This window comes from Amblyomma maculatum, chromosome 6, assembly GCF_055883805.1.
Source record: "Amblyomma maculatum isolate TAMU_Amacu chromosome 6, ASM5588380v1, whole genome shotgun sequence".
In the NCBI taxonomy this organism is placed as follows: domain Eukaryota; kingdom Metazoa; phylum Arthropoda; class Arachnida; order Ixodida; family Ixodidae; genus Amblyomma; species Amblyomma maculatum.
This window is the reverse complement of record NC_139349.1, coordinates 93,259,686-93,403,864: the sequence shown is the minus strand read 5'-3', so window position 1 is coordinate 93,403,864 and position 144,179 is coordinate 93,259,686. Positions and strand designations below refer to the sequence as shown.

Here is a 144,179-nt window from a genome sequence, read left to right as displayed (position 1 = left end):
TGTCTTCACGTGCTAGGCTTAGCATTTTTTTTTTGTAATTCTGCAGTGACGGCACTAGTTTAGCTGAAAACAATTCCCTTCTTTGCTTTGTCCAACAGTGAATTGCGTCATTCGTTGATACGAGTGTTACGATCGAGTGCACTACAAGCGGCGACAGCTTGTATGCATTCCACACGACTGGCCTGCTTTTCTTCTATGCCCTTTGAAAGAACGGCTCGACGTCTCTGGCTTCTGGGACGCCAGTTTCCTTTTACCTGCTTTTTTTTTTTCTTTCATCACGTAGCAGGTCTTGAACCGCATTTAAAGGGCGGGTTTTATTTATCGGCTAGCTCCAAGCATCAGGCGCAACTTTCACCATCGCCGTACACATCTGTTCCATCGGTTACGCGCAGTCTTAAACGGAATAACTTCCGGTCAAAAGTTCAATTCGTGCCACACATAGGCTCGAAGCTTCGCGCGCCAACCGGGCCGTATAGTTGTCACGTCGTAAGCATAAACTTTTCCGCGCCCTTCCTGCCGAAAGCTGCCGCGAAAACTGTGGACGCGAAAGGAGCACAAGCGGAAGGGGGCAAGTAAAAAAATCGCAGAGCTCAGCTTGAGGAAGCAGACTTTTAGGGTCAAGACATTCAGTGCTCTTTCCTAGGCGAAGACCAGCCATCAAGAAAACTTGTGGAAAGAAGGAAACACGCGAAAAAATGTACGGAGATACGACGCAGATACAAGAGTAACGTGGAAGTCGACGCGGCACGTGGCTTTAAGTCTGCAGGGTGCCCCGTCTAGCGGCATGATTGCGAAGCTGAATTCACTAGAGGATTAGCTTTTAATTCTCTCTTCCTGCACCGGCCCTTCTCTGAATTCACTTGAGGCGTAGCTTTGGATTCTGTCTTCCAGAACCAGCCCTCCTTCTCTCTCCTTGGTTCCCTCTGCTAAGGCCTCGTGATCCACGCACACATACACACATGTCCAGACGGTCGTGTTCTTTGGCCGAGAGCCTCACGCGAAAACAGCGGAGCGGCCTCCAAGGAACCAAAGAAAACCCGCAGATAGGTCCCCGCTCGTATGTTGCTTTTACGGCACCTCAATTTATGTGATGCTGGGAGCGGACAGCCTGCCTTTTTTTTCCTCCGTTCCCATGGCAACCCCTTATTTTCCCTTCTTTCTCCCTCCCCCGCCACTGCATCGTTATTTCTTTATTTGCCCTCCCGTTTTCTTCGTTTCACTTGTGACGGCCTGCGTAAAGCGAGAATTCGAACCCGGAAGACTCCGGTGAGCTTCACGGTTTGTTAAAATGCGACACCGCATCGCGCGACAGTAAATTTCTCCCGCGGAGTGATGCCGACGCGAGGCATAAAACACGCTCCGTCCGGACGTCGTTCGTTTCGCTCTCGAAGATTGCCCCCTCAGCTCCGACTTTCCTCTTCGTTTCCGCCAACGACCTTTCTTTATTGTCGGCACTTCGTTCGAACGGGAGGAATGAAAACCGCAGCCAAATGTTTTAGCTCCCTAATATCCCCATATAAGCCTAAGCGCTTACCTTCGCTCCTCTGGGAGAACTGAACTTGGCGTCGCAGCGTAGCAAGCTATACGTTCATGGCATGTAGCAGCCGCCTGGCTCGCGAGAGATGCTGGGTTTGAATCCCAGCCCTATCGGGGTCCCAGCGGCTGTCTGGTAGCATGACTTGGTCAGATTAATGGGGTTAGTAAAGCGGTGGACCGCTTCGACCGGTCCATAAACTCAATTCGGACAAAGCAAAACAAAAAAGAAGGGAAGAGAAAAGAAACGACTTCGTTCTAGGGTTTCTTAACACATCTGAACACCACCCCATATTTTTCTTCTTGTCGTATACACTCCGTTCCAAATTCTACACGGCACCCGCTCAGTGCTTTATAGTTTTCGCCGTCTGCAGTAAGTAGCATCTCAACAAGTGCACAACGTCTCGTCGGGGGTCGATCTGTAGCAGCACTCCACTTACGTATAGCGCAGAAATAAAATCAGAGAAACTTTAAGCATACGGCGCTGCAAGCTTTCTCGTTAGGGTTACCATCGCACGCGCCCACACGGTCGAAAACAAAGGAGCCCATCCGCTGCCGCCCTGGCGTTAGCATGACAAGAATACGTGTTCTTCTTTACTTATGACTGGATGAATCGACAAACTGTTTTCTGCTCACAGGATGAAGTATTATCGCTCATTGTATGCTAATTAGGAGATGGTACGAAGCGGAACTACTCCATCGATCCCAGCAACAGCGGCTAATTATGTACCATTTTGGGTGCCGCCACGTTACCTATAGAGTGACCCTTAAGGTGCCTGCCATCGTAGATTGCTAGTGTGGCAAACTATCGTTGTGAAACTGAACACTGCTTCAGAATTGAAGAAATTTCTAACTCAAGCCCTTGATAGTCACGTGATCCATCAGCCATCTTGAATTTGGAGCCACCGGAAGACCGACATAAATAGTTAACCGTGAGAAGAGCTTACGCTCTTAAAAGAGCCCTCGGTTCACAATAATACAATGGGTGTTACGGTTTTAGTAAACCACTGAAACGCGTCCTTACATGCTCTCGCTTGAAAATAATTTACGCCATGCCTTGCAGGTGGAGGCATGTATCTCTCAGTGTGAGTTTCCATGTCGTTTGGATAGAATCCCTGTCATTAACTAGCATCCAACTTGAGAGGCAGCTATATACCATGCACAATGAGAAAACAAATAACACAACCGGAACGCTGTACGACGAATGTTAGCGTCACGACAATTCACTCATACAATTTATTACTATAACATCTGGAATCTCTACGAGTCTAAGTCGAGGTTAAGCGTAGTACTACAGTGCGTATGTCATCACTTGGAATCCCAGTCGCAAGCTAGCCGGCAACTTCACTAAGATTTGTATGCTACGTGCAGTGCAAAATTTTGCGACTTATAACGCGGAAAACCGTACAAAAAACCCGTTGCGCCAGAATACTAACGCGAAACTCCGATGTAGAGGTTCGGACATAAGTAAACGCAGCACGCTTTTCCGTTCAAAATATAATCACGCCTTGAGTATAGGAGATAAGAAATCATTATTTATATGAATGAACGTATGAGCTACGCATGGACTACCAGTGTGTATATACCACGGCTGCCAGTTTCAGTTGTAATAACGTGTGAAAAATTTTAGAAGGAATTAACATATTCCGTTTACTTCTGTACGCACCCGTACGACGAACGGTGGCGCCACAGTCAGAAGGTACGTATGTCATCGGTTCGAATCTCTGTGGAAACTAGTCTCCAACTTAAATAGCACATGGAGGCTGTATGGGACGCGAAGTGGTGTGACACCACCACAGGTGAGGGGTTCACAAATAACAGCTGTGTCACAATTTAGGCGTGAAATCACGTGAAAGGTTTAGTATTACTTCGTATAATGCCGCTCGTGTCGAGTCATGTAGTTTTGCACACTTTCACTTTTGCGGCACGAAACCAGCGCAGAGGTAAATGCAAATACGTGTTGACGCATGCGCTGCTCTAGCGGAAGTGCGACATGTGGGCAGAAATGGGTGGCCCACGACAGTGTTACAGTTCACCTGTTCGCCTCCGTGTTCTCCCTTGCAGCTCGTCGACAACTTGCTACTAAAACATGTCACGCTTAAAAAAGAAAGCTATGTGACGATCACATATCCGACGCCAGAATTCTTTGAAAGCAGTTAAATTGTTTGGCCAATACACCAATACCAAGGTGTTGGGCCTCCTTGTACATTCTTCAGGAAAAGGTACAGTTTGGCTATCCGATGTACGCAAAAGTACCATGAACACACTGGGACTAATTCGAAGAATAGCAAATCGTTTTGGTGGTGCCCGATCAGATACCGCTCGCCGACTTGTTCGTGCTGTCTTTCAACCACGCCTTCTATACCAGGCACAGTTTCAGAAACTGACAAAACGGCAATGGTCCACACTCGAGGCATGTTTGTTTTACATGGGTTTGCCGCCAATTTATTCCTGAACTCGTGCCCATTGTTTCGGCTTAGCGTGATTTGCGTATTGTATATTATTGGCTGTTTGCCTGGATTCCAAGCTCATATTGTCTTGCTTCATTTTGAGAGTGAATGAATGGCCAGCCCTAGCGAGGGGAATGGGATGGAGTAACTCGTGGGCAGCACCGCCCACTGCCTTTGCCAGACATGAATGCTATTTTTATTGCGTTAGCAATACTGCGCCAGGGTTTCAGTCCGTCGCGTAGTCCCGGGAAGGGCCACGTTTGACCTTGAGCCGCAGCCGAGCCGAATACGGCTTTAACCAAGCCATATGAACGTGCCCTAGTAGCCTATAGCGGTAACGTGAATGCCAGTGTCCTGGCAAGCTGATTTTTGAGAGAACTGTCTCATGTAGAACGCATTGTAGAACGAGAGAAGGTGGGTTAGTGGTTGGTTGTGATTCCGAAGGGCAGACTTGGCTGGGCGGGTATTATGTGGCCCTTCTGCAGAGTGAAGATGTGGGGGTTGGAAGATGAATCAAGGGTGCGGCTGGTGGGTGGATTTACGCTGTAACTTGACTGCGATTTGGTTATTTTTAGTGCACTAGAGCAAAGGCTGCCTCTCAACCATTCAGCCATTGTGTGATGTCTGCTCCATTTTTGAAATGGGCATCGCACCAACCGGGACCATCGGATTCCGAGTCGTGCAGGCTACTTCTATGGAACACGCAGGAACGTTTATACGGCTTGGTTAAAGCGGGTCTTTGTGTGTATGCCGGGGGTATCTCACACAATGCGGTAGGTTATGACGGTATCTTGATGGATACGTTTCACCATAAAAAAAAAAAAAAAAAAAAACGACGACGTGAGTACTAAAGTGCAATAAAGTGCACTTAATTGATATGTTGCCTAACTACGCTAAATCATCCATCATTGTTTTTATTCGCTGCATTGTTGAGGCTACCTCTCAGGGAGGAAGCTAATGGTAACGCCGTGCTCAACTGCGTCAGAACCGTCCAGTTTCCAAGGAACAGTAATGTATGCCTCCACTAATCTAAATAGAAATCCTGGGCTAGTTGGTTCTCCTCAGATCCGCAGCATATCACTGCGCCTATCTGAAGGTCTGAGGAAGGATAAAATGACATTGACGGCCACCAAGTTTCTGGTCAGAGAAGAAAAACCCGTTCGTGGGTAAAACACTTGGCGGCATGCAGGTGTTTTGCCGCGGTGCAGTTGCCGCGATGAATGTACTTCGTGGTCATCTGTGCCAAAGCCACCGAACGAACAGCACGAGAAAAGGAAACTGCGAGGAAGCGTGACAAAACCATGTCCAGCAAGCCGTCACGTCACATAAAACTCCGCTGCTCTTCATCAGGTCATGTTAAGCACTAAATTCCAGGTAGAATGACCACATAGTTAAGGGATTTGAAGAGATTTTACTATTTCCTTACCGCGGAAAACCCACTAATTCATGGATAACATCGGGCAAACTATTTTGCGCTCATAAATTTACATACGTTCCTTTAGTGCATGTGGATCATAGCAGATGGTTAATAAATTTCTGTTTATTGACGTGAAGAAACGAGGATATAGTGCACTGCTTTAAAGGAAAATTATTTTATTGCTGAAACATAAAAGATTTCTACAAAATTCACAGTCGTTAAGAAAATAGGGGAGTAAAGGATCTGCGATAAACGTTTTTTTGCGTAACAGTGAGAAACAAGTGTTGAAAGTTAAAACAAATTTTAAGCTACTTTTCAGTAAGCGACAAATGGATAAACTCAATAGCTCGTGTGTATTGTTTGAACTACTAAGCGGTAAAATGCCAGGGTTAATCTTGGGCCGTCTTAAAGAATAGGTGTTGGCTACTTTGTTCTGGCACGGAATCGCTCAGAAAAACTTTACCTGTGCCTTTAAGACAGGCTAGATCGGCAAACAATGGATCTCCCTGACAACGGCTGAAATAAAAGTTGCAGACGAGCATCAGTCGATAGTTCGGGCTAGGCAAGGCACAGTAGTAATCTTTGCTCGAAACAAATTAAGGCTATTGAACGTTACCTTTTCGCACGAAGCTGCCATTTGAACATATGAAATCAAGTGTCAATAGTGCTAAATCACAAGAGCGCTGTCGTTAAGCAGATTCAGTGCAAAACTTCGCCGTCCCCTCTGGCGCACACTCGACGCGACCGCTCCACCCTGACAGGTCTAAAAATACTCCGTCATGTATCTGATTTAAAAAAAAATGAAAGATAAACATGTAACTCAAGTACAGTTATTGCGTAGCATATTCAATGGCTTTATTTGCTAGGAAACGGTCCGAATTGTTATACAGTGGAGAATTTCGAGCTGTTGCTTAAATTTAACCGTTTAAACGGTGCGTTAAGTAAGCAGTTGAGTAGCAGCTCGCATCACAAAACGCCATTCGTTAACAACTCGTCTGCTCACGCAGAACCACAGATAAAAAAATTGATGGACACTTATTTACAATACGTGATGAGAAAGCGGTAACGTTAAACCCTGTTGTTCGCTCGGTCTGCTTATCCTCTTCCACAAGTGCCGCTCGCCTCATACGCGGAGCCCCTAAGCAGTCCCCGTTACTCCATTTGTGGCGAAATACTTCCGTAGTTGCCCTCTCCGCTAGCGGCCATTTTCGTCGGATTGTGGCTCTTGTTGGCCTTTTGAAACATGGCACATACCGACATGCGGGAATTGGCCAAGGTGTAGGGCATATACTGGCAAATTTCCACAGCCGATTTTGATAAAAATAATTGCACCTATTGGGTTTTTTTAAGAATGTACTAATGAAAAACGGCAGAAGAGCATTTAAAAAATAACAAACAATATTTGGCGGAAACGAAGATCCCGCTTAAAATAGTTATCAATTCAACCTACAAGCTGAAATTATGTAATCACGGAGAATCCATCATATTAAACCCAATGCAAATCCTCTAGCGCTTGCGCCAAACGACAGTAGCACTGGCAGAGACAAGGAAAGGCCTAACCTGGAGAGAGGGACCTCCAGGTAAGTCTATCTCTGATGTGTGAGCTTTCGGCAGGAAAGGAGGAAATACTCTATAGATTCAACTTGCCCGCATGAATAACAAATTTGCTGCTGTTCACACACACATATGCAGATATAAATTCAGTCTGAATCCTGCACCGCAACAACGTCACTAGCACCTCACACATCCTGATTTTACATGACCGGACGTTCCAATTATATGCTAAGTGCTGCTACTCGTTAATATTTAGTAATGAATCGCGTGGCTGATATGTGACAGAACCGCTGAAACCTGGAAATCGCTACCATGTTGAGGTGAGGGATAGGATAATTCACGGACGCATTAAGAGCCGTTCTGGCTAAGAAATATACCCTCTCTTTTGAATGTAAACTTGCATGTCAGGGCACCCTGACAAAACGGAGCTCTTTTAAAGTGCACGAAATAAAAAGTCGAAGAAAACGGCTCAACACATTTTTGTAAAGTTTCAATCAAGGCTAAATCTGGCCTGTCAACAGCAAGTAATGGTGACAACGTGTGACACATGACATGCAATTTTGTGTACAGAAATTTCAAGAGCCAAAAATTCGGCAAAAAATATACGAATGTAATCCGGGATGCGAAAGAAAATCTCCAAACCAAATCCCCCGAAAAGATGTCAGGTGCCATTTTTCGCAATTGACGAATGCATCTGTTGACAGAAGAGTATGATGGGGATACTCGTGATCAAAAAGAAGACTGATTTAAATGTCTGCGTGCATGTGCGTCGCATAAGATGGGAAGATGTGGTCGTAATAGAAGTCCACTATTGCCTGCGTGCCAACAACCATCTGCAAAGTGAGATCAAACCCAGTCGGGGCTGAAAGTTCTGCAATGGCGTAACTTGTGGCATTTGATACCGTCGCCAATGACTAGAAAAGAATAAGTCCGGTTGACAGACAAAAATAGGAGCAATGACATCAATGACCGGGTCAAACGACCTGATGAAAGTACGCACCATGAGTATATTGGAAGCGGGTACTTAGATTAGGGATTCGGGCTTCCACATACAGCAGTGAGTTTGAAACTGACTTTGGGAGACCAAGACAAAGGCGCAGAGCAACCCTTTCATTAAGACTACAGGTTGAATCTAGTAGTTCGCACTACCAGAGAACAGCACGCAACGAAATTCAAGTATAGGTATCACTTAGGCTTTGTATAGTAAAAAAAAAAAAAAAAAAAAAGAAAACGACTCGCGACGCATGCTAACCGTTTTATTGGCAATTCCCATCAGCCTGCCTAGAACATGTTTTCCTTTAAACACATTGCTCTTTATATGCAGGCTCCAATGCTGGTCGACATAAGTAACACCAAGATATTTAACCGATTCCACCTGTGGAATCTTGTTCGAGCGATGAACTAACGATATTTGCAGAGGATTTGCTGGGAGAAATACAAGAACGCCGGATTTTGTTGATAGTGAAGGATAAATTATTGTCGTCCAATAGTACATCACGAGCATTGAAATAGTCGCCAAAATCTGGTAAAGGGAATGAATATTCCTAGCCGAGGCGAGAAAGCGATATTATCTACATGCACAAAAGTTATCACTGATCAAAACATTAAAATCAGCGGTGGAAGCACCTATGATTGTGGCATGCCACAAAATTGACAATATGCATTAAACACGGGGTTTCTTTGCGTGCAGTAAAAATGTATATCCTTCAGAAATTACCATATGAATGGATAAATGCAGGATGTAAAATATGCAGTTGAGCTAATATGTTAAATAAGATGATATGCTACATATGCTGTCATTGGCCCTTACGGCATTAAGTGTGCCAAGGATGAAATCTCATACATTATATAATGCACAACCACAGCCCCATCACCTGGTACGCGGAGCTGCAGTCTAGACAAGTGTGAATAAAACGAAGCGCAGCTGCTAACCTTCACAGAGCCTACCATCGCGCTCACTCAAGTCACGTACGTGACCTGAACACCTGCCAACTCGTCCAAGCCCCTTTATCTCACAATGTTGTGCTCCCGCCGACCAATCAGCGATTTTTATGACATGGAGGCACGTGCAAGACGGCGCCTTCTATTTTATTTTTGGACCCCTGAGGCTGAAATTAAAAATGAACGTTGCATAAAACTCGCTAGCTCCGTTTTTTGCTTTAATCAAAGTGATGGTTATATGCAGATTCACGCGCCCCGTAGACACAGCACTCCGAAAGAAGAGGTGCCTGCTTTCTTGCGCCCGGTAAGCTACTTTTGAATCCTACTAAGCACTACAGAAGGGGGCTGCCCCAGAGATGCCCTCCCGCTTATGTTATTCTTACCATGGCGGACACAAATAAATTAGGTTCTCATCCGCTGCTAAAGGCACGGTCGCACTATCATCGCCATCAACCGAGCCAAGCGAGCGGCCTCGCGCGACCACCCGGGCACGTACTATAGCGCGTGACCCAGCCACCGCGGCTCCAGAAGAAGAACCCACCCGCTCCGGTCGGCCATGATCCCGAAACGCTACCGAACCGCCGTGACCATCGGCGTCATCGGAGCCATGTCGTGCGTGGGCACTGTGCTCTTTTCGCTCAGTGTCAGACATGGTCGGCAGCACTCTTCTTCGCCCGCCAGCTGCAACTCGACAACCTGCCAGACAAAGGCCGGCCGCCTGGATGCCCCTGGCGCAGAGTGCCGTAGGTTCTACGAATTCGTGTGCGCGCGCCACCGCCATCTGCAACCTTTGCTACATCACGAAGCCACCCTGACGCTCGCGACGCACCTGAACGCGTCAATATCTGGCTTCCCGTCGCTCCCCGAGGCCCTGCTGCGTGGTTCGTGTCCGGGACACTACGCCCTTCTGGGTCTCGACCTGTACCGCGCATGCATGGGCCAGGGCGCTGACTGGGACCAGGTAGGTGCCCTCTTGCAGCACCTCGGTCTTGCCGGATGGCCGCTCACGCGAGCACAGCCATTGGATCGGTCACCCTGGGACCTGGCCGGCATGCTGGACTTGCGTCTTGGAGTCTTCCCGATAGCACGCCTCTCACTGCGGCGTCATTATGGCCGTGTTACGATGCAACTGGACCGCACCCCACTGCCACTGCGGCAGCATCAGTTGTCGCTGCCGTTGCGCGACCTGAACAGTTACGTGCGTACCGTCGAGCGGGCGCTAGGTCTCCTTCAGCCCGCGGGTGGTGAAGAACCGTGGGCAGCCGCAGCCATCTCCATAGTCGAGCTGGAGCAGGCGTTGGAGAGCGCACAGCCCCGCGACGCATTCATGTACGGACCGCGGCTCATACGGCTCGGGGACCTGCCGCGATCACGCCACTGGAAATGGGCGAGTACGTGGCTGTCGTTCGCGACGACTCATCACTGCTGTCGCAGGCCAACCTGACCATGCTGGTACACGAGCCCGAACAGCTGACACTAGCCACAGAGCTGTTGGGAAACGCCAGCGCGGCCGTGGTTTTCAACTACTTGGGCTACCGCACTATCGTGCACTTAGCGCCGCTGCTACCACCCGCAGCTCATTTCCTGCTGCCGTTGGCACCGTGGTCTGACGTAGCGCCTCCCCGTCTGGCCGGTTGCCTGCGCCTATTGGCTCGCGTGCGCCCTTTCGCCCTGCGATTCTTCGCCGCCTTGGAACCGGGACAGCAATACTTGAAGCCCGAAGTAGAGGACCGCGCAGACAGGCTGTTCGCTGCAGCGCAACGTGCCACGGCGGCTGTGATCGAAACTTTGCCCTGGCGGGAAAAGGGGGCTGGAATGCGTCGGGCCCGCTCGTTGCTCGGTACTCGCCTGGATCGGGGCAAGAGTTCTCTGGCAGTGCAGCTGTCTCCTCCGCAGTGTCAGGCGTTGTGGACGGCCAAGGGTAGCCTCCTCGAATCGCTCCTCCATGTGCAGTCAGCGCGTCCCAATGCCTTCTGGCTGGCGACCAGTCCCGATGACGGCCTCGACTCGCGCCACCAGGTCGAGCCATTCTCGATGCGCGCGGACTACTTCCCCGAACCGAACGTGGTGTACGTGTCACCGGCGCTGTCGACAGCGCTGCAAAAGCTGGATGAAGTGCAAGCGGCTGCGCCATTGGTCGAGGCCCTCCTATGGGTCGTGTTACCGGGTGAGCCGAACGAGTTCCTACACGTGCCGCCGGTCCAGATGCGGTGCCTGGCACGTCGACTGGGCACGTCCCAATACGACAGTCACATGCCGGATCGGCTGCGCGAACTGATCCAGCCGTCAGTTCTGCTCGCGCTGTTCGAACGTAGCCCGCCACCCGCCGAGCTAGGCCGCTACTCGGCGCGCCAGTACTTCTTCATACACTGGGCCATGACTCTGTGCAGGGCTTCACAGATACAGAAAAGAATGCGACGCTTCAAGGAGGTGCCCACAAGCCTGCGCGTGGACGTCACGCTGGCCAACCACGCCGCCTTTCACGACGCTTGGCGCTGTCCCTCAAGCTCGCCCATGCATCGCAACAAAGCATGCCCACCGCTCACGCGTTGAAGAATATTTGTGCACATTTGTGCCGTGCGTGCAGAGCTGCTGCTGCGAGGGAAAAGAGAAAAATAAAGCAGGCGTCCAAACCCCTTCGTGTCGCATATTTTTAGGTGAAAATGCGGGGACTACGCACAGTCCCAGCATTAGGAACCACTGTTATGCCAGTAAGCGGAAAATGCCACTCTCTTCGCTCTCCTGTAGCGCAGCAGAAAGGCATGCAAAGGATGGCAACGGCACATTATTTACCACAGACCGAATAATGTCCAATCTTCACATGTCAGCACTTAGCCGTGACGCACTCTGCTGTAGCGTTTCATACCACTGTAACGTCCTGCAGTGTTTTTGTTTTATATCTTCTTAAGGGGCTTCGCCCTTTGCCATCTGAATGAGGCTTCAGCGACTGCTCTTAGAATCATGTTTTAAATTCTGATAGCTTCTCGTGCATACCTGAAGACCACCATGTCGCAGTTCTAAAGCGAATTCGGTTGTTTAGAGTCTTCGCTCTCCTTTAGTATCTTGCAGCGAGGAGCACACTGGCATCATTTCTTATTTGCACGAAGCGAAGAGTCACGGCCAATCTTCAAGTTTAACTATTAGGTTTTGTTTACCAAACGTAATAGACTTGCGGACTGGCCACAATTCAGGAAATGAGCGACGCCGTAGTGGAGAGCTGCAGAAATTTGACCACCTGCGGTTGTTCGGCATGATTTGACGTCGAAGAGTACAAGGGCAGGCTTGTATAATGCGCATTAACTTTGGACGGAGGCAGCGCGAGCCATTGAAAGCATGGGAGTGAATGCGCTTTAACGAAGGTCCTCCTCACCTCCTTAATTGTGCTGTAGTCCCGATTTAAACACCTTAGCCCCGCCGGGGTGGTGCAGTGGTAAGACGCCCGACTACTGTGCCGGAGAACCCGGGTTCGAACCCGATCTCGGCGGCTGCGTTTCGATGGAGGCTAAACGAAGAGGTGTCTGTGTGCTGTGCGATGTCAGCGCACGTTAAATATCCCCAGGTGGTCGAAATTATTCCGTAGCCGGCTCCGCTTTCCACTTTCACTTCCACCCTCCACCCTTCCCTTACGGCGCGGTTTAGGTGTCCACAGAAAACAAGTGAGACAGTTACCGCGCCTTTCCCATCCTATAAATGAAAAAAAAAAAAAACACCTTCCATTCCGCCTATCTTGAAATTTGGTAAAGTTATTCTCGAACAGTGTTCTGTGCAGCGCGCCGTTTTCTATCCCCAGGTCGTCGAAATTCTTAAGCGGTCGCAAACACTCGATCTTGAGTCTGAACGTTACGCGCACGTACTTACAGGCCGTTATAAAAAATGAACTCAATCCATGTAGTGCCCTTATCTGCCATTCATTAATGTACTTGACGCACCTCTTAAGTTCTCAATTGAGATTCTAAAATCTGGCCTTCAAAAGCACATTTATCTTTAAGGGTACGATATATTTGCTCCAATGTATCAGTTCTTTCAAGGAAGCCGACCTCTAATTTTTAATTATAAGCTTTTTAAGATATGAGTACAGCTTCTGCGGCACAAATATACCGGTGTTGGCGGACGTCAGAAACCAGAGAAGTAATTTCATTAAATAAATTAGTCAATTATTTACGGTAATTAGCATTTACAGTAGTGCTTTAGTTGCAATTAGATTTCGAACTATAGTTGTAATTAGCAATTTGCTGGCGGTAATCATTCACCGCAAAACCGGTTTTTATAGTCTCGAAACCGCAACTACTCTCGGTGCTGTGGCTCTAATTTTGCCGATCTCGCATATCAGTCCCGCTTTAGAAAACCCAATCTGTCAGTATCTCCGCACCCTTAATCAATAGTGAAACTGCAACGCCATGCACTCTGTCCCGCATGTGTTGGAGTGGGTAAACACCCACAATATAAGTTATCCCCTACTTCTCAGCTCCGAGGCACAGGCTCAGAGAATGGGGACCGGCGTTCTTCGCGATTAAAGTCTGGCGAAGAGCCATTGCTGCTTCGCTGCTTCAGCCTCTAGGAGGACGACTTGCTACTGGCCGGCGGGGGCCTCACTCCGCAACAGGCTTCTTCTCTACTATTGATATTTTCTCTATCTCCCGGAGTACCTGGACATATGAAAAGAATTCCCTCCTCTCCGCAGTTTTTTACATTTGCCACCCAGTCTACGCTTTAATAGGTGCTAGTAGGCGACAGCCTACTTATTGTCTCGAATTCGGTCTGATGATGGCAGCGACTTGCTCCATAGTCTAATTTTCAACGATTTTAGTGTGTGTATGCAGACGTTCGCCCTAACTCGTGGGCGGGTTCGCTGCGGAGAAGAACTCGTGTTCGGATGTCCAGATTATCGTGATTTTGCAATTCGCTACCAAACCCAGTAAGATTCTGTTTGCCTCTTTCGAGAGGCGGCAGTACTGCGCTGCGGTGATCAACAGCCGTGGCGCACCCGTCGCCTATGCATCCATTAGGAGTCGAAGCATATATGCGGTAAAAGAGGCAGCGATAGCGCTCGCGTGTGCTGTTGCAGCAAGCAACGGGGAAAACAACCATCCTATGAGAAGGTCGTGATCTGTGTTGACGCGAATGTCACGTGGAATTTGATTTGACGGGGAGGGTGGGACTTTACGATAGCGCTTTAAGATACCTGTGACATCAAGGTTTACAGATTCGGTAATATATATAGATGAAGGTGGCACTGGTGAACAGTGTCAGGCATAGGTTACACGTAACATAAATACCAAATAAATTAGAAGATTGAACAGTCATCACAATAGCTGTGTAGTCTGTGTGCTTAAAAAAAATGGTAATAACGAAAAAAAAATCACAATAGCTCCGTTGGTACAACACCGGACGCGGAACTTGGAGGAGATGGGTTCGGTTCCCACAGAAGGCATCAGGTCTTCCCTTTTTTTTACTTTGTAACGAATTATTTCAATGATTACATTATGATTTCACCTGTGATCAAAACTAGACATTTACTGCCTCTCCAAATATTAGACAGTCTATGTAAGCATAAAATAACGTTTGTGGGTGCCATGGCGATAGTCACCTTCGTGATCAGCCGCATATTAATGGCGTTGTCAACAGGAGTGAGAAGTCTTGCGTGGCGTGCAACTCGAAAAGCGATGACACCGAGTTAGCCATAATCAGATTAGATTGAACGCCAATTTTCGTCAAATTCGGACGGAGTCAAAATATGGGGACCGCAGGTCGAAATGGTTGGTTGTGGCCCAACTAAATTTGGTGGTCACCATTGAATTGGTCACACTTAGATTTCTTTAGATACAAATTTAATTCAAATTAAATTAAATTGATTTGCACGAAAGAAATTGCGCAGTATCTATCACACTTTCTCCGTGGACGCCTTAACAGCTCCGTAAGGGAAGGGAGGAAGGCGGGAGTGAAGGCGGAAGGAGAGAAAAGGGAGCCATAATGGAGTGTTTCAGAGCAATTTCGAACACATGGGGATGCTTAATGTGCGCTGACAGCGCAAGACACACAGACGCCTCGCGTTTCACTTCAATCGAAGAGTATCCACCGCCGGTCGGCCTCCGATTAAGTAGCCGGGCGTTTAGCAAAATCGTCTAACGCCTGTATGTTCGGTTCGTTCAGGGGTCCAATGAAGAGTGAAGCCTTAAATACAAATTGGTTTGGTTTTGTTTATGGAATTTAACGTCTGGAATCGACTGAGGCGACGAGAGACGTAGTGGACGGCTCCGGAAGTTTTGACCACCGGGAGTTGTTTAACTGACACAGACATTGCACAGCCCACAGGCACCTAGCTTTTCGCCTCCATGAAAAATTGGCCGGGATTCAATCCTAATTTTTTGGCCGCAGTGGTCTAGTGCCCTGTCATTGTGGATTAAAATCGTATACATGCACCTGCTGCGTAACTAATCCCCAGATATTGGAATATAGCTGCCCTCTCCTTTCAGGTGTCCAGAGCGCAGTAAATACACGCAAGTACTCGTTGAGACCAATATTCCATAGGGCCTACAAAACCAGTAGAAAGCCTACTGGTTTTGCAGGTCTATCGGATTATTGACAGCTATGAGCGTACTGGCATTACAGGCCTACTTGTTTTACCAGATGCCATAGGACCGATGGGACCATAACCAAGGGCCAACAAGCAACAAGACGTATACAGTCAACACTCCAGCAGATTTGCAAAACCAATAGGCTAGGATATCCGTAAGAACTATACTCTGGCAGACCTATAAAACCAATATCTATAATCTGATAGGCTATTGTTGTGATGGCGTCAAGCTCCTTTAACGTTTATATATTTTGATATTACTGATCGCTGTAATAATTTGTTTTTCATCTACATATTTCTGGCTCCATTGGACAGGCCGTCATCGGAAACTGACCCTGGCAACTTTTAATGCTAGAACTCAAGCTAGTGAGGCTAGTTTAGCAGTGGCCTCACGGCCTGTTGAATGAAATAAATAAATAATATTCCTTGCGTACGTCAACTGAAACAACATCCATCCAGTACATTCAAACTGCACGCAGTCACGAGTAGTTTCAAACCAATGCTTCTGCACGTACTAAGCACTGAAGCATCCTCAAAACATGACAGGACCATTTTGCAGAGGCACCACACCACACTCTGCGAAAGATAAGCGGAGGCATTACCGATTTTGAAGTAGTTTTTCGATGTTCCCATGGCGTGCGCAAAGCAAAGCACTGTTGACGAAACCAGGAAAATATGGTGAGTGTTTAAAATCATGGCTTGAGCCTAGTTATTAAGAGCGTGCTAATATGCAAAACTTCGAACTTGATCGCTGGCGTCTTCGTTTTAATGGAGGCGAAATGGAGTGGCATCCGTGTGCTGTGGGGGTCCTGAGTCACTTTGGGACGTTAAACCCAGAAACCAAACCATCAAAATTTCGAATATTGATTGAATATATTGGTTATTTGATTGTTATCCAAACAACTTACAATTGACATTTTCCGAATGTTCGAAAATTATTTGAATAGAGATGATATTTTGAAATTCGCCGCAGTTTCACTACGCTGGGCGCTTCACCGAATTACGTGACCGTGTGGAGTGTTCAGTGAAGCGTCATTAGAACGCGTTGGGGCCGTTTTGGAAACAGCTACCCTGTGAAAAGGGCCTCCCCACCTGTATGCACGAAGCAAAGCACTTTACATAACCCGTAGAAAACGCCGTTCTCACTCTGGTTTCAACTTAAGTGCAGCAAACTATCGTGCTGGTGCTAATTTCATATAAAACTGCAAATGGTTTCTTCCGATTTTTCTTCAGAACCATTCAATATTCGAGCTTTTTTTTTCTCTTAACTTGAAGGCCGAATGCAGCAGCAATAAAGCTCCACCAGTTTCATGCGGGTTCGTCCTCTATGAAAACTGAATCCTGTATAAAATTTGGCTATGCATCCGATGGACCCGGTAGATTCTTTTTCTCCGTACGCTGATGGATCCGACCGCTGTGTTTTGATGCTGTGACTAAAGCTAGTTTGGATAGACCCGGAATTTTTTTAACCAGGCACATCGGTTTTCAGAGTCTAAGGTATCACGCGAGACTGTCGCACAGGTCTGGTACAATGGATAGGACAGTGTGTGACCCACTGTCGTATGTGACAGAGCAAGACTACGTTAACTCACTCGCACAAGCGTGAGTCATGCGATGGCTAGCTTTAGCCTGTTTTTCCTGCGTCTATACACACTGCCCCGAATTGGGAGATTAGCGTTCGATGCGCGTACACATCGGGCGTGCGAGCAATAAGCTGCTTGTCACAGTCTGTGGTGCTACGCACATGCTTATAAAGCAGCATGGCTTTCCGTTGTATACTGCTTGGTACAACTCGCTAGACAGTAACGTTTAATTGCAAATTTACTCCTCACTATTTCCATGCAAATATGCGATTATTTACAGTGTACAAATGTATGGCGCTGTATATCTGTCCACTTCCGAATCTCTATGCGCGCTAAAGGGGGCCATTCCATTGGCTCGCGCTCATCTCGAACCTAAGAGGATTTAAACTACATATACGTTAAATTCCTAGGAAGACAAAGCTGCAGGCGGAGCACTTGTCTAGTCTGCCCATAAATACCCGAATAATATCGCTGTTCATGAGAAAACGGATCATTAGCGTTTCGGGCTTTACGATCGTACACATATGCATATCAGTGCAGCATGTCTCCACTTAGACAGGCTCGCCGGCCTGCTGCTCATCACCCTGCACAAGGCTGTGAGGTGCAATCTAAAAAAGGGGTGTCATGAGAAACACCCTGTTGTCTCTGTTTGCATGTAAAGAACTAGCACAACATTATATACGGATTACAACGTAATTACAGAGAGGTGTTGTGCGTGGCAACATGCATGTTGTGTCAGCACTCGATCTTCTGCGGTCGGTGCCGGATCCAAGTCAGCGCAGACGCTAGAGATATCTCACTTACATTACAATACATCAGCGACTCGGGCTAAGAGAGATGCTGTAGTGGAGGGCTCCGGAGACATTTCGACCGCCTGAGGTTCTTTAACGTGCACTGACACTGCAGAGCACACAAATATCTTGTTTTTTTGCCTTCATCGAAAAGCGGTCCGCGGCAAGGATTCGACCCCGCATCCTTAGGCACATTAGTCGGGGCGTGGGAATTCAACTGCGTTGGAATGGTTGAACCCTTCTTAGCAACTCCTCGAGAGTAGCGAGGGCTGAGCTTTATGTACGAATAGCAAGCAGAATGCGGGCATACGTTCGACGTGACTTTAGCCATAGGCCTACAGCGACATCCGCCATAGCTTTACCGACAATCGAATAGGTGCATCAGATGTATCTTTATAGATGTCTTGAAAACATTTGTACTGGATAGTTTAGCAAGGTATACACTCCTGTGCAATTCTAGGTTAATTTTATTTGCAAATACTACCACGTAAACTCTAAAATAAACAAGATGAACAATGTTGGCTTTTTTAATTTAAAACTTTTCTCCTGATTAAATATAAGATATTCAGAGACATTTTTTTTTTTTCGCTACTATTTGCATTCGATTCATTCGAAATTTTCAACAAAGTGCACCCGTACTAGTTACGTAAGCGAAAGCTCTGTGACATCATTTTGCGTAGTTTAGCAAGGTTGTACTACACAGTATGAGGGTTGCAATTAGGGGGACACTAAAGGTTCACCCTAATAGTAGTATGTGGAATGACACATTTAACGCCATCTTTTCGTTCAGAAATTTGGCTTTATATTTTTGGTTTTTGGGGAAAGGAGGGCACTGTATCTGTAGCAATTTTCTGCGGATAGGTACAGACAATTTGTAAATTGGTTTACACGACAGGGAATGTGCAGTATTTTTCACAGTTTTCATTGTACACATAAACTTACCCCCCCCCCCCCCCCGCATCCCACTGCAAGGGAAGGGGTTTAGGTCAAAGGTGAAGGTCGTTGGCAAAGGAAATGCAGAGTTGCACCCCGTGCAGTGGGGCTTATACTTTAAACCATCGCTCTCATTTGAGTCTCATCTCAAATGCAGACTTCTCGTCATTTAAACTTATTGTGATGCAAATGGTTTTCGGCAGTTTTCTCCAGTCTATTTTATAATTTGACTTTAGGTTAATTTGCACATTTTTTTCAGGTATCTAGAAGGCTGAATTAACGAGAGTTTACTGTAACAGTAAGCTTACTATATCTGCATGTGTCATATAACATGTTGAGCAGACATGGCACACCACTGATGCAGGAAGGTATGTACATACAAGCTTTATATTGAAAACTTTATATTACAGACTATAAAAAACAGGCACTGTAGGCTCTTTGCATTAGTGGATCTCATCATCTGTGTCTCTGCAGCTCGATTCCCCACAGTTCAGCACTCTTAGAGACTGCTGCCTTCTATTCAGGAGGCACCGTAGGTGACGCCGCGTCAACATCTTTGGCGCTGGGTGATGGAGGACAGTCTGCATCAGCCTGGAAGAAAATACAGAGATCAAGAATAGCTCTACAGAAATTAACATACCATAGAACCTAGCCGTAGTAAAAACTCGTGTATATTAAAATGAAACATGTCACAGTTCTTCTTCCATAGACGACTGTACATTTTTCTCCCTTTATAATATAGACATATTCGGTAAAACTCGGTTATAATAAAGTACTTCTGGCCGCGGCGACAATCTCAACCAAATGACATCCCCGCATGTGCGCTACCTAGAAACGCGAGGATTTTTTTTTTTTTTTTTTCAAACAAAAAAGGAGCACCGAGCGTTCTTTTAAATGGCTTTACCACTATATTCGTGAGCGCTCGGAAGAAGCCAACTTTACATAAACCTTAAAGCCATGAGGGAAAGCATGCAGTGCGTGGGAAAGAAAAAGTAAAGCTGTCTACCAACATGAAAAGAAGGCTTCACGATCCGTTCAGAAAGTAAAAGAAAGTGAAATTGCAACAGTAAATAGAGAAGGGATGAAACGGACAAACATTCGCAGCACTGTGAAGCACGAAGCGCGAGGCAGCGGTGGAAAGCAGTGGAGGCACGGCTTGTACGATTTTACAGCGATTGACTTCCGCACGTATTTCTCATATGTTGCCTTTTAAAAAAAGATAACACCACGCTCAAGCAAGGCTTCTGTTTTCAAACGAAATCAAACTCGGTTGTATTGACAGCCACGTTGCCCTCATGATTAAGAGGCTCTTCCACAAGGTGTAAACAAAAATTTTATAACTGAAAAAATAGCATGCAGTGACGATATTGGAGAGTCGGAAGCTATTTTAGAGTTTTTTTTTTTTTTTTTTTTTTCAATACGCAAGGAGACGTGTTCAGTAAGCAGCCATTTGATTACCAGACAGAATCTTCAGAACCATGCAGTCACCAACAACTAATATAATAAAGACACTGATATCATAAAAATATTTGCCGGCCCAGTGACTTACCATAAAGGGGTCCTACTTGACACACATTATGATTCAGTTTGTTGCAAAGGAGTCATTATTTCACTTGTCAGTATCAGTTGCACGCAGAGTGGCTCTGTAAGTGCTTCATACCGTGATGTGATGCACAGAGTCTTACTCTTTAATTAGGCCCAACCTTACAAGTATCCATCTACTGAAAAGTGACGGGTACCTGCGCGTGGACAGGATAACCTACACATGCCCTGTTCAAGCAGTAATTCCTTTCCGCCATTTAGATGAGAAAGTTAAGGCTGTCAATTCCTGCTGAAGAATGTAAACGCGGAACAAGAACCCTCGAATTGAAAACAAACATCGTGAATAAAAAGCTGCACCTGAAAAGCCATGATTCATTTCTCAGAAAGCGTAGACGGATGATTAAAGAGGCCCCTTAACAGTTTTGTGGCAAACGCAGACTAATAAAACAAAGACATACATATGCTGTCTTACTAGTCGGAGCAGATGAGAAGAGCGCTTTCATCAATTTCACGGCTTACTGCTTGGATTTCTGCAAAGTGTGAAGTTGTGCACGTTACGTACCGTACGTAGTTTATACAAGCATTTTTATATCTTAGTTTCCAATGGAGCTCGCCGCGCATCATAGCTTGCTTTTAACTAAAATATATCAATTTGACTAAGAAGGAAGTATTGCCATTTGGTTTTGTTGAAAAGTGATAACAATACAGTTCAGTTCAGTTCAGTCGTTCAGTCGTGTCCGACTCTTCGTGACCCTATGGACCATTTCACGCCACGCTTTCCGGTCTCTCACTATCTTCCTAACATCACATAACTTCATCTGCAGTGCCTCGAGGATGCCATCTAACCATCGCGTTCGCTGCCTACCCCTTCTCCGGCGACCGTCAACCTTTCCCAACATCAAATCTTTCTCCAGCGACTCCTCTCTTCTCATCAGATGACCAAAGTAGCTGAGTTTTAACTTTAGAATTTGACCCTCCAATGAGCAGTCAGGATTTATGGTCGACAATATCGACTGATTTGATCTTCTGGCAGTCCAAGGAACTCTCAAGAGTCTTCGCCAGCACCACAATTCAAACGCGTCAATTCTTCGGCGGTCAGCCTTTTTCACAGTCCAACTCTCGCATCCATACATCACAACTGGAAAGACCATAGCACGAGTTATACGGATCTTGGTTGGCAGACTAATGTCTCTGCTCTTTACTAGGCGGTCAAGGCTAACCATTGCTCTCTTTCCCAGAAGCAGGCGTCTCCTAATTTCATGGCTGCAGTCTCCTTCCGAGGTAATCTTGGAGCCCAAGAAGAGAAAATCTGTCACAGCTTCCACTTCTTGTCCATTGATGCTCCAGGACTTGATAGGACAAGACGCCATGATCTTTGTCTTTTTGATGTTCAGTTTAAGCCCAAACTTCTCACTCTCTTCTTGTACGTGCATCAGAAGTCTCTTGAGTTCCACTTCACTTTCTGCCATTAAAGTGGTATCATCCGCATATCTAAGGTTGTTGATACGTTTTCCAGCAATCTTCACTCCATATGAAGACTCGTCCAGACCGGCCTTCCTCATGATGCACTCTGCATATAGGTTAAATAGGCAGGGTGACAGGCTGCATACTGTCACCCTGCCTATTTAACAATACAGTACACATCACCAACAGTTTTGGAGGGTGAAGTTGGTGAAATTTCGACATAGACTTGCAGCAAGACAGTATACTGATAGCTAAACCTAATGAGAAAAACATGTGCAAATGTAGCCAAGAGTGATTAGTTAATGGCGAGCTTTATGTCCGGCACTGAACAAGCTTCTTTCGGTATTTGTTGCTACTAGAAAAGTGCTACTATGTACTACTGATACGGTTGAGCAACAAAAAAAAAAAAAAAAAGAAAAGCTACGACCTTTTTCTGTGCCTGTTTCTTTCTTTTTTTTTTTTTTTTTTTTCAAAGTGTTCATGGTATAGAATCTTGACACACGGAAATCGGTTAAGCAAAACTGCCACTTAATTGAAACAAACTTCCCTGAATCGGTTGGGTTTGTGAAAAAACAATGTGAATAGAAATCTTTTTATTCGGAACTCAAATTTTCCGACCACCGTGTAAACGAAACTAAAAACAGGCAACAGGCTCCAAACCACAACTATTCAGTTATTCGCAGTGCCAACGTGGTATGCACCGCTTCGCCCCACCCTTACTCCACCCTCAACCCCCCTTTTTGCTTCTAATTTCCGTCTCTGGCAATTTCCAGTCGTCTCACATATTGCACTCATTTCTTGCTTGCAGTCTGGTTAGGTTTAAGCCTAAAGTCTTCGTTGGGTGTCGTCGCGCAGTCAACATCTGAAGGCAGTGTAAAAACGCCCACGCAGCGCGCTTCCATTGGAAAGGAAGATCGAGATTATCAACGACTTCGAGAGTAGTTGCTTCACAAGAACGGCCCTTCCGACAAAGTACGCCGCCCCTAAGAGCACCCTGACGCGGATACTTCACGGAGATGGACAAGCTGTGAACAAACATCCTGTTTTGGTCCTCAGAACAGAAAGAATGTGAGTAGCTGACCACACAGGTTCGCGCAAATTCAAAGGAGAGAAGTGCAGAAGGAAGAAGCTTAGGATGTACAGGCAGACCATCCTCACTGGCGGAAATATGACAGGAAGCGAGAAATTGAAGCCGCTGGTGATCGGGAAATCTAAGAATCCATGGTGTTTTAAGAAGGCTGCGACCTTGCCCATTTCTCATCAAGCCAATGGCAAGGGACACACTAACTGTGCACGGCAGCAGATCCAGTTATGCAAAATCTATTTGCTCTGTAAACAAAACTGCTGATAAACCGAACATATTTTCCGACCCCTTGAAGCACCATTTACCGAGAGTCCATAGTAATAGCATAACATGAAATTAGAATAAAAACTTGTCAATTCGAATTTCCTCGGTTTGAAAATCTGGTTTATTCAAACATCGCTTCGATTCCACCCACGAGACTTCCCAGTAATAACGCACCAGAAAGAAAAAAAAAAAAAAAGAAAGTATACTAACTAGTCTACTAGCGAATACTACCTGGTCTACTTGTAAAGTACGTATGTAACTATAATTATTGCAGAACACGTCGCATGAAAAATAATACGGTGCATTCGTGGCACAGCGTAATGGAATTAAAAAAAATGGCTTGCAAGCCACGTACCTCAGTGACAGCGTCCCCGAGTTTAATGGCCTCGCGCATTCTGCTCTCTTTTTCTCCTGCCTTGAGCTGGCCACAGGCTTGCCTTCAGAGAACTGCACACGAGAAACAATGGCATCACTTGTCAGGTGAGGTAGATATTAATAACCTGGTTTTTTAGGGCTTAACATCCTATAGCAACTCGGTGTATGAGGGACAACAGTACTGAAAGGCTCCCAAAACTTCCGCCACCTGGGGTTCTTTGCGTACACCGGCATCGCACGGTACACGGACACCTAAACGTGGCAGCCGTGGCCAGCATTCTATCCCGCGCACTTGGTTCCAGCAATCGAGCGCCGTAACCCCTGAGCCACCACAGAGGGATGGTACAGAGTGAGAATCTGGCGTTACAAACACAATCCATTCAGCAAACGTGGTTCAGATATTAAAAGTTGCATTGCAAAAGTAAAGAGCACTTTAATAATTGCATAGTTCTTACTAAAACTGGCAAAGAAGGTTGAAATGGATATTTAATATCCATTCGTGTATTCTTTGGTGGGACGTCTTAACAGCAGCAGTCATTATTATTATTATTATTTTTCAGAATTAGATCATATGAACATATGCAAAATACATTTATGTAGTGGCAACCTCCAAGGATGCGGGATCGAAAGTCGGCTGCACCGGCCGCTTTTTGACGGAACAAAAAAGCAAGGCGCGATGTCAGTGCACGTTAAAGAACCCCAGGGGGTCGAAAATTTCTGGAGCCCTTCACTACGGCGTCTCTTATTGCCTGAGTCGTTTTGGGACGTTAAACCCCACAAACCAAACCAACCAACCAGGACTGGCAAGCTGGTCAGTGTGCTTTGCAGATAACATTTTTCGGGGTAAACAGGGTCACCATCAGCAATAATTGATAGATGTACTACCAGCGGGAAGATTAAATTGATCCCGGAAGCAACAATACTGTTTTAAACGAGGGCAGCTATAGAACACTGCAACCAGAAGGTGACAACTGTGACAAGTGCAGACTCACCTACTGAGCATTTGTCAGCAGTTGGCCTTTACTTCCATGAAAATATTCGAAGAAATAGAACATTAAACTTTCTTCTGTTGCCTGTTTAATTTTCTTGCAGACTATTCATATGGTACTAAGGCCTTGTTCGCTTTTCTTAACACCTGGCTTTCATCACCTAGTTACAGCCTTGGCTGGGCCACTTGATACCGTTCAAAAGCTGCCTAACCGCTTATTTTATGTTTTCACAATTTTCCAACGTTTGAAATTCTGTAAGCAAATATGCGTAATTAATACGGGAAATAAGGTTACATCCTCGGGGCACCTCAGTTTTAAAAAATATTGGAAAGAATGCAAGGACAAACAGCATGCCCTGCTGTCTCTGATATGCCTCAATATTCTGTAGAAATGACTACAGAGGCCTTATAAAAGACCCTTGAAAGAACGAGCTTTATCATAAGTATCACAACCCTTGCGATTACATTTAGTACCAGTGCTGTATGTTGATGTCAGCCAAATTAAATATAATCAAGCCCGCTTATATCGGCCGCAGTTCTAACGAATGCTCACTTATTACAACTGAGAGTTGAGGTATCGTCAAAATGTGAGTTAGAGCTGAAAGCTACGGCACAGCACCCCAAACAAAATGAAATGAAGGAGACGAGCAGTAAAAAAATTACGCTGTCATACCGTACGTACACCGGTTGTCTCATAGGTTAAAGAACATAGGATCAAGATATGGTGTTTATATGGTATTTTTAGCCCCCAAGAAACTTGCTAAGATATGTGCCATAGTAGACAGAATAATGAAGTTTAAGAATCAACAAAACATTAGTGATAAGAGGTTGTGTAAAATAAATCACCAGGTTAAGTTCGCACCATGTGCTGAAGGCGTGGTGTATGACATTGAATTTTCTTGCGGAAAGAGGTATATAGTCAAAACAGGTAAACGTAATAACACCCGTCTACGCCAACATAATACATCATTGAAAAATGGCCTGTCTTCGAACCTTGCCCTGCACTACAGGGAAACCCCTTTAAAAATTATCCAAAATTTCCTGATAAGAAACTGTGCACATCCCATTTTAACAACACTAATATAATCTACAGGCATAGGGACCAACTAACCAGGGAGTTATCTGAAGCATATCACATTCATAGAAAAGGGGACAGTTGCGTGAGCACGCCATCGGTGCTTATGCATGATAGTGAAATTGTATATCTAGATTCGCATGATTAGACTGCTGCTTGTTTGGGGGGGCGCATGCGTCCTGGTCCTTGAAGAAATGTATAAATATCACCTCCGATTTCTTTTTCATTAAACCTTCAGTTGTAAGTCAGCGCTTGTCCGTTATTCTCTACCTCTGTCTCAAGTCGCGGCGCTGTTTTTTCATTCTGCAATGCACCAACTAGCTCAGATTTCTGTTCCTCTGCGTGCACATGAGATAAATCATGTGCACAGTCACACATAAACAATGACTTCTCTTATCATGCAGAAAGACAATCGCGTTCTGTGCTGTTAAACCTTATATACACCGTTTTCTCATCATGCAGAAAGATCGTCTGCATCCCCAATCTATGTTGGTGAACCTAATGAACTGTTTCTTTTTATTGTCACAGTGACACCAACCTTACTGGCTGCTTTATGTTCTAGAATCTAGTCTATATTACTCGATTCTAAGGGCTCCCCTTTTTCATCATTGCGATGCCTAAGTGCTTATTTAGATACGAAAAACCTAAAATAAAGCACACCCCCCCCCCCCCCCTTCCCCCTCACACTTTCTTTTTTTCCGCGATATCTCGGCGAGGCGGGTGCAAGGATTTATTTGGCAAACAAACTTTGCAAACAATTTTTCCAAACGCAATTACAGTTCATCCAAACTTCAAGTTGTAGGCAGTTCTCTACCGAACTTCGTTATGGTTCCGACCTCCCTTATGGCTCTGACATCCCCTCAGGTTCATATGCAAACTTTTTTCTAATTTTTTCAACGCTTAGAATACGAGGAAGGGGGGGGGGGGATCCTAGATTCACGAAAATAAGGAATGTGGAGTATAGCAAGTGCAGAAGGAACCATCTCATTTAAGTTGTACATTAAGTGCCAAGAATGTCCACAGCTTTATGCACAGTCGTCAAATAAACAAAGAACGTATGCATGCCAGTAATCCCAAGGTGATGGCTCTTGTTGCAAGTTTTGTTGCACATCGTGTCGCTGGTGACCTAAATTGAAAACCATTCTTAGAATTTCTAGTTCGTCCTGGAGCGCTTCCTAGCTGATCTATCTAGTCTAAGTGACATAAAACAATTATGCAACAGGCTGATGTTTTTGCTCTCAGTACTTAACATCGCCTTTAACGACGACGCCGATTCGCACACTAATAGCCTCTAGCATTTTGCCTGTCTGCCAACTCCATCCTGAATTCTGCACTTCCCTTTAACTATAAAGAGAGTCTATCAACTGGTTTAGCCCTATTTCACGCTGACCACTGATGCAAAAACGCTTGGCAATGCAACCATGTCGAAACGGTCACAACATTGCATCTTAGACACTTTCTCACCTTAGTGTTGGACTCTTTCTGCTCTCCGCTTGCAAATTTACCATTTTTTAGGTGAAGAAGTTTGTTCAAGTTGAGAATTTTCTGTGTCCTCTGCACAAAAGGAAGATGGGGCAACAAAGAGTGTAAAGCAACAAAACTGGACCTCTGTTCAAGAAAATATGGGCATAGCTCAACATATCTAGATCTTCAACATTTCCTCCAATTTCAACTGTTTTACAGTAAACCCTGTGAAAGTTAATCGATAGTTTTACATTGTGAGCTGTGAGAACATGCCAAGGCGGTAGAGCTAAACAGGTGACATGGCTCAGCCAGTTGTACTGCATGATACGTTAAGAACTCACTCTTATTTAGCTGCAAAGGTAAATGTGGGGGTGGAAAGTAGGGTTAGCGCCCATAGGAATACAGGGATCGAAATATTTCAAAACAGTTTACCGTTTTACGGGGACCTATGATGTCGTTAGTCAGCACAGAGCAACCATGAACATCCTAGAAGAAATCGTGAAAGTATGAAATTTCGTTACCCAAGCGAAGTGTATTTATAACACCACCAAACGTATGGGGGTGCGAGTTGGGAGGGCGACCCATAGAAACAAATGTCTACGCAACTTACCGCAACATTGTTTTTTTTTTTCTTTTCGTTTCGCTGAGCACCATAAATGGCGGCCGGTTATTAAATATTGACCTGCGCTTTGAATAAGTGTGTGGCAAAGTATGCTGCATCACTGCGGAGGCAATCTACATTTAAAGCTCCCTAAATAATATATGTTGTGAATCCCGACACCCACAAAAGGCTCATGTAGCGAATCGCGCAGTTTTGTTTACATTCTGATATGCTGCCGCATGGAGTAAATTAGAATAATAATACAGTCGCTCAAGTGATAGATGCTAGACAGAATTACATTTAAAAAGTAGTTGTCAAGCGCCATACGACAATATGGACCGAACGAGAATCGCGCATTGCAGCAGACGACGGCGCGGCTGGCATTACTCACCGCGGCCGCCTCCTGGTCCAGAGCGTCTTTTAGGGACAGCGCCTGTGGTGCACGGTCGTCTGCAACTGTGCGCGGTCAGTTTATCGTGCTGTGCACAGTCCCGTAAGTCGTCAGACTTGCAGTACTTTCAATGGAATGTAGTGTGCGCTGCAGTAATGTCGGACTGCTTGAAAAGCTTCTCGGAATCAGATAAACAGCGCTACAATGCAAAGCTGTACATTGATGGCGTTGTGCACCCGGACCCATTTGCTATGCCTGAAGCACATTGAGAAGTACTCCGCACTGACGCGGTCGCTCTGCCGTCATTGAGAATGGCAAACATTGCAGTGTATTTTTTTTCTCCGAGTCGCTTCACTGCAGAGACCGTCTAGACATACAAGTCCCATGGAGGCGTACAATTATTTTGAGCCAGGTGGGTGCGTGTAAGGTCATCAACGGGCATATATGATAGTTAACTATTTTTTAGTTTATCTTCTTTTTCCCCATAGTATCGCTATGGTTCTAATATATATATCGTTCTGCGCTTTCTGCGCGGTTTTCTTGCCTTTCTTTTTTTTTTTCTTTCCGTACGGCGCAGACCATGCAGCGCGTGCACGGTATCGAGGTTCACGGGTAGCGTGGTGTCGGGGCGGGAACACTAATGAAGCTGACATGCGAGACGGAGTTGGAAAAACAAATTGAAAGAGGTTTATACAGTTATTTACAGCACAAACAAACAACTCGAAGAGCAGGACGGTAGCCTGTTTCCATCGAGAGTCTCTCGAGTAATCTCTCTGTCGCTTCGCAACATAGTCGTGTCCGAAAACACTCTCGCGTCTTCCCTTCGTCCGGCCCCGCCCACGCAGTTACTGTCAGGCAGCAGGCGGCCGAGATGCAGCTGCAGGTCCCGAGGTCACAGGAACGGGGCCACAGGTCCCGGGATCCATCTCGAAGCCGATGGCAACAAGCGTCCGATGGTCGGCCGCGCATCCCGCCCTTCGAATATTGGAGCTGCACGCTGGTTTCCTCTCTCCCGCTTGCAGAGGTCGCGTTTCTCCCGAAACCGCAAACGCAGGGTAGAAGAGCAACGTCCATCCCGCGACACGGCGGCGCCACACAACCCGGTGATGCGGGGAAGCCTGGCCGGCCTGGCACAACAACGGACGTCGGAATATAAAGGCTCTGAAAATATTTGCTTACGACTTGCTTACCACATGCATGTATCGGGACGTAACTCCATATGCATTCAATTTAATACCTACTGCCTTTACTTAGCCACGATCGATGTTTTCAGAATGGATCGACGTCGTGCCCGCTATTTTGCGTTTTATTCCTCTCAATTTACAAATTGAACCGTGTCTCCATGGCATTATTACTGCCTTATTAAGCGGCTCATAAGTGTCGCCACACTTAGAATGTATTTTTTTTATTCCACCATGCAACGTGATGTCGGGGCATGGTACAAAACATTCACTAAAAAAAGCCGCTTGGCCGACTCGCCTCTTAGACGTGGGGTTTCGTCTGGAAACGCACCACACATATTTATTGGTAAATATATGCTTTACAGAGATGTCAGACGCGAAAGTTTGTTGCATACATATATCCATGGTCTTAAAATAATGCACAAACTATTAACAAGCGACTGCTTTCGCAGGCGCATAGTCAGCTTTTTTGCAAACCATTCTTTAAATATATTTTGTATAGGCCGCACTACCGTAATGCACTTCTAACTCAGATTCTAGACAACGATTGGTTTTAAAAGTAGATTGCCTCCGCAATGGCGCAGCATACTTTGTCACACACTTCTTCAAAGCGCTGGTCAACGTTTAACGACCTACCACCACTTCTGGTGCGCAGCGAAACAAGAAAATTGTTGCGGTGAGTTGTGTTTACATGTGTTTCTATGAGTCGCCCTCCTAACGCGCTCCCCTAAGCGTTTCACAGGGTATTAAAAATACTTCGTCTGGCTAATGAGATTTCATACTTTCACAATCTGTTCGAGGATGCTCATGATTGCTCTGTGCCGAATAACATCATTGGTGCCCCGTGAAATGAGAAAACTACTTTCAAATATTTAGGTTTCATGAATTACTATGGGCGTTAACCGTACTTTTCACCTCCAGTCCGCCCAGACTGCCAACAAAAGCGGCATGGCATCGTGCTTACGTTACAGATCGATGTTAGTCTATAATGAATAAAACAGCCCCCATTATGCTGAGGTCTACTCCTGCAAGAGTAGATTGGCAAAGGTGCACTGTTCCCTGATGTCTCCTAACATCAGTTTTTGAACAATAATCAGAGATTTCACAACACAGTGTCTAACCCCCCCCCCCCCCCCCCGCCCTTTTTTTTTTTTTTTTTTTTTTTTTGCTGCTTATCAAAAATGCTGTTCATATAGGCTCGATCTATATCGGATGTATAGACTGGAGAGCGCAACTACACTTGAGACCTAACATGCATTTCTGTGCATCTTAGGAACGTCCTTGAATGTCAGTAACCAAATTAATGCCACAGCCAATAAACAGCAGCATCACTTACCTTAAACTATGTGTTAGCTTGTGCCACTTCTTAGTCTGTCAGACACTGCCAGGGTTAAGCTCATCCATGCTGCCAATATCCAGTTAACGTCTGGCTTTCCTGCAAGAGACACAGCACTTCTTTAGCATAGAAACAAAAGTTGCCAATATTCTGAGTGAATCTGGCAAATGGAAATTGAAAATGTGTCAACTTATGTAATAAAAAAAAGGAAATACTTGAGCAAATGATGGCACTATATTGAGATAATGATAGATAATGATAGTCAGCGATGAGAAAGAGAGAGGCTCCCTCCTTTTCTAGAAGGAGTAGAAAGTGAGAGAGAGGGAGAGCTTCTCTCTCTGTATCTCTCACCTTACGTTCGGGCTTTCTCCTAGGAGAGTGTGCGAGCGTAAGGTAACTCAAGTGCTCCCCTGAAATTCCACTATATATATATATATATATATATATATATATATATATATATATATATATAAACATGCATTTTGCTATGTAATGAATCGGCAAAATCCGTGCAGTCGTATATTGAGTTTAGTTTATTTTAGTTGAGCAGTAGGATGAGTCAGTTGAGTCGCCCTGCCTATTTAACCTATATGCAGAGTGCATCATGAGGAAGGCCGGTCTGGACGAGTCTTCAGCTGGAGTGAAGATTGCTGGAAAACGTATCAACAACCTTAGATATGCGGATGATACCACTTTAATGGCAGAAAGTGAAGTGGAACTCAAGAGACTTCTGATGCGCGTACAAGAAGAGAGTGAGAAGTTTGGGCTTAAACTGAACATTAAAAAGACGAAGATCATGGCGTCTTGCCCTATCAAGTCCTGGAGCATCAATGGACAAGAAGTGGAAGCTGTGACAGATTTTCTGTTCTTGGGCGCCAAGATTACCTCGGAAGGAGACTGCAGCCATGAAATTAGGAGACGCCTGCTTCTGGGAAAGAGAGCAATGGTTAGCCTTGACCGCCTAGTAAAGAGCACAGACATTAGTCTACCAACCAAGATCCGTATAACCCGTACTATGGTCTTTCCAGTTGTGATGTATGGATGCGAGAGTTGGACTGTGAAAAAGGCTGACCGCCGAAGAATTGACGCGTTTGAATTGTGGTGCTGGCGAAGACTCTTAAGAGTTCCTTGGACTGCCAGAAGATCAAATCAGTCGATATTGTCGACCATAAACCCTGACTGCTCATTGGAGGGTCAAATTCTAAAGTTAAAGCTCAGCTACTTTGGTCATCTGATGAGAAGAGAGGAGTCGCTGGAGAAAGATTTGATGTTGGGAAAGGTTGAGGGTCGCCGGAGAAGGGGTAGGCAGCGAACGCGATGGTTAGATGGCATTCTCGAGGCATTGCAGATGAAGCTATGTGATGTTAAGAAGATAGTGAGAGACCGGAAAGCGTGGCGTGACATGGTCTATAGGGTCACGAAGAGTCGGACACGACTGAACGCCTGAACTGAACTGAGGATGCTGAGTTGGGCTAGTTGGTCGAAGTTCATTTTGGATGGGACAGCGCTCGTCTGTGTGCTCTTCTTACTTTGTCATTCGTCCGTAAGCGCTGTTTCTTCCCATCCAAAAATGTAATTTAGTTCATGGGGTTTTAACTTCCCAAAGCGAATCGGCTTCTGTGAGACGCCGTAGTTGGAAACTTTAGAAACTTCGACCACCTTGGGTTCTTTACCGTGAGGCCCACTGTCCAGGAAAGGACTTTTAAGCAAAAGAGCCCAGTGCAAAAGAGATCTGGTACCGGAGATAGTCTGTGCAAAATGCTACAGCGATAGGCGCGCCGTAAGGCAGCACAAATACAAATCAGAGCTCTCTCATCCCCCGCTCGGGAAACCAGCTCCCCCGTTCTCTACGAGCCGCAAGGATGACGTCGTAGTCGGAAACGACATCCATTGCTCCGTCTCGTTGACTGACGGGTGAAGGATGGGCGTACACCACTAATTCTGTCCACCGCTTGCTGCGCGCTTTTCCCTCGCCACGGTCGGACTGAATGCTGCGAGACGCGCTCCCGCGCCCGTATTTTTTTTTTTTTTTTCGCGCACACAGAGACCACGCCCTATCTCCCACCAAACTCGGAGAAGGAAGGGGAATTTGGCTTGCGGAGGCTAGACGACCGGGTAGGAGAGTGAAAAACCTTTGAGAGGGAACGGGAGGAGAGAAACATGACAGAAGTGGGTGATTGCGGTGGCTGTAACTGCGTTATTGATTACTCTTTTCAAAAACGTTTGCGGCCTTGCGTTCTGGGGGCGAAGCCTCATAGTTACCGGGGAAGAAAATATTTTCGACCGGAGGGTGCCCAGTGGACCTTTAACGTGCACCGACATCGTACGGCACATACGATGTCGGCCTCCATCGAAAAGTGGTCGCCACGGCCGAGATTCGATTCCGCATCTTTAGTCGAGGGATCTAACTACTGCACCATGCAACGCGGCGTGGCAGTCATATATTTCATAGCTCCTAAATGCAAAACTTTGACTAGCAAAAAAAAAAAAAAAGATCGGTTAATGTGCTGTTATTTCATTTAAAGTTTCTGAACCTTTAGATTAGGTAAATTTCCATCCCTACCTGCAAAGGAGCTCTCTTCTGTGAAGGAGAAACTAGCTTGATGGGTGACGTTGAGGATGATAGCGGCATCATCGATCCCCTTGGGGTTTCTGGCAACGAAGAGTATCTCCCCGGCGTCTTCAGGGTGAACAGACCTAATTTCAAGGGACGTGGTTCGGCAAAACGGTGTATCGGCACTCTGCAAAAAATAAAATAAAAAGAAAGTGAGAGATGAAGCAGCACGAGGGCATCTTTGCACTGGCGTAAGAAGCGAACAAGATACGCTGTGATTGCACTGTAAAGTAACGTGCCGATACTTCGTGGTACGCGGTTATCGGCAAACTAACTCTATGAGCGGAGCTCAGAACTTTGTCTCTGCATGAACTGGCCTCCCTGCAAAGCGAAGGAATAAAGGCCATGCACGCACGCTACTGAATTTTGAGTCATTTACTTGTTTTTACTTGCTTCCTTTTAACTTCGTCGTGCTTGGAGCTAAAGAAAGGAGAAATCGTTTTATTGGTGAGTGCAGTAATTGCACTAAATGAGAGAGAGAGGGGGGGGGGGTGAGTATGATGAAGACTTTATGAAAGAGCATAGGCGCATTAACATCCAGACAGAGTCACCGCCGTCTCATTCTGTCAAGCATGAATAAAAAAAAGGATGTAACTTGCTCCATTTAATTCAAGACAGCTCCGTGCTGAGACCGGCAGTTCCAAGGCTATACCACTCGTAAGCCGGCGTCTCCTCTACCGGGCCTCTTTGCCGCTCGAGTCCAACCGATACTGCGCTACGAACATCGGACAGTTATCGCTGTCTTTTATGCTAATCACCCACAACTTTCCAGAGCGAAACCAAAGTCACTCTGTGTAGGCTGCCAGTGTTCCAATACCATTTAAGCCATCGGCTAGACAACGATTTTCGAAGTTTGATCTCAGCGATCTACCTCTGCGCTGCTCACGTGCTATATTGCCAACCTTTATTTCTGTTCCTGCCTCTCGCCGAAATACGTGGGCGTCTAATTTCGGCCGCGTAATGTTGCTAATACATTGATCGATGTGCCCTCTGTATAGGCACAATGTGTGATATAGACAGTGGCATAGTGAAGCCTTTTCGATGGAAATAACGGCACGTTTTGAGCTGGAGTTTAGTCTAAACGGTATCGTAACGCTTAGCAGTGACGGATGTTAGACCTGCATTTCTAAACGCTGCGGTGGAGTTGCCGTCAGCGGACGTAATTCCACGGGGAGTGTTTACACCGAGAATTGTTTTCAGTTGTAAACTTCGCGTTATCATCAAACGTACACGAAACTTACTCAATGTAAACAGTGCGCGAAGCTTTTTGCGAACACAGCCATGCGTATCAGGTTTCAAGATTCCAGTACTGCTGTTAAGCAGTCAAGAATATTTCGTTCTTTTACTAAATTCAAGCAAGCAATATGCAACGCAAATATCGCATATTCGTTCATGCTTCTTGCCCGTTCTACCGTATATTGTTTGTTCGCACATCTTAGTGCCACTAATCACCTGGTTGTAAGTAATATTGTTGTGGAAAGCACTATTTAAAATACGAAGTGTTGACGCTTGGTGTGAGGATCAGGGGGCAAAACGGCAGGAGGAATATTTCGTTTCTTTTACAAAGCAGCGCCGCGGAGGCTTTGCGGGGGGTCCACTATATTTGCGGCGAACACAATAAAAACGCAGAGCAAACCGTGTAAAATAGCACTAAGCAACAAGAACTACTGCCACTGGTGGTACTGGAGCGAGTCGGCAAAAAACAATGAGGGGGGGGGGGGGTAAACCTGAATATATTACTACAAATATCGGAGTATAGACGTTACCGTCGCGCAATGATGTTGCACGTATTCGTTGCTGCGCGCTTGTGGCAATGTCTGCTAGACCACGGCACTCAGCGGGCAACTCACACTGTAGTTGTGGGCGACGTAGTGGGTGAGGGCTGCTTCCCCGGGGCTGAGCAGCAGGCGCCTCACAATCCAATAAGCTTGTGTCGGTGGCGGATTGGCACAGACCAGCACAGAGATCCTGACTGGCTTCCCTACGATTGCCATGAGGGTCTTGTTCAGCGCTTTGATGTCAGGACGGCCTGCGTGCAAGGCGGGGAGGAATAACACACAGAATGACCGAAACACCTAAGATGGGTCTCTCCTCTGCGGCTGGTGGAGGTGGATAGCGGGAAGAGAAAAAAAAAATTTCAGCGAATTGATGTTGGAGGCGCTGCGAACGAGTGCAGATGATAAGAAGCTGGTTTAGGCGAGGACAACTCTAGCAAGGCGCTGATCATTCAAGTGAATGACCATGTGTTCACTGGGTTTGTATATAATCAGCTCTCAGTTGCAGCACTGCATGGTTGTCTTGTCTTTGATGCTTGTAAATATTTACGTTAGCAAGTAAGTGCGCTCATCCTTATTTTTCTTTTGACCATTGTACCAAAACAACTACTATTTGCCTCTCTCGGTTCAGTAATTACAGTGAATACTGCACACAGGACATGGATTCCCCTTCATTTTTATGCGTCTTTACGAATTCTTTCAACATTACCCCTTTAGTTGTAGACTCGGCATGTTTTTAAGTGCGATTAAATACTATTCCCGTTGTTTTCTCTTAACCCCAAGGCCTCGAAGAGAGTGACTGCGCCGACATCGGCATCTGGATGGATACTGTCACACTCCACTACAAGATTTTGAACGAAGGCGTTCGGGTAACACAGGCATCCGGGTCCCCCCGTGACCCCGAAGCACTCAACGTGTTTTCCGCGATTATAACGCAGCATATGGTGGTGCGCTCCTAATTGATGCCAGAATAAATTTAGTTTTTATGCTAGGCTGGCTATTACAATATTCGAAGTTCAATATGTTTTTTTAGTATTTTAGGTGTTAGTAAAGACTCTCTTCGCGTGACTTTCTGCCACTCCCAGCCGCATTTCATATCAATTGGTTTGGTTTGGATAGCAGGAATTAAAGCTCAATATGCCCAGGCTTCTATATGCAATAGAAGGCACGGGAAGTTTCGACCGGTGAACAAAGCGCCCCCCCCCCCCCCCCCCTGAAAAAAAAAAAAATAGAAAAAAAGATAAACAGGAGAGAGGAAGAAAGTTTTCGCTATCACTTTCCAGTTCTGTGATGAGAATGTTGTGGCCCAGTCAATATTTAAAGGCGCAGCCTATAGCTGAGCTTCATAATCGTTCTCTGGATCATTTTGGGCATTTTGACAGTTGTCAGACATCGAGAAATGTATTTACGGCTGAAAATATTTCATTTAAGTATGGTCCCACTGCTCGGCTCAAACACGAGACGACTTCATCGAGGACACCGGTGTAGCCTAGCCTTTGAGAACGGCGAAAAAAAAAAATGAAGGTTGCAGACAGCGCTGAACACTGCTTAGAGCGAAAATGGTGAAAGGCACTCTACAGAACTGTTTTCATTAACTGTATAGTCATGGTCACCGCTTCTATCATCATCACTATCGCCACTGCCATCATTATCAACTATATACACAGTCACTGTCGTTGCTACTATCATTATCATCACCATTATTAACGGCAGGCCATTGTCATCGCTAATGCCATCATTCTTACTATTGCTGCATCATCCTTAGCATCATCAGCTAAATGCACAGCCATTGCCATGGCTACTATCATGTTCTAATTACCACTAACTACCTCGTCATTGTCATCGCTATCTTCATAACCACTATCGCTAACTGCAGTGTCATTTTTATCGCTTCTATCATCCTTCGTTAGACAAGAAGAATTTCTGTTTCTCACCAGGCCCGGCATGAAGTAGTGGCTGCGCTTGGCTGGGGATCGGAGGGTTGTGGCTCGATTCGCGGTCGAGATGGCAGATATTTTTTCCTTTGTAGATGTTTTCTCATCACACTATCTTTACACGGCGCACAAGCTTATTTTGCGAAACAGGCCGGTGGCGGGACATATTTGATTTACAGGGCGTTTTAGGCATTATAATCCCTCCGCTTTAGGTGAGAATGGTAATTAATCAAGGTGATACAGTCGATATGATCGTTTATAGATCCTTTTCAGTTCTGGAACTGCGCCTCTGATAGCGGCTGCGCTTTGCCCCTAGGTACAAAGATGGCGCTGTGGTCGAAGTTTGCGCCTCGCCGACTCTAGGGTGCCTCGCGCTAGGGTGCCTCGGCGATACGGCAGCGCGACGCGACACTGCAGTAGCTGCGCGTATTTATTTTTTTGATCCAAATATCCTGTCTTTCTCTGCGAGTGTCCGTACATAGGCTGTTTTACACACGCTACCCTGCAATTGAGTGTGGGCGTCGGCAGTGTCCATGAATTATTAATCGACGACATAAAAGAAGCATGCGCTGCCGGACGTTTTCGAGCGCAAAATTTTGAAAATAATCACTCTCAGGGGTATATGGTGTCTTTCAGTTATCTTTTTTAGATTGTGTTAGGACTGAGAAACCGTAAACCATTGCGGTTTGAGCCATAATATTCCTACAAGCACCGGCGTAACAGCGAAAAATCTGTTCACTCCCAATGACTGTTTCTCTTGCAACCGGGAGAGAACAGTACACCGGAGAGACATTGCGAACAGCCTGAAGGGCGTTCAACACACATTTCTGGACAGGGGATACTGTTTAACTCTATAAACATGCAATTTCCAAAGACGTGGTTAAAATTTAGCGGGAGGCATGGTCCCTCAGACGTGATGCAGTTCTTAACACATATCCTAATCATCTACAATCGTTCTCTTTAAATCAAGAACGGTAAAAATCTAAACAATAACAGCAAATTTACGCGCAGTGTCACAACACAAAGCGACATGCAGATGGTACCGAGTAAATCAGCTGAGTGAAATTAATCAACTGGCCGTGGACCCTTACCTGTAGAAAAAAAATATAGTAGTTTGTGGTTACCTAAAAATTGGCAGCTCTGGATAAAAATGGGCATTGACCATAGGTTGATTATTTTCTTCCAAGGCAGAAAAATTAGCAAGAGAGTGCCGGGTTCCGCGAATTCAGGAGTTGCGGAATATTTGCTCGCGGGAGATTGGTGTCGACGTTACCCTTATGGAACCAGCAATTACTTGGCTAAGAGATGTAGAGGCAATAGTGAACGCTTTACAACCTCTGAAAGGCCGATTCGACCTCTTCGACCAATTCGAACACGGTGGCGGGAACAGCGGCGGGCCACCTGCTCCCCACGGGTGATACTGATCCAGAATGCTGATCTCTTTAGTGTACTACGGGTATAGTGCGCATGTGACAACAAGCACGTAAAAACAAATTTTTGCCACGTGTCAAACTACCTCCTAGATTTACTTGGACGCCATAGCCTTCGTCAAGCAAACAAGGCTTTTTCGCTTGCCTTTGTTTCATGCTAACAACCACGCAAAAACTACCAAAAATTAAAGAGCACTGCAAAATCTGCATTTGAGTAGTGCGAAAACACGGATGCTGCTGCTGATTGCTTCTGGTTGCTTCTAGTTGCTTAATTCACTTCTTGTTTACCATTTTAGTCTTTGGTATTTTCAAATTGCGAGCCAATCCTTTCCTATGCTTTTTTTCGGCTCTACTACCGGTTGCGTGACGCCACATTCTTTACTTCACTCTAATTAACTGACTTAATTAACTATTCTAGTCTTTGGTACTTTAAAATTGCGCGAATCCCTTCCTATGCCCTTTTTTGACTCGACTTCATGTTGCGTGACGTCACATCCTGGACGTCACCTTCATTTACTGATTTAATTACTATTTAGTATTTGATACATCTTGACGTCACCTTAATTGACTGACTTAATTAACTACTTAACATTTGATACATTCAAATGTGGTGTCAAGCTATTGGCTAATGAGGCCATTTTCGCCTGTACGTTTACATTTTGCCTCTAATTACCTAATTAACTTATTGGCCTAATTATTTTTTCGAACACAAAATTACGTCACCCTCTATCGATTGACACAACTCATTAGCCTCTAACACTTCTAAATTCTTCTCTGATGAGAAGAGAGGAGTCGCTGGAGAAAGATTTGATGTTGGGAAAGGTTGAGGGTCGCCGGAGAAGGGGTAGGCAGCGAACGCGATGGTTAGATGGCATTCTCGAGGCATTGCAGATGAAGCTATGTGATGTTAAGAAGATAGTGAGAGACCGGAAAGCGTGGCGTGACATGGTCCATAGGGTCACGAAGAGTCGGACACGACTGAACGCCTGAACTGAACTGAACTTCTAAATTACTCAAGTGCTGCGGACAACTTTTATATTTTTGACTCTGATTAAAAACCTAATTAACCTATTAGTCTAAATATTTTTTCGAACACAACATTACATCACCCTCTATCGTTTGATACCACTCATTAACCTCTATAGCTTCTCTATTATTCACAACTGCTGCGGACACGATTTTGCGGACGTGGTCTGTGGACAGAAATCTGTGAACATGGCGAAGTAATGATTTCGCATTAAAAACGACGCTCACGCTTAAATACAGACTACGTTACTTTATAGACGACAGAAAAAGTGAACCTCTTGTGCCAGCTGCACTTATAATAACGCAGCCTACCCGAGATGGTGAGCAAGATGTCCCTGGTGCGCGCGCGCTCCTCCTTCCACCCTAGGTGGTTTGTGGCCGTGCACTGGTAGCTTCCGGCGTCGGAGTATAGCACCGGGTCTAGAACAAGCGAGCTCTCGGCAGCCATGCTCTCCAGGCGACCCGAGCGCACTCTCGTCCAGCAGTAAGAGGGCGGTGGCTTGCCGTCCGCCTTGCACTCGAGCTGAACGGGTCCGCCGAAGTCTGCTGCTATCAGCGACGGGGGCTGCTCGACGATCTCAGGCCCATCTGCGCAAAGCCAGGGCACAAGGAGCAGTCAGAGTTCTTTATTTAATCATTGATGTATGCTGTTTACTTAAGTATAAGAGAAACTGATTTGAAATGTAATCTAGAATGCTTTCTTTGGGAGCGATGCTTCCCACTGTGTGAAAATTAGGCGCCACCTAAGCTCCACCTTCAACAGCATGACGTAACACTGATTAGAGAGTTTTAGAGCATCGTGACCCACTGCCACGCGCTATCAATGTGTACGCGCTGATTGGTTCCTACGCGGCAGCTTTGTGTGCCCACTTGCAGCAGCTGGCTCCATCTAGCGCTGTGAAGGTGATCTGAGCATGCGCAACAGAACTCGCGGCGACGAAGGACGTTGACGGACCGCGCTATGCTAAAGCTCTCTAATGTGGCTCCCGTTCGCGGTTTCCTCTGCGGATCCTCGTTCGCATATGCACGCACTTTGCTGCTTGCTTGATCCCTAACCCCTTAATGTATGCCGCTATTATCTAAAACGCACTAATTAGTTCATAATCGTGGCGCACTACATTATGTGAAACCCCCTGACAAAGGTATAAAGCCCCGCTTCAACCAAGCCGCAAAAACGTACCGGCGTGACCGAAGAAAAGCATGTATTACTCGGGAAGGAAGGCTCCCAGAGGGTTCGATTCCTGTCTCGCTCTTCAGTCTGAAAGTAGCCGTCCGAGTTGGCAGCTCCTGCTAATTTGGTCATGCAGTATGGTTGCGTGACGTCACACAACCCGACGACCAATCAGCTCCTGACGATGTCACCTGCCAATTGCCACCAGCCAGAGGCGTGCTCGCGACTTTTCGCTGACAACGCCAACGTCAAATTTTCTGAAGAATCAGATCTTTAAGGCAATCACGTCATTAATACCTTATGCATGGCGAAAGTTGCCAGGGCCGTCGGCACCTGTAACTAATGAAGCCACCCGTGTGCACCAGGAATACCGACAAATGGAGTTTACTCTCACTTTGAATGCGCGGCCGCACAGGATTAAATCCAGCGCGTTTCCATATCGCTGTCCTGCTGTGCTCTTTACGGCGCCCATGCCACACGCTGCCTGGCGACATAATTTAAATCAAGTATAAAACCACTTGCTTCTAAGTTTTCGCATCCTATCTATGTGCGCGCGACTATTAGAAGGGCACCAAGAGTGATAGACACAATAAGCCATCATGATCAAGTGGAACAAAGTGACTCACGAGTCCGCACACGCATGTATTCGGAACATTGCACGAGTACTATTCATCAACTCATATAAATGGATGTACTCTACCGTTTCATTATTCTGGATCTCTTGGTTGGCAAGCCACCACAACGGTTCACCCAGACTGTTTGAAGCGCGGAAGGCGTCATAGCTATAGACAACCAAAATAAATGACTGTCATGAGCTTGCCCCAAAGAATACTCCTCCGGGGCCATAAATAAAATAGCATCGTTAAGAATGCGGGAGGCAGTGCTGCACTAACTGACTAAATAAAGAAAACATACACCCTTCGATCAGTGGGCAGATTGTATAGAATGTCGCCAATTTAAAGCTATTATGTATATATTCCTGAATATATAACGAAAGTAACACCAAGCTGAATTCAGTCTGAACTGATGCTCGAAAGCTTGACCAGTTCAATTCCCACCGATCATCACGATATGTCATGTTATTGGAGCAAGTCTATTTTTCACTCTTAAATTCCTTACGTCTAGCGAATTCTGAAAATTTCCTACACGTGTGCACACCTTTTCTTCTCGAATTTCCTCAGCGCAAGAGCTGCTACTAGACGCTTTATTTTTGATTCACATTACGTCGCCTCTTCCACAAGGCAGCAAATAATGAAAACTCCCTGTTATAAACCAAAAGCTACCCTGCCTGCCTAAAAAAATAAAGATAGAAGCTTATTCTATACAAATCTCGCTTTTTCCTGCCCGGAGCACCTTCGTCAAGAAGCCGCATTGCCTTCAGAATGTTCTTTCTTCCTCTAGTTATTTATATTTGCATGCCTTCCTGTTCCATTCATTATCTACCGAAAGCTGCTGTAACATCTGCAACGCTGCCGGGCACCAAAAAAAAGGATGCGAGTTCCCTCGTGCAAAAACCGCTAACTTATTTCTCGGCTCTCAAGACGGGCGCAAGACGAGCTCTCCAGACAAGTGGCCACTGTTGTAAGAATGTCTCCGCTTAGCACACGGCGCCCACTGGCAAACGGGCCTAGAGGGCGAACCCGAAGGCAGTTGACTGCGTAATTAAAAGTTTGCCGACTCCGTAGCAGCCTATCTCCTCTCATGCCACGCTTCGTCGATCAAAACGAAAACTGTGCGTCGACGGGGAGACGGAAGCCTGGCTTTTTTCGAGACCCTTTGTAACCCAGCACGTGATTTTCTTAATTTGTTTATTTGTTAGCGCGCCTTTTCAGTCTTGTCTTCAGTGCCGTCATTAAAGTTTAGACAGCATGACGGCGCATTTGGGGTTTCCGCTCTGAGCGGCACATATTGCCAGCGCAGAGAGGACAGCTCCAGCGAAGCGAGTGGCCAGGCTAAACTAGCGTGTAGCTGACGGCTAGGCTGCACGCTAGAAGAGAAGGGATTTTTGGCGGAAGCTTTTGACAGGTATTGCTGAAGTTGGCTAATAAAAGGAGGGGTCGGAACACTCGATGCGACCTTAAAACGAAGCGGTTGCTTTTGTTTTGGCTCACTGACGCGGTGGTTTGTACGCGCCTTTTTGCGAAGGTTATAAAATTTATAATTCCCCAACATATAAACAGGCAGCCAAATTTATCTGTAATATCTATTTGAATGCTACCTAAGTAAATTATAGCAAGAGAAGCACTAGTACAATGAGAACATTTTATTTTCATTTTGACTGCTTCACTCGGCCTCTACAATGCAAAAAAAAAAGAAGAAAGATTTTTAGCCACATTTAAATCAATTAATGAAGAGCTCAAGGTAATTAATCGCGTCACTCTACGTAAGCATGAGTATATACATAGACAAGCATTCCATATAGTATATTTGTTGGCAAATGATAACAGTGCGCCTAACACATACATTAGCTAACTTCCACCCTAACCTCTGAAATGAAACCCGGAAGTGAACATGCTGAAGACAATGTGACCGTTACGATTCAAGGTAGTATTGTCTCGAGGTCTAGCTCTGTTTCTTCCAAAACAAGGTTTTCCCCCAGAAGTTTATTTATCCGGCACAGTTCGCGACCCGCTTCTCCCGTCCCGCTTCCGATCGCAAGTTTTCTGATCTTATCTTCCCACCTGAGCATTCTGCGTCCTCTCTCTCTGTATCAATTTTTCTTATCCCTCTAGTTGTTTGGTTTGGTTTGTGGGGTTTAACGTCCCAAAGCGACTCAGGCTATGAGAGACGCCGTAGTGGAGGGCTCCGGTAATTTCGACCACCTGGGGTTCTTTAACGTGCACTGACATCGCACAGCACACAGGCGATTTGCTTTTCGCCTCCAATGAAAAGCGGCCGTCGAGGCCGGCATTCGATATCGCATCCCTGGGAACAGTAGTCCAGCGCCGTAACCACTGTGCCACCCCGGCGAGGCCCTTTTAGTTCCGTTCTTGACCGAAATTGTGTCGAGAAAATATACTCTTTCACACAAGCTCGTTTTGTCAATTTGCTTGCACTTACATCGGACGTTCAGGAAGTATCCGTAGGAGGCGAACGTTCCGAGGCGGTGGACTGCGGCGCACCGGTACCAGCCGGCGTGCTGGCGCTCGATGGCCGAGAAGTTGAGGAAGCCGTCGGGGCTCTGCGGCACTGGCGGCGGCCCGTCGTCCTTGAGCCAGCGAGGCGCGCACGGCGGGTTCGCGTCCACCGCGCAGTGCAGCGACACGGGCATCTTCTCCAGGATCGGGAACCCGAAGCCCGGCTCCCGGGATATCGAGAAGGACGGAACGTCTGTGCGAGCACATGAAGGAAGAGAGGCGCCGCCGTCAGCTTAGTGTGAGGCTCAAAACAAGAAAATATGCGACAGAGCGATAAATAAAACATAGAACGACAATTGGAGTATGTCTCACTTCCAAGAAATGAAATGAATGTTTTTTATCTTACATGCTACATTAGCGAAGCTTGTCTTTTAACTCCGCCACTACTGCATTGACAGGTCCCTTCTTATATCAGCCGACATTAAATATGGGAAGTGATTGATAGGCGGGTACTGACTATGCGCTTCTATTCTTCGGTAATAAAGTGCGCTGTAAAGTCTGCCCTGTCGTGTCTAGATCAGATAAGGTTGCGATTTGAATGACATTTATAACGCTCCCCTTTATTCTCTCTTGCCCCGAAGCGGTGGTGCAGTGGTTAGGGTGCTCGACTGAGGATGCGGGGTCGAATCCCGACCGGGGCGGTCGCTTTTCGATGGAGGCGGAAAACAAGGCGCCCGTGTGCTGTGCGATGTGAATTCACGCCAAAGAACCCCGAGTGGTCGAAATTTCTGAAACTCTCCACTACGGCGTCTCTCATAGCCTCCGTTGCTTTGGGGCCGTTTAAACCCCATAAACCAAACCAAACCTAACTCTCCCTTGCCCAATACCTTTTGTTTTCCTTCTTTGGACTCGGTGCAACACAAACGAACCTTAGCGGAGCAAACGCTGATTTGTCTGTTCGCATAGGAGATTGACAAAACGACTTCGAGGGACACATAAGTGCCGCCTTTAGGTATATCGCGCAACAGTGTTGATGCCTTCTGTATACGATTCCCTTGCGAGTTCTCGTTCGCTTAGACGCATTTGCCTAATCACTAATGCATAATTCTGCATTTATTATCCCATATATACTATCCTCATTAGGATACCGCTGCAAGCTATCACATTATGTCACAGCACGCCAGACAGACATATATCAATGCTCGCTTAAACAGAAACCATACGAACGTGTAAGGTTGACCTCGAGGTAGGCAGTCTAAACCAAAGAACTACGGCTTGATTTCTTTCTTACTTTCCCCACCCAGTATGCTGTAGGAGCTGACCGACCCAGCAGCTCCTACATACTCGCCTATGTCACGTGGTCACGTCACGTCACACATCCCACCACCGACCATTTTACCTAACAATTACCACCTGGCAACCGCCAGAGGTACACTGGTGATTTCTTGCTCACAAGTTTCGACAAATCACACTGTTTTGCTTCTGGATAACCAGATTTCCAAGTTTTACTTTGTTGATATTTACTTTGGAACGTGTTGGCCGTAAATTATTGCGAAGTCTGATTTCTTTATCTGCGAGCTTTTTAAATCATAATTGCGTTATTTAAAAAAAATAGACCAATTATTCAAGCGGTGAATCACCTGCTTAACTTTGGTAAGGTCAGAGTGAAAAAGTGTCCAGGCTTGTAGCTTTCTTGAAAAAGAAGTAAAAACGACAACGTTGGAAATCGTAGTGCAATCAAATATAGCGGGCAAAACCTGAAACATGTGCAACAGGCGCGCTTCCACCTGTCTCACGTGTGCATGTAACTCGGTACTGAGCACAGCCGAAGCAAGCCCCACTCCCCATTTGTAAGTGAACAGAGAGGGCACAGCAATTAAGCTGGAGGTTAATTGTTGTCAGAGGGCAACAGCGCCCTAAATAGTTGACGTGTCGTGCACTCACAGAGGACGTCGAGCGTGGCAGCGACCGCCGTCGAGGTGGGCCACGAGACATGGTACACGAGGCAGGAGAGCCGAAGGCCATGCAGGTTGCGCGACGCGTTCAGACTGAGTAGGCTTCGCGTGGTGTATGAGTCCTCCTGGGGCGAGAACTCGACGAACAGCTGGCTTGAGGCGGTCATGTTGGTCTCTCCCAGTAGCCAGTGCATGTGTCGCACGGCGGGCACTGCACGGCGCGCCACGCAGCCCACCTCGGCCTCCTCGTGCTCCTGGATAGTGATGCGCGTGCCATCGTGCAGCCTCTCACCACCCAGAGTCAGGAACGGCTCCTCCGGAGCACCTGCGTAGAAGAAGGATCGCGAACACTTAACGGTACACCGAAGTTGCCACATATCTGAAATGCGACACTAGCATAAACACCATTGACATCACACCTACTGTGGCGGTGACGGCCACAGAAGGGACCTTTACATGGAGAAAAAGGAAGTGTCTGCTTTCAGGAGCTGAACCTACTCCAAGAGCACCGGCGAAAACATCCTTGTGGCCCTTCTTCACTCTGCTAAAGATACAGGCCTATAATAAGCTATATCTGTCGCACTCCCTGCATCATTACTATACGAGCGGAGGGCCATGATCATTGAATAAAACGTTTTTACTGACTTTCCCAGGCTCACAAGAGAGAGCCCGAACATGTTGGTTTGTGAGTGTTAATGTTCTAAATCAACGTACACTCTCCAAAGTTTTTACGTGAACGCGCGAGCGCCGACCGCCGTGTGAATAAGAGCCGTGTAACGGAGCAAAGCGACGAATTAACCAAGAATACGCGCATACACTCAGTAGATAGTTCAATACAGCTTTTCTGGGCAAAGCTATTACGGGAACCTGATTGAACCCCACCTTTTTTTTTTTTGTCCGTTCGACAGTCCCCTTAAAAAAAAAATAAAATTAGGAGAGGAAACGTGGTGCCGCCTTCTTTCCTGCAGCAGAGCAAAGTGTGAACTGATAAGTGAAGTAACCTGATCAGACGTCATTGCTATTGAAATTTTGCTGCGCGCTACACCTTTCAACTGCTTTCTTACTAGTGGGAGCAAACAAATCCGTTTTCAGCCTTTCTTTTGCCTTTGCTCTCGAGAAAAGCAATACATTTATTTCTGGTCGGATCGATATTGGCGGGGCTTATAAGCTGTTCTTTTCGAGCTGAAAGTTTCTAATCATCAGCAGGACTTGCAGTGACAAGGTCATCTGTAGGGGCAGGAAAGTGCTGCATGAACCATGGGAAAGCTGAAGGGAAAGAAATCCTGATACGCAGGTAATATAATAACCAGTTGATGTATATATCGCATTCCGTTCAGCTCAATTTTGCTACCACTTAAACCTTTATTTTCAATATAATGACAATGGTAAAAAAAAAAAAAAGGACTAAGGCGATAACGGTGTTCAAAAGAAGCAGAAGTGGGGTCTGGTTTCCGAAACAATCTGGCAAAGGACTGTAGCACCGGGTTGCTCATACCGCGCAGGTGCATATTCTCGCTTATTTCGTCGCAATTGTGGAAAACCAGTTTCCTCCCCCTTCGCCGCGACCGACCACCACCACCCCAACGAGCTTCATGGCAGCGCCGGCTGGGAGAGGAGGTAAATACCTCCCCTTGGGGGAAGGAGACCAGCGATGGGTGCGCCACCAAGATGTCTACGCGGGTTCCCGCGAGAAGACGAGAGAAAGCTTCTGGATCCAGCCGGCAACGAGAGCGGTCGTCTCCCGCCGCCTCTCCCGGCAAATGCCGGGGGATAGCGGGCACGCAGTACGCAGCGCACACGGGAGGGCCCGTGGTGCACGACCGCCCATCTTCTGGTTCCCTACGGCGGAGCGACCGGTAAATACCGCACGCTCTCGCCGCCTCCCACGGCAAGGGTCGTGGTAGGGCTTCGTCCGAAGAATGCGGCGCGCACGGGAGATCCCGACCGCCATATTCACGGCGCGTTCAAATGTCCGCCGCCGAAATCGCACCCCCATTCCCCAGCCGGTGAGTCAAAAGTCCTTCTTACGCAGCCTTGGCCTTCCAAGGAAAACCTTGTTGATGTATAGCTAGCCGGCATGCTCTGTATTATTCGCAAGTGCAATAAATAGCATTGGAGTATTAACGCTGTGTTGTCCCCGTCCTTTGTCCCCTTTGTTCCCTCCGCGGGTGGCTAGCGAGGACGTTGCACCTGCGGAGTGTGAGCGGGGCGGAAGACCGTTCTCCCCTCAAACCCCCACACAATGCTCTTTTATACAGGGCTTATAAACTTGACGCGGTCAACGTTCGCGCGTTGAGGTAAAAAAAAAATACGAAATGGGACAGTGTGTATGTGACCATGCGAAAGGCGTCCTCGTTGGTCGTGTTACGCATGCTAGGGCACGTTTACAATTGTGTAGCCTGAAAGGGCAATTAAGGCGCAATATCAACTGAGCAAAACGAAGAGATTATTTTCCGGGAACACTACTAGTGTTTTAATTCGCGAGGAGTGGCTGCACTGCAGAGAAAATACGAGTGTATGTCCCGAAAGCCTTCCATATTCAAAGCGGCGGCAAAACATGAACTGCAGCGACACCATTTTGTGACGTCTTTGCAGTCCAACCAATGAGAGTAGTCACGGTCACGTGTTCATGACATCTTTGCAATACAAGCAATCAGAGCAGCCACGTGCACGATGGAGCCAGCTGTCGCATGGGCATGCCATGGCCTCTGACGCCTCGCTATATCTCGCACCTACACCGTGCTCACACCACAACCGGAAGGCAGGTGCTCTCTGTTGCATGACTTGGGTCTGCGTCTCGCTGCAACGCGTGCGTGAGCCTAACCACAGACCACAGAAAAAATTACGGAGACGCATTTAGGACCGCCGACTTGTATGAAGAGAAAACCTTGCAAGCGCGATGTGCTCCCAACGCGGCTGCTCCTCGCTTGCTCGGTGCCTCAATGCGCGCGCCCTCGACGCTCGCGCCACGAAGGGGGTCTTGCGTATCGAGACACCCTAGTTTCTCTAGGACACCCTAGCTTCCTCTGGTAGCGCGTGCCACCATGTGGCTGGTAGCGCGATGTCCTCTGTACTCTTTCTGCTTCTCTGACTGCGCCCACTCCATTCCTCCTCTGACGGCGGCCGCTGCACAGGGTCCAACGGTGGTTTGATGTAATTAAGGCACGGAATTGGAGGTATGTATCTAATCGATTTGAATCTCAGTCGCAAACTGTCTTCCAACCTGATTGCAGATAGATGCTAAACGTGAAGCGAAATGTAATGACAGCACCTGAAACGCTGCACGAAGAACTTTTGAGTCAGGAGTTTGATACGAAAGAGCTGACATCTGGCGTCACATGAAGGTTCGTCAGTGACTCCGTACGAGTCTCGGTACGGATTCATTGGACACCTGGACATAACACACAAGGAACCGGGAATAGGACTGCCCACGAGGCCGCTGGCGCGACTAGAGGAAGACCACCGGCATAGTCTTCATGTGGGCCCGTCCATCTCGGACCACCCTTACTGTTCTCCAGACTCCCTCATCATACCGGACTCTGTCATCAGGCGGCTTAAACATAACCGGAGGAGTTTGTTGCGGGGCCTTGTCCCAGATATTACTCCTCCGATCCCTTGCGGCCTTTCTCGCCCTGCCCAAGTTCTCACTCACAAGGCGCAAGCCGGTGCAGCGTACACACCGGACGTCCTGTGGCAATGGCGCCGAACCAGGATCGACTGCCCTGCTGACTGCGTTGACCTGGAGCTTTTGATCTGGACCTGTCCTGGCACGGCGAGCCTCCGCGCCCGCTACACATCTGCTCACCCCATTCAGACTTACGAAGACTGAACGCGGCCCCCAATACCGACGCCAAATCACGCTTAATGCCTTGCTAGACTTCATATGGGAGAATGGCGCGCTCTGCCTCACCTAACCCAGCCCTTTCCCTTCTAGGCCTCAGGTCAGCCTAATGAAGATAAATTTATAAATGCATGATTTGGTTTGGTTTGTGGAGTTTAACGTCCCAAAGCAACTCAGGCTATGAGAGGCGCCGTCGTCTCTATTCGAAATGAATGGACGCCATTCTTACGGGAGCCATAGATTTTGTCTACAACAAAACCACTTCAACTACAACGACAAGGCCACAGTGATTTTTGCGCAATGGGCCTAGTAATATTTTAGCCTAAAAAATAGCTGATCGCACGTAGACACGAATACCTTGGAGAAGATGATGCTAATGTGTGTCCTTCGGTGCGATATTTGCTATAGTGAAACTTATTCAAAGTATTCCGTTAAACAACACATCTTGGTGAAAATGTGGACGTGCCTTGTTTATCAAGCAGTGCATTGTGATTTTAGTTGCGGCATGTTTCTTCACTCAATACTAAGTGTAAGTACGATCTCAGGGGCCCTCTTCATTAGCTTTGCTGCCGTTGTTACAATTTCTACGCTGGTAAATTGTTCCTCTGGTTTGCGAGCGCAAAGTAACAAAGGTACGTTCCGCAAGGCTAGTTTCCTGTGTTAGGCTATAGCTGTCTGCAGAGAATGCAAGCAGAATCTTGATGAACGCTCATCAGGGGAAGGAATATTTTTCTCGTGTAAAATTTTGTATAACGCCCCAGTTCCTGCATGATGTAGAGCATGCGTGATGACCTGCGCCTAGGTTTTTTTCAACGGGTCAAACGAGATGTTTCTGCATGCAAGTTGTACGTTTTAGGCAATTTACAGCATACCTCAAATCATATTCGCCTTCCCGCTGCACCAAAATAGCGAAACACCACGCACCGCGCTTCTCACGTTGATGACGCGCATGCGTGGGCCTGCAAAAGCGCCCTCTGTTCGAAAAGAAAATAGCTTTATGTCCATTTCGAAGTTTCATTAGACTCGTAGCCTCCACCAAGACGCCAATTCAAGAGTTGCAGTGAGAGAGAAACTGCTTCACCAGCAGCCTATAGCAAGCGTTACAGAGTGTGAATGCCGTTGAGAGCTTGTGCGTTTGAACATGCCGCGTGCATTGGCCAGACGCGGAAGGATATCAGCAATCGTGTTCGCATCTGGCTTTTCTCTGCGGTCGTAAGTATAGCGCTGTTTTAAATATGAGACTTCATCTCTTAATACGCTTGCTGCTTTTATATACTCGAATATCTACACTAGATGGCCCCTGAGACGGCGAAATAGCGCCCCTTGAGAACTTTCATTATTAAGTCGACCATGTTCCTGCGTGAGTCTGCCAGTCAGGGTGCTAGAGATAGTTTGTTTTTCAAAAATTTCTGGGCTATAAAAGCGTTGTTTTCGGAACAGAAATGAAGGAGACACTTCAGACGATTAGATGTGAGAATACGAAACCGTAACATTACATTAAGTTACCCTGAAAGATGCTGAGTTATGCTACTTTGAATAGTGACTATCAACCGCAAGTCACGATTATGTGTAATGTTTGTACAAACTCTTCATCTTGCATTTGCGCTACATTTAGAACTTTACCTCTACTGATTCATTTGCAAGTTTCGCATTATTTCTGGATCTACCCCTCGCATGTAACGAACCCGACACCTGAGTTATAACGAAGATGCATGTATACCACGTGACGTCGGATATAACAAACATGCGACGTCGGTTATAACAAAGATGCGCATATATCACGCGAACTCGGTTACAGCGAATAATTATAGGCATCTTCGTTATAGCCGAAGTCAACTAAAGCTAGGTATCCATGTTCGGCAGCGTCGAACTTATCAATTTTTGAAATCCTGACTCATTTAACGGCCGACGTATCAATACCCGATCATGTCACCATCAAACTACTACCTGCTAGAGGCGTGCTTGCGAAAAAGAATTTAAGAACGAAGCCCGTGCCAGCAGTCGCCGCCGGTAGCCGCGTCTTTAAACGCGTGCTCCAAATGGTCTTACGCACATTTTCCATGTCTCCGACCAGAAAAAAAATAAGTCTTATAACGCAGTCACAATCTTTACAGTGCTATACCTCTTGACCATCGGAGCACTGCGCATATAGACGAGTACTCGACAACAGCATACGACGCCCCATATTCATAAAGTTGGCGACGTGTATATATTACGCTGAAAGGTTCGCACAATAACATTAGAAACTTAACAGACACAATATTTTTTTATACAGTCTAAAAAAACAGTAGTTAGCAAATACGCATGATAGTACACAAGCTGTCGTGTGGTTTTGAAAACTGTAGCTTACATACTAGTAAGAACGAAACGCACTTGCACGAAACTCGAATTCACACAACAAAAAAAGGAAGAATGCACCTCGGCTTTTTGTTTTGTTTTGTTTATTTGAATACTGGGAAGCAAAGGTCCGAAGTTTGCTTGAATTGTAAATGAAATGCTGCAGCGCTTTGAAAATAGTAAAATAAATTTTCAAAAAGTTATTTGCAAATAATTTACTTTCAAGCTTGCTTAGAATAAGATAAACGTAACTTTCTTTCGTTTTTTTTTTTTTTTTTTTTTTTAAGTTCGACCCTGCCCTGTTTTTATCGGGCTTCGCAGGTCTCTACAAGTGGTTCCCATGAGCTTCCGCATGGCTTCGGGATTTCTCTTTCTAGCGGCAATCCGACGCTTCAGCGCCACGCAGCGGCGGCCACGGCTCTTGCAAAACTCAGTCGATCGCGGACTTGGGGAGCGCAAAAGCACAATGAAGCATGCTTTTCGACCTCTCCGTCTGAGTGCACAATTTTTAGTTTTTCCCTTTCCGGCAATCGAAAAACGAGGGTGAAGGCCTTTAATTTATCTTGGCCTCGTCCCAATCTGGTCCGCTCGCCACTGTTTCGTCCTTTACCCTTTATTTCCCGCGAGTTCTCAGATTCTACACGTGCGCCCCTCTGAGGAAAAGAATCGGAATCGGAGACCTGCCGCGCATTTGCGCCATTCGATTACTCGCAGAGTAAATATACTCTCTCGTTTCCCGCTCCCAAAGCTTCCCGAGTATAGTCCTTATTTATCTTGATCCAATTAAGTCAAAGCGTCGCCGACGTCTCTTTCCTTTTCTGCCATTCTCGATTCCACTACGTCGCCGCGACTGTCTAGGAGATGACGTAACGCCCTCCTCTGTTCCTTTAGTTTCTCTTCGCTGGGGCACTCGCTAAGAGGAAAGAAAGGAAAAATGGAAGCAGGGAACATGATAAAGCACTAGGAAGTCCGCGAAACGGAGGTGAGCCGTCGTGTAGTGCCCGCTCTGGTTCTTAGTTGAATTCTTCCTCTGGAAACAGACTTTCGCGATCAGCGTAATTGGCTCACGACTTCGCTGTATCATCAGCAACGAAAATGGTTACGTATTGCGTCGCCAAAGCCCTCATGACGCGCGTCAACTGATGTTGCAGCTTTCGTAACGATTCCTACCAGAGCCAGTTTCATTTGGTTTATACGCCGTGGTAGCTCAGGTTACGCGTCCTGCTACTGGCTTTATGGCTGCCAGCAACTGCGCTCTGTCCGGTCTGGATTGACGAATTTAAACGAAAGTTAAAGAAGGAGACGCTCCCTTGCCCCGATATTAATGCGCTCTCAAAAACCCGACGTGTCGAAATTTTTTTTTAACAGCTTCACTGCGCTATGACCTAAGGTCGCCATCTCGCACATCAATTACCAGATCGCTGATGAGGACATGCAGACTTCTTGATTTTGCCGGCGAATACTATGACCAGACTGGAAAAGAAACTATAAATGAAGGCGCTAGCCTCCGACCATTTTGGTGTCAGAGGCAGACGTGGTGATGCCGGCCTATTTGACAACACAATGTGGTCTTTTCTTTTCGATGGTGCTCGTGGTGGTGGTGGTGGTGGTGGTGACTATGGTTTATTTTTTGGGGAGGGGGTACTGGTCACGTCTTATGTTAGCCATCTTTGTGGCATCACTCTTGGTGACCAGGGGGAAGGGGAAGTTGGGATTAGGGGAAGGTTGGGGAGGGGAAGGTTGCTGGCGCCGCCTATGTCGCCGCCATTTACGCACGAAGCACTATGGGCCCATGCAGGCCTACAGAACAGAGCTGAGGCCAGACTCCTCCAGATAAATCAGGATGAGCCGGTGAGCAGAAAGTTGGTTCCGAGCTGGGAAGAGCAATTGCCCTTCCGTATCAGCAGGGAGACCAAGATTCCGATAGCCATTCAGAAGTTTCTGGCGATGGCCAGCGGAGGCTGGACACACGAGGAGCAAGTGTCCCAGTGTGCCAGTATTGTCGCAAGAGGGACAGGCTGGGCTGGGAGCTCGGCCACAGGCATACATGCGGGACGGAGTCCACGTGCAGCCTATTCGAAGTCGTAGGAGGAGGGATTTGTCCTTCCGTGAAAGTTTGTCAGAGAGCCGTTGGAGATGTTCACCAGCGGCAATACGACGGTCAGGATGGAAAGACCTTATCGACCTTCTCAAGAGGGGTCTTGAAAAGTCAAAAGGTGTGACAGCCTCAGTGACTGGGGCGCCGTTGTCGTGCGCCGCTTTGGCCAAGGCATCCGCCTCTTCATTGCCCTGGACTCCAGTATGTCCTGGAACCCAATGTAGGGCCAGTTGATACCCCGAGTCCTGAAGGGCTAGGAGACGGGCTCGGAGAATGTTCACCGAGAGGTTGGTGCCGTGGTAGATAGTCAGGAGCTGCAGAGCAGATCTAGAGTCGCACAGAACATTCACAGGTCCAGGAGGGACACTGGAAGCGATGAACTGTGCGGCTAGGTGTAGACCGGCCAGCTCAGCAGCTGTTGAACTGGCAGGGAATGACAGGCGGCAGGACCTAGACTGGTCTAGCTGCGGTGCTGTCATGGCAGCAGCTGCTTGGAAGGTAGAGGGTCGAACCGAGCCATCTGTAAAGAGGAGTGTAGATTCTCTACACTCCTCAAGGAGGGCTGCAGTTGTCTGCTGGAAGGCAGCTACAGGGGTGTGACGTTTGGTGTGACCATCCGTATCCAAAAAGACAGGAATTGGGGGTCGATTGGGTGGAGGGGGTAGGACTAGTCAAAACAGAAAATAAGCCAGCGCTTCATCATTCTTTCGCTTCCCCCTCTTCTCCCCCTCCCTTCCTGGCGTGGTTACGCTCGCTGGTTACTCCCATTCGGTACAAGCACTGCAATATAATTCATAGGACAGACGTGATTGCAAACTCTGCATCATCCGATGCCTTGTTCCTGGCGCCATCTGAATTCCACACAGTGTCAAGTGTGTTGCGTTAGGCTTGCAAAGGATACGGGTAGTGCTGACTTAACGGATGCAAGCAGCTGTAGCGTAGCTCTTTCACAAAAAGCTGAGCGTCGCAGCTACTCTAAAACGGTGCATGCTTGCTACGTTAGCGCGCTAGTGCAACTGTGTTTTGTATCATTTTTATGTTGAACGAAATTTCGCCAAAAGTATAGAAGCCGTCTCGTTTTTTTTTTTTTTTTTTTTTTTTTTTCCGCCAAGCCCATACATTCCTACAATGAAATCTATCTACTGGTAGCAGTCTTGATCAATGTTCGTACCGCTTCTGTGAATCTGTTGCGTGGACGTGGCCTGATATTCCTCACTGAAATTGCGGTTGACGGGCGAATGGATTTTCATGGCTTAATCGCAAGATCAGGCCTCGATACTGCGGTAAAACTATGCAATCAAAAATAAATAAAATGAAACTAGGGGGCGCCAGAACACTGATATTGATCGTTAATCCGTCCGCTCTGAAAGAAAGGCATTCGTCGGTAGCGAGAGAACACTGCAAATCTAATCGAGTTTACTACTGTTATCACTACCATTCTTGTTTGCAATTGTCATTTTACGTCATTGAATCCCAGTATTTTAAATAGTCGGCTGTCTTGTTCCATAACTAAATTCATCACTATCCACAACGCTCACTATATAAACTTATATATTTTTTTGATGTCAGTCATCGGTTACTGAAAGTGTACCAAAAGTGAGCATTGCAGCTCCTATAAAATTACTTTAGAGACTACAGCGAGCGATGCATCAAAATTTCTAGAGTTTTCTACGCGCTGTACACCGCACTCGAATATATGAGTTCAGTAGAATATACAAGATCTGTTTAATGTTAGAACGTCTTCGAAAGTTCGTTTCGTTCATTTTGTTGATCGACTTCGGAGCGTTACATGTATCACTGCAGGAACACTGCACCAGTTTCCGTGGAAGCAAAATGATCATTAAAAAAATTGCTTATCAGCTTATCAGTTTATCAGCTTTTGAAGTTATACGCAAAAGTGTAACGACTAATCTGAATATTTGTTTCAACGTCCTTCATATCATTTTTCCACGCGTTTTTCGTTCTACTATAGCAGCACTGTGCTGAAGATATATTTGAAAATAACGCATTTTCAGCCCTAACAACGTCAAAATTATTATTTATTGCTACCTCTCGTTTCTCTCTGACATGGCAATGTGCGATGCCGCGCGAACGTCCATATGCCCTTTTTTTATCACTTACCAGACAATCTCTAACGAATGTTGGAAAGCCTACTTCGCATACCGCATAAGTTAGCTGATTGGGCAAGTCGGTTATTAGTAATGAATCATCATCATCATCATCATCAGCCTGACTATGCCACTGCAGGGCGAAGGCCTCTCCCATATTTCTCCAGTTAACCCGGTCTTGTGCTAGTTTTTTTCACTTGACCCTTGCGAACGTTTTAACCTCATCCACCCATCTAAAATTCTGCCGCCCCCTGCTACGCTTTTCTTCCCTTGGAATCCAGTTTGTTACCCTAAGCGACCATCGGTTATCCTCTCTTCACATTACTTGTCCTGTCCATGCCCATTTCTTCTTCTTAATTTCCACTAGAATGTCAGTGACTTCAGTTATTTCTCTGACTCACTATTTCTCGCTTCCTAGCTATCTCTTAATGTTACGCCTACAATTTTTCGTTCCATAGCCGTCTGTGTTGTCCTCAACTTAAGCAGAATCCTCTTGGTTAGCCTCCACGTTTGATGAACTTCTTTCTTAATAATCTATTTCGTTCCTTCTTTAGACTTAGACTAATTCGGGATCTTACTATCCTGTGGTCACTGCATCGCACTTTCCCGACTACCTCTGCATCTTGCATAATGGGGGGGGGGGGTTGAGCACGGTATGAAGTGAATTTTATTTTTAGTCTCCCCGTTAGAACTTTTCCATGTCCATCTCCGGTTCTTCTGTTTGCTGAAGAAGGTATCCGTGATTCTTCTCAAACTCAACTAGTAACTCCCCCCTGCTATTCCTAGAACCAATGCCATAATCACCCACTGCCTGGTCTCCTGCCTGCTTTTTCCCTACCTTGGCATTGAAGTCGCCCATTAGTACAGTATAGTGCGTCTATACTTTCCGCATTGCCGATTCTACATCTTCGTAGAAGCTTTCAACTGCCTGGTCGTCATGCCTACATGTAGGCGCATAGACCTGTACAACCTTCAGTTTATACCGCTTATTAACCTAATTACGATGCCTGCTGCCCTCTCATTAATATCATATAATTCGTCTGTATTACCCGCCATATACTTATTGACAAGGAAACCTACTCCTAGTTGTTGCCCCTCCGGTAAACCTCGATAACACCGTACATACCCATCCTTCAGTACAGTATATGCCTCATTCAGCCTCCTAACCTCACTTATCCCTATGACATCCCATTTCATACCATCTAGTGGTGACTGAGGGCCGGGGTTTTATGGAGCTTATCATGAGAGGTTGCGGCGAATTACTGCACCAGGGTGGCCAACTCCTGCTCTAGTGAGGGAGTGCGTTGCCGGAGGTGTTCACCGGCATCAGGTGACACCCCAAACCTGTTTATGCAATTCCATCGACACGAGGATTTTTTTTTTCTTATCCGGTGGAGAACTGCGCTGTACTGGGATTCGAGCCCCGGTCCTCTTGCATACGAGGTGGATGTTCTGCCGCATCGCCACCGCTGCACCGCGTAGTGAATGACCAGCGCTTAGAATTATGAGGAACTGCAAGCGCTCGTCCTCTTTGCTTTTTGCTCTTCGTCTTAGTCTTTAGCGCTTGTTATTCGTTATGTCACCGTACCAACTCGTCCAGATGTCTCTTCTGTTACGCTTATTGATGATGACTGTGTCGCTCAAAAACACGGACAGCGCGAAGGAGACATTAAGTGGACTAATTTTCAACTGATTCTGTATTTAATGCACGGACACCTTTTAATGCACTGCGGATGCATTAGAAAATATCCCGCAAAGCCTATCACACAGCAAGTCACTTTCGGCCACACAGTATTACTTTCGTTCGCTCCATCAAGAGAACAGGTCTCCTTCTTTGATACCTATAATGAGGACATGTCCGTTGTCGTGCTTCCATGATCTCCCGTGTTAGCTGTTTTCTATTTCTGCTAATTGCTTGACATTCATTTAAGTCAGGAGTGCATACACCCGGCTTGCATTTTACACAATGTTCGAACAGACTGCCTTCACCGATTTCAACATTTTTTTTTTTGGACTACACAAATTTAGCACATGACAGAGGCAGGGAATAAAGAGCTTCTACTATACAGTCAACAAATTTGTTCCTGTGCTTCTTCGTGAAGGTTTGGTTTTCGTGTTGTCCGTGTTTTTGAGCGGTACAGTCTTCGACATACCTCCTTGTTCGCGTTTTATTCCTTTGATACGTATGGCCTATCATTTGCTTCACTGTATCTGACTTTTCACTGAAAATTGATTACTGTTGACAATGGAGATTAAATAGGTTCTGCATCACAATTGTTCTATTTCCCCACTGTACATAATTGTTTCCTGTGTAATGTTGCCTGGTCGGCTTTCCAGACTGAGTACTACAGTCCAATGCTAGAATAGAAGGCCTCATCGGAACTTGCTACTGCGTAATTTATATATTGATTATAAAGTTATTATAGGCGCTCCTGCAAGCAGTAGCTTTGTATTCACCACACCATTGATTTATAATGACCTTGACCCGAAAAGCATCTTATATATATATATATATATATATATATATATATATATATATATATATATATATATATATATATATATATATATATATATATATATATAAAGATAACACCTAAATCATTATTTGAAGCTCACTGTCTCCATGATGAACACAGCGCTCAAGGATTGAATACTTTATGCCTACAGAGCACGCAGTACTTTTTAAAAAAAAAGGTCGCATTTTCACAACAAGGGAGCTTGTCTTCGACTATGCTAAGTCGGAGGTCATCTAGCGCTTTATTTGTAGGAAGCGTCTGCGGTGTATAGTTGCAACCACTGAACCCCTCATAAGGCGGCCTTAAAAACGCCAGTGGCCAGCTCTCGCATCGGAGTCATTTTCTCGATCATTTACGAATGCCCACACTGCTACCGCCAGTTTTACGCGAGACAATGTTTTCATGTCTTCCAGCCTTCGAAATTCTGCGCTATCATCTCTGTCACTGGAGGTACCGTATTTACATGTAAATAACACGAAAACGAAAAAAAAAAAAAAGATTATGGTTATGACGCAAGCTCCCGATCATAAAGAAACTGGGAACTTTAACCATACGCGATCTGATTTAACACGAAGTGAAACGTCACAACGTGAAATGTCCGATGCCGTTGTCACTGTGAAGCCTGCTGCCGCCCCCGCGCTGTCGTCTATTGCTGCACTGTGCCACTACCAGGTCTTCCCTCACTGCCATTTATTTTTGTAGCGGAGTTTCGCTTGGCGGGAGACACCTAGCAACCACCGCAGCTGGTGGACGCCGCAAGCTCGCCGCAAAATTTGGCAATCAAGAAGCAACCAGAAGAAGATGTCTTGTCTTTAATGCAACAACATAGCCAGACATAGTGAGTAGCGCATCTTAATTCTCCTTCTCTAGCATGAGGATGACAGTAATGATTATAGGCTAGCCATCGGCGCATTTCGGGCGAGCGTGTACTCGGCATTGCAAAGGATTGGATTAAGCAAGATTAGATTGAACTGAATTAGATTAGACTCGACTGGATTGGTTTGAATGGGACAGGATTGGTTGGATTTTACTTCACTGGAATGAACTGTACTTGATTGGACTGGATTTGATTAGACTGGATTGGTTTCGATTGGAATAAATTATACTCGATTGAATTAGATTGGATTGAAGTGGAGTAGGCAGCCCAGCGCCAGGAACACATGCTTTCGCTTTCCTGACCTAGCTGAACTAAGCCACGGCCAATTTTCTTTCTTTTTTTCTTTTTTCACCTCACTTCGTAATTCGGCATCGAAGGTGCCCCACAGTTGGTTTCACCTAAGAACCCGTGAGCACAATGGTAGAGCTATCTCGGCGAGCAGCGAAAAGAAACAAATATATACATATAAAAAAAGAAAACTTCGCGTTATGTTCGGAACTTGGTTTCGAATGTAGTGCGAAGTGCGTTCTCAGTAAAGCGGCTCAAAAAATCGCGTTGCAATGGTGTAAATATCGTATTTTTTCCTCCCAGTTTGTCCCATGAGCCCTCACCTGTGACGACCAGCTTGAGCACCTTGGTGACACGGCGCACAGAGTCGTCGTCAGCGAACTCTCGACACTCCCAGAGTCCGTCGTCGGCTCGCGTCACCTGAGTGATGGTGAGCGCCGCGGTGCCGTCGCGAGAGATGTTCCACTGGCGTCGGCTGGCGCCACCAGCGCCTCCCACGTCCAGCACCACGGGGTGCCCGTTGCGCATCCACTGCACGCTGCCGCCGGGTGTCTCCAGGAAGCATGGAATGCTCAAGCTCTCGCCGGGGTTCACCACCTGCGCCAACACGCCACACAAGGCTAGTTAGAGAAAGAAGATGTTTCCAATACAAGCAAAAAGTCAGAAGTGGACAAAAAAAAAATCGTTTCCAGCAACAGGATTTTTGAACTGTCGGACTTTTGAAAACCTTGAAGCCATTGAAGACGCACTCAAAACCTTTCTGCGTATCAGCGTCGGTAATCTTGGCAACTTTCATGCGTGTACCTCTATTCCACAACGCAGGGTTGACAGAAAATCAGGGAAGTCTTGCACATACAGAATAGCGAGGACCTTGATATATCTTCGTATCAAAGGGGCTTGAGTCGACCTGATTTCCTCCGCAGCCATGGTCACTGCAGCCCTGGATTAAGAAACTCACCCTTTGAACTACACATCGAATTGTCTCCAGAGCCACAAACGTTTTTTTTTTATTGTGATTTTTATTACTGTACCCCAGCTGTAAATGGTATACTGCAGGATGCCGAGCCTGCAGTATACCATTTTCTGCCACATAGCTTCGCAAACTCTGGCTTCTGCACAGGCAGAAGTCTTAACTAATCGGCGGCCAGACAAACCAAGAGAATGCCAGGGATGCGTCGCAAGTCATATGGTGAGCAAGATCGCAGGTGTGCAGCCTCTCCCATACTATACCCAGACGTGTCAGCGTGTGAAATAGCAGGACTTCACGTGACAGCGAACAGTGTCACGTGATATTTTAAAAATGTTGGACATTCCCCCATAAGAAGCAAAGTACTTCCCTAGGCCGCGTGCAGCTTATTGAAGCGCGTGCTCCTGTTTCCACTACGCCGGTTTTAAAAGTTTCTCGTCGTCGGTCCAGCCTGGGTTGACTCCTGCTATTCTCGCTAACGAACAGTTCATTCATACGAGGGAACGTGCGAGGGCCGTGGATCACACGCCACGTGATATCCCACATCCACTACCACTAGTCCGCCCGACAGAAACTAACCCGTCACTGGGCCAACTGGTTACTTTCGGTTTCTGCCCACGTTAACGCTCTTCGTCGCGGTACCTCCGATTGCCGAAGAGCTCTATTACGAAAGCGTCATTAAAAATCGCCTTTAATGGGGACGGCTTTCGGGACATGAACATTTAGTTTTCTAAGCAACGCAGCCAAAATCAACAGTTTTAGTGTACCTACATTGAGAGTAATCTATCCGTCTTGTTCAGCTTGATATTTCCCTTACCCACGACGTACTATCAGAACGTGGAGCTATCGTCATGTGGCATCCAGTTTGTCCTCGCATAAGGCCAACTTTGTGGGCGCTGCCGGCCCACATAGCGCGCATAGAAGGAAACACAGCGTTCCTGTCTAATTCTATTAATTTTGTTGGCTGCGCCATATTATCGGTGCGTCGCGACTCGCGAGCCGCTACAGTCGGCTTACTTCATCTTACTTCGTGGCCGGAACTAAGCGCCTTACTAAGATGTCTCACTAAGTCCGATATAAGATAAGGTATGCATGCGTTATCACCAGCTTCAACGGAGATCCATTGTGTCATACAGTGGATGCCACAGCTGGCTTCAATGCATCATTTACTGCCAGATAATTTCTCAGGCTCTGTACACTTCGTTCCCCTTAGGCAGGTCTCCGAGGTATATCTCCATTTAAGAAGCCCGTCTTTTTCTGTGTCTGACAGCACTTACCACTGCATACATTAGCACGCTACCCAACGCTTGAAAATATGCCGCCTCCGAGTGCGAATTATGCCAGGCCCACGAATTTAATTTCTAGCAATGTGGGTAGAAACTGCTTTATTATACCAAGACACCTTTGAAACAGTGGGTAAGGAAGCGAACAGGAACGCTTTCTATTTCACAGCCTTTATTTTCACAATCTTACCACAATGTAGAGCTTCACTATGAGAGGACTTACGCGATGGCGTTGAAATGTAGACCTTTGACAAACGTTTGGGGATCAGCACGCGTTAACGCGGAAGTTGTGTAGCAACATTCGCGCAGGCCACATTAGAGGAGTCAAGGCCAATGATTTTCTTTTTAACACCAGATTTACAACACTGCTGAACCATTATGATATCCACAGTGCGATCTCGGAGGAAATCCGCTTGGGATCTATGTTTCTGATTTATTTTTTACAGAGGGCGTACGCGTAAAAAAACAAACAAACAAACAAACTACCAGCATTAGCTGGCTTAGGCACGTGGCCGTGGAAAGGACAGTTCACCGTAAATTATTCTGAGATAAGCAAGACTGAAACGGAAATAAAAGATTACCATACGGATGATGTCAGGATGCTACACAGTTTGTTTTGAGTGACGATGGTATATATCCGCTGACGGTGATGCAGTACATGAGGAACAGCCAAACACGCTCCAAGCACTAACATCTCTAATTCGAACTTCGTTTCTCGTAGAGTGCATGCTTCTATTTACCTACCTGCAACACTTGTCTGTATTGGGGACTTCCGTTCTCCAGCACCCACGTTATGTTAAAGTACAGATGGTCTGCTGTGACCGGCATGGTGGAAGTCATGCGGCGGATGCTTTGTGCAAGAGGTGCACCGTGTTGCGGCCATTGCGTCGTCAGTGCGCGGAACCTTTCAAGGTCCTAGATTCGTTTCGGTAAGTGCTCTCACTCAGGTTGGTACCTTGGGATCCCCATCGCGTCACGGTCGGTCTAACTCCGATCCAGAAGCCTAGCTCTCGGCCCATGTTAGACGTGTAGTATGACGATAAAAGGGGGAGCTTGCACTTTGCATCACCGACGTCTTGTTGGTTTTCTTTTCGGGTTCCGTTTTCATGCGTTTTCTGCGCCCATACAGAGCTCCTGTTTCGGACCTCTGTCTGTGCTTTCGAAGCTGCGAAGATAGAACCTGAAAGCGAAGTGGCGGTGCTCCGTATCAGCCGTTTCCGTCCAGCCACGCTTCAGCTTAATAGAATGTTATAACCTGCTACCACTGGTTGAACAACATCGTGCAGTTCCTTCTATGTCTTCAGCGGCGCTGTTTGTCTTTGGAACATGCGGCGATCGTCGGATAAGCACGACTCTGTGCGGAGGTTTACTTTAGACAAACGCTTTTTATCCGATGTGGTAAGACATGCAGCCGTCTCAAAATAGATTCAACAGCATTCATGCGCACTCAGAACTCGTGCCCTTAACGTTGGTCGTGCAGTAAGGACATGAGTATTGCGCGCCTCGGGTTATCACAAGATGAAGCTCCACAAGTAAAGCCTTCAAAGGAGATAGAAATTATGAACAATACGCAGGGTTGTGTCTCTGCCCATTGCTGTGGCTTGAAAGACAGGGATGGACTCATTTTGTGTTTTCGTTTCCAGAGGGAAAATTGGGCTCTCTTTCCACACTAGGCATACATGAAGGTTTCTCGAGATGGTTTTTATATGCAGGCGTCTCCCAGTATCATTTTTTTTTTTCGCCGTAGAAATAGGTGCAGAAGAGAAGTTATGCAGAAAGACGTCATAAATTATGCGTTCTCGTCAGATTTAAAAACCACTGGGTCACTACGCAACGAAAATATTTAGCAACTTTATATTTTATCATGCGAAATATATTTTTTTTTTTACTTCGAGACGATTGCAATCTACACTGTTTGCAGCATTTCGGAGTCCATGTTGTAGAAACGCCCAGTCCTGCCGGTGTGCAGCGAAAACACTCTTTCGGTGGCGTAGTTGTTATCCGTTATAATTAAGCGTGCCACACATTGCTTCCCCTGCGCAGGGCCGCAGTATCCCCATTTCTCGATTATTTTGCTTTTTTGTTTACTGGTCGGCTTGTTTCGTGTGTTCATTTATTTTGTTAATAAACCTAGTCGGCAGTAAAAGTTAATGGGATATGAAATTGTGAAATGAAAGTGCGGGGAAAACTTGCTTCCGTATACACGTTAGCCGCATCAAACCGGAGCGAGCAGTAACATAGAGCAAGAAAACAAAATACGGTTCAATGACTAGAAAAGCGGGTTGGTTGACCAGCCGCAACGTGTGCCTAGCCTGCTACTCGACCCTACGGGAACATGGGGAACGAAAACAATAAATATATTGTAGATATAGAACGATGATATATTGGGGGAGGAATGGTGGTGCGCATTTTATATCGGCTGCTATCTGCAGCCGAATACTGGGCCACGAGCCTGCACTACAAAAACTCCATTTCCGAATATATACGCGACTCATAAACATTTGCTGGCGACTGTCCCATATCAGGAAATAAACATTTTTCACTCAATCAATTCGCTATTGGTCTTCTTTCTTGTGGTTTAATTCATGTCCGTCGAATCTCCTTTCCTTTAATGTCGCATCATTTCATTTGTTTTTAATTTCATGCCTTCTATACCATAGTTCATTATGAGCTTTTTCTAGGAGCGCATTTTCTGTATTACTTTATTTGCATTGCCGAGGCGGCATGTCCCTAAGGTGAGGTGGCCCTTTCTGTAGGTAAATTATTTTAATCACTTTTCTATCATCATGAAAGACGATGCACGAAGGCATCCTTTATGCTGTGACTCGTGGGTGGCCCGTCGTATTTTAGCATGCAAATATCCTCGAATTACGAGCTGTTTTTAAAAGAGAGGACTTAGTTGCTCCTTGTAAAGAATAATTCCAATATTTACGCTATCGATCTCATGCACATAATGATCAGAAACATGTAACCACAGCATCTAGTTATGCTCTTCTCAAGCGAGCAGATTTATTTCTCCTACATCCGACGCTGTCGATTCCCACGCAGTCTCGTTCTGGAAGACAGCCATGTGATAGATGTAGGATTGAAAATCGATAGAGAAGACCGCAGGGGAGTGTCGACAGAGGCGGAGAAATATATCCGGCTGAAGCTGGGCATTGCTAACGACCCATAGGTTTACAGAAATGAAATAGAAATGAAGGGTTTTTTTTTTTCAGTTCTGATGTACCTGCTCTTTACAGGAATCTCACTGCGAAATCGCTCCAACAGGTTTATTAAGGAATTCGGACACAGCGCTTGATTTCGCGACAATAAATTAGAGCGGGGTAACCCAGTACTAACAGTCGGTCTGATACGCCAGAGTAAGACATATTACAACACTAACGTGAGAACTACTGCATGAAATGTGAAGATTTATGCATCAGTATTCCTGCTCTGCATGGACCTCGTAGCTTCAGCTTCACGCTATTTCAACGCTTACCAGTTAAAATAAAGCGAAAAAAAATTAAGCGCGTCCGCATTGCATTAAGCTCATTCAATTGAAAGGCGGTCGGACTCCATACCTTGCAACATGCACCTTAATTGCAAGGTGGCCAATTAATACTTATTTAGAGCGCATTTTATTAGCACCACATCAGCTAATGCTTTTGATATGTACTGACTGCTCCCGACGCGATGATGAGGTCACGTATGCAACAAAATGAGCTGTTAAAAATTACACTACTTGAGTGAGTTGGTAGCGAGTGGTGACTTCATTTTATCTAACTCTGCATTCTGTTTCACACGGAGAACAGAAAAAGAAAATGCTAACCATGCCGGAGCCCTATGTTTTTCTAAGAAAAATTTATAACGGCAACATACATTAGTTTGTAGCGGCGACGTAACCCCCATATTCGAGGAGGCAGTCGTGAAATGGGCTTGCATGCTTCTTTCGCATTTCTGGCATATATGTTGTCTAAACGGGATAAAAAAAAAAAAAAGCGTTTTTAGGCGTGGTGAACTTCTTTGTTTTCCTTGGCCTAATTTTAGAGAAAAAGAAAACTAGTGCAGATATATAAACCTATTCTAACGCACCATATCAGATTTCTTACGGCCATGATATTATGTGTCAACTAAATCCGTGACACCAATCCTAAACAGCAGACTTACAAACGTCATTCATGCACTTGACTTTCCGCCGTCCCTGTTACGGGATGAGGTACCTTTAGCAACCCTGGTCATTTATTTTTAGGTAGGCTTAGCTTGACAGGCAGGCGCAAATAACGCATATACATGCATACAATTATCATTACGGGACATAGCCTAAATATACCTAGCGACAGCCATTTTACAAAACTCTTTTAACAAAACCCCTGCCAACAAGGGGTATTGAAAAATATGACATTTCTTTAAAAAATATTTCCCTGGAAAAGGCTTTGAAAATCAGCGAAGAGCAGAACACCGTTGCACTTCAAAACGATCAACATATATGAGATGAACCCTTCTTTTTTTTATTTTTTTACACAATCTACGCCTTCAGAACACACCGCTGTGCCTTGAATGCGTCTGCAGAAGACAGTCGCAATCATCACCTACACCTCTGCTGCTACTCTCCGTCCACTGCAGAGTGAAGGCCTATGTCTTCTGAGGCCAGATGATCCTCAAAACCCGCTGACTGCCAAACATCATCCACCCGTTTGACCTTCTGCCGTCCCTGTTACGCGATTAGCTTCTCCTATAAGCCCGTATACATCACCTTTAACGATTATCGGTTACTTTGCCTTCGCACCACACGGCCCGGTGCTCATGCTTATTTCTTCTTTATTTCAGTCATAGAGTGGCATTAACACGCGTTTGTTCTTTGATCTACGCTGCTCTCTTCGTGTCTGTTGACGTTCGGCTTTTTTCGTTTTCATAACTTCGAGCGTTGTCCTCAATTCAAGTTCGACCCTTTTGGTTAGCCTCGACGTCCCTTGTCCAACAAGAGAGTATTTATAAAATACAGCTGCAGCTAAATACTGTTTTCTTAATACTGGACACAAGTAAACGCACGTTCACTGGCTGTCAGTACCTACAAAGTGCGCGCGCCATCCCATTTTAATCATTCTAGATATTTCAATTCACTCACTCACTCAAACTCGTTCTCCGGATTTTCGATATCTACCTGCCCTAAGCAGATATATCCCCTTATTACCTTACTTCCATTCCCTCACTATCTATTGTAAACGTTTCTTCCCTGCTGAGGTTTTTGAACATTAATTTTCTGCATAATGTTGTGCCCGGCCAAAGCCGCCCAGAAATTCGCCGGAAGCCAAACTTCTCCGGCGAACGCCTCCTTCACAAAAACTAGATACTTCTCTGCAAAGCACAAGTGCACTGGAGGCGAGCCGTGCCAAGGGGAGAGAAGCGACGTGTTTGAACATGAGCTGAGCATCCAGACAGCTCGGCGCCGTGGCCCTGGCGGTGGACCGCATCTCGCCCCGCGGCATATTTGAAGCAAGAGCGCAGCAAGCTCTCCCATTGGCCCTGCGGAAGTGCTGCCATCGGATTGGCCCATTTGAGCGTCAACGGTTTCTCGGTTACGGACACTCAAGTGCTTCCGCTCGAGACTCCGAGTGTGAGTTCGTCACTAGCGTCCATCGGGAGCAGTTCGCCCCCAGAGAGAGCGGACGTGGGGTAATATCCCCGGCCGTCGCTGCGCGAGGACAGTCGCGTATGGCTATGTTAGCGTTCGGCCCTAGAGCCGAACTCGTTGTGTAAATGCTTGTAAATAGTGTACAAAGCTTTTTCCTCATCTAACCAGCGCCGACTCGGATTCATCGCTACCGGCCAGGGAGCTGAAAGCCCTCGTTCACGAAACGGGTGACGAGCGCTACGCAACCAACTTTTTGGCCGAACCCTGTTGACGGTGGGCTACTGTGAGATAACCCCACCGACACAACAATATTAAATTTTAGATTCACCGTTTTAATATTATTGTATATATCATTTATCAGGCATTAAGATTCGTCTCTTGAATTATTTAGCAAGGTAACGTTGTTAGCGAATCGCAGACTACTGCAGGTATCCTTTACAATCTCTCATCGTCAACTGTTCCCCAGCTATAGGTCCCTGAAAACAAGTTCTGAAAAAGCACTGAAGGGATCGCGTCTCTCTTCTTAACTCCCTTCCTTATCGGTATATTACTATTACCTTTAATTTAGGACCATATATATGGTGGCTGTGCAGCCCCCCAAAATACTTTCCCAGTATTTTAACATACGGTTATTCTAGACAATGGTTTCGTAATGTCTGTGACTGCTAATCTTTCTACTGTGTGAAATGCCTTGTCGTAATAATTGAAGGCTCATAATAGGGTTCTATATTCTTTATTCTTTATTGTTTCTTTATTTTTCTTGATCATACAATAAAGATGTGTCCAACACTGTCTGGGGAAATTCTGCGAATTTATCTGTCACCTGGCTGATAGTGCGAACATGACCTATTGCTGAGTATCCTCTACGGAAACCTGTCTGGTCCCTCGTTAATTGAGATTCATATAATGTTAGTGTTTTTCACAAATTCCGGTACGCTCGAGGGCATGAGGCAATGCGTATACAGGTGGTAGTTTTTCTAGCACGACTTTCCCACCATCTTTCTGAAGATATGCTGTTACCTGTTTCTCAGCAGCTGAATTGCTTCACCCTTTGCATTTCTTTCTGGCCATTCCTCTTTCGTAACTGGGGGATTAATCAACAGATCCGCACTCCGCCACTCTCATCCTCGTCCTGGCTACATTGAATATTTAACAGATCTGTGAATAACGTCTCGGCTATGTTAATTGAGTTATACATATCGATAATGTAAGTGCCCGGCTCATTTCTGAGGGCGTACATGTGGTTTTTGCGTTTGCGTACTTTCCTCTTGCGCATCTTTAGGCTAGCGCTCCATTATTTAGAGAATGAAGGATCGCATTTCAGCCCATTATACTTCTTTAGGTCACTTCCTTTGCGCTAGTTGGCTATATTGCAACACGTCATCCCGTTCTACTGGCTCTATGGAGCTTCAGATTTTCATATTTCACTGAGAAAGAAAGTCTGAAACTGGCAATTACAAAGGCGCTAAAAAAATATGAGCACATCTGGCGACACGCAATCCCGTGCCACGATAGCCGCGCATATATTTGTATTAAGCATGAAGCGCTTTTAGCACCCATTTTCGGCGCTGTCGAGGACGAACACAGAGTCGAACCGGAGGAGAAGACGAAAGCAAGGCTAAAGAAGGCTTTGTGTTTTCGTATGTCATCCCTATAGTTGCCTCGAAGCTGGGCTACCACTGAACAGAGCAGCGCATGTGCTATTTCTAGTCCCGTGAAGAACAAAGTCAGACTGGCTCTGCTTTGCAGCCGGAGCCGCGCATGGGAATTTATGATGGATTTTGGCGAGCGAGGCGACAATGTCGCATGAGTTGGTGCCATTACACAACGCGCTCACTCGGGGAAGGTATATAACCACGGGTCTCGTGGTGTCATCCACCGCCATGACAGGGGTAACGAGTTCCTACCATGTCACTTCTCAACCGCGCGATAGAAGGTAATACAGCAAGATGTACCGAGCACACTGTCTAATGCACTACGCCCGTAATCAATGTGCTTCCCTCTTCCCTCGATCACGGGAGAGGCTGGGATTTTCACTTGCTCGTTTCCAGGAGGCGCAGGCAGAATATGATTGCCGCACCTCCCCCTTCTTTTCCTTTTAGTGTTTCCTACAGTAGCACGATATCGACGCCTGGTATCACTCAGCCTGCACCTTGACGTCGTGGTCGCTACGGCGTTCATATTTAACGTAACTTTCATGGTCCGTGAACTTGTGGCGCCGGTTGCAGGTAGGCGAAACGCCACGCTGAATGACAAGTCTTTTCTAAAGTAAGAACGATGAGGGACGTGAGGGCGCATACCTTTTGCGGCGGCTCGACGTTGTTGGCTGCCGAGCCTCGTGAGCCTGGCGACGCTGACGTTGCCACCGAGAAGGAGGCGCATATCACAACGACCAGCAGCGCTTGCGAGTTCCTTGCTCCCAATGTCGATCCTGACAAGAAGGTAAAGAAAAAGAGACGCTATTATTAAGATCTGCTGCACAATGTCTTGTTGAAGCAACTCAAAAAATGAGGAAAAATTGGCTCGTCGGCAAAGCTCGTGAATCAGAGATGCCTATTAAAGCCTTGCTTTAGCCACAAAGCCAAGAGTTCTGACATGAAACCAGCCTCATACTGCACGTTCATGCACTGCTCATAACCACCATCTAGCACACTTGGCGCTCTCTGGGTTCTTGCTGTGGCAGCTACCTCGGTCGCGCATTTTTTCAAATCTTGCCGTAACTTTATCATATAGGCATTCGTCGCATCTCTTCCTCACTCTCTCTTTGTCGCTTTCTCTGATTCCTTCGCGTCCGCTAGAAGTAAAGAGGAAGATTTCCCTCTCTCCGCTTTGCAACCTGTTACTCGTGGCAGGTAAGAAATTAAATTATCTTGCCAACTGTCTAAAATGGCTAGCGCCAATTCACCATTGTATTTACATGAGCATAATAAAATCTTGCATAGTGTTAAGGGGCTTTAAGGTAGTCGTATATCCCTCCAGAATTTCGGCCTGGAAATAACAACAACAATAATAATAATGTAATAATAACAATAATCAATCTTTATTTAATGAGCACAAGAACAATCATTCGGTCTTCGTGCCGCAGCAAAAATTAAAAAAATGCACACACAAGTTATAATAATAATAATAATAATAATAATAATAATAATAATAATAATAATAATAATAATAATAATAATAATAATAATAATAATAATAATAATAATAATAATAATAATAATAATAATAATAATAAAAGGAGCAGGACAGCCCTCACCAGCCTGAGAAGAGAGGATGACGGTTGGTATGCAGATCGTTGAGTGAATATAGTTGTTGAAAATTTAGGTATAAAATATATGCAAAATGTTTCGTTGGTTTGACTTATTGGGCTTAACTTCCCAAAGTGGCTCATGCTATGCAAGACGCCGTAGTGGAGGGCTCAAAATGTATTCAGAAATCTGAAACAAATTTACAGAACAATAGAGTCTTAAGTAAAAAAAAAAGGAAAAAAAAAGCGATTAAGAAAATCGTCTAACTATGCTCATTTAGTACATGAGTTTTCCTGAAAATCATGTTTTTGAATTTTTCCAATGAATCCCGCGAGGTTTTAGTTTTCCAATGAATCCTGGAGGTCTTAAGCTTTCTCGCAGTTTTATTTCTTTGCTTCACGCCACTGCTGATGCCGAACTACTTTATTTTGGTCGCATTATAAGGAGGTCCTGAGGACAAATTGAAGTTGTCCTGTGCTGATCTATACCTGCATTGAAAAAGCCACTTTCACTCAAAATAGAAATTGAGTTTTCGTAAACTTGATTCAATAACTCGGTTTAGCATATCCAGCAGGCTAATTTAACAAGCACCGGTATCTCGCAGGCTATAGGCTACCCCAGCATTCACTCTAAAATGGTGATAATGGAGTCCTTCTAGAACGTCAGATCCACATCTCTTTCCCGGACATTTTATCACGGAGTCTTTCGCGGAGGTTAGGTCACGGAGTCCTTCTCGAACCTCGTGCCATTAATTTTTTCCTAAACATCCAATCAGAGAATTTTTTCAAAACTGAATTGTCACAGCAAAAGCTACGTGATTTGCGCCTGGGAAGAATAGACCCCATTGAGAATAAACGTTTGAATTCGATGGTACTGAGTGTTCCTTCAAGAGTTAAGGCGTCCACAGGTTGGCGAACGAAAACTAGTTAGTCAACAACTGCATAGTCAGGCACGGCACAGAGGAGCAGGAGCGTAGTCTAACCGCGACGCGACCAATGAAGAAGCTATGATCTCTTCGCGCGCTGGAAGGCTTTAACAGATATATGTTGAACCAGTAATTGGCAAATGTGATCATCGATCAGGAGAGCAGTTTTTACAGGCTGTCCTGAATTCGTCTCATAGACCATTGACATACCACTTCAAGTTTCTGAAAAACATGTTATCATTTATTTTATTTATTGTTATTATTATTTTATTTTGCGGTCCTCTGGAATGAAGCATGCATACGCACGTTATTAAATAAGTGCATTCACAATTTAATGCTTTTGTAACAGAGCGCTTCCCCCCAAGCAGAGCCAATATTTTTAACTTCACAAACTACTTTAAGGCCCTCTCGAGTGTTACAAAGAACGCACAAACGGTCTTCTCACTTTTCCAAACTTTCCCAAGGCGGATATTCCTCACGTATAGCATACCACGCTCGAAATAATACTGTAGCGAAAAGATGTTAGCGTTAGCAATGGGCTAGCAGTTTCAATGCGTCCTACAAAACCTGCAGGTCGGTCTAAGATCTCTACCTATATATAAACACACTTTCAGATACTTCGGGCAGTTTGCAATTAGCGACCTCAGCACCACTCCACGAGATGGCAACACATTTTTAATAATGAGCAGCAGTCAAAACATGCCGCCCGAGGTTATGGGAAAGCGACCGAACCAGCCGATTTTCAGCGCGCCTTATATAACCCGCCTATTGATATCTCAAGGAGTGGTGAAGAAAGGAGGTTCAAGTGGGCGCACTGGCGCTGATAATGAGCAAGCTCCTCTGATACATTTTTTCCCTCTCAGGGCGAGGGTCAACGCCTAACTTCGTCGAAAAGGCTACGGCTGAACGATCTTTTTCGGCGGCGGCAGCAGCGCGGAACGATCATCAGCGACTCGCGAGTTTGACCAGTTTCCTTCGCCAGGAGGCTTAACGATGCCGCTGGTAACTAATAGAGGCTCGTGCCTCACGCATACCCCCCCCCCCCCTCCACTCTCTCTATCGTATTCCTCTTCTCCCTTAAGTCCCTCGTCCTCTAGCAGCAGCTTTGAGCCGCCAACCACTCGAAGCTCCGGGTGCAGCTGCAGCTGGACTTAATTCACTGCCGGCAACCGTTATGCGGCACTTAAGCTTCCCCCAGCGCTGCTCCACCCACGCGCGAAGCCCTAAACAAACAGACCAGACAAACAACGTCAGGGAAGATGGGGATGATTGGGAAGAAAGGGAGAAGAAAAGACAGGGAAGAGAAGAAGACTACGTTGGTTGTGGCGCGCCTCGCACCCTCGTGCCTCCAGGGAAGTCCGCGCAAAACGGGAAGTAAAGGTCCTCGAGGCGCCGCCGCTTCTTCCTCTCCCGCACCTCTCACCCCCTACGATAAACCACGGCCGGTCTCGAGGGAGAGCGCGTTTCTCTCTTCTCTTACGGCCTCTCCAATGGGGTCTGTTTCCACCGCCCGCCGCGCCTCGGTGGGGTCGCCACCGCCCCACTGCTGCTGCTCCGCTGCAGCCGTTCACGCGCAAGGGAAACGCGCGCTCGCTCTTTGCTCCGCCCGCATCGGTTGCAACCGGCAGGTACTGATATTTCACCCCTTATGGCTTATAGGAAGAAGCCGTAATCAGCGTCTGATTGATCGTGTATGAGCAATAAAATAGTCAATAATGCGCGTGCGCGCGAGAGCGCGCGCGCCTTCGTCAGTGCTGTTGCGCACGGTCGAATGAAGTTTCGGGTGCACTTACATCAACACTTTTTGCCCCTAAATTTCTCACAAAACTATATGTACCATTTTATGCAGTGTGCCTTTGAAAGCTGTAAGCAGGTATAGCGCGACCTGACGCTAGTGCATGGCAAACTGTTCGGTGGATATTCTGTCAACCGCTGCCGTTTTCGTTTAGAGCAAAAGAGGCACTGATGAAAATTCATAGCACGTCTCAGATTCAGAGTAAGGAACAAAAAATTTACGCATACAGTTAAAATGCAGTTGTCTAGTGAAGTGGGCTGTTCTAGCTTCGTTTAAAACAAATCAGTGGGTTGAAAGACAGCAGATGTATACGTAGTCTCGCGACTGACTCGCACGTAGACAGTCGTAGTCAGTTTAATACAGTGATAAAAAAAACATTTAATCAAGGAAATGGGCATAAACAGATATGCATAATTGAAAAGAGTAGCAAGCAATAAAAAAAAATGTCCTTCAAAGTTAACATATTGCACTCATTCATTAAAACGGCACATGCGGCTAGAAAAAAAGTCTCAAAATCTTTCTGGACGTTTGTGCACATAATGAGCTGGCCTTTCGTTCCTGTCTGTCACCTTCTTAGCATAATTGACAAGAAGGATTCTGAGAAATTTCTCACATTTTAAAGAAGCGGACCTTACATAGCATGGCTATTGTCAATGCCTTCCGGGCAACTCAGCATAGGTGAGTTCTCAAGTGCTGGCTGGATTAAGATTTGAAGGACTTCAAGGACTTTTGTGTGTGGTAGGTTTACGACAGCTTTTTCAAAAAGAGACACAACCTTGTCCAAGAGGGCTACAAACTCTGGTTTTGGATAATGCAGTCCGCTAGAATCTTGTCCTCGCAGATTAGTGTACATGGGGCTGCTTCTTTCGCTGGTTTCAAGAAGGATAGCACAAGCGTCACACCGGAAGTCACTGATTAACTTCACAATGTATCCAGCGACGTAAGCTAAACCAGAATAAGTGACAATGGGTAATGGGATGACAGGAGATACCATCACTTCTTTCAGTTCCTCGGTTACTGATTGCGGCAGAGCTGAAATGGTTTCGTCGGTGTCGACACTAGGTGCCTAGGCGCGCAATACAACGCCTATAGTCACCTCTGAATAAATAGCACAGAGAAAAGCTTTTATATTCATTATTGAGGAGTGTCCCTTGAGTAACAGTGGCAAATGTGTAATAAGCAAAGCATTCTACCAAAATAATGGGGCAGCGATTGCTCGCTAAGGCAGGCATTACTGCACAGATAGTTACAAGGAACTATTAGTTCAAAAACATACTAGAAAAAGAAAGAAAATATTGCTAGGAATTAGTGCTTGAAATAGATTTCCTGTTTTTTCATGAAATAATCATGATATCATGTAAACATTTCATTAAACCAACGTTTATTTGCAAACATAAAACATTTGCTGGTCTATAAATTATAGCAAAATTGAAAACAAAACTTAAAAGCGTTTACTCTGACGTTATACTAATACTTTATGTCATGTAAGCATTGTGCAACTTGCATTACATTTTTATAAAATTATTTTCATATTCGGTGTTACCTCGATGGTTTCTCATCTCGCGCTGAAAGGCGGTTTTGCCATTGTTGCTGTTATGTTTGCCTTGAAGAAGCTTCGATGTGATCACTGCTCATTCACTTTTTTTATTCATCTTCTTGTACAGGCTTGGGAAAAAATTAAGATTAAAATGAACAAAAGTGGATACCATGCCGCAATACATGTCATATGCTTGTCGAGCGTTTTGCTCAGCGACATTGTTTTTTAATATAAAGACTACATTCACGTGCGTAGCACGCTGACAAGATGCCGCTGCAGCATCTACCTTCTGTAATCTTTCATTTAGGGGCTGTACTCACCACGAAACCCGCGGGCGACAGCGCGAAACCAGGGAAAAGCCACCCGCCGCCACCGAAGCAGATGCGGAGCGAACAGTGAGCAGGTCGCGCCCCTTGCTGCGGCGGAGAGCGTGACTCAAGGAGAAAAGTTCCCATTGTTTACGCGGCGATTGAGAAGGCCGTAAGAAAGAGCGCGCGCTCTCTCCCTCGAGACCGGCCGTGGATAAACAAACGCGTTTGCCCGCACCGCACAACTAGGGAATGCCGTGAGAAGGCGCAGGGAGGATGGGGAGACTTGGGGAGGCATGCGAACCCGGGAGTATATTACTCTGCTTACCAGCACGAAACTGGCAATTAACCGCGGCTGCCCCCCTGGCGGCTCCTGGCATCGATTGCTTCCGCTTGAATTGCGGCTGCCGGGGGTGCGGAAGGCGTCGTCATCACGAGGCCGCGGCTCTTTTGTGCGTGTCATCCGGGTACACTTGACGCGAGTAGAGGAGGCGCAGCGCGAGCAGTGCGAACGCGCGTACAACCAACCATCTTGGCACGCGCTCTGCCGCTCGGAGCGGCCTGGGCGACTAGGGAGCGGTGGACATCGTTGGAACGCCACGGACAGAGCTTCCCTCCCCCAATGCATGTCCGCTGCAGTGCCTACGTCCACCCGATTTCAATATTACTTTTTCCCTACTTACTTTTCTACCGGGACGTTTCTTCCTACCTTTCCTTGCTTTGTTTCTCTAGCTATTATTTAATTACTAGAACGTGGAAGCAAGTAGTGTACGTACTAGCTGTCTAGTTGGTTTCATGCTTAGGACAACCAAGGAAAAATGTCCTCAATCTCGCCACTTCCCGGCAAAGTGAAACGACTTCACCTCTCAGCTCAGCGTGTATTATGCGGATTGAACATCGCCGGCAGAAAAAAAGAAGAACGGGTGAGAGGACGAAATGGTAGAGATTTGAGGCTCCATGTCATTGTATAACACCCGGGTAAGCACCGAATGCCTGGCATATTGGGAAAATGGGTGGTTGAGGAAGTGGTATAAAATAGCGCAATTAGGTAGTGTTCTTGTTTACGCATGCCTATGGTGGGCGTGTATATCTGCAGGAGAATGTGTATGTAAGGGGGGGGGGGGGGGGGAGCTGCTGTCTGCTTCCCATAGTTTTCTGAGGAGTACGCTTCTCATTCTTCTGAATTTCTTGCGTTTGATTCTTGTAACATATTCCTCCTTCCAGGGAAGGCAAACTGGGGTTGTATCTCTGGGAAGGGTATGCATGGTTGATCACTTTCTCCATCCTGGCACCCGGAATCCATTTCATGTTACCTTTTGGTGTTGCGGTTCTTTTGGTGTTAAAAGTACTCGGAAAAAGCAAGACATAGCGAAATCAGAGACTTAGGTTTGATTGTCCGTTTCCATAGCGATGTCGTATTCAGAATGTTCACAAATCGCGATGGCTTCGGCGATTGCCATCTCTGGACAGATCTGATGTCCGAGGCTCTTCCAATGCATTATCATTTTACGCTGAGCACGTTCATTCAAGGTACAAGGTCGCGCACGTACCCATCAAGAGCACTGAAACAAGTGTTCTCGTGCCAACTTCGCGTGTGTGCGGTACTCCTTATATCTGGTATAAAGCTTACTTAAGCACTCCCCGCGGCGTTAAAAAAAAAAAAAAAGAAAAAAACAAGTCTGCCGACCGTGCTAAGCCACGAATAGGCGTGTCAACATGGCCGTTTTTACTCTTCCTCTCGCTTCTCAAAACGACATATTAAGAGAGACGTTGTTTCAAAAGGCGGCGTGCAGAGAAGGCTAAAAGGAGGAGCCCACGACTAGCAAGCAAGAAAAACGTTTATCGGTAAATTAGGCTCAACGGCGCACGTTGTCTCGCGCCTTGTCAGTGGAACCCCGTTCGCACGCCTGGGATTCCCAGAAAGGAGACACGCGTTCGCGGACACAGGGCAGAAGGAAAGCAGCAGTAGCAGGAGGAGGCAGAAGAACGAGCCACGTCATAGATAGTCGGAGAGGAGGAGGGAAAGGACGACGGTCGGCCTCTCCTGAGAAGTGGCGGAGAAGAGTGCCAGCAGCAACAAACGCGAGCAAAGAGAGAAGCGCAGGCAAGGAAGGCGAGGACAGCCTGACACAGTACCCCGGGGACCCGCCGTAAAGCAAACACCACATCGGTGGTAACAACAACCGAGGAACAGTGACTGCCACAGCCGCAGCGGAGCACGAAGAGTGAAAGGGAGGAATTCTTCCAGGCCGTTTGGCAGCTTGGAGGAGCAGCAGCAGCAGCAGCAGCAAGTAATAGCGGAGGTACCACGTTCCCTTTTTCTGTCTCCTCTTCATCTTGATCTGAGAGGAAGAGCACGCAGATATACCGAGGGAGCCGCCCTTCCAAATTTATCTCGACGGCAGCGGCGGCCTGCGAGAGAACGCGGAGAGCGCGGTGCTCACCGGCGAAGCTCCCGCACGCAGAGGGCATCCATCTATCCGAGCGAGCATTTCGGGCTCAGCCAAGCGTCAGCGTGCCGTCGAGATAGGGCCTTATCTTTACGGGATATTGACGGAGATGTGTTCTGCCCCAACGGTGGCGGTGGGCGAGCACTCGCGCGCACACACGCGTTCCCGTAGTAGCTTTTCACACTCTTGGATGTAGTCCTCTCCTCCCGGAGATCCAGGAGCATTCCTGGGGAGGCAGACAGGACATCCGATCCACGGAAGCAAGGGTTCTGGAGCTCGCGGCTCGCGACGCTGCCTTCTAGAGTCTCGCACGGCTGTCGTTTCTTTCCTCTCCCACCGAGCCACGATTATCTGCCTTCCTGTCATTGTTTCTATTGAACTCGTTTCTTCGCACTTGCTGTGCGGGTTTAAGAACTCCTATTTCCGTCTTCTCTGGGCTCATCATCGGTACTATATGACCCGTGCGAGGAAGAATAGCCAGCACGTCTGCTGAAAGAATGCGTCAACCTAAGAGAACTGGGGCGATGGTCGTAACGCCACTGGGACGTGGCCTTGCAAGGCGATGCGTCGAGATATACGGAGCTTTCGAAATGTGTGCAGTGATTTACGACATCACATAAGAGGCACACGGCTCCGGTTTCGTTGTCGTCGAAGGGGGTTTGCAAAATAAGGTTCGATCCGCTCCATTCTTCTTCCGTTGCGCCATACAATCGCCCGCATTGCGTTCTACAGTCCAATCACTCGTCTCTATCTCATGCTCAGGCAGAAACGTTCAAAACCTTCATGGATGCTTCGGGAGAAGAAGTAAGACCCTGGCGGAGCATATACATTTACCTGCACAGTCGGAAAGAAAGGCGCTCGCGATTACGGTCGACGCAAAACAACAGAGTTGCGTTTCAAAATTGATCTCTGGGATCTTTCCATTTTTACGCGAAAATCCGGCAGCAGACATACTGTATGGGCTGTTGAGAGACAACAAGGAACAACGTCATTAAGATTTCTTCTTCAAGACAAATTAATGGTGAAAGGGAGCTTGGGAAATAAGTCAGCAACACAAACATTCTGCACGCTCGGCTAGAGTTGCAGAACACGGCCTCTTCGCCCAAGAAACGCCGAGCTCGTTTTCGCGGGAAACCCGCATCACTCAGTTTAAGTCAGCGCGCTTTTTGTTTTTATGTCCAGCTCTTAAGTCCAATTTATCTTTGAAATGCCTGGATGCGAGGAGGAAAGAAACAGGAAGAATTCCAGCCTCCACTACAGTATTGCGAAATGAACTCAAGATGCTGTTTTCTTGAGAAGCGTAAACAAAGTGCGTGTCTTGATTTTTCTTTCCTCTTTTCTAACTGCGGGAAACAAAAAACAAAGAGGGGGAGGGGGGCAGAATTTATTTGCTGCCAGCTTCCGTATCCTTCCTTCGCTTCAGACAAGGCTAACACCTCCTCCGTACACACGCACTTTCTTTAAACTGTCAATTCTATAGTTGTGCATGGCGGGTATGGCGCGAGTAAGCAGGCTGCATGCTCGTAGATAACTTCGCTGTTATTCACTGCGCTATATACAAATTTTAATGTTTTGCCTCCTGACATATCGAATTATTGTTTATACAAACAGTGAGGACCTTTTCTCGGAAATTCTTTAGAAAAGCTCTGCGCAGTTGATAAAGTTGGTCGAACTCTCGTTAAGAAGAACTTTTCGATTACATCGAAGTGCGCGCCGCGCCCTGTTCCATCTGGTTTCGCGCACCGACGGTCGACAGCCCTTAGGCACTTGCTAGCAGCGCTAGTGCTGTGAAATCGCATGAAGAGGCGAACGTGGGGTGTACTTGAGGGTGGCCTTCAGCCTATTGTGCTCATTTCCACGCCTGATCACTGTCTTCATTTATCCAACTAATTATAACCAACTTAGCGGATGCCCTCGCACGGCGCGCTTCGTGCTTTTCGCTGCCAAAGGTGCTGCCCGAAGAAAATGCGCCTTAATTTTAAGAACATATTCTCTATAATGTACTTGTAGTCGCATAGCCGCATCAAACAATACACTATAGGCAGGGACCAGATCCAGAGCACCGTCCGCTGTGGTTTCGAAGCGAAACGCATTACAGCTAGCGCGCGGCGCGTCGTTCCGAGAATCTCGTTACTAGCGTCGATATGATTTATTTTTTATTGTGGCTTACAGATAGGTCTATCGATTGGAATGTTTTATGTGTCTAATTATCGATATCACGAATGGTTTCGTGATCTCCTTCGAGTTCATTATATCTGGATTCCACTGCACACGTTAACATATTAAAGGAAGTAATTGCATGGCACGTGCACACTTCTCAACAACTGTGAGTGCGCCGGTTCAAACGTGCACTGCGAAGCATTCCTGCGCAGGCACTCAGGGGATCTTTTTACAGCGACTGCCATTTTACCTAGCACACTCACTTCACCCCCCCCCCCCCCCCCCCCTCCGCCATGTCACCCTTAGCTTGAAGACACACCTAATGTCCAGTGCCATAGCAGAGATGCTTTGTTTTACGCTTTTTCCCATTAAAAATAAAGAAAATGAGCATCCGTTTGCGCTTAACACCGAAAAGTTGCTATAAGTACATGATTGCAAGATCGCTGAAGGTTAAGAGGTCACTGCTGAGAAAACACCATGGACGACTGGTCACGATGACGTCTATTTTTTTTTTTTTGTTTACTCGTCCTACAGTGAACCTAATCTGGACCATATTGAATGTGGCGACGAGGACTTGTACTAGCATTTGCAGAGTGATGTTTATGTTGGCGGCTCCCAAAACAGAGAAACTAGGACTGGTTAGGCTACTACCGAAGCCGTTGCGAAGCAAAGAAGGCTTAACCATTGCAGGAGTAACGTCGGCTGGACATGCTAAAGGCAAATATGTTAGTAAAAGGGAAACCGATGTCTTAAAGATAAACTACGTTTCGTAAATTTCAAACAAATGGAAAAAAAAAAGTTTGGTTTATTTAAATCAGCAGCAGGTGGAGCATGCTTTTTGCAATAAAGGGCACCGACTTGTTAAGCTCTGTGGTATAACTTGGCTTCATATGTGAGCGTTTGACTACTGCAACTGCAGGCAACTACACTAGGCCTATATGAGTCTCTGATATTACGAATACCAAAGCTTTTAGATCACATTATCGCGGGAATGTGTTCACGGGACACTGCGTTTTTGCTCACTTAACGTAAATGGCAAATTCATCGAGATTAGCGAGGACGGCAGCAGCTCAGTCCATATCTCACATCACATATAAGCCCACAGCTCAGCCTATAGCGCAGGCCGGTATGGCGAATACTGTCTCCCACCAGGTTCGCAAAATTACAAGAAGCTCCCTCGCAAATACTGCATATGAGGTATACGAGTGCAATCAGCGAACAAGCGATAACGATACGGGCGGAAAGGTGTTTAGAAGCCGTGGCGCACGGCAACATCTCGATTCGAGCATCTTGCCTCTGCGTTTCTTCTTTCACGCACCTTCCGAAGAAGGAAGAGAAGAGCGAAGGGCTATGAGAAACAGAACACGGTATTTTGTGCACAGATATGCTAAAGACATGGTGATGCAAGCATGCGTATAAAGTTGAAATCTCAAAACGTTTCGCGTCTTTTGGCCAGCAGTGTTCCTTTGTACCCATTCTTCGAAACTGCTTACAAATTCCGTGCTTGCAGTTGTTTACGGCTTTTCAACAGGCAGCCTAAATGGACGCGAAAGGCCGCATTGGGGCACTTTTTCTGCTAAAGCGCGAGCAGAATATACTACCTTTTTTTTTTTTTTCTGATTTCCTACGCTGGCGGCATGAGATGGGCCGCAGCGCAGCAGCAATTTACTCTTGAGGGAAAAGCGGTGTTTTATAGCATTCCTCTTCCTCTCTTTGTGCGAGGAAATTAAAAAGAAAGAAACCACAGTGTGTACAAGGCGGGCTATATATTATTTTCCTTTTTTTTTTAATGTTTTCTTTCATCTTGTTTTTTTTTTTTTTTGTAGAGAAGAGTAGAGCGCGTGCTGTCTATCTCTCCTCTCGCATCATTGTCTCTCTCCATCCTCCTGTTTTCGTTGACGGGTGCCTACCGTTTTCCTGTGATCTCATTCTGATGATGGCTGCCGTCGGCCGTACTCGGAGGCCTCAGAAATGCGGAGGAACGAGAGCCAAGGCATAAGAAGATAGAAAAGAAAATAGGTCAGTAAAAACGATGGTGAAATGAGTGAAGGAACGGAAGAACGACAGCAGAAAAGAGAGAGCTTGTAATGAAAAGCATGACAGGACGACCTCTGTAGAGTGGTCGAGACAGGAGGAAAGAGAGGCAAGCGCGTGATGTCCATCGCATCATTGTGTTTGCTTTTTTGTCGTAGAAAAGCTAGGAGCGGAGAGAGCATAAAAGCTCGCACGCTTCACGGCCGAGTTGCTCAAATTACCATCATTTCCTGTGCCGACCTGGGACAACAGGACGCACAAATAACGCGCCGGGTAACAGTTTTATGAAAGTGCGTAAAAAAAATCAACAAAAGAAACGGCATCAAGTATTGGTTTCTTCGCTGAAAATGGAGACGTCGGAACGTTTAATGATCCCTTAATATCGCTCCAGCAAAAGTAATACTAATCTAACTGTTTCGAAGTCTTGGGAAAACCCTTACATAGAGCCGAATTCCCCGGGCGTGTTGATTATACGAATACGTATACATCAAAATCTATGCTTGCAGAAAAGAGAAGGTACATGGTGAAATTTCATTATCTTCTTCGAAAAAAGCTGGAGTGAGTCTTGACGCTAGATTGCAGAACGTATCACTTTTTTTTTTTTTTTTTTTTGCTAGATACTTATCACTTTGCATCTCGGATCGCATGCTCTGAAGTATTATGTTACTGGTTTATTTTCATGGCGGGGGATCTGGTGAGGCATATATTTTGTCGACGGGTCTCCCTCATTATACGTAATAAAACACCAGGAGTGTTTGAGTAGCGCTGAACACAAGCTCACACAGCTACTATTTTCTACTAACGAGCGGCAACCCGCACTCCACACACAAGTTACACATCAGCAATATGCAAGTTGAGATTGGAATGAAGGGCATGTGACAAGAATTAGGTCGGAACAATAATTGTATCATAAAATGCGCTAACATGGCAGGGAAAAATGATGATGACCAAATAACAATTAATTATTGAGGTGCAAGTAGTTCAAATGCCATAAAAGTATTTGTACAGTCTTTGTCAAAAGCTTAAAGCTCAGGGAGTATGGTGATTCAAAGCGGTGTACTGGCGGCCTCTTGGCATTCGTAGTCATCGAAGTCGTTCCCTCTTGAGTGTTTAAAACAAAAATAAAATCTTGTTACCTCCGCCTAGGTATGCATTACAAGCCATACAATGTGGCTGAGATGAAAACTTCCGGCCTCTACTCTTTTGACAGACTGTGCTATTAGCATATCACGTGCTAGCATATCAACCCCCCCCCCCCCCCCACACGCACACACACACGAACACACACACGCACGCGCACGCGCGCGTGTCTTTAAAACTGGTGGTCTGACTAAGACATCGTTATGAAGAACGTGAGCCGAGTTGGCTGCTGACGAAGAGCTTCGTTACCGTTGCCAAAAAGCTTGATGGATCAAGCAAACATGAGGGATGGCAATACATATATTGTCAGTGCCAACTATTAAAACATAAACCTTTCTTCCTCAGCATTGTGCAATCTCTATGATGGACGTTGTTAGTCAATTTGTAGGATATTGCTGTCACTTCCAGTATTTTATAGCAGCCTCTTTTAAGCATCCTAAGCCACATTCCATGGCTCGTAATTTTTGCAAGTGAACGGATTTAAAACACCAGCTAAATTATCAACCTTTTTCACTGAACAGTTTCTAGCCCAAACAACCGCATGCCACTGAGAAATGATCGATCAGGAACAAGCTGTCGTTCAAGGGTAACTGGGGAATGACAAAGACAAACACAGCGACTGCACTGTTGAGCGTCTGGCGGCGTATGCTTGGCCGCAACATAAGGAGCAAGCTGATCGAAAGCGTATCAACGCTGGCAGACTCGGGACCGCTTCAAAGGGGGTCGCGCCAACACGCGCACCCTCCACATCCGTCACTGTCACTAAAGCCCCAACATCCAAGTAATACTCTGTGAGAACACAGACACAGTGTGGTGACCGGCAACCCTGCAAGCAAGCACATCAGCTCGCCCGGGAATGCAACAACAGGGCAGCCTGGTGTTGACGTGTCAGTCACTGCAGACACCTATCCTAACCTACGCTACCTCTCACCACCTCCTGTTCCTTTATCTTGTCTACCAATACGATCCTCTCTCCAACTCACCCTCCCCTAAGTCGTGCTGAAGCTGTGGCATGGCGCCAGCTTCATTCATTCATTCATTCATTCATTCATTCATTCATTCATTCATTCATTCATTCATTCATTCATTCATTCATTCATTCATTCATTCATTCATTCATTCAAGCGGGCGTCCACCCCAAATTCGCGCATTTGAACCGCTCCTCAATTTTCTCGCCTCATCGCCCCACAGCAGCGAATCCTCCCTCTATCCCGTAGGCTCGCCCTGCCGTCCCTTCATGGCCCAGCTGCATGAGAACCCAGTCTCCGCTCTGCAGCCTCCTGAGCGACCGGCAATCGCTACTCACCAGGCACGTGCGGCGGTGTAGGCGACTGGGGCTCTAGACTGGGAGCCCCGCATGTGAACAAATGCTGTCCAGTTAAGATGTTTTCACCACCACCATCACCACTACCTTGTGCCCGGCGCTCATCACCTAAACCGTCCAGCCGGCCGCCTGGTTCGCGTACTGTGGCCGAGACCTGACTCGAAGTCCTCAGTAGACCAAGACCACGGTTGCAGTCGACTTGTATTGCTGATGCTTAGTCTGGCAATATTTGACCTCACGGATGCGCGAATTCCAGCAGGCAATCACACTAAAAGCTTGCTGCACGATTTAAACAGCCGCCTCGCATATATTAGGATTGGAGTTGGGTCCCTAGTGCATAAACAGGTGTTCATGTGAGCGCAAGGTACACCTATAAGCCGGCTCCGCGTGCCCTTCCATCGAATCAATGCACACTGGCCCGAGACAAGAGAGACCAAGAGGCGGTGCTTCTTGGCGTCTGCCTATTTGCTGCGAATTTATGACCGGCTTGGATTGAACCGAGTACGCGCTGTCATGGGGAACGATGCCGTCAAATCCAGTGCAACGTTTCCTGTTGGCTTGCGCGCACCTTCTTTGGTGTGAAATGATTCAGGAAGTTCACCTTTTACCCTATTCAGTATTGCCAGAAAGAGCTTCTTAGTGCATTTGTGATCTGCAGCTGCCCAAGATATGGAAGTCAGCAACAAGGGACCAAGCAGTTTGCCCTTGATGTATTCCTTCTATGCTTTCGGCGCGTTTGGACTTATCCCCCCCACTATTCATATCTGCCTGACTAAACTCGGTCACAGCATGCAGCGTCAGCTCGCGAAACAAAAGACCCTGCTAAAGGCGCACACAGCACCAGCAAGCGAACGCCTCGTATAACCGAAGTCGGGGACACCCAGTTCTTTATTAGGGGGTGACCGCCGCCGATGACTAAAGAGACACCTCGCGAGGTCGTTGCATTGGACCGAGGTTGGGTGTTCGGCAGTTGGCGCCACTACCTCCCCGCAGCGTGCCGTCGCTTAAAAGTGGTGCCGATATCGCGCCCTACGAATCCTGCTAAATCATGGGCTCCGCCGCGCGATGACACTTTTACGAGGGCCACCACCACTGCAGGCAGCTTTCGGACATAGCAGCAGCAGCAGCAGCACTGAGAGCAGAGACCTCCCCTGTTGTGCCGCCCGCAGTAAAGCACGTGACCATCTTCGCCTCGTGCTCTTCAAGCCTCACTTCCGGCGAACATTTTCTCTGAGTGATCGTGAGCCTTAAACAAAAGGAGAGGATGCTAAAACCCGCAGTACCACGCTGCTTTACTGAGTCTGCTCAGAAAGGCTTAAATTGGAGGCCGAAGAAGTGCGTTGTTTTTCGATGCTTTTTGATGGCGCGTACTGGCACGATTTTAAACAAATTTAGCGCAGCGGGAACGGCCGCTGGCTTGACTCTGAAGCGGGGGCGGAGCACACCAGAATGTATATATCTCTGCGGGCTCTCTCTGAGGCGCGGTTTGACGTGATATATAAGCTTAGACTCTCGAGGGAGCGGCTCTAGAAAGCGAGTGTGCGGCGCGCTAGCAGGTTTTCCAGGTCTGTGCGCAGAGACGCCTTCGGGGCTACGGGACACCAATTTCGGACCTGGCGTATGTGGGCTATAGATTGTTTTTTCTCTTCCCATCTCTCTTTCTCTCTACGCCGGAACCGCCTTCGCGCGAGGCAGTTGTTTATGGGCACCACTTCATGCGGGCTTTGTGCCTCCACCTCGAACACCCTTCTACGCGCACGCACACTCTTCAGCTCGGCAGTGTCCCGTTCACTCACCTCACTTTTCCACGAAATTTCTTTCCTTTGTCCTGGGCTCTTTTTCTGGACGGTGATTTATACAGGGCTGTGTGCGCTACAGATGTTCCGAAAGTAATTAATATACGCGGATTCGTTCCTTGTGTGACAGCCAGTTTAGGCTTCTTTTGGCATAAGTCGGTTACGACGGGCAGAAAAAAAATGAAGCCAATGTTTAGCAGTTGCGCAATGGCTTTCACTTTTCTCGGCGTTAACTCTTCTTACAATGGGAGGACAGCACAGATAATTTGTAAACTTTCTAACGTATTTTAACATCGTGATGGTTAGATTTAATTGCACGTGAGGTAAAGAAAAATTGGGGAAACTTAAGGTGCGCCCCTAAGGGCACGACGCGGCAGAGTTAATTGTATCCGTTTTCCGAATCAGTTTGCGGACCCATGTTCTCGTACATCCACTTCGGTACTCGCCTAATTTGTGCCCCTGTCATCTACTGTCTAACGAGTGCTCGATAATTAGTGCTAATTATCATGCACTAGTAAGCTACCACAATATGTTAATCCAGAGAGTTAGATTCCCTTCTCCTCCTCCTATCACGAAGGAGCAACTCGAAATTGGTAGCTGCTGCCATCTAGTCTACGTCACGTGTTCTCGTGACGTCACGCAACCCGATGGCCAATCAGTGTCTATGTATGGCAAAAAAAAAAAAAGAAAGGAAAAGATGGAGCTGCGAGAGGCATGCAGAGACTTTTCGTTCACCACGCCGACAGTCGACGTCGGACTTTCTCGAGAACCGGACTTTCAATGATGTCGGGTTGACACCAGACTTAAATAAGCAGCCGTATAACGAATGGTGAAATCGGGCGACCCAAAAGGAACTCCCTCCTAGTTTTTACTAGCCTGTGTCCCAGCTGGTCTCGTGACCTACACATAAGGACAGCGACCGTTCCCATCGGCGAGGAGTTGAAGGATGGATAGAACGTTTACTTGTGACATTTGACGGCCACAAAGGCTACGCTGATGCCTCTCAGTCCCGAAGAATAAACCCTCTGTAAACCTTCGCTTTGAGTTAGGAGCGAGGTAAAAAAAAAAAAATAAAATAAAAAGTGGAGTTCTCGGAAGTTACTGAGCACTGAAGTGCACATCATGACAATACAGAATCGCTTCGCTATTATCTATACCTCAATCGCACCATATAATCCAAAATATTTCTGGCTGGCTCATGGCTTTACTGGATTCAGCAATTTGTCAATTTTTTCTGGTAACTGACTAAATCTGCAACTATATAGCCAGCAGGCCGTAGCGTGCATCTCAGCGATTGCGTGTGCTTGGACTGACTGCAGGGTTGCGCATTCCAGGATTGTGCACACACTGTTGAATTTTTGTACACCTCTCTAGGTCTGCATAATTCTGCGGTCTTGTATCTTTAGGGCTTTTATGATCATATTATCTTAAACATACTGACCTGTTTTAGTTGAAGCTAAATTAAAAAAGAAATGAGTGAATTAGGCTTCTGTTTTTCACGATTTTACATTAAAATTCAAAACCCTATCCTATAGTCATATAGAACACGAATATGTCTCAAATTCACAGATTGCAGGGTCCTTTGGGTCACTGCAAGAAGATCCTGATCGCGGCCAAACAGTGCACCCTAGCAGCATCAAATATTTTTTAGAGGTAACTGTGGCCTTAACGGCCACCTCTTCAATTGCAGCCACCAAGCGAAATCATTAGCGAATACCAAAAACAAATAAATAATCTAGGAATCAAAATGTACGTAAAGCTAAACATGAGAAGTAAGACAAGAAGGAGATAGAACTGAATAAGCAAGTAAGAGAAGCTGGCAAATAAAAAATAAGAAAACTCAGCTTCAGACAGGCGACCTTCTGACAGAGCTTCTCTCTCGTCAGTAGCGGCTGAAACGAAAGAACAGAACGAGCTTCCGCACCAGAAATAAAAAAAAAAGAATTAAATTTACTCGCCGAGAAAAAAAAAAAGTGAGAGCAAATGATATCGCGATCGAGAGGTTTGCCACAATATTTGCTTTTCCCTATAAGCCGGCGGGCTGCCCGTTGTTCCTTTCGCCACGTAGCAGCAAACAAACTTGCTGCTCTTCTTCGATACACCTGCGTCCTCGAGGGAAATTGCCTTTACGACTTCCCTTAGCCGGATCAGATACGAGGACAAAAAAAAAAAAAAAAAGAAAAAAAGAAAGGAAAGAAAATAAATCGAAAGCTCCAATGTCGAGGTAAGGGCACGCATGCCATGTACAAAATCGAAAGCGAACGCCCAATTCACCGTGCCCTAAAACAGTTCCCCTTTACCTTCAGATAGAAAGACAGAGGGGGAGAGAGGACAGTCTGAATGCGAGACGTCGGTGCTCCACAAGGGCCCCTCTCAGCAGCCCGCGTACAGCCTATTCAGCAAGGCCGCGTCGGCACCGCGTCCTCGTCTTCTATAAAACGCGTGGCCTCCCCGTCTTTTAAATCCCGGGAGGCGCTAATGAACTGGCCCCAGCGAACGGGCCAAGGTAACAAGCAGCCCTAAGACGGCTTGGAATGAGATGGGCTTTTAAAACCGCGCACACTGGCACGTCTTTAGCAGAGTCGCTTTCCTTTCCGCTACACCACACTTTTCAAAGCCTCGGCTCTCGAAAAGGAACGTGGAGGGCTCAAGCTTCCTCATTCGGCGCTGTGTACTTTAGCACGGTTTCGCGCGAAATGTTTTTGCCCAATTAGTTTCGTTTTAGCCCTGTTTTTCTTCCGGCGGCTTGGTAGTTTTGTCGGTGATCTTTTATTTTCTTCATACCGCATAGAAATAAAGCCCAGTGCTCTCTGCATTCTCGCGGGGATCGCGATGCAACAGTTTGCTTTTAGCTGAAAGGAAATGGTTCTTTTGTGATCGCGATTCGAAAAGACCGTGACTTCCTCGATTAACATAAGGAGCACGGAAACGGTACCCACATAATGAAGGCTGATGGCGCAGCGCACGCTGTTCTCTACCTGGAGACCCATTTGTTGCTCTTCCAAAAGAGTCCTTCGCTGATCACAATCGCAAAAGTGTGGAAGATGAAGCGTTTGCAAAGTTTGCCTCTGAAAGGCATGGGAGGGCGTAGCGCCGTGCAATGTTCTCAGAGTTCTAACCAGAGCATCAATTCATTTCTGCACGCAGGTCGACTCGTTCTTTACCGGCATTGTGCGCCTCAACCAGATTCCATAGTTTTATAGTACTTTGGAGCACGTGTAACTTTTCTCGAAAATGGATAAACAGAGTTTTGACAATTTTTGCACAGTTTCGACTTTCTTTCTCATCTGATTCAACGCGTCTTTTATCTTGTGCCCTCTTCTTGTATGTCGCCCAATTAGAAGGGGACGGTGGGAGTCTGCTTGATCTTCAACGAGCCAGAGGTCACAGTGTGGCTATACAGCTTAACCATGGTGCCACATATGGTGTACGTCGTACGACCACTTAACCTTTTGTTTTCTTTCGTCTTTTATCTTAACATTTGACGGCAGGTTTCCTAATATGGTTTCCGGCGTCCTCGACTCCATAGTCTCGACAATTTAATCGCCAGCAAAGGAATAAGGGGGCTTTTCGATTAAGTTCCCATTTGTCTCCTCTCCTCATACGCTTTTACTCGAGCAAGGTCTAGTATAAGCTTCTCAGGAGGCTAATTACATCCTGTAATCCTGCTCTACGGGCAATATATGTATTGTTCATTCAATAAACAATATAATTTTATACTCTAAGCGTGCTCCAGTGCTAGGAGCGGGTAGCGTGGTTACGAGTAAAAAAAAAAATACAGCAAACCCCGTCCGACCCTGGGCGGAAACTGAACTGCGCCCGAAGGGAGCGAAACAACATGTCGTCCTCTTCATCTCTTCCCCATTCTATGACAAAGTCACACTAAAAGCCTAAATTAGCCACCCGCGCAATCGAAATAAACGCTTAAAGTGTGCGTTAAACACTTCGCAATATTTGAGAAAGCAAAGCTAAACGAAGCAAATCTTTGCTAAACATAGTTTTAAATATTGCTTCTACATGTGTATCCGTGCTTAGCCAAGCTAATCTACCACTTACTTTATTTCAACGCAGTTTTCGATACCGCAGTCAACGACACGGATACTTTGTTATCTATCAACGTGACTTAATGAGTAGCCATCGGTACACGAGCTATGGTGCACTTTGGGCAAAGAACACTGGTTCTGACCCTTTCGATATGCCTGAAGTTTAGTACACATTTTGCACCGCTCCCTCGTTAGCTTTCCCAGCTTTCTATTCACATAAATGCGTACATAAGGGCGTTATTTTTAGATGATTTATTTAAGCTTGCTATAAGAGCTAAACCGATGTTCTTGAACGAATACTCTACGAGTATCGACCATACTACAGGGTGTCGAACCGGAACCGAACCCGACTTTTGCCCTCAACCGGAACCCAACCGAACCCCTTTAGTTTCGCCTCCTTAGAAACGAATCCGAAATGTAACTATTCAGAGGCACCGTTCTAATCAGGATCGCAGCAAGGTTCAAACTTCAGCCCCACGTTTGGAACACCGTGATTTGATTTTGTGTTGTTGTTGTTATTGCCATTTTCCGACAAAATAGCAGCTGCGACTAAACCGGTTTATCAACCGAGAGGTGCTTTGAGAAGTGCGAAAACGGCACACTATCGACGAGAGTGACAAATCAGAGATTAGTCTGACGCGTACGAAACGGACTACGAGCTTTGTTAATGCCCTGAGATATTTTCCGGCTAGGCGATGAGAAACCTGTAATTTACTAGGCTCCGTTTTTTACTCATTTGTGATAATTTTGAACGAAGTTAGAACGAGTTGTACATCGAGCTCCACATGCAAGTATAACTCTACGCATTTGTACTTGATTTTACCATGCCACCCATATGTTAAAATTAAATGCAACAATGAAGCTCAGTTGTAAATTCTTATGATATCGGGGGTAGTGTTCTTTATAAAATCTAAATATTGTTTGCAGTAGGCATTGGAAATAAGCACAGAATGGCCAATTTGGGGCAGTGGGTGGCGCAATGGTTAAGGTACTCGACTACTGCGCACAAGGATGCGCGATAGAGTCCCGTCCACGGTGGCCGCTTTTCGGTGGAGGCGAGAAGCAAGGCACTCGAGTGCCGTGCGATGTCAGTGAATGTTAAAGAACCCCAGGCGGTCGAAATTCCTGGAGCCCTCCAATATGGTGTCTCTCATAAACTGAGTCGCTTTGGGACGCTAAACCCCATAAGACATAAATCATATAGACACATGTGAAAAAGAACCATACTGGCTGGGCAAAAATGTAAATAAAAATAAGCCCTACATTTCAAAACATACAGACAAGAAAACAGAATTCGAGAAAAAATATTCCGCGCTGAATGATCGGATGGATAAACTACAGAGCGCCAGCTTGCTGACTTGAGCAGCCTCCCAAGCAGATTAGACAACATGGAAACTACAGTGTCTAGGAATGACAGTCATAATGTAAACATCGCAAAGTACAAGGAACAATAAAAGAAGGGACACAGGACATGTCCCTTGTAGTTTACGCTGTTTACATTATGAACGTCTACCAACTCGCCAAATTTATTGTTTTTCTAGCAATGAAAAGTAGCTATCGATACTCATAAGCAAGAGAGATGAACTCGAAAATATAAACCGAAGGAACAACTTAATAATGTATGGAAATGATAAGCCTATAGAGCTGAAACAGGTGGACATTCAGGTTTACGTCGACGATGAAATTTTCGTTGCGAAACTAGGTATTACTGCAGTTGGTACCGAAAGATGCCACCAAATAGGAAAACAAGTAGAAAATAGAAAAACACCGTTGACTGCTAAATTTCTATACTGTCGCGAAAGAAATGTAAATCATGAAAACGGCTGACAAATAAAAGGATAGCAGTTTTCTTTGTCAGAAGACTTTTCAGCTGGAGTGCGTGAAATACAAAAACAGTTAAGTAAGAGCGCGTCACATGAAGAGGACAATGTATACTAAGGCGAAACTGGAATGTATGACAAACTAAGCATTGATGAGATCTGATTCGGCTGGAATGAAGCGTAAACCATGCGTTTCAGGATCGAAACTACAGAAAACAGAAGACATGATGCCAATACTCAATCACTCAACATACTGAACATTAATTGCATTAGTTTATATAATAAATATACCCATATGGAACTAATTTTGCTATCTGACGATGCGGATATGGCTAGCTTGACAAAAACGTGCTTAAATAGTGGAGTATAGGACAGAGAATATTACATACGGGCTATCTATGGGCCACCCGGGTCTTCCGCCTAAGTCTTGGAGGTAATAATAATAATAATAATAATAATAATAATAATAATAATAATAATAATAATAATAATAATAATAATAATAATAATAATAATAATAATAATAATAATAATAATAATAATAATAATAATAATAATAATAATAATAATACTTTATTCACTTCAAAGAAACAATACAGGACGCGGACGCGCCAAAGCCGCAATTGGGCTTGTAGGGCGCCGTCCGGCAGCAGCAACAACCTCTGTTACCAAATCACAGAATTATTATTATTTTTTTTTTTTTTTGTGGACGAAAACAGCGTGAACTAGAGCTGCTCAAGCTCGGCAATAGCACCCCGTAACTGCCTGCGAGTGTTCAAGTTGAAAACGTCATCAGGCAGCTCATTGAATATACATGGGATATAGAATGACCTCACAGACATACCAAAATGAGTTCGTACTGTAGGCACGAAATATCTAGGAATGTTCCGTAGTGGAATAGGTTTAACATTAGGCAACCTAAATTCGGTGTTCCAGAAATATCTAAGTACAGTGATTTGTTTGAAAACAGTGTCAAAGGATGGCAGACCTGAAGAAAGGAATACACTTTGCAGTTTATTATGGGGTGTTGAATAGATTACACTCTTAGCCATATTCTTGAGAATACGGTTTATCCTATTTTTCCATGTTTCAGAACAGTTAAAGAAACAGCACATGCCATATTTCAGCAAAGAATATCACAAGGACTGTGCAATTAAACGTCTTATGGCAAACGGCAGGCAGGCCCTTAGAGCATAGAGCAAGCATGCGACGCCTCTAAGCTTCCTACTGAGGTGCGCCATATGTGTGTTTCAGGATAAATCGCTGTCCATGTAAATGCCAAGATATTTCACGGTATTTCACTAAGTATTGAATGAATAAGCAGGTTAAATTCGATCACCTGATTATTCTTTCGGTGATCTCCTGTTCCTGTTCCCAAATGAAATTGTTCAGGACGTTCCTGTTAAAATCTATATGCTGGTGAATTTGTGGTATGATCTGAGAAACATAACACGACTGATTAATGGCTGTTAAATAAGGCTCTTCAAGACATTACCGCCAGATGTGAATCTTGCCAAATGTCAACTAATTTGGAAATACTGTTCCTATGACCATCAAACACAAAATGAATCCATTGAAACTTGTCTACCGTGCTAACAGTATTAATTTATCTGAAGTGAAGTATATAAAAAACTTGGGTGGTGGGTCACCAATGACCTCAGCTGGGCTAAACACACAGACTATATGTAACAACAACTGCAAACTTCAAGCACTTCTTTCTTAGGCGCTCTCTAAACCTTTGTACTCCTTCAGTATATCTTCTTAGATACATATAAATAGCTGTTCCTATCTCAGATTATGCTTCCATTTTCTGGCACCCCTATAAATATACTAACTTTTCTAAGCAGTATACGTTGTTGGGCGAGCTGGTTCATGACAATTTTAAGGTATGTGCGCAAAAAAGACGATCACCGTCCTGCCTCTTCTTCTCTCGTGATCGTCGTTTTTGCGCACATACTTTCCCATTATTATTGCTAAGGTAGAAAAAGTAGAGAGAGAGAGAGGGTGAGGTTTATTTATATAAGTTTACGCCCACTTCAGTTGCTGCCTTATTAACAAGAGCCTTCATTAAGCATATAAATTGTCTCCGCGGACTGAAGTTCTCATTTCAATTAATCAAAGGGCACAGTAAAACTGACCCCTCTGAAGTACTATCTATCATTGAACTGGTTATGCTGCTAGCCTAAGGCTTGCAACTTTAACTCCATTTGAGCCCCGCAAAAACTATTATAAGTACTGTAAGCATTGTGAAAGAACTTCGTGGGAAGAAGACGAAGTGTTGATGAGCTGTGGCTAGTCGGTAGCTACTGCTTCGGCGATCTGAAATAGAAAAGTTAATTTGCTGGTGCGTCCTTCTGCCTCACAAGTGGGGGAGGTGAGTCCTGATCCCAGCCTCCTCAACGCGGCACCCCCTGCAGCTCCGTTTCGGTCGTGTTCTGGGCGGCACATCAACCGCCATGGTGCACTCACATCCGCCTGCTCTGACTACCGCTCCAGCGCCTGTCGCTACCGATGTGCATACGACGGCTGCCCATGTCTCCTGTGCACAGCTGACGTCTCATGGTGCACTTGCTCTTCACCATTTGACCCATCCAACTTGGTCAGTTACCTCACGTCAACGCGATCCTCCCGTTTTCGCCGGTCGCCGCGGTGATGACGTCGAAGACTGGCTACAACAGTACGATCGGGTCAGCGCTTTTAACGGCTGGGACACTTCTATGAAGCTACTCAACGTCTCGTTTTACTTTAGTGACGTGGCTAAGACGTGGTTTCTCAACCATCATGACGCCATTCCTGACTGGCTTCAGTTCACTACACAGATCCGTCAGATCTTTGGAACTGTTGGTGCTGGTCCGGCCTGTTTCGAAAAGAAGCTGGAGACCCGTGTGCAGCTTCCAGGAGAGACATACACATCCTACATTGAGGAAGTACTCGCCCTTTGCCGGCGAGTTAACAATGCCATGGTCGAAGCTGAACGTGTTGGCCGTATTTTAAAAGGAATTGGCTATTTTGCCTACGTAGCTCTAGCTGCTCAGAATTCCTTCACTGTGACAGACATTCGTGCCACTTGCCAGCGACTTGACTACCTACAGTCGTGCCGACTCAACAACACCTGGGATCCGAGGCAAACTCCCGCAGCTTCTCTCGTACCTTTCGGTGCCCGAAAAGATGTCTGTGGCTGCCCACAGGTATATAACCCGATGAGCTCTGCCATAGCTCTGCACGCCTGCACGATCTATTGGGGCGAGCTTCATATACGTTCATGTGGTATGGCGTCAAGCTCCGTTTTGCGCAACTATTTCCTGGGGAGGAAATTTTCTGTGTGTATGTAGGCCACATGGTGCACAATATAGTTTTTGTTTTCGTTTTTAAGAACGTATTCGTCCTCACCTTTATCGCACTCGTCCTGATAGGCCGATCACCATAATATATGACTTACCACTGTTTAGTTTTAAAACAATGCATGGATTTAAAGTAGATAAACAAAGTTTAACGTGGCAAAGCATTAGTTTGTCATAGTTTATCTTGGTAGATGGTAAATATCTATGACGCTGTCGCCGTCTTCTCGCAGTCGCCTGCCAGATTCACACGCATGAATTCTCAACTAGCAGCCTTAGACACTTCAGAGGAGGACTGCAATGTTTGTTGCCTAAGTGGCCACGAGTGACATAGGTACGAAGTCCCGCTTTAAGTACTCCGCTCAGACGTGTGTGCGTGGCTCTAGAGACAGCGTATCCAACTAGGGATCCAAGGGTCCTGGCAAGCTACGTTCAGATCCCTAGCAGCCGAAGCCGACGACTCAGGCCGATTTTGCGACGCATGTGTAGACTCCATGATATTGTTGTAAATGTCATTAAATGCATGAAATCTTGCCATTTGCGTTGCAGGCTTGAACTATAAGAAAGTGCTCTTTTCAGCAAATAGATTAGCTTATTTTTTTTCTTTTTTCGCAACGTTACGGACTGGTTCACAACTCTGATATGTACGACCAAGAAGCCCGAACTATGCCTTGTACGCTGTTTATAAAAAGCAATCTCTTAATATTTTCTTTTGAACAAAATGAAGCACATGTACCCAGCAAGAGCACGCGAGCACGTGTCACCATAATGCGCCATTCTGATAATGCGGGCAGCGCTTGATCCAAACGTGGGGCCACGTGCCTTCAAGAGAGCAGTATATAATTACACGGGCCAAATAATCGCACTGTAAACGTGATAACGAGAAGCATTACACCCCCATGCATACGAAACATCGGACACATAAAAAGAAACCCTAGCAAAACAGTGCTACGCTGCAACAGTGAACGCGTGTTTTTCCTTTGAGCGCCAGAAAGAAGAATCCGTACAGCAGAAGCCTCACAAACACAAACGATACGGATAGGCGCCGGCTCAGACCCTCTCACAAAAGGCTGTTCTTTAAAGCGCGACCGAATTTTGTTCCAAAAAGACTCCTTGCAGGGCATCGCGCTAGAAAAGGAAACCTTCTATTCAGAGCTCCCTCACATGTTTTGACCGGCGCTGCGGTTATTAAAAGAATACTCAAAACTCTGTCTATTCACGTACAACTTCCGGTAGGAACACAAAAGGAATAGCGGAAGGCTGTCGGGGGAGGCTAAACCAAACACAAGCGCCCGCTGCGTCCTATCGGTCGACACGGAATCGCGCACAAGTTGGAGGGCTCAAATAGACAAGACCTTCCCGTCAACTCTGAGGCATGCATTTGCCTAGCAAGGGTTCTCTTTTAAAGTGCGCACGATGGCCGGAGAAAACAAACAAAAAAAAAAAAAAAATCACGGCGCACTCGTGTCTGTGTCTTCTTGGTTGCGCGGAATTTTGCATTTGAGACCTATATGTAAATATATCGGTGGATTATTTGCGCGATGAGATTGGCCGCGCAGTCAATTCAGAACGGCAACATATGCAGCGTGCCATTCAAGCAAAAAGACGAAAATAGGGGCCATTCAGACACTAAAGGCGAAAGCTGCAGTGGTGTGCCTCTGGGTGGCATGGGACCGAGACGCTTTCCATAACGTAAGCTGTTCCACGAAATAAGAAGCGCGTAATAAAGCGCCTAAAGAACGGGTGGGCCGTACAAGCTTGGCATTGAACGTCAGTGTCAGTCACGAGCACGGGACACGATTTTGACAGCTCTGTCGTCCAGTGCTGGTCCCGTCATGCACGACGACGTGTCTGTCAATTTGAAACGAAAGAAGCAAGAAATGAAACGTAGCTTGAGGGCCCTCAGAGGGACTGAGTGGTTGAGGACATGGTTGGCGCACGGGACACAAGACGGCGTCGTTTCAAGTGAAGAGAGGGAGAAACAAAAGGGAAGAGAAGTTGAATTATGGTGAGAAGAGGAATGATGGAACTGTCGGGCGTGTGGCAAAATGGGAAACTAAGCAAACGCGCAGAAAACTAGAAAAGGGGCCTACATTCCCCGCTGTCCCCCAGCTCCCCTCTACGAAATGCGACATTCGTCGGCGAAGCATGAACAAAGTTTACCCCTCTGTCTAGAAGTGGAGAGAGTGAACGGACGGGCAGTAGAACGTAGAGCTGTGCACGGGCTCGGGCCGGCCCGAAGGCGCGGGCCGGGCCGGGCTCGGGCCGCTCGAAATCTCTTTATCTCAGGCTCGGACCGGGCCCGGGCCAAGGTATATTTGTCTCGGGTGGGCCTGGCCAGGCCAGACACCCCGATCACGAACACATGCAACATTTGTGAAAGCGCGAATACGGCCGTAGTGCGATAAACGTCTAGAAAGCATAGCATTTTCCCTCGCGCGTTTTCCCCATGCGAGAGCTTCTGAGTTCTTTCCTGGCGTCGAGCCGCCTTTCCTACTCGCCACAGACGAATATTTGGTAGCCGTCAGTGACCGAGCAGAGGGGCCACTTGTGGGCTATTTAGTTTCGAGTTTCACGTCTCCGCTTTGGTAACACCGGCCCTGATGTTTGGGTATCCGTTTCAAAATTCGCGCCACGCTGTTGCCTATCACACGTCTCCATAGTGAGTTACTCCTGCCTCGGCATGACCTCGTTTGAAGTGGAGCATAGCTAAAAGCATCTGGTGCAAGAGTTTTCTGTTGTTTCTCTTGTTGCGAAAATTTCACGTGAAAGGCATACGATGAGGCAGGCGAGCTCACCGAGTACTTGGCCACAAAATCAACGCCTTGTTTAGGTTTAAAGCTAACGCACATTCGCGGAAGCAAACAATCTGATTACCAAAAACTTTCCAGCCTCACTTTTTAGCACCGAAAGAATCTGCAGCGCTACCGGGTTCAATATCCAAGAGTGCGGCAAATGCCTCAATTCAATTCAAACTTGTTGTTCTTGCCCAATAATGTAGTTATACGCACGTCCTGTGCCCATATATTCAGCAAATTTGTAATTTCAAACGTGACAACCAACATTTTAAAATCTTGAATAAACCTATCATTCTGAAATTATTTTTTTTTTTATCTCTTCAAATGTAATTATAGCATGACGGGCCGGGCTGGGCCCTGGTCTTAAATTTAAGCGCCGGGCCGGGCCGAGCTCAGTCCCCATCCGAGTGGGGCCGGGCCGAGCTCGGATCTGTAGCGTCGGGCCCGGGCTGGGCTCGGGCTCAAAATGTCTGCCCGTGCATCGCTCTAGCAGGACGTCCTCCTCACAACGATGAGGAGAACAGAGAGAAGGAAGAAAGAACGAAAGGAAAAGGAAGCCGAAGGAAAGGAGAGGAGGAGGCACCGCTTTCAAGCGTCATTCCCCCTTACCAAAACCATCTACACCAACATCGGTAGCGAAGGCGGCAGGGCGATGGAAAGGAGGGATGAATCGCTCAGCTGGGTGCCTTCGAAAGGGCATTCGTCACTTTCTTCGCGAGAGGGCCCTTCATATTTCATGAATACGCAGTCCTCGGCGTTCTTTCTGCCGCGGCGGCAGGCTAGGGAACTAGGGTACGACGCTGTGCTGGCGGTGATAAAGGCCGCTCCTTCTTCTCCAAGGGTTGGCCTGCCTGCCTAACTCGGCTCGCTCTATTTTACGAAAGACGTGGCTGCCAGCCCGCGTGGCATAGGTGTATATTAGAGAACTCCGTTCGCCTCCCCACTTAAATTATACGCAACGGTGACCGACATTGCCTCAACACGATCTACGTAACCTTCTTTACTGTGCATTCATCCCGCCACTTCTGTCCTCTCAAGACTTCCTTCCTCGTAGGGAAACGCAACAAGCATCATTCGGGATCGGAGGCGAGCCCGGGTCGAGGAGTGGTAGACTCGCAAGGAAATCCTTCAAGCGCGAGGAGTTTGCTTTGGCCGGCCCGAATATGTACATACAGGGTGGTCTCCGCGAACTCTCGATTCCGGGAAGAGAAAGGAGTTTCAGCTTTTCTTATTTATCTCTGTGCGTTCGCTGGCAAGCCGCCCGTTTTCCTTTGCCCGGTCATGCCAGAAACGAGTTTGAGAAGAGGAATTCGTCTCACCTCAGAGCCCTCGCCGGTGTATAAGCCAAGCCTGTGCACACTGCAAATGGTTGGCTTTGTCTTCCTCATTCGAGCGTGGAATAAGGGAGGAACCTTCTTGGGAAGCTTAAACTGAGCAGCGGCCGAAAACGGACGTGCAGAAGTTGTAGCAGCTGTAGCGTGATCAACCCTTCTTGAGACGAAGTTCGGCGAGGTTTGTTCACTCTTTGCTGAGCAACGCAGCGAGCGTTCACTGACTCAAGGGAACATTAATGGCGCGAGGCACTTAAAACTCAATTTTTTTCTCTGCTCTTGGCTGGAGTACCGTGGACAAACTCAGCTGCAGAACTGGTCAGCAACAGTGGTATTCTGGTCGTGTGCCCGTAATAGTGCTACGAATTACAACAAAGGATGCTGGACCCCCATCGATGACTTTGTAACCGCTAACACTTCTCTCGTCAAAAATGCTATTTTCATGACGACTGTGCTGAGGCGAACGGTTACTCTTCCCAACATAAACCCAGATTATCGACAAGGGTGTCCTCCTGATGGGCGTGCATGTAACAGGTATTGGCGTCTGGCAACCAAATTCATTCCCAAGATGATGAAAAGACTGACACGATGCACTAAGAAATGCAGGGAGGGTAAAGAAATTGTCACGCGCCTTGAAAAAAGGGACCCGTTCGCAATTTATAGAATATCGGCAAGTCGCTCTCCTCTACTTTGCTTAATGGTCTTGCTTTCATCTGCGCTTACGAAACTTCCCCCCAGCGAACGGCTCCGCTACGCCATCAATGTCTTCTTGTCATATACGAAAAGAAAAATGCAGGCATTGCTTTCCTTTCTCAGCCTTCACGAAAAGCGAAACGGATGGGCAAAAGATCGTGCGTTACTGGGACACAACGGAGATGCTGTGGCCGGCAGTGTAATTGTCCCCCTCCTCCCTCCCCTCATATTTCTGCCGAAGATCCGATGCAAACTAGAACAGACGGAGAAGACATCGGGGACCCCGTCCGACGTGTCGTTAGGTTGACGGCTGCAGGATGTAGGGGACGCGGCGCGCTTATTTTGGCAGGCCGCAGGCCCGGGATTGGGATCAAGTAATCCTGTTTTACATAACAAGGAAGAGAAGGCAATTTGTGCGAGATAATAGCCCGGCAGTCATGAATGATGACGGCGGAGCTTTGCAGAGCGAGCAAAAGTAAACAAAAACACTGCTTTTGCGGGCTCTCGGTAATCTCCTTTAATTCTTTTGTTTGTTTTTTTGCGGGATCGTATATGTAAGGGCATTCTCTTTCCGCTTACGAGGTTGGGCTCACTAAAGCGATACTTTTTATCGATTAAAAAATAAAAAGAATGTCAGGAGCTGAAATAGATAACATAAGGCGTGCTTTTGCCCCCGTGGGCCTTTCACATTGCACAACCGAAAATCAAGAGACTAGCAAGCATTTATTACGTAAAAGAAAATATGTAATTAAAAGAATCGAGGAAAATGTGGCCGAATTAATCTTGGCTGCTCTTCGATAACAGACTATTGCGGCATGCCTGAATCACGCAATCAATCGATTAAAAAAATTAAGAACGCATCAGCCAAATAAACAAGTTAGTGCAAGTACTTGGCGCAACATAATGCAGAAAACTAAAAGAGAGGTAGATGTATTGCTAACAGCGCAGTGGTACTGCTATTACCATGCGTTAATGTAAAACAACCAAAAAAAAAAAAAGAACCACGAACGGCAATTATCAGTGTTAATTTGAGAATTTCAAATAAAAATAGCGCTGCGGGTACAGACAAACATTATTATCTAGACAAAACATTTGTATTTTGCTGTTAAGCTCCTGGATTGAGGATGAGTATGCTTACAGAGTCAGCGATGGAAGTGCGTGGACTGTGCTACAAAAAAAAAAAAGGAAAATAACAGCAAACGTGAACATTTATTTGCTTCAGAGATGAATTTTGCAACACAAAGAGCGGCCCTCAAGCGTTTCAGCGATCAATATGGTGCATCTCGCAAATAAGCCGAGAGACGAAAAACATGCCTTCAAAAGCGGTCTTTCTTTGAGGGCTTTTAAGAACTATATTGTAAACGGCGCGGCCTGAAAAGAAGCCTTTACCTTTACGCGTCGGTATAGTATTCGTTTATTACAGGCTCAACGAAGGAGAGTAAATCCAGCACATATATGGCTCTCAACGCAGGTCATTAGATGGATGTGCGAGATATCAGCAAAAAAAGCATCACGATCGCATTAATAACGCTTTACTGCGTCTTTTGCCGCAGCGATGCAACTTCTCTAAGTGAAGCACTCGAAATTCACAGCGAGCACTGTTCAATTATCGTAACGGTTAATGTCACGCAATGAATAGAAGATAGACAGAACGAGAACGAACTCCGTTGAAAGGAGTGCCACATCGCATGATTCTGGCTATTTATCCATCGCTTGTGTGCAGATATATATGGCTATGTCTCAGTTTCGGACTAAAAAGAAAGTTAGCTTCCTCCCTAGTTGCTGAACTCTTTAAGAGCGAGAACTGAATCAATAAATGTGTGGCAGACAGCGAAGTCTATACGGATTAACAGCATACTCGCGTGTGGCCCGTCGCTCAATTTTTTTTTTCTTTTCGCTTGCCCTTCGCTACATGCGAGACTATAGTATGAGAAGTCTGGCCGGTTAAACATCGGAGAGGGCTGCTTTGAGCAACTATTATAAAAGTTTTCCAGGCAGGACCACTATACCTGCCGCATCAGAACATCTTTCGTCGCCGATCCGAAACGAAAAGAAAAAGTGTGCTAAACAACCAGATTAAAGACTGCAGATATGCACGCGAGGCAGTTTAATGACGCCACGCGTTGATTTTTTGAGAGAAGTTTGAGCTGAGAAACAACAATCCTCGGATAATTATACGGGTACAAAAGTTCGCAGCATCGACAGGCTGCGATAATGAGCGTAAAGATACAAGTACGTGGAACAGTTTGCTTGCCCCGTCTACAAGCGCGCGCATGCCGTTGACAAGGGCCGCACTGTTTTTCCCACGGTTTTGGCGGTGTGCGGTCTTCACGTGATATTGGCGTATTCGACTTAAATCCGTTCATTATAATCCGTTCACTATATACACAGGAAGCTATTGTGCCATGTACATCCTCTATCCGACATATGGTTACCGACACTTTTTAACTTTCTGGGCTGCTCTTGATCTTCGCACTACTCAGCCGCGGCTCCTCGCCACATTTTTAATTACAGTATAATATTCGGTTCTATCAATTGCACTCGGAATCCCCATAGTTTTATAACTTGTGCCCATTTCCGGTGCATAGCACAAATCCGCGATCCACAAGAAGACAAGCCGCTGTGAAGCTCATTCTAGCCATCCACTTGGTCAGTTTGTAGTCAGCCGATCCCATCCAAACAAGCAGGTGAATTTTATTTAAAATATCGATAAGCTGTGCAGCGATGCACGATGCACGATGATAATATCAATAGTAGCAGGTAGCTTTCGGCATCTAACAGGCCTCCTGAGAACTTTTGCCCAGGAAAACAACACTGAACCCCATTAGTAATCGAAAAATGTTCCAGCAATACGCAATTCAAATAAAACTGCTTCCCCTACCCCCTTCTTTTCATCACCAGGGACCAACCACCCCATCCGAGACCCATTAGTCTGCCCAGGATCATGCTGTGCAAAGAAGGGGGCCAAATGCGCAAATTTCAACTCACCTTCAACAATTCATTGTCTCAAGTTTTCTGATAAACGTTGTTGTGGAAATAGCAAGATATTTGTTGATTGAAAAACTGTTTACAGGGCTCGGGCCTTAGGGTTGATTCGAGACCTTCCCTTTGGTTTCCCTCAAAGCTTGCAGTAGCACTACAGATTTGTTAAATATCATACTGCGCGAAAGTGGCGGACGTGCCGAAATAGAAAAATTAAGAACAGCTGGAGAAATTTTTAAAATTGTAGAATATGAGCCCAGCAGCTAGCGTGATGTTGAGGTAATCATTTCTATTCAACTCTTTCGGAATTTCGGAATTAAGCGGTTATATACCACCGTGCTAAAGCGTGATTTCCTTGTACTAATGCTTGTAAGAAAGTTCTTAGACGAGCTGTTGGTGCGGCTATCAGGCGCAATTCAGAAGCTATACCAGCTTCTTAATCCCTATTAATTGTATTTACGCAAGCTTGTTAAGCCGGAACATATCATCTGCTCAAAAAAGGGGAAGCATATTGAAGAATTTGAGAATATCCCTGCATTTCTGCGACGCTTTCTACTAGTTTGGCTAGAGATATTTTCGGAAATGTGCACGACAGAGGCAATACAGTATAAAAATTAATTTCTATACGTTTCGCAAATGCTCAAACGGCTGCATGTTTTAACTTGCCTAACATTTTGATGTCCTCATTTCAACGTCAGCATCTGCGATTTTCTGCCCTTAACCAAATGCCATAACTAGTAAGAACTAAATCATAGTTCAAATCACACCACTAATATCTCGTAGGTTAGCACTGCAACAGACACCTTTGCTGTATTGTGCAATGTAAAGGATTACCTGACACCCATTTAAAACCAGCGGGCACAGAACCCGCCTGTATAACCTCTACCCACTGCAGCTGCGTACCTTATATGCGAGAATAAAGGTAGCGGGCTATTCTCGCGCATAGAGTGCGCCGCAACACCAAACTGCTTCCCGTTTACCTTATTTTCGCGGCAGATCTGTGTCGGTCGATCTGAACGAAATTGCAGCGTTATTGTATTAGCCCCGTAATCACTGCAGCCAGCCGTGTTAGCCGCGAAAGCGTGCTTTGTTGCCGCAGATTACCTACGTGTGGAGCACCCACACCACGCTGCCCGGCAGCTCTTCCGCTGTTCAGGCTATGCGGTAATGGGCTAATCAGTTCTAAAGCGCCGCCAGAGACCAAACGCAGCAACAGTGTAGGGTTAGCAAAGAAAATGAGCGCGCACAAAGAGACACTAAACGCGGTTGCCATGCATGGGGGGCCAGGTTCGCGGATTTATACTGGAATTAGGCCTGTGCCGCGTGGATCGCTGACCGGCAAAACTACTTCCGCCCATTAGAAGTGACCCAGAAAGAATGCTCTTTGCTGTGGGTTGCGCTTTTGGTGTGTGCGTGCTCGCTGCTGGCAGCAGAAAAATCCTGCGCCTTCAATTAGGCCCGAAGCGGTCAGGCCGTGCAAAGCCGTCCTGGTGTTTCATGCATGTGACCGCACTGTCTGCGTGCATGTGTAGCGTGCGAGCGGGGTGCTGCTTTTTAGAGCGACCTCTCTGACTGGTATTCACTTTTGCCCAACTTCATTTTTGATTTCTTCTCCCCCTTTTTTTCATTAGTGCTCTAAAACCAGGGGGCGTTCAACGTTGCAAAAGTTCGAGCTTAATTCGTTTCCCCCGTCACTTCCTAGTGGGCTTCCCGACGTTTCTTGTTTTTCGGTATTTTCCTTTGACAATTTTTTCTTCTCATAGAGTTAATCCCTTTTTCTTTTCATAGATGAAGCGGCAGTAATTGGGTTAACAGGCATCAAATTTTAAGTGATTCGCCTCTCTTCGAGGTATTCCGTTCCTAATGGAAACTTTGGAACGGCACAGGTAATGCGATTTAAATTCGACGTGGCGGATCTGGACGCGGAGTGAAGTGTATGAAACCTTAATTTACGTTTCAAAGAGAGGGAGAGAAAGAAAATAAGAGAAATAAAAAACTAAAGAAATCGTCCTCGTAAAGCTGCAGCATAGGAATGTGATGTTTAATAAAAGCAGGAGACTGCTACGGTGATTAAGAAAAGGGCAAATTAGCGAAATTTCTTGCCCTGTTAGGTCTATTATCATATATTCTGGCGTTGAACGGTATTGCTACTTACTCGTGTCTTATTTTCTGAATATGTTTTGAGGGTTCGCGATGCGAATACTGTCGTTGGAGCACATCACGTCTTTGCGCCTTTCGCACCAAGAACACAGTGTTAAAAAGTGAGCTTTGAGAGCGCCTTTAACAGGAATAGTCTGCCTGGAGATAGGAGTGCGTTGAGTTGAATTCTGCCCGAGTATATAGAGTATATAAGATCCATGCGAAGAGATTCACAACACACGACAACAGTGGCGTATTTTCTGTTCTACAATGCTTTTTAGAGTAGCTTGGCTGCTTCATCTGTGGTAAACCATTCTTTTTCTTTTTTTTTTATCACTTTGCTATATGGTATTGTAAATTTCTATGCGTATATGAGATCCACTGTGTCTATTTTGCTTTGTGGTAGCAAGAAGAGCCTAATGAGAAGATCTCTCATAACTTAAACCTGCCTTACCAGCGTAGAAGCTCATGGTTCTTTCTTGCAATACATTTTTCAAATTAATCTATATTTAGCGCTTTCACAGAAAAAATACAGGGCGTGGCGAGAAAAATTGTGAGGGAAAACATGGCTTGAACCTAGTGATACGAGCGAGAGCAGTGGGTTTTGCAGCTATAGCTTCTGTAGCACAGCCCTTTCCCCAATCCGCGGTTCCATTTTTCTTCATATTATTTCTCCAAGTTAGGTTTTGGGGAAATAAAAACCCCTTATACTTTTGGGTGGGCAATGCGCAACGATGCCAGTCAAGGTCACATTTATATATTTTTTTCCTTTAAACTGCAAATTGGTTTATAGCAATTGGATTGCGAAAACTTTATTATCTGCGTTTAGTTGATGATGGGCCTCTAGGCCATGCCATATGGCCGTCAGTCGATTTGAGGCGACCCCTTAATTGGTCTGTGGCTACAACTCCCAGTTGAGTTTGCAGGTCGCAGCTGAGCAGAAAGGTCTTCCACGGGCCCGATTGTGCGAGTCAATGGAGATGTTTTTTTTTTTTTTTTTTTAAGTCGATATTTATTGCCTCAGGGCATCAGTAGGTTATGAGATGAAGGATGAATAAATGATTAAATGAATGGAAAAAGGTTGGCTGATTTTATGAAGTCCAGAAGTGAGCGATGATGAGGTCCCTGCGTCCAAGTGACGTATGAGGCAGGATTGGTTGCTGAAAGGCCAGCTATTCTCAGGTGCCGGAATCGTGTTGGCTTGAGTGCTGGGCAGTCCCACAGCAAGTGGTGGATGTCGGCCTCGACATCTTCGTTGTTACAGATCGGGCATCCTGGGCGAGGATATAAGTGTTGGAAGTATGACCACGTCCTAGTTACTGCTGGTGTAAGGGCAACACCGACCCGGATCCTCCTAAGCGCAACCTCCTCTGCACGGGTGAGACCGCGGGGAAGGGATATCGCACACGGAGGGATAAGTGCACGTGTGCGGCGCCGGAGGTGCTCCTTTCTTGACAAAAGGAGGGTAGCGTCGTCGACTTCGAGAAGCTGTGGGATTGATGCGTCTTGGTTCACGAGGCGGGTTGCAAAATCAGCTTGACTTTGGGAAGGCAGCAGATCCCGTGGGACCCACTCAATGCGTATTGACTGTGGGATGCGCGCCGCAAGCTGGTGGATGTCCTGGCAAATTTTAGGGCAGCGGCTGACACGTCGGAGCAGACGTACTGCTTGAAGTGCGTCAGTGCGGATTACAATGTGGGCTGTAGGGAGCATGGTTATAGAAGTCACGGAGCAGAGTGCCTCTTGAACTGCCACAAGCTCAACGCAGAAAGATGTAAGTGGTTCCGAAAGCTGAAACGTAGTTGTCTGATTCAGGCTAGGCCTCCGTGGACAGTAGATTGCCGTTTTGGCTTCACAGCCTTGCAGGCTTCCATCTACGTACACTACTACGGAATCCTGAGGCAGGTTAGCATCGTGCTCTTCAAATCTCTGGCGCAGCAACGATGCAGAGTTGGCAGACGTCGGTCTGCGGATGTCAGTTGGCTTGTTGTCTCCTAACTGTATAAATTCCCAGGGAGGGAGAACTGGCGTAGGTGGCTGAAGAATAATGTGTGACATTGCATACGCCCTCAGTGCTTGCGTGGAATGTGACAAAGTGGCCTTGAGTCTGCGAGCATCTCGGCGCTGCTGCACCAGTTCATCGATGGTGTTGAGCTGCGCATTCTCCTGTAACGCTACGACCGGTGTGATTCGTGGAAGGCATGTTATGGTCCTCATAGCTTCTCGATTTAAGGCTTCAAGGCGATCCCATTGTGCCCTTGTAAGATGCTGGAACTGGGCCTGATAAACAATACGGGGCTGCAGAACCGCCCTCACTAACTGGCGTGCAACAGACGAGCCAGCGCCACCCGTTTTAGGTGCAATTCTTCTTATTAAACTTATAGTTTGAAGTGCTTGCTCTTTTGCCTGAGAGAGCCAAGCAGTCGCTGATCCTGATTGGTGAATTGTTAAGCCCAGAATTTTCAGGCTCGAACTTTCTTGTATTGGGGTGCCTGATAGAGAGAGACGAATTGGATTTGAGGCAAGTTTACGGCGTCCCCAGCGGTTGGCGACTGACGTGTATGACGTTTTACACACAGAAAGTTGAAGGCCAATGGAGGAGGCGTAATCAGAGGTTACGTCTAATGCTGACTGAAGGGCGGCCTCTTGAGTGAGAAGATCATGGTGAGTGCTCCATACCGTGATATCATCTGCGTACTGCAAAAACTTGATTTCAGGGATATCATGTAAGCGCCACGCCAATGGGATGAAAGTAATATTGAATAACGTCGGAGACAATACTGATCCCTGGGGCACGCCACGTAGTGAAACGAATGAACCAACAGTGTCACCGCTGAGACGTATTGCAAATTTTCGTCCATCCAAAAATGATGCGACAAAAGTGCGTACTCTCGGAGGGAGATGGAGCATGTCAATGACATTCAGGATTGCAGCATGACTGATGTTGTCATATGCCTTTTCAACATCCATTGCTAATATGGTACGTACATCGCGGCTGCGGGTAGATGACAGAACTGCTGAGGCCAAGACAGCCAACCCGTCCTCTGTACCTATGTATGGACGAAATCCAATTTGAGCAGGGTGATAAAAACCGTGCTGTTCAAGCCACCAAGAAAGTCGTGTGGCTAGCATTTTCTCTGCAAGCTTGCAAAGCGTTGATGTTAAGGAGATTGGTCGCAAGTTGGCGAGGTCCGTTGGAGGCTTCCCAGGTTTGGGAATAGGGATCACGACAGCGGTTTTCCAGCTCTCGGGTACGACACCATCAAGCCACACTTTGTTTATGGTGTCTAGTAGTTGAGGAAGTGCAGCAGTACTGAGGTTCTTGTAAACCTCATACTGAATTTTGTCCAGGCCGGGCGCTGTTTTCCGTTTCGCATCGTCAATTGCAGCCAGCAGCTCGCACATCGAAAAGGGGCTCGCAATTCCATCTGCGTCGGCAGCAGATGGTAATTTCCATGCGTCTGCAGGGATACCTGCCAAATTAAGGTTTACAGCTGAAGGAGGCAGTATATCGTATTTTGGGAAAAATTTTCGAGCAGCTTCTTTGGCGAAATCACCCGGCGACAGATTAGCCGCAAAGCATGCTGTTGCTGCTGCGTCAGTAGAACGACGACCATGTTCCATTGCACGAAACGTTCGCCATAGTGAGGCATTCGATGATTTATCAGAAAATTGTTCACACCATGCATGCCACTGGCGTCGCGATAGATCGCGTTCATATCTCCGAGCCTTCGCGGTGAGATAATTCAGTCGTGTACGTGCCTGCCCCGAAGTAGGGTCTCGTGTAGCAGCCAGCTCAGCTTGACGGCGGGCTGCCCACAGGTTAAGCAGGCCGAGATCTGGTGCCGGTCGACCTACATCAATCCAGGTAGTAGTCGTAGCGCTGTTTAGTGCTCTTTGTATACGGTCAACAAGGAGTGACGGCGAATCTGAAGACATACTGTCGAGACATGAGCGAAAGCTGTCCCAGTTTATCACAGAACATTTGCGGCGTAAAGGGCGGAGGCGGGAGGGATGGAGACCGATGAGGATAGGGTGGTGATCACTTCCCCAGCAGTCCGGCTCCATGTGCCATGAGGGAGTTCCTGCGCCCAACCACCACGTCAAGTCTGGAGCATAAGCAGCACTATGTATGTGACGCACAGGCCGTGTTGCTGTCCCAGGGTGATTAAGCAGAACAAACAGGGCATCAGTGAAGGCGTCCCGCACACGCCTACCACGAGGGCTTGCAGTCGGATACCCCCAATCTGGGTGAGGGGCGTTAAAGTCGCCTCCGACTAAAATTGGACACCCGGGGTATTGCTGACGAACACTTAATAACCAGCCAAGATTAATACGGGAAGAGGCGCCTCCAGCTGGTCGAACGTAATAAGAAACAAGAACAACTGTTCCTTTCAGAAATTTCGCAGCAACTGCTACTACCTCTTGGTATGATGTGCACCAGTTTTCGAGAGAAAGGCGTACATGAGGAATACTCGTTTCGACATATATCGCCGCCTTTCCCGGGGGAGAAGCAGTCTGCACGCGACGGTCGGTCATTGAAGGGGACACGTAGCCGCTGAAGCCAGGAATAGATGGCAAGGCGTTCGTTTCCTGAAGTAACATAGCCCACACCCGAAGCTTGTTAAATCGCAGTCGGGTCCTGAGCTCGGCAACCTTCGTGGAAATGCCTCTACAGTTCCACTGTAGTACACCAGGACGACCGGATTTCGCCATTTTTGTGTGCTAGTCCAAGCGCTGTAGTATCACAGATGTCAGGTTGGATAACTGGTTGACCATATAGCGGAGCAGCGATGTTGCAGAGTTATCATTGGGCGTTGTGGTACACTGGGAAGAGGCAGCAAATGGCCCTGTTGCGCGGAATGAAGGCGGTTGTGTTGGGCAATTACTAGATTTGGCGGTTACTTCTGCAACTCGCCGACGTCGAGCAAGCATTTCGCGGTGTTGTCGGAGCTTAGAGACCTCTGCTAAGAGACGATTGATTTGCTCATCCACTACAGCCATATCGTCGTCTGGTAGATCAGTACACTGCTGTATTGGCTGTTGTCGACGGCGTTTCTTGAGCACCGTATCATTAGACTTTGTCTTAGCTGGAGGTGCATTCGAAGCGGGCTCAGGAAGCTCTGGCCACTCGTCATCATTCCACTGAAGAGCTGCAAAGCGATTGGATGTCTGCACCGGCGTCATATCCTCTATTGGCCAACGCTTAGTGTTCCGAAGACGAGCCTTCTGCGTTGCCTTTTGCTTTGTCGGACAACTTGGAGATGTTATCTCGTGGTCGTCCGATTTGCAGAGGCCGCATCGGTACGTAACTTTTCCTTCAGACGCACCTTCATCGGCAGTAGCAAAGGGGCAAGATTTGCGCATGTGCCCTGCCCGAAAACAGTTATAACAGTAAACCACACTCGGTTTATACGGCCGTGGCCTTAATATGCAGCCGTAGTAGTACAGACAAGCTGGGAGTGTCGGAGGGCCTTGCAAGGTGATCATGCAGGAACGCCCCTTTCCTATGTGTCGGGCCTGTATGACTCGGTGCGTTGGGCAGTACAGCTCACGTTGAAGGGTGGTTTGATCATCGTTTATGTCGACGTTGTAAACAACGCAACGCTGCAAGTCGGAGCCTTCAACTAGATACACTTGCACAGGCACTGAGATCTCACTTGTGACTGAAATGTAACTAAGCGTTTGGACACGTTCCACCGCAGTAAGTGTCGGGAGCCACACAGCTATAGTGTTTGACTTCTTCCTTGCCGTGAAGCCCCGAAAAGCTCTGGTTCCGAGACACGCGTCCAAGTTGGCCTGGATGATCCTGTTTGGTATATCGGTGAGGCTTTTGTTGGCAAGAGATTTAATCGCCACTTTATAAGATGACGATCCCGGTGTAGGTGCAACCTGGTTTTCGATAGTTAAACAGGAGCGCTTTCCTTGATAGCCACCACTTGCCGAGGACGAATTCGGTTGATTATCTTCCGAAGGACGCTTGTGAGGCGCACGGGTGCTCGTTGATACGGATGGTGGAGCCGATAGGTCCATTGAAGAGCTTGTCTCCTCAGGACGCACTGTTGGATGTGCATCTCGTCGTGTTAGCTGAGTGGCCATAGCCGTGCTCCGCCCAGAGAACAGTTCACTTACGGGCTGTTGTCCATTTTGGGAAGGCTGAATGGGCGCTGGTGCTGAAGAACCGGGAGCACCAAGCTGGACCTGAGGCCGATGGTCAGGTTGAGGTGTCGACGGCAGGGCAGGAGTTGCAGCGAGCAACTCCGGCGAAGCTGCCTCTGCCAGCGTGGCTGCGGCAGCACTAGGCCTAGCCTCCGTGCCGACCTGAGCTGCAATCATGCATGAGTAGCATGCGCCGGAGGTCTCGCAACCTGAAGCGGAGAGGACGTCTGGAGCTTCCTCGGAAATAGAAGATCCACTTCTCTGGAGACAGGACAGGTGCTTACAGGAACGGCAAGAATTTTCAGAGGAGCGATGAAGCCACCTTAGCAGGAAGATACTTCTTCTTCTCGTTCTCGTGGAGATGTTCAGGTGGGGGATCTGCTGAGCAGTCCCAGAATATATGATTGCAGAACTCCGGGCTGGATCTTTTCGAATACACATGGCTAAGCACTACTGGGTTGGGGAGGGTTTTGGTTTGGAGCTGTCTTCATACTACCTTTTGCTCCTTAGTGAGGTATTTGCGAGGGGAGGGGGGGGGGGGGGGAATAAGTTCGGCTTTCGAGTCTGTACTTTTGGTCACTATAGTCGTAAGAGGGGGGGGGGGGGGGGTAAATTAGTCTTCTGAGTCTATTATGTTAGGTGGTATCAGGGTGTCTACGGTTTCTATGGTAGCTCCGCCGCCCCAGTCGGTGCCCACAGCTCTCCCAATCGATCATCGAGCTACTATGCAGGCTGCCTCATTCCTCATGTTTGGCGTATGAGCCGGCACTCAGACCAGTTCCACATTTCTTCCTCTCAGGTGACTGACGAGATTCTGCTTTCAGCTAAATTTGTTACAGTTCATTTCGAGTCACTGACAATGACGCCCGTGGCTGGGTTCGTCTGTTCTAGAGCATCCGCTGCTTCTTCGGTTATTTCTGAGAATTTGGTGCGTACGGTTGCATTAGCTACTAGTTGGTCCTCTCCAGTGGCCGCAGCTATCGCGCATGCATGTAGGTGTTTGTTTTCGGCGCAGACGGCCGCGTCGACGTATGTTCGTTTTGTCGGTCTTCGCAGTTCGCCGCCAGAGCCTCCGCTTTGGTCTTCCGTCTTCCCTCGTGGTGGATAGAAAGTATATTTTTCGGTAAGAATTTTAGTGCCATGCTCTAGAGATGCAATTTTAAGAAGACTCCGGAAAAAAGTCACACCACTAAACGCGCACACCCGTCCCTCGAGACGGCGCGCGTGTGCGCGTTTAGTGGTGAAACGTTTTTCCGGAGTATTCTTAAGAGTACATCTCTGGAACTTGTGCCGGTAACCTAGCTCCTGCAGCCTCGCTGGGCTTCTGTCAGTTCGTCTAGTGTGTTTTGCAGGCTTAGCCACATGAGTCTTTCGGTTACCTACACTCGGCTTCTATCAGTTCCAGCCTAGCTGGGTGGGTGTTTATGGGGAGCCCTAGTGCGGTTTTGTAGGCATTCGATCTTGATCTTCTCGGCAATGCATAGCTGCAACTGTGGCAGGGCGCCGATTTCCGAAGGATCTAGTCGTCTCGTGCCTGCGTTTCCAAATTTTCCCCTGTCTGGTAGTCTGGCTTATGGCTTGGTGGGTTTTTAAGGAGCTGCCTAGAAGGTCGTTTCAGCTATTTTAGGGCTTTTTTAGAATCTCATGGAGTAATTCGAAAAGTGCTCCATTAATCTCGGTTTAAATATATTAAAATGCAGAAAATGATTTGCTCGTATTTCGAATACGTGGGTAGTGAATTCATTACAATTTTGCGAAAATTTTCACCACCTTAGTTTGAGAGTTTAAACTGAATATACTGAAGGAAACCAGAAAAATCATTATTACTAGGTGTGTGAAAATATAGAAGTTTTCGAATACGAACCAAATACGAATATGAAAAAAAAAAAAAGGCTGCGAATATCGAATCGAGTATTCGAAGTATCCAACATATGAACAGCGAAAAAAAAATATAAAATTAAACAATATCAAAAATTGCTCATCTTGTTTATTTAAGAGTTCGCACGCTTATTGCACATGAAATTAAACTAGAATTGTAGAGAAGTGTATACTGTACTGGGAGATACGCTTTAAGTTTTATACAAGCTTTCGTACAGCAATTTTTTTGTGTAAGAAAGACCTGTATGGAGCCAGATGGAGCGATTACATTGCTGCTAAATGCAATAAACCTTAATTAATTCGGCCTTCAAGGATATAAAACAAGTGTCCTCTTTTATCGAAAGCTCAGAAATTATTGAATGGGCCTGAAAAAGCTTGCGGAAACCGTTCATATCACAGCATTTCTATCTGACGACCAGCTGTTCAGTCGATGTCGGCATTTGGCATGAAACCGAAGTAAGACCAAGGTTTTTTTTTTTTTAATAGTTTCGTGGAGTGCTTCGCTTTGTGCACACTGTCGGGCAGGTTCTCCTCACAAAAGAGAACGTCCCTCTTTCCAAAATGGCCCCGCCGCTTTTTGAAGATGCTCCGCTGCACACAGTCAAGTATTGCGGTGAAGAGCACAATGCGGGAAATTGCGGTGAATTTGAAAATTTTGTGTGTTTTTGGTAAGTTTCCAATATTCGGAAATTCCTAATATAAGTTTTTTGAATGCAAACACGAATCGAATAACAAACATATTTTATTCGTATTCAAAATTTTGAATATTCGCACACCCATGTAGTAATTTAGCTGTAATAATAACGAAAGATTAGTTGCAACAATTTATCCTTCCACGAAAAGCGCTACAATGTCTTTCCGTACAAATTTCTATCGTCATACCCATACTGACTGAGCACATTTGGTAAAATAGTGCACCACATACGAGCTGTGCAACCTCCATGGGCAAGACGCACTCATAACACGGGGAGGTGACAGAGGACATTCGCACTCACAGCGGAAAAGCATGTCAAGGGCAGTGCCGCAAAATGCGGCTGGACGAGGAGAACTTCCTGGCCTGCTCTTTGTCCCCTCTTAGTTCCCGCTACGAAAACAGCGCGGCAGCACAGCAGAAGGCGTGGAGTAAATGGAGTGCGGTAACAGACGTCAATTAGAGAGCTCTCTCTCTCCACGTTGTTGGCGCCAGGGAAGACAGATAAGTGGCGCCCCATTCTGTCCGAAAGGTAACTCGAACAGGGGACCTTTCAGCGGTTTCCATTGGGTTCGCCACGCTGAACCGTGGAGCCGGCGGGCGTGCTCCGAAGGGGACCCCGAGAGTCGAAACAGGAGTTCTTCGGCAATCCGACCGCTGTTTGAACCTGGTCCTAACGGGACACAGTGTATACAAATAAGGGGGGAGCAAGGAGAGAGGAAAAGGCACTCTTCATCGAGAGGGCTATCCATCGAAGCCCGTGAAAGCTGCCTCTGTCGTGTCTCGCCTTTCTGCCGCCGCCTGCGCTGGCGTGCTTCGGAAGACTGCATAGCTTGGAAACAAAGCACTCAGGGGCCCTAAAGATACGCTGTTTCCGGTAGAGCCGATGGAGCGAACGTTGCTCTTCTTTCTCAAGGACGAACGAGACGGCCTCAGGACGGAAATGTGCAGGTGTAGCCTGTAGGTGCAGACATTGTGTTTTTGGCCTATACGCTTCAGCGAGTGATACTGTCGTATTCGTTCCAGCGATTCTTAATCGTAGCAATGAACCCGTCGATTTAAATTGCTGAAAATAAATATGGAGAAGAAAATGAAAGAGGAGACAGAATTTTGTGTCTTCTTGGCACTTTCTTGACGAGAGATCTGTCATTCTTCGTCAATCTCGGTCTCTCACAAGAAATCATCATGGCGTCATCAGACATTCAGACATCACGCTCACGCCAGAAAATCGGCGGCAAGTTTCTGGAGAGCCTCCACAACGCCTCCATATGACACTCCACAGAAAGTAGGATTCGAGTTATGCAATTGGAGCAACCAAAGTTCTGCAAACACTTCATCACGTTTGTTCTAAGGGACATTAACAACGCGCATGTATATTTTAAGCTACAATGTATATAGACAGTTCGGTGGAAATGCCGTTGCCGTAACCCAGAACTGAGAAAAACGTTTTGAAAAAACTACTTACGTGACTGCATAAAACCTGTGACGCAACTGTCAAAGAGATTGGTTGCTGGCCAAACTATAAAATGTACGGCTCAAAGTGCTGGATTTTGGAGGACTGCATTGAAGACAGGGACATAAATAATTAAGAAAATATGAAACGACAAATAACATACCGGGAATTTTCGTCTTCCCTCCCCCTGATTTTTAAAAACCCGTGCAATATACATCGTAAATACAGAAATGTTTCAGCGCAGCTGACGGCGAGTTATAAAGTAATCACGTCATCCGCGGGTCGGCTAAGCCAGGAAGATAGTTAGATAATCAGGATAGATAATCGAATATAGTTCATGCTTTCAAACACTGGAGTAGTCTCTGAGAAACAGTCGATAATCATCCCGTGAAGTGACTCCATCGAGGCAGTCTTAAAACACTCAGCCCTTACGGGAGGGCGGAGCAGTCATGAGCCGCGCCAGGTCATTTATCTACGTCGCATTTCTGTCGTTGACAGCGACCTGACTAGGGCTTCACGAGCACGCTCAGACTTTAAGGTCTCGTCCAAGTAGTCGCAATCCATAGTTCCAGTCATATTGTAACAGTTGTTACACTAAAGAATTACTGCAACCGCTGCACAAGGGCACCGAGCTCCTCCTTCTTCTTCACCTCTAATGCACGTGTCAATATAGCGTTGAGAATCGTGTCACTCCTCTTGCCTCCGTGGGACATGCAATAAATGAGGTTTCCTTCGGCGATAAATAACCAACAATGCCTTTGGATAACCATAGCAACTCGAAAGTGCAGCTGCCAAATTATATCGACCAATATAGCAGATTAAAAAAAATTGAGCAAAGAATCTTCGAGCAAAGTAGGTCATAATACATATAAGCTTGCTTTAAAACTACGCATTAATAATATTGTCATCTGGCCGGGAGAGTTAGCATGCGTTACAATTCGGTAAATTATGTAAAATGTTCAGGGCAGCATCCTAATTGATCTCTCTAATTATCCGGTGTTAAAAAGCACAACCAAAGAAAAAACCGTTTGACGTGCATTAATGTGCAGAAAACATATTCTGCTCCTTTACGAGAACATATTATGCGCAATTTACAATTTACAATCTGCGATTGCTGCGGGAGTTTTATAAAAGGATCTGTCGTCAAACGAGACTATCGTCTTTTTTGCGCATTTTTTCTTCAATTCCTTCGTCTCTTATCGCCCATTGAATAGCGATGCTTTCTGTGGAAGCTTTACACCGAGCATATTAAAAGTGCTGAGTGCACGAGAGCTTTAAACGAGTGCACAACACGTTCAGTATTTGAGTCTAGAAACTGAGGCTTCTTATCAACGACACTCACTAATCCTGACTGACCAAAACCGAAAACCAGCTCGGGTCTTCGAGGGGGACAACGAGAACAACTACCACCTTCGCGCAATCAGGCTCTCTAGCTGCCGCTGGCAATTACCCCTCGAACACATCAGACAATCGTTGCCGGACGGTCAAGCAGCCCATTCAGCGCTGCCGGGTGGTGGAGCGACGCATATGCACCCTTGTACGGGGTTTGCCGCGTACATTTCTTCATTCACAACCGTGTTTGCCACCCTAATTCCACTCCTCTTCCCTTCATCTTTCCCGCTTTAAGCTTCAACGGAGAACTTTCGCAACAGTCCACGGTTGAGTGAAGTGTGCGCGCGGGAAAGCTAGGATTTCATCGCCGGGAGAAAGAGGCTTCCACGGAAACAACGCCTAATTGAGCACGAGTCGTCAACTCCAGCCGACGACGCGCATTTCAATGAAGCAACACCGCTAGAGTAGTCCTTCCTCCTGCCGGTACGCCATCTCCATTTTGGATGAAGCGCGCGCCCTCTTCAGATGGAGAGCGCCACAGTTCTCATGTGCTTTCTCCCCCTCCTCCTCCACTGCTGAGCTCACTGAGGCCGTTTCCCTCAAGTGAAGACGTTCACTTCACAACGCCTCTGAGGCGTGATTCAGGCAAGGACTGAGGAAGGTAGTTATTAAACGGGACATCGATGCATGCTTCGTCTGGCGTACAGCGCTCGTCCCCGACGAAGCTCTAGAGCGGCTCTCGGTGATGAGAGAAGGCGTTCTTGGAAAATTATGCGCGGGAAAGTTTTTGAGTATAGAACTCCAGTGCTGCTGTACAATGGATAAATTGGTATTACTATACAGTACTGAAGGACCACCTGTGTAGCGTTTTTAACTTGCGTTTTTAAACAGTTCTCGCGTCGGTATTGAAACTGTGAACCGATCGGCCGGTACCATCCATTCTTCAAGACTCAGCAGAAAAAACAAAAAAAACAAAAAAACAAACTGATATTGCACAATAGCATGGCGAGAGCTTTCATGTCACGTCAAGTCTTTGGGTTTAGGTAGCGGACAAAGGTGACGTTTGGTACGACGTCGTGCTTTTTGAACACAGGACCCCGTCGCTCCCAATTATTGCTGGGAAGTTGCCGTTAAATTTTTATGGGGTCGACCTACGATGTCAGCGACAGAAAAAAAAAAAAGAAAAAAAGCTCCATCAGAGACCGATTTAAAGGTCAGTGGACTTAGGGCTCTTCTTGAACTGTGTACGCAATATCAGCGGAGAAATCGATTTCATTTATTTGGTCCATTTCGGAGAGCTGCGTCTTCTGAACGGTATACAGGTCTTGTTTTATATCAACGCACACCGTTCTTAGAAGTCTTGGGTAAGCTTCATCCAAGTTAGTCGGCCCGTGATGAGATCAGCTTGGTCAAATAATTGGACAAGGAAAATACTTCGAAAGAACCGAATCAGTCCGCTCACCAATCAGAAGACTCACACAATGGGCTCAGCGAGGTACACAAACTTGGCAATGCTTTTTTCTCTGTCTCTCCTAGCGCAACAGTCTTCTAGCGCTAATAAGCTTGAAATATTTGGAGGGCAGTGATCATTGCGCGCAGGAGCACCAATTGCGTTCAGTTGGAGAAGCATTAGTCTGATATTTCTGATCTGTCCCTGTATTTCTTTTAGCTTGTGTTACCTGTCGTATCAACTACGTTGACATTCCGAGACGTTTGTTTTTATTTTTTTGCTTTCAAGCTTTCCGCAAGAAACGCTCACAAAATATTGGCTTCTTGCACCCACCTAACAGTCCACATTCTATGTTTGGGCGAGCTCACCTTTAAAGCTCTAAATTTCTTGTTGATTTTTTATTGCCCATTTAATTTGAAACTAAGCGCTGAAGCTAAACACTGCAATGTTTGAAAGCGCTATAGTCATTTGTAGACATTAAGCGAAGTCGTCACCGCACTTGGCACCCTCAATTCGCAATTTCCTTTTGCTCCTTGATGTAGTTAAATTTAAGTCTAAAATATCATGCGAAACTAATGAAAACTGAAAAGAAACCATCGTGTTTGCAGCATAGCCGGAAATCGATTTCATATCACACGGCTGTAAAACGTTTTTCTCCGTTGGCCCAAACGATCTCTGTTACCTAAAACATAAAGCGAAAGAAAAAATATCAATAATTCAACAATCTTCAATCACTCACTTTTCATTTCCTTGTGATCTCGGTGGTGTGGGTCCTTTAAGTAACTAATGCGGGCGCAGCGAAAGAATAGGAGACCTTAGGCATTTCCTGGAAACAGAAAAAAAGAAGCGCCTTTTATCTTTCTTCGTTCACACACATGTGACGTAATTAAACGAAAAGCAACACTTACTCCGCTGCTATACTATAAGCAAGCTTTGCCTTACGAACAATAGTCAGCATAAAGACAAACACCGAAACCTGGAGGAGTAACACTTTAACGAGTAAACACTTGGACTCTTCACATGCTTGCACATATCGTGTAATGATATATTTTTTATATGTGAAAGAGGGAATAAATACGCGGACAGTGTCGTGTTCGTTGCACAAATACCAGCTTATTGGTGTTTCTAGACTTCGTAGTTCTCAGGGCTTTAGTGAATTTTGTTGTTCAGAGATTACAGAACATAAAAAATTATAAAATGGAGAAACCTTCAAAGCCGGCTTTCGACAATGAAGTCCGCATTTCGATACCAGCTGCTTCTTCTATGTTTTGATGTACGCACAATACCAAAGCGCCCCCGTGCTGTGCATTGTGAGGACACTTCAGTGAAGCTCAGGGGGTCTAAATTCATCCAGAACAGACACTAAGAAGTCCTTTCTAATGCGTTCCTTCAGCCGCTAACCCCCAAATTTACAAGTGATGAGTTTTTTTTCTTTCTTTTCTTTTTGGAATGAGTGAAATCTATCTAAACAGAAACTGAGAAAAAACGAATTTGTCTTATTGGCATAAACTGTGTGGCGCTGTCTAAGCTGATATATTATTGGCTTCACATGTACGTTGCAGCTACTCTGTACAGAGACGTACTCAAAATCCAGATATTCAGATATTCTTTATTTCTCTTTCAAAAAATGAAAGAAGGAACTGCGACAAAAGGCGGTTAGGCCTGACGGGGTCACAGTTCCCCATACTTTAAATTCATTTAAACTTAACCAGAATCACGACATGTAAACCGTGATTTCACTTTTTCTCGATGTGAAACTGTTACACGCGGCAAATGTTATTTCCAATCCTTTTTTTTTTATAGTATTACCTCACGTCCTGTTTATGAGACTATTGCTCGAAATGTTTATGCTGTGATGAGCAGAAAAACAATCCGAACACTCATGATTGCAATCAGGTATATATACAGCTGTGCTTCACCAACACAAGCAAATGAATGTGAATAATAGGCTTCTATAACAAGCGCTGAAGTGATATCTTTCTTACGTCCCCACGTAGACACGGTACAAAGGTACATCTTGATAGAATGCATAGGTTCTATCATTTATTTGTTGACTCTGTATCGCCCTAAATTGGGCGATTAGAAGCGAAATCGCAGGCGCAGGCAGGACAAAAACAACCGCAAGTTCTGTGGTTTATATAGTGTGCGCCTGTCATTTCTCTAGTAACGATATTTAGGAATCTAGTACTTGATAGATCATCCAAACTAGGCTGTGTTCAATGCAGCAGAGTCTAGTGTTGCTTCCTCAGCGATGGGGCTACTGATCTCTTCGTTATCGTCGGCTTCTGGGTTCAAATCATACGCTGATCTATTCACACACTATGTAGTCTATCGCAAAAAATCTCCCGAGTGGAAGAAATGAAACCACACTCAAAACAGCCTAAGCTGTGAGGCTTACTTTGTCAAGACTCTCGCGAATGAATTCCTCATTATGATCCGTACATCAGCAGGTCTGGCTCAGTTTTTTTATTTGGAATAGAATTCTGCGTGCAGGATTCCTATGCTTAGGATGGGTTCTCATAAAGGCCCTTTTTGTTCTCGCTGTTTTTTTTTTTTTTAACCAAATGCGAATGAATTAGATTGTCATTAAAGTGTAATGTAACTTTCTTTTATTTCTCTTGTACTTTTGATAATTTAAATCAAAAACTCCTCAATCTCTTCGATATGCCAAGTACTAATCCAAGTTATGTATTGAATTCAATTTCTTTTCCGTCCGGATATTGTTCGTATGAAAATATATCTTGATTATACGAAGAACTGCAAATAAGAATTTATCTGAACGGTAGTTTGTTTCTTGTCCATTTTTATTCGCATGTGGTTATCAAGAAAGCTATCATCGTCGTTATTTGCGCTCAAGAAAGCTATCATCGTTAGTTCTACGACGTCGAAAGTTGGCGCCTATTTTGCTACAGTGTCTACCCAGCATGTATTACAACGAAGCCTGTTTCTCCTACTTCAGCAAACGGAGTGCAGTTTTCGAGAACGTAGCCGAATAGTAAGTTCGCGTTGAGGTACGACAAGGTATGCTTCATTTACAGCATTTGCACATAAATTCACTAAAACGCAGGGTTTTTTATCCTCCCTACATGTACACCTTTTTTTTTTTCCCCTGGCGGCGTGGGAACAAATCTTGTTCTTTATCATTCCACGAGTGGTAAAAAATGACAGAGATTATTACCTCAAAAAGTTATCCAGATAATAATAAATTGCTGGTCACTGACTATCAACTCTGTTTTTCCTGCTAGCTCGCAAAATTGAATGGTGCGAATTATCAATAAATCGAGAAAAATTAGGATTATAAATAGAATAGAATTGTTTACTATTTTCAAACTCTCTGACCTATAATTTGACAAATTTCCCTTTCGAGACAGGAAGGAACGCATGATATCTCTTATCTGATAACACCAGAAAAACCCTGCGGAAATGAGATCGAAACAAGCGCGGCTTCAGGGAGTAAACATAAATAGATAACTCTGTCGCAGGACTACTTCGTTCAGCGAGGCCCCCTGGTGTGTGTGGAGGTTTGCACTTGAGGGAAGCAATTCTCGCTGATTTTCGCTTTCCTTTCGGCGCAGGTAGCGATCAAACAACATCATTCAAATAAGGCAAACGCGGAGCCTAGAGGAGTTCAGCGGCTCACAAAGAACTCACTGCACGTGCATTCGTGTCTCAGAGGGGAAGCCGAAACTTCGCTATCCCGTCGGTACGCGCAGATTGGGTTGTGTACCCTCCACAAAGAAACGTTTCGGAAGGACCGTAGAGGCCCCCAGTCAGCACAAGAGTCAGTTTCCCTGTGCAACAACATTGCATCCTCCTCTCCCAATTTCCTTTTTCGTTTCCTTTCGTTTAGCCATTGTATCCTCCTCTCCCGATTTCCTTCTTCGTTTGCTTTCATTTAGCGGACATTGGAAAAGTAAAGAGGGAAGTGGAGAACGGGTACTGTCTAGGGATCGAAGAAAGATGTACATACAAGATATTCGGAATGGTGCAGCGAAGTCAATTCGGCGAAACACGTCAGAGTCAGGCGCCGTCCCGAAATAGCCGACACGCGTGCACAGAACCATGCACATGTCACTCCCAGCAGCAGCAGCAGCGCGCGTAACAGAGAAATCGTTCACGACCCGTCTCCAAGGTGGCAACATGTGGCCGAAGAGAGCTACGTGTCGTGCCAGAACCCCGTCTTCGCGCCCTGGAGTTCTTTGCTTGTTTGTGCGCGAAGCAAGCCCTCAGTCTTGTCCTCCTGCTGCGTTTTGTGTTGCGCGGTAGCTGACGCGAAGGGCGGAAGTCACCGGAAAGAGTGCTCGCTCGGGCAGCGAACAAAGAGCGACAAAGCTGCAGCAGGGCAGGGTGTGAGAACCATGGATTGCGCGTGGAAGAGATTGGGCGGCGTTTTTTGCTGCAGTTTTTGTTATTGCTGCAGCATTGCCGCCAATCGTGGGCAGTGTGTAGACATTCTCGGAGACTCTTTGTGCTCGCGTCAATTACGGCTGGTTTATATGAACTATTGTGTTTTTTTTTTTTAGCTGTTAAGTCGAGCGTTTCAGTTTTTCATGCAATCTTTAGAAGACAAGGGAGAGCTTGAAGTGCGCGGACAAAACTAGAACTAGTTCTGTGTTTTCTTCTGGCATCAATTCTCTTTTCTCTTAGACGTGCAACGTAATACGTACTACGGTAATAGATTTCAAGCTTACATTTCTTTTAGCCGAGAGAGTAAATGTAAGCACCAGTATACTGCTCCAAGAACGTTTCACAAATGCATAAGCAAGTCCTGGAGACATTCCAATGCTGCAAGAAGTAAAGAATGTTTGTATAAAGCGCTGTCTTTTGGCGTTTTCAGTGCTTTCACTTGTCAAAATCGGGCGTTCCTTCCAAAACTGATGTATGCCACTCGTGCCTCTGTTAGATTCCCCCCCCCCCCCCCCCCCCACTTCCGGAAGAGCCTGTGGTTGCCACAGGAGAGAGCGGACCATTTTGTGTCTAAAGGCACGTCAATTTATTTTGATCCACAGGCGGTGGATCTCTAATCTGACTAAAATCCGATATGGAGGCATCGCAAGAGCAAGCGAGCCACAAAACGGTGCTTGGTACTACTATACTTTGGCATCCGGCAGTGTAGACAGGTGCGCTTATTCCCAGAGAAGATGCATCCACTCATTCAGGACTTTATTAAGGCGCATAGCTCATGGAAGAAATGGCAGTGCATTTACGGCGCTTCAAACAAACCACGCTGGCAGAAATTCGTTGCGTAACCGACATTGCGAAACACGATCGCGTTTGATCGGAAACATATTGAGCGCGACCGCTTTCCATGTGCCTCTGTGAAGAGCCGTCGGTCGTAAGCACAAAATCAATTTGATTTTTTTTTTATTTGAATGATGAAATATGCTCCGCGTGTACGCGCCTGGTAGTGGGAAATCAGCGACGAATGTGAGCTTCTGAAGCCAGAGGTCCGTTTTGTGCATGCAACGAACTCATATTTTATGAAAAGCTGGCTATTCATCCGAACTCTATGTGCCTTCTTTCTTGCCGCAATACTGAGAAATATTACTGGCGTGAATAAAGACCAAAATCGTAAAGCCAAAAAAGGCATGGAAGTTTAGTGGAACACTAGCCGGTGGGTTTGTCGCAGTTGGTAAATACGAATGACGAATAGGAAGCGTGTATATGTGTTCGGATGTCCTTTGAGAGCCCTTCGCCTTGAAATAGAATCGGCTCGAATGATGGCTATGATGAAGATGGTTGCAGTGTTAATTGGTGCAGGTACATGTTATTTGTACTCCGCATGGAGGAACTCATGACCAGTTGCTAAAGGGGCGCGTTTGCCATCAACTTCCCCTAGAGGCTGATTATCTGAGTATTACTTGAAGCGTGAAGACCTCTAGCCCGTCCAATAGAAGTATATAGTACGAAGTAAGAGATAATGTTTGTGAGAAAGTTAAAAACACAATATGTGGATACGTTTGAAAGTTCGTAGTGTTGTGCCGTAAAGGGATAAAGCAATATATCGATTGGTCGATCGGGCTCCCGTGTTCGACATGCTTGTTGAAACTAGTTCTACCGCCTTGATTCTTTAAGAAACAGCGGAATTAGAGCTTGGAGCAACGATACATGTTACGTGTGTGGCAGTCAGATGATGCGTGCTTTCAGAGTAAATTTCAAGAATCCTCTCAGATAGATTCGTATAGACATTCTGCAGACTGAAGAGAAATGAATTTTACACAGGCTCTCAAAGGCGGTATCTGTACGCATGTGGACTCGATGCGCTTCGAGTAGCTGAGAATGTCGAGCCGAGGATTCGCGCCATTTTTTCAATGCGACTAACGCTATAGCGGCTGTCACGCAGTACCGACGAAATGTGAAATAAAATTCTCATTCAAAAGGATCCGATAAGGCGTACCTCGACATATCAATTATACCGACCAGAACGAAACAATGCTTCCTCATATTTACGTAGATTTTAGCACCAAAACAGGGAGAGCACAAAAACTGATCATGTTCCGTTGCACTTCTGCGTCACGAACAAAGGGTAAATATAAAACCTTAGCGGTTTCTTTAGTTCTTTAGTATTTTAAATTAAAAGTATTGGAGGAGCGCCGCCTATGTTGGAGGGGCAAAGCTGCTGTTCGTGACTTCCATTGCTCTTATTGTTGTGCATTTTCTCATGATGCTCTACCAACTATAAGGTGCATATAATTCTCCGCAATAGCAATATGCATAATGTAAATATATTCTTCGCATCAACACATCTGGAAACGAGTAGCTGTAATCAGAACACCATCTCACGGCGCTTAAATACCAACATTTTGAGAGTATAGTAAATAAAGCAGGACAAAGAGAGGAAAGAGAGTACAGCTGAGAGACGTACTAAATCATATATGCTCAGTAAATTGACCTAAACAGGCGCGTACGAGGGTGTTGGAAATGTATCAGGAGAGAGAGAGAGAAGAACACTGAAGCATGTCATTTTCATGAGTTGTTAATTCACGAGAAGAAGAAAACCGACCATGCGTGCAAGCTCGACTTTTCAAACCTGTATGAATGTGAAGAGCATACCGATTTTACATTTTCTCGCAGGTCTGCAGCAGAACATATAAAGCGGCAGTTATAATTTGGTTGTGAGCCCTATGATAGAACAAAGTAATTCAGTCGAGCCTCTTTAAAACGATGGCCGTTTGTATTTACGACTCGAATTATGGAGAGTTTTATGGGGAGCAAGCATTGCCAAGCATTTTCGAAGTACACTTTTTTATACGGGAACTACCTATGAACAAGGGCGAATTGCACAAAGCCCATTGAGGCCCTTGTATGTTTGCGCCATTATAATCTGTACAGTGATTAAAATAAAATAGCTGCCTCAACTATGGGTTTAATCTTATCAATTGTGAGTGTAGCGCTCTACAGGAATGTAGTTAGAAAGTTAAGAAGACTGAGCGCACCACTATCTTCTTTTACGGTTTCGTGTTTTACAACGCAAAATTGCACAAATAATGCATCTTACGTACACGCATCACATGAATGGCACTGAAGGAAAGTATTTGTATCTTGTGCACGTAGAGAGCCAAATTCAGCAGCCTTTAATTAGCCGACTGAGGGCTGACATGCTGCAGCAGTTCGTTGGATATGAACAGCTGCAGTATAGAAGTTTAAGTACGTTTCTATCAGACTTAATCACGCATTTGTCGAATTTCACTCTAGTTGCAAATTCTTCTTATCCTGCGTGCATACCAATGATTTATTTAAGGGATAATTTACAAAATCCATGGACACCAAGATGAATACAAACATTCACGACGAAACGTGCCATTTGAGCGGACTGAAAACATGTGGGCATTGCCTCCAAAGTTGATATCGAATAGAATTGCTTTTAGATGATTACCTTTATTTGCTGAATCTGCGGCATTTCGCTGCTGACTACGAAACAAAGGATAGCAATTTCAGCCATGGTGGTTGCATTTCGATAAAGAAAAAAGTCAAAGCGTTGTAATCCGTGCACGCAGTGTCAACGCACATTAAAAATCGCGTCAAGTAGGTTAAAATAATTTCGCCAAGATTATTGACGAATTTAATTAATGATTTACTAAATAAATTAGGAGGTTTCCACCACGCTGCACATTCGCAGTACCATAGCTTTAATCTTGGCGCACCCTTTTACAAATACGCAAACTGTCCTTTTTTGTAAAATGATAGTGTACTGCATTTAGTTCTTTTTTGAGACAACGTGGCTTACACACGCGTACTGCTATTTTCGAGAAATGCGGGGAACTATAGGCACAATGAAACTCAATTGCACTGCCAGCTCAAAAAAGAAAGCAAAAGTAACAGCCAGACAGTCGTTTACTTCGATAAGAGCCTTATTCTCACCGAATCTTGCATTGTTACCGCTTCCATAGCTGCGCGTCTTCTCGGAAAACTTTCACGCGGGGAAATCATGCGCAGTGTTCGCTTGCGTACCAGAAAAGACACCGAGTTCTGCAAGCAAAGATGAAGGGAAACCGGGTGGGATTGAATTCTTTTAGTTTTTGAGCACTTTATTGAAGCCTAAAACTGGTACTTCTAACTAAAAGAATATTAATAATCCGCGCGAAAGTACAGCTATTCCTCCCTTTCTCGCAGCCTGGTCTCTCTTGATAACGCCCAGGCAGAGTGCCCAGCCATGCAAACCTTTTAATTTTTCCCCCTACGATTCAAGGAAAATTCTAACACCGGCTAGGCGCAGTTTTGCATTAGCTGTGAACTACGCGTCTTTTGTGAGCTCAAAAAGAAAGTGAAACCAAAAAGAAAGTGCATAAAGCTGGGAAAGAACTGTGAGCGGCGGAATGTCTCGCGCTGCGAAAGCACCCCTCTTTCTCTGCACCTCTGGCTGATATACGCTTCAATCTGGGCTAAATAATGCAGCTTTCTCATCGCGAGCGCAGTGCAGTTTTGAAACCCGGTCATGTGGAAACCAAAAATTAACTTTAAGAAATCAACGTGATAACATCAGGGACAGACGAATAAGCTGGTTGCAACACTTTTGCCGTCCTCCAATTAGCGGAATGAATTCCCCGCGCCATGTAATTGGGAGAGAAACTTTTACCGTTTCCCGGTCTACCAAAAAAGAAAAAAAAAAGAAGGAAGGGGTGGGGTGGAGGAGGCATCCGAATGGTTGCCTACACATCCGTTTAGGCTTTGATGAGGCGCATAGACAGCGCAATGCTCGCAAATTAGAGCGCAATATTCCTTTTGTCAAGGAGCGGCAGGCAGTATATCGCGGAATTATCGGCTTCTCAAAAGCAGCGAGCGAAACGAAGCTAATCAGAGTTGCCCTTTGGTTCGATACGAACCTCAAGCGTTGTAGCTGATGGCTGTACTGCTCATATAGAACCGCTTTGAATGATGAACAGTGCAAATAAGCACAAGTATATATACTCACCTCCAGTGAACACACAACACTGCCATTCGTGTTCGCCTAGAGAGGGTGAAAATCGAAATCCGTAATCAGTATAGTATTGAAGATGTGACTTGAACATCTTCATTCGTGCCGATAGAAAAGAAAAAGAGAGGGTAGGGGGGTATGATTTAAATCACGCTCGAAGATCACAGCATTGCGAAAGCGTGTCGCGACGTATCCCCTAAGTCATGTGCACTTAACCCTGCTTCTGCAATTACGACATATAGCTTTCAGCATGATAAGAAACAGGAAGCGTGGTGCAAGCGCCTATTAAATATGACGACGACTACCGTACGTTGGAAGCCCGACCACCACTCAGTGCAGTCTAGTTGAGAAGCGAGTAAACTTTAAACTCAGACTGACTTCACCTTTTAATAGGCTCCACTTTGCTTTCGCTAACAGCTTCTCAGCAGTGAAAGCTCACCGTAAAGCGTTCCATCCCCCCCCCTCTCTCCCCCCTCCGGAAGGCCGCATAGTCGAAAGCGGCGAGCCGCAGAGTCCGCTGCATACGCTGCTGAGGCCGGAAGGAGTTTTGTCCATCGCAAGCGCCAACATAAATCACTGTCGCCAGGGCGCGGTGGCCCCAAGTAGCGCACAGCGAGGAGCAGTCGTTCACTTGGGGAAGCGGGACGCGCGGGATCACGCAGCCGGGGCACGTGTCCGCTAATGGGTCGCGCCGGCCGACGGAGGAAAATGCGGTTTCGGTAGAAGCCTCAAAGGCCTCACACAGGGGCACACCATGCACCCACGCATTTGCCCCAGCGCCGCCCGCTGCATGCTTTGCGCGTAGGAGAAGAGCGACCCCGGGTGTGTGTTCGTGATGCTTCAAGTTGCCCACTACCAACTAGCCGTCCTCCTTTCGAAGAACCCCTCACAAGAGAAACAGAGAGGATGCGGTTACTCCGATTAATTATCGCGAAAATTGGCGCCAGAAGTCCAGCTTCCTGAGAACACTCGCAGCCAGGAATCCATCATCGCTCAGCAGATACACACGGAGGGTAGAGACCGAAAGGGTAGTAGTCAGAAGGAGTAGATGATGCGTAATTATAACGACGGAGCTGTAGCAAGATGCGGTGGTAGCGGTCACAGAGTGTCGCGCAGCTGCACGGCGTAAGGCACGAAGACAGTGCGGGCTGCACGCACCGTTTCCGGCCTGAAAATTCGCGCGCAAACTTGGATCTCCATCCTACCGATTGAAGCGCTGCTGCCTGGGCGTGTTCACCGAGGCAAGTCCAGGGGTCGAGCACGGTCTCCGAATCAGGCCTTAACATTGTGCAGTGCGGTGGCTGCAGGTATGCATGGCACGCTGCACTCGAGAAACTGGTGCCAGCTTCAGGGGAAAAGCATCTTTTTCGCATACTCCCCCCCCCCCCCCCCCCCCACCCTCAGCACCAACCCCTCCCCCTTTTAGCTTGCTTTGATTTATCGAAACGCAAAAGAGAAAAAAATAAAAAATATATACGTACCAATCCCGTACGTAATTTAGAAAGCATGCTTTAATGCTTTGTTTCCATTGATGCCTGGGAGTTCAAAAGAAATGTAATACGACAGACCAGTTCCAGCGCATTAAGTGACATGATGCATCCATATTGAAGAAGCTCCCTAACCAACACCGAAAATGTCTGAATGAAGTAGGTGCATCGCCTGCACACCATGCATGCCGATCAGCCCTATCAACAACAAAAGAAAAATGCTTTAACCACCCATCTCAACATTGTTTTGTCGGCAGAAGTGTTAGCACAGGCGCCTCAACATGCTCGAAAGCCTATGTTTCCCGCCCTTTCTTAACAACCCAGTTCGCGGTCGGCTGGGACGTGCGTCAGAAGCCTACACCAAGCCTAGTCACAGAGAGCACGTATTCGCTCGCCGACGCCAAGCTTGGAACGTGCTGCAGGCAAGATGAAAGCGGCCGCAATAGGCGATGCCACGCGCGTCATCGCGTTCGCCATGCGGCTTTGACCAGGAGGTGACACCGCTATATGGAGGAACGAGGGAGAAGGAGAGGGCAGCATGGGAAGAGCGCCGATGCTCCACACCGTGTCGTTAGGGGAGAACCGCACGCCAGGCGTGCGCCACGTCGTCCCCCGAGGCTTTAGGCGGAGGGAGCAGAGGCGCCCCCCGTTGGTGATAGCGCACGATGTGGAGCGCTTTTCGGGCGGAAGTTGAGTATACATATACGTGCTTCAGCTCTCGCCAACTATAGAAGAGGGAGATAGATAAAAAGGGCGAAGGGAAGCGAAGAGCGTTTACTCGCTAACGGCATCGGCTCCTGCACGGTGCGCCGGTGCTCCACGGTCGCGCGTCGCCTGCGCGTCCCGTCACGCCACTATGTTTACCTACTGCCTCGTATGTTTTTTTTTTCTTCCTTCTTCTGTCTTTTGCGGCAAGACGAAATTGTCAAAAAAAAAAAATTATGTAAAACAATTTGCACCGTAGACCGGATAGCTGCAGCGTCAAAGCAGCATAATGTCTCTCCTAAGAGCAGCAGCCTGGTTAAACTCCGGAAGTGCGACTTCTTTGGATGGAAGTTGAGACGCAGCCTCGTAGCTTGAGGGCGCGAGCAGCCGGAACCTTGGGAGAGGTTGCTGCGGACAGGTCGTGATGAAACAATCAGCAAGGAAAGCAACACGCGTGAACAGAAGCACCTTGGGTCTCGCAACGTGTAGCATTGCGTAGAGAGAGAGAGAGATAGAGAAAGAAAGGCGAAATCGACAGTTTGCAGAGGGATGCTCTTTTTACGGGAGGAAGCGAACGTCAGGCGCACGCACCCTGCTTCGTGCAGGGCTGCAGAAAGAAGACACACTGGGTCTAGACAACGTCCATTATTGCTTGTTATAGATATACTGATGTTCTGGCTGGCGAGCTGGTAAAAGTACGTGTACATACATTGACGTTGTTTAGCAAGAATGTTAGGCAGGCGCTATCTTTAGAAGCCTGCATAAATGTGAAAAAGCGGTCTTGCTCTGTTCCTTCTGATGCCTGTCAGAATGTGCGTGAAGCCGCCGAGTGCTCATTACAGCACCTACTGGCAAGTGTTTCTCGCGACTTCGAATGAAGTGAAATAAACCCTTGACGTTTAAGCACATTCAAGAACATTCAATTGCATTTTAACGCTTCAGAACCGGTGGAATCCGCTATTCGGTCGGCACTGACGTCAGGTATATACGGTCTGTCATTAAGCAACCCTTAGCCAATCTGAGATTAATGTCAATCCGCTCAATAAACGCTGAGAAAAATTACAGAAAACCAAACGAACTGCGAACTGTCTCTACCTCCATCCTCTCCCTACCAAGAAGAAAAATAGGAGAGAGAAACGACGCTCAACACCGTTGTAGAACGCCATTGTTAGCCTATGCAGGTGAAGAAACTGATGGACACTTTTGTGGGCACTGTGTTGGTGACTACACATTCTCTATACTCCAAAGACAACCACGAGATCATGTCACAAGCTCCAACATCTTACTTATCTAATGTGGAGTCGACGTGCCCCCCAGACCGTGCTCGCGGTTCCCGGTGGCAGCCACCTTTTCAGTGGCCTATAAATAGCGATGATTTCGAAAGTCGGAAACAAAAAGTTATTTGCAACATTCTAAAGTGTAGACTCTCATAACCGGGGTAGTATTGTTGCTGCCTCATGACAAAATACTGAAAATTATTTTTTTTTTCATTATTTTGTTTCTTCTCGTCGATTTCTCTAACGAAGAGAGATAGCTCCTTGATCATTTTCCTCTCTTTTTCAGTCCCTTCGTGCTTTAAACGACTTATTGAGTGCCTATGGTTCTCATAATTCGCAAAATGCATGTTCCCCTCCTAGGAGACAGATATCAGCAGAAAAAGCATGCAGCACTAAGAAGGTTGTTGCACAGCCATAACTACAGATAGATCTTGCTGTAACTATCATTCTTTCCTGCGCTGTTTTTGAAAAAAAAGAATCCCACTGAACGCAAAATCTGCATGCCTCATGCCATCCATTCCTTTTTTCTTTTTTGTTACCTGCATTTGACAACAAAACTCTCGCAAAGTTCCTTCTTCTACGTGTGTTCTTTCAGAAAAGGTAAAAAAAGGCGGCTTTGATATAGAGCGACATCTGACAAGATATATGGGCTGTCGCATTCGAATGATCAGCAGACTGCTTTTGTGCGACCATCACAACGCCAAAGCTTGATGTCTATTTTCCCTCGAAAATAGACCTAGTGTCGCCCGATTTTGTGGGGATGTGACTAACGTAAGATATGGGCCAACGCCCATTTCCGGAAGAGACGGAGGGAGAAAGAGTGCAGGAAGTGGTAGAAAGAAGCCGCTAAAAGCTATCCGTTCCCAGGATATCCCCACCCCTCACACCACCCGTATACAGCGTGCACCAAAATGACAGCGGCATGCTCATCGCTTCGCATGGACATTCGAGAAGCGGAAATTTATGGCGATGGTCCCCGCCAGGCGTACGCCACAAATATACAGAGCGACGCGCTGTTTTAGGCGTGCCCGCATACTCCAAGTGGCGGCTCGTTTTGTCTTGGTTATCGATGCCAACCGCGCCGGGCACCGATTTATCGCATTTGTATCCATCAGTCGTCAAGTTATATTTATGGTCTCATAAACGCGTCAATTACGACCCCCTTTTTTCCCCTTTTTCCCCTCATTCAGTTAAGACCGATGCCTACTGTCTGGCGGTATCATTGGGGCGGCTCCATTGTAGCTTATATTTTTAGGCTTCGTCGTGAAAAAAGTCGGTGGTTCCGGGCGGCTTTTAAAACATACGGGCTCCCAAAACAAAGATTGCGTGCTTGCAGAAGCCATTTTACGACGATTGCGGGCCAGCCTCTCAAGGTGGTACTAACTTTCGATGTCCGAAGGGTTTGTGTTGTACTTTGTCGCAACGTGTCCAAGGAAAAAAAAAAAAAAAAGCCCCGCCCGAACCACTGGTTTCCACTATAGGCAGTACTTAGCGTTGCAACGTGACAGATCGAAGAGGGAGCACACGGTTACTACGCATAAGTGCAGCAAGATAAAGACATTAGTTTCCGATAGCTTTTAACGCAATTTTTCTTTTTTTCTTCGGTTTCTTCACAGTGCCTTTCAATATAATAAATCCAGCTAAAACAAACCATGTAACAAATTAGACTATACATATATCAATTCTCTGCAAATGTACTGGATCAGTATTATACATAACTGCTTGTATTAAACTAGTCTAGGCTATATTGAACTGAAAGTATGCACGAACGGCACCCTCAAAAAAACAGGGCTTCTTTCGTTGTTCGATGTGTTTAACTATCTACAATATACACTCAATGAATCAATTAAATAATTAATACTTAATAAATAATAATACGGAAACCAGCTGAAATATGTTTGTAGCAACAGATTTGCGTCGTCTCAGTTAAAAGCACTGAAGTAAAATGTGATGTTGGGCTAGTCGGTTCATGTCGTAAAGAAATACAAAACTGATTCTTAAAAATAAATTCAGTTGGAAGTTCTGCGCTTCGTGTGTGCCTCTCTGTTCTTCTTGTCCCGTCTTTTTTGCGCAGTTTTGTATTTCCTCAGTTAAAAGCCACAATCACTTTAACAACAGCCCGTTTTATGAACGCTCAGTAACAAAGGAACTAGTGATGAGGTCCTGTACAGCCTAGCGAGCGCTTAGAACTCCGGCAACAAAAACATTTATTTATTTATTTATTTATTTATTTATTTATTTATTTATTTATTTATTTATTTATTTATTTATTTATTTATTTGTTTATTTATTTATTTATTTATTTATTTATTTATTTATTTATTTATTTATTTATTTATTTATTTATTTATTTATTTGAAATGTTTAACAAAGCATGCTTTTTCTCTAATGCATTATGCGTGATCTAGCTAATACGAGGTTTCGTCTGCTTTTCATGCCCGTATAAACTTATTTTTGTCGAATATTTGTCATTTTCTGAGAGCTTATGTATTTAAATCCACACTCCTCTGTCCTCATCGAAGTTTCCTATTTCTTTCTAGTGCATTTCATTTAATTCCCCACATTAAGCGTCCTCATCACCTGAACTGGTTTCCAAATACAGGCGTCTCGCTGCAACAATCGTCTTCCTCGTTTCAGCAATAAAATGAAATCGTCGGCAATGTCCTGACCGTGCTTGACGAACCCGTTTCCGGCCAGCCCGAGTCACGGCGAGAACTCCGTCCGGGCAGGTAAAGTAAAGAAAGAACAACTAAGCCGCGCAAGCTTCGTACAATGAATTATATCCGATCATGCGTACCACGCACTCAAGTACCCCCTAAAGAGGAACGGACGCGTGGCGCTGCCTGTTTGTGTGTACCTAGCGAGGGTAGATCGCTCGGCGGCGCAGAAATCAAATCTCGGCAAGAGTGATTGCTAAATCGAAACCCCAAACGAGAGACAGCACGTGGGTACTAACGAGTTCATGATTGCTTTCCAATGCGATCCCTTCGTCCTCTGGCCGCCACCACCGTCGCCGTGCACGCCGATACTCTGTCGATCATTTCTGGAGGAACTAGTGGCTTTTCTTCTCTTCTACAGTGGCCGCCGAGTCCGAAGACATGATCGAGGAGTATATGTCGCCTCGACCTCTCTGCCTACCCCGTAGTTTAGAAACAGGCATTTACTCGTTTTTAATCAGACGTAACGAGGCTTCTATTACGAAGCCTTCCTTTGTGGGGAACGAATTTATGCTAATTGAAAGTGCACAAGCTCTTTTTATCCCTTTTCTATGGCTGAAGTCACTAAACTAGGCAGGAGTTTTAAAAAGATCCATATTCCGCATCTTTTGGTGCTTGTTCTATCGTTGTAAAGTTAAAAAAAAATCAATTTAGTATCATTCTTTTTTATTACTTTTAGCAGTGACATAAAGTAACCGCATAGGGTTATACAAACTCTGCCTCCACTGAAGGTAGCGACTTTTTAACGCGTAACAGCATAGCAGCCTATTTCTGCTCGTCAGCAGATCACGTTACCGAGGAACTGGGTGCGCCTTGCAAACACCGAGCGAAGAACAATTCCACTTCCCAGAAACACACGCTGCTGGTGGTGGCACATAATTATTGGTGCTTGAATAAACACATGCAGTAATGTTCGTGTGTGCAACCGAAAGTGTACCCGCGTGTGCAACAGGACGTTTTCTCGCGAAGTTGGTTCAGCCTCTTCCTACAGTATTATTTCTTGTACCCAAAGAAGCGTGAACCCGATCTGCCAAGACACACGAGTCCTGTCGGAAATGATGTGACTCAAGCGTCCGCATATATCAAGTCGCCTCTCTGAAACTGTAACGCACGACACGTCTATACTCATCACGTAAGTGGCACTGTAACGCCGCCATTCAACCGCTCCTCCTCCAACTCTGCTTCTACTCGGCCGCTGAACCGCGGGAGGAGAAACAGACACGAGTGGGGAGACCCCATATCGCAGTCCAGATGACGAAGGAAGGTTCCCCCTCCTTCAGCTACAGCGGCGGTGACGGAGGAGAGGTGATGGCGGAGTTAAAGGATGCGGAAGAGCGAGAGGCAATTTAATGGGCACCAAACGTGAGGTTCTCTCTCTGCTCCGTCGCCGGAGACGACGCGGACGGGCGACAGCTGTACGCGGACCACGGAACCGTACCGCGCTGAATCCCGAGTGCGCTGCATAATACATCACAGGGCACGCCGGGGCCGTATGGGAAATTATGCAGGCGATGGCTCTAATAAGCTCCAGGATTTGCGCCTAGAGCTGTGTGCGGCGGCCGCGTGACGCTGTGGACTGCAGCGACATGAGGGAAGGGACGGGTGTTACAGCACTGGCTTTGCTTGACGTATATATATGGCCAGAAGGAAGCCCCCTTTGCTGTATCACTAAGCAGCGCGCGCATTAACAAAGTGGTTCGAATTAATTGCGCCCTTCTTCTCTAGATGTTCCTCATCCTTCTCGTATTCATTCGTTTTAATTTTTTTTCTTCCTCACTCCATGCGAAGAGAGCTGTCTGCGTTGGAACTGCGTTAGAGAGCATCACTGCCCCCAAGCGATACAGAGCACAACAGGCTGCGGGCGCCGCGAGTGTTGCAACCGCGTGCTCTGGCGGGATTTTTTTTTTTTCGGGCTAGAGTATGCGGCTCCTTAATCCCCTCTTCCTCGCCATTAAACTTTAATTTGTGAGCTATCATCTTTATGCACATGCGTTGTGTCATTTCATTCGTCGAGTTATGTCAGTATATACCTTCTCCATTCCCTCCCCCTTCTCTTTTTGAGGTGCGCAATGAAACTAAAATAAGAAAGAAATCAATTTAGTACTTTTCATTTCTGCTGCCGCCAGCGGTGGAAGCGATAGCTATAGCTGAAAAGAACATTGTGACATTCGGAAAAACCGCGAAAAACGTAAAACACAAAGCAGCGTAAAATATATCTTGACAAGTGAAATACTCGGCCTATGATTACATGAAGGGGAGAACAATGATAATCTTACATACATACATTACATGCATGCATACATGAATGCATGCATACGTACGTACATACATACATACATACATACATACATACATACATACATACATACATACATACATACATACATACATACATACATACATACATACATACATACATACATACATACATACATACATACATACATACATACATACATACATACATACATACATACATACATACATACATACATACATACATACATACATACATACATACATACATACATACATACATACATACATACATACATACATACATACATACATACATACATACATACATACATACATACATACATACATACATACATACATACATACATACATACATACATACATACATACATACATACATACATACATACATACATACATACATCAGTGACGAACGGCCAACCTGCAGTATGACCGGAGGAATAGAGGAAAACCATGGTAAGCCTGGGGTCCACCGGAGCAAGCATAAAAATAATAATAAGCACACGAGATGCTTGTAAGACCAGCGGAAAAAAAAAGACAACGTACGCACCTTCACAGCTTTCCTTTGGCTTGTAGTCTTCATCCTTTTGACTATCCGGCATATTTTACATGATCACTATTTAGGCTAGTTGGTGCGAATTTTTTATACTGAAACAGCGAAAGACACGGAAACACAAGAAAAGAAGTACGCAGGACGTTGCTGCAAGATTAACTAAGGTTTAACCCTGTTTTTCTGCTAAACCTCCTCGTTTTATCTCATTCACACCTAATTATATCTCGGTGCAGTCTCCCTTATGAACAGTTACGACATCATTTTCCATTCGCAGTTGCGTATATTTTTGCATACACTGGCTACCTCAAGCCTCTTGTTAGGTAGGAGCCGCTAGATTGCTTGCCTCAGTGCCTCACTCTTTCTAGGGAAGCAGTCCTCATTCGAGTGACTGCCGAGCAAGTTTCTTATCTACTATTTCATTTCTCTATCTCCTTCCCATCTTGTTGCTCTTATCCGCAGGCTCCGGCAGGGAAGACCAAGCAGAGGAAGAAGCCAGCCGCGAAAAGAGGAGCCGAGACGCCTTAACACATACGTCAGGTTGGACGCGGGCCATACATCATGTCCCGGCTCTTTGGGCCCCAATTTCACCTCCCCCGCGATGCTCCTCGGCCAGCCGTCGTCGCCGAACAGGAGCACTTCAGTACATGACTCGGCTTTTATTAGGATTTCGCGACGTACCTCGGCGGCGTTACTCAGAAAAGCAGAGCGAACCAATCATCTGTTCTTAATGGAAAGACAGCCAGGAAAGGAATCACGAAACGGACTCGGACCTCTGCTGTGGGCACCTCACGAGACCTTGGTGAGCAGAGGCAGAACAGGGACTTCTTTCCCTGCCCGGGACGGATATATATATAGCGACCGGTACTTCACTCTCTTTTTCTTTTCTTCGCGTACGTTTCTGTTTTTGCATCTCGCGGTTACCGTGTTATATACCGTAGTTCATCTTAAGAAAGCCGGACCGTTTTGTTTTTATCTTAATCTCCCTGTGTTGCGGAGGCAAGGCGGAAAACATGAGGCGAGAAATGAAAGAAGCCAGATTAGAGGAGGATGGACAGGAGCTACCAGCGCTGCCGATGGCGCACACGTGTGCGAAGAAAGCGAAGAACATCATTTGCTCGGATGGCTGCGCAAGCATCATCAACCTGTGGTGACAGCTCCGTGGCTGCAATAACTCACTGCGCGCTCGACCCGTTCATTACGCGCCGTCTTTTCTGATCAGCACCCGCCGAACCGTGCCACGGCCGGCATCGTTAGGCTCGCAGGATGGGCGGAAAAAGAAAGCGCGCACCTTTCGTGAGAACGCGAAGGCGGAGTTCTAGTCTTCCGTTCCTGTTCCCCTGCTAGTAGCCGGCCTTCAGTGCGCGCTCCGTAGAGCGATTGAATAGTACTATGTCGGCAGAATATCTCAAGAAATGCATTCGCTTGATTCTTAAAAAACTACATCTGTCCTCCTGTTTTGTTTCTAGTTTTTCTTCCCAGAATCCCACAGTTATCCAGAACTGTAGTTTGGTTAGAGAGTTTAGGTCATGATTTTAATGCTTTTTTTCCATAACTACAGCAAACTTAGCATCCTGGATATGTTTTATTCTTAGTGCGTGTTTGGGGCTGAAATGCTGTTTTTTGTTTCTTTCTCTTTACTAGACCGTCAACATACGTATTCCAGCCGCCTGACCTCGGCAGTTGTGTCTCGACGCAGGTATAGAAATGCAGCCGTGCACGTTGCACTGACTTTTCAATGCACGCGATGTAAAAGTAAGTGAATACAGTTAATATTTATTTATCATGCAAATGCCGGCATGACCTAATTACCGATCAATACCTCATCAACCTTGGATTCTGAGCATAGCATTCAAGCAGTTCATTCGATTTCGCGACATTGTAGTATGTTTCCAGCGACATTTGAAGCTCGCCAAGAGTGCGGAACCACGGTATACATAGGAGACATTTTATTCATCCTCTCTAACTGGAAAAAAAAAATGAGAGGAGACCGGACCAGCAAAAGCTTTGCCAGGCTTAAAACCAATTAAAGATAAATAAAAAGGAGCTACAGCTCTAGATAAGAAAAGAACACTTTTAAAACGCAAAATAAGTTATAATAATAATAATGAAAAAAAAAATATCAAGGTCCGAGTTGCAAGGTGGTTCACGCTGTCTTAAAGAAGAAGACGAAAAAAAAAAAGGTAGCAGCTAGACCTGCAAATGAAACAAAAACAGGAACCATGAAACGTGCATTCACTAGGGGAAACAACAAATGAAAAGGCAAGCCGTGATAAGCACCCGCCTTATTATGGACGCCATATACCACGGCAACGATGTTTTGCTTCCCCGGCGCTAAAATAAATGGCTTAAAAAAAATTGCCTTCATTGGTGTACGCATGTGTGCTTCGCGCCACATCTTAGTCTAACGAGTTTTCATTCCGCCCGCGCAGATGCCTCATCAGGAGCAGCAGTCGCGTCAAAACGCCGGAGCGAACAGCTTTCGTCATCAACAGCACGCATCGGGGCGCATAATCTTGGCGAAAGATGGGACCAGCATGCGGAGAAGAAAAAGTCGCGGAAAGAAAGACAGAGAAGAGAGAGATAGGCTAGACTACCGCCAACTCCTTCCCATCTCCGAGCGCTCCCGCAGAGCAGGTTTCTCATTTTCTTGCGAGGTTCACGCAACGTGGCTGCAGAGAAACGGCGCGAGTCGTGTTATGTGCATACGAGGCGACCAAATAAAAATGTAAGACACAGATCTTTGAGTATAACGCCCACCGACGAACTGCTTGCGTCGACGGCGGCGTGCACGCGGGGAACAGCGGAAACAACAACAGGCACAGCCTCGACGACTATATAGGTCCGACCGACGAACCGACCGACCCGAAGCTGCTGCTGATCCGCATCGCAAATATAAGGCTCTCTTGCCGGCCTCTCTTATCGCTGAATGCACTTCGTTCGCCTCCTCCTCCTCTTCTTCTTCGCGTCGTTCGTTGTGAAGCCCTAACGCGCAGCTGACAGAACCGAGTGAGAAGAACAACAGTTTGTAGAAAGAAGCGAAGCGAGAGAGAAGTAAAAGAGAGAGGACGGGAGAAGTAAAGAATCCAGCTACACGCGGATGGTTTCTCGCAGACGCCGCTCGTTATGAGTAGAATCTGCGAAGAGGATGCTAATGCGAGGAGTCCTGTGCGGGACAGGTCCTCCCGTTGCTCCATTCCCCTTTCCCTGCAGCCTTCTCCGACATATGAGAGTGCGTGTTGCTCTGGGAGAGATGCCCTTTCGGGCAATAGGCCGAGATGCCTCGGGACCCCTTCTCCGAGGAAGAAGGCACTCCCGGTGGTCGCTCGTATATAGGGAGAAAAAAAAAAGGCCGTTGGCGAAGTGACCTTCTCTGTAGGCCAAGACCGCTGAGCCCTCCAGGGCAATCAGCTCTACGGGCCCCGGTCTGGTAGTGAGTAGAGGGAAGGGGATCGAACGCTAATGGTTTTATTATCCGGCCCCATGCGTGCACTCCGGTCCCGGAGCTAACACCTCGCTTGGTATATAGCGCCAAAAGTGTATGTGTGTGTGAGAGAGAGAGAGGGAGAAAGTGCGAAAGACGAAAAGAGAGTGAAAAGGAGCCGAGGCCTCCTCGACGTGTTAACGAGAGCCGGCCCCCCAAATTACCGGAAAAACGGACGCCATAACCACGTGTCCGCCGAACCGATCCTGGGACTCTCCTCTCCTCGCCCCGAAAACAACGGCCCGTCGCCGTCCAAGAGCTGGCCCGATGTTTTCCGAGGAAAGAAGACCCGTACATACTGGAACCACGGCTCGTATACAACGCGAGAGTCTCCTTTGGGTCCTAGCAGGAACGACCGGCGAAGAGCTCGCTAAGGTGAAAGGAGAATGGGGATATATACCTATATATAGGGAGAGAAACTTGAACACCCTTGCTAGAGACATGGAGCGGAATAAACGGTGCGGGGAAAAGAGGGAAATTAAAAATCGATAAGGAATTCCAGTGAGAAAGAGAAAGGAGGCAGGCAAAAACGTGGTAGGGCTAACGCACACGCCACGCTGGCCCAAAACGTTGGGAGGACTGCGGTGTTAGCTCGCGCTCTTTGCCTGCCGTTACGAGACAAAGGCTGCGGATAATTCAAGCCGCCACGCGCGGAGGTAATGGTCGGTCGCGTTGGACCCTGCGCGCGTGCTGCGACCCGGTACCGCTGGGTGGGATTACGATGACGCCTAAACAAGGTACGCGACTTTTTTTGCTTTTCTTGCCTTTTTTTCTGCGTCCACAGAGTGCTGTTGCAGTCCTGCGAACCCTTTTTACTTCTTCTCTCCCGTTTCTCCCTCTTTATTATGTCCTTTGGTCACCAGAGGAAAATCGCCAATTGCACTTCGTTCCACCACGTCCCCCTCAAGCAGGCAGGCCACATCTTCTTTTGCAGAAGCGTTTTTTCTTCTACCCTTTGTCAAAGACGGCGTAAGCCAGGGCTTAAGGCGTGCTGCACTCCGGGTGAAAATAACCCTACTATCGAATAGACAAGATTTCGGCGCTTAGAGATATATTTTCGACCCGAAGTTAATTAATTATGCAGTCTCCAGGAGACACTACGGAAGCCAGCACGTGTATCGCAGTTTCATTACATGATATTTTCTGAAGTGTAAATGCGATTGATGGTATACATAAATAAGCGACTGGAACGACATGATAGGTCGCCGTGTGGAGCAGAGACTGTGGTGCTAAAGAATCAATGGAAGCATCCGGCGATAAACCCTTGTCAACACTGCATGCGCTCTGGCTTGTGCAACAAAGTTCTGGCTGAGCAGAAGGGCAACAGACACGCGTTTTGCCAATTCTATCTCCTATTCGTCAGTTCTCGCGCCATTTGGGTGAGATTGTGGCTCCGTTTCATATAGGAACACTAGCGATATGAAAGAGAAGACGCGAGCCCGCACAAATGCAAAGGGATCAAGTGCCTGCTACTGTTCTAAACGCTGAAGACACGCACCATCGCAATAACGGTGATGCATACGTACAATTTTTAGAGCAGTAAATATTTATTAAGCAAGCGGCTCTGATTTCAACAACGGAATGCCCACCGAACGAGTATTTTGACATTCACAGATGCGCAGACGGTATACGAAAGCAGGGCAAGAAATGCCTGGAGTATTTAGAACAGGCGCAAGCGTGCAGTTGGTTACCATTGCCATAGGCGAACGTGTTCCCTTTCGTATTGCTTCCACTTGTACAAGCACAAGCGCGTTTGCGCTATGTAAACAGTTTGTCAGAACTCGCCAGGCAGCAGGTTCTGATTTTAAGCCTTGTAGTATAGCATATTTACGACATTCGAGAAGCTCGACAGCTTTGGTTAGCAGAGAATGAGTCCCTTAACTACTGAGTGCTCTGGTAACTTCACTGAGATGCCTGAAGTGCTTTGCATATGCTGCTCTAAATGGACCCTATGGCGTCAGGACGTTAGACTAACACTGTATATATTTCACTGTCATTTTTTATTACGATTGTTTGGGGGGGGGGGGGGGGGGGGGGAAGGGGGGGCTATGGATTAGTTATTGACTTGGGAGCACGTCCAATATAAAAAGAAAACGGTACGTAATGTATTAATACACACAAAACTGGTCGTACCGTTTTAGAGCACTATTCTGACGCGGCATTGGCTTTGTACCGCCCGTCACGTTCGCCTTGAGCAACCTCTTTGACCTCTAGCAACAGACGCCAAACTTGTTTTAAAACCCCAGGTGGTCCAAGCTGGTCTGAAGCAATCCATACCGCGCATCTCCTAGTTTAAGCATTACATCCTGATGCTAAAACAAGCATCAGTCTTAATTGCAACTGTCCAAGAAAGAGGAAAACACGATGCTATGTGCGTCCTCACTGCGCTAAATTTCCCGTTATTATGTCTCAGGACCACCTAGCTCAGCAGTTAATTCCCCTCAACTGTCCTTTCTCTTTAACGCCATTTCCTTTTTATTGTTTCATGCGTATATGCTATGAGAGCTGAGGTGTCCAAGTACAGAGACAGCTCTGTGAACTGCAAGCAATACAGAGAGAAAGGACGAGTTGCCTTTTATTAATGTTCTTATGGCAGATGCATAGTCTCGGTGACACTCACACTGATACCTAACAATAATTTCACGACACGGGAGAACGTGACGTAGTATGCTGAAAAAAAAAAAAAGAATTAAAACCGTCCAGTGCATATTTATGGCAGAGAAGGCAGTGCAGACAGTATCCTAAAAGTTGCCTTCGGTGTTCTGTCTACAGGAGGAAGCGGGACTAATCGTCGCCGAAAAAAAAAAAAAAGCCTCATAACGAGACCGTGGCACGAATAGTGAAAGGCGGGTATCAGTTATTCAAGACTGTAATTGGACTAACGCGGCCATTGGTCCGAGAAATAAAACTTGGGAAATCTCCTGCTTCCTACCTTTTCCTTCTCTTTTTTGGAAGTACTTAGTGCATACGGACGAGGACAAAGACGTGTAGACACACGAGCGCTGGCCATGTCTTCGTCCGTGTGCGCTGAGTATTTCCAAAATGAACTATAGCTCGTCCAACTCTCAGTTCTTTTATTTTAAGGGAGCAAAGGGATATACAGCATACTCTATCGTAAGAGCCGCGTTTTAATTATTATTATTTTTATTTTGCGATTACAGATGGCATGTACCTTTTCACGAAAGCTTCCACACGTATTTTATACCGACTGCAGTGGAAACCCGATAATTCATGGTAGGTTTTAGCGACGGCGAGCGATTTACGACGATTTAGCAGTAACCATGGGAACCCTTTCAAGAGGTGAGGAATCGAAAATGTATGCTATGCTGCGAACCAGGTCATCTGGTCGTAAATAAATATCATCGATCACCTGACTGGAAAATGTAAAGATCCCAAGTTACTGCAGGTAATCAAAATGATTACGGAAGTAGACATGTACAGTGATGGAATTTGGCGATGTACTGCAGTGACGATTAAGCTAGGGTTCTAAAACCGTGCTTCGCGGGCGACATTCGTGCGCCTTTGGTGCGAGGCAACTGCACCCTCACTGCTTTTCTGCTTTCGGCAACCTATTACGGAAATGAGTCATATCTGGTTATTATGACCAGATTAGTTTCTTGAGCTTTTTTATAGCCCGCCGCCTTGAGAAATTCAATTTCTCGTCCCAACCAAACTTTTTTTTTTTTTTTTTTTTTACCCTGTCTTCTTCGGCTATAGATATGAGGTGCGGGGACAGGGCAGGGTGAACGGCTTTTACATATAGGCTCAACTTTTATTCGAGTGTTCACCGCATGTTATTGTACGGATGATTTAGCTTTCCTGGATTGAGGAAAGCGTTCGCGCATGCCATATTCCTTTCTCTATACGTTTTGATATATCTCGCTTGGCCCTGCGGACGGTCTTAAATGACCCGGGCATCAAAACTTTGTCAAAGACTCAGTTGCTGTAAGGTGCTGCCTTTGCTTGAAGTTTAGAGCCCGGGGAG

The 144,179-nt window shown here is 46.2% G+C and overlaps 1 protein-coding gene across 1 annotated transcript; it reads right to left on the bottom strand.

The window, feature by feature from the left end:
• Positions 1–28,917: 28,917 nt before the first annotated feature.
• LOC146186250 (kin of IRRE-like protein 2) lies at positions 28,918–84,066 on the bottom strand. The gene is made up of 11 exons (XM_084608015.1): positions 84,036–84,066; positions 83,794–83,841; positions 69,756–69,886; positions 59,915–60,188; positions 45,513–45,848; positions 43,552–43,821; positions 39,633–39,908; positions 35,006–35,184; positions 33,105–33,282; positions 30,542–30,640; positions 28,918–29,151 (listed from the first exon to the last, which is right to left on the bottom strand). Exons 1-10 carry the CDS (start codon positions 84,064–84,066, stop codon positions 30,555–30,557), a joined length of 1,809 nt encoding a protein of 602 aa, XP_084464141.1. The 3' UTR covers positions 28,918–29,151; positions 30,542–30,554.
• Between the last annotated feature and the right edge of the window lie 60,113 nt (positions 84,067–144,179).

What these genes read in the sequence shown, in the direction of transcription:
- LOC146186250 (XM_084608015.1), bottom strand. Translation starts at nt 84,066, where the DNA reads ATGCCACAGCTTCAGCACGACTTAGGGGAGG. An exon ending in ACGTCGAGCCGCCGCAAAAG is followed by an intron (nt 60,189 to 69,755) that starts GTATGCGCCCTC and finishes GTGTTGGCGCAG; the next exon opens with GTGGTGAACCCCGGCGAGAG. An exon ending in ACGTCGCCCACAACTACAGT is followed by an intron (nt 33,283 to 35,005) that starts GTGAGTTGCCCG and finishes TATTTTTTGCAG; the next exon opens with AGTGCCGATACACCGTTTTG.